Here is a 142,307-nt window from a genome sequence, read left to right as displayed (position 1 = left end):
AGAAAATAACTCTTGAATTTTGAGCGTCAGTAGTGTCTGAAGATATACTGGGACAAGCCTCATGTTTTAACTTCGCTTCATTAAGGAGATATGACGATTCGAATATGCCTCTCATGACAGAAATCAAGCGGTGATTTTGAACAAACTTTCCATTGACTTTGTATGGAGACTTTTCCGACCTTGTGTTGGTCTGAGGAGATTTGGCAAAATTCTATAAATCCCACAACAATGACAGTGACATTTTCTGAAAGCCAGCAAAAATACCTACGTTTTGATGTATAATTTGTGGAAGTTGAGTGAAAATTGAGCAAGTAGCAAGAAGTTGTTCGGACATGAAGAGAAGACTGCGAAACCTACAGTGGCACACTGAAAGCCAAGTGCATAGCAACCATAACAACGCATGTATTTTGTGAAAAATCACAATTTTGCAACTCAAAACTTTAAGAGGGATAAAAATAAAACGGTAAAAGATTTGAAAAAGCTGATTTATACCTGAATAGCCCAATAATTTGAGAACATTTTAAAGTTTGAATGGTTGTTCTACGCGAAAATATGAGGAAGTAGTTAAGTTTCAAAAACAAGCAAGTTTTAGCAGAATTGTGGAAGTTTCCCATTCATTTCAATGGGACAAATTAAAGGAAAAAAGCTTAATATTTTAAAAAGTATAATAGTTAAAAATACCAAAAGTCATAGCAGTCGTTAGCAGAAAAAGCTGAATAGTTTAAAATTTGAACGGTGAAAATCGGCTGAAAATTGTGGAAGTAGTTAAAGTCCAAAAAACGTACGGAAGCAACTAGAATAATAATAATAAAGAATAAAGAGAAACAGGAAAACAATAGTGTGGATGCATAAAGCATCCACACAATAATAAAGAATAAAGAGAAACAGGAAAACAATAGTGTGGATGCATAAAGCATCCACACAACTAGAAAAATTTGCATTTCCTGCGAAAATGCAGTGTGGATGCTGGAACGCTGAAGCCGTGTGCTGAAACTAGCTGAAAAAGCTAAAAAGTTGTAGAAGTTGTAAAAACTTTGCAGAAGCAAAGGAACTTTGCTAAAATGTAGTAACTTAGCAGAACTGCAATATCTTAGAGGAAACATAATACTTGGCAGAAATACAATAGCATAGCAGAACTTAGCAGAAATATTTTAACTTACCAGAAACATGATAACTTCTCAAAAATACAAGAATTTAGGAGAAATAGTATAAGATAACAGAAAGAATATATTTAGCCAAACAATCTTAAACATTACAGAAATACTATGATTTAGAAACACAGTACAACATAGCAGAAATGCTGTGATTTCTGCTATAATATACTATGAATATTATAATTTTATATAAATACTATGTTTTAACAAAAATATTCCAGTTTAGCACAAATATTATAATATAGCAGAAACACTATTCTATAGCAGAAATGCTATATTTAGAAAGAAAAATATAATATAGTAGAAATACTATGATTTAGCAGAAATGCTCTATTTAGCACAAATCTTATAAAATAGCAGAAATAGTATGATTTAGCAGAAAAGCTGTATTTAGCACAAATCTCATAAAATAGCAGAAAAAGTATGATTTAGCAGAAATGCTGTATTTAGCACAAATCTCATAAAAAAGCAGAAATAGTACGATTTAGCAGAAATGCATAATTTCGCACAAATCTCATAAAAAAGCAGAAAAAGTATGATTTAGCAGAAATGCTCTATTCAGCACAAACCTCATAAAAAATCAGAAATAGTATGATATAGCAGAAATGCTGTATTTAGCACAAATGCTGAAAAGCAGCAGCAATGCTATGACTTAGCACAATAGTAATAACTTAAATAGAAAAATTGGAAAAGCAAAATGGACAGCTGAAAAAATCCTGAACATGCTAAGGGTCCCTTAAATGTAATTGTGAAACGAAAAATAATCAGCAAAAAAAGTATAACAGTCACACAATCACAAATATGTACACATATGGAAACACACATGCACAGAGAGACACACACAGGATCAAATTCAGTCAACCAGTTTAAATATATTGAATTTAAATCATACAATAAGATGCTGCCATAAAAAGTCTCTCTCTCTCTCTCTCTCTCTCTCTGTGTCACACACACACACACACACACACACACACACAGGGAGAGAAAATCAAGTTTCTAGGTCAGTCAAGCAGCCTGGGAGCTGCTAAATTTGAATCCACCAATCAGAGAGGCTGTGCACTTTTCCCGCCAAAACAGGTGCACCTCTTTTTACACACACGCAGCACAGAGACAGGATTTGTGCAGTCTATTTCTCATAGTCAGGACTCCCCTCAAACAAACAGCCATAAATTCCTAACCGTAGGGGCTAAAACAGTCATTCTTACACCGTTTTGTTCAGAAGACATGGGGGAATCTTGAAATGTTGACCATTTAAAATACAAATATGAAATATTAAAGATATATGACATAGATGATTGGTTGGCTTAGAAGCCATGAATGCCCCAATATGCAAATTTGAATGTGCCAGGGCTCAGATATGATTGGTTGTCTTAGAAGCCATGAAGGCCCCAATATGCAAATTTGAATGTGCCAGGGCTCAGATATGATTGGTTGTCTTAGAAGCCATGAAGGCCCCAATATGCAAATTTGAATGTGCCAGGGCTCAGATATGATTGGCTGGCTGGGAAGCCGTCCAGGTCCTGATAGGTAAGTTTGAATATTACAGTCCTTACAGAGGACTGACTCCCTGGGGACCTGGCAGAAATATATAGAAATACTATGATTACCCAGAAATACTGCATTTAGTAGAAATACTATAAAAAGTAGAAATACTGTACTATGATTTGGTAGAAATACTATAATTAATCAAAAAATGCTATATTTGGCAGCAGAAATACTATATTTTGCACAAATCTTATAAAATAGCAGAAATAGCAGAAATGCTGTATTTAGCACAAATCTCATAAAAAAGCAGTAATAGTATGATTTAGCAGAAATGCTGTATTTAGCACAAATGCTGAAAAGCAGCAGAAATGCTATGACTTAGGACAATAGTGATAACTTAAATAGAAAAATTGGAAAAGCAAAATGGATAGCTGAACAAATGCTGAACATGCTGAGGGTCCCTCAAATGTAATTGTTAAATGAAAAAAAATCTGCAGGAAAAAGTATAACAGTCACACAATCACAAAGATGGACAGATATAGAAACACACAAGCACAGAGAGACACACACAGGATCAAATTCAGTCAACCAGTCTAAATATATTGAATTAAAATCATACAATAAGATCCTCCCATCAAAAGGCTCTCTCTCTCTCTCTCTCTCTGTGTCACACACACACGGACACACACACACACACACACACACACACACACACACACACACACACACACACACACACACAGGGAGAGAAAATCAAGTTTCTAGGTCAGTCCAGCAGCCTGGGAGCTGCTAAATTTGAATCCACCAATCAGAGAGGCTCTGTGCTTCTTCCCGCCAAAACAGGTGCACCTCTTTTTACACACACGCAGCACAGAGACAGGATTTCTGCAGTCTATTTCTCATAGTCAGGACTCCCCTCAAACAAATGGCCATTATTTCCTAACCGTAGGGGCTAGAACAGTCATTCTTACACCGTTTTGTTCAGAAGAGATGGGGGAATCTTACAGTGTTGACAATTTATCATTAAAATATGAATTATTAAAGATATTTGACTTGTAATGCACCATAACTGAGTAGAGGTGAAGAGAAAACTGCCCTGACTTGCCCTCGAACAAAGCTTTGTAACTCTAAATCTATTTGGAGTATCGATATCATTCTTTCACCGTAAGAGACAGCAGGCTTTGGTGAACAGTCATGGAAATTTTCAGGTCTCTGTGGAAATCCATCAAAAAGATATGACGAGAGAAAAAAGTGCCTCATTTCCAGAGTTTGAAATCTGAAGAAATCTGAGCGAGGGACGAATTTCCTACCCTCAAACAAACCCAATTCATGGCCAAATGGTAATAGATAAGAAAAAAATTCTTGAATTGTGAGAGTCAGGAGTGTCTGAAGATATACTGGGACAAGCCTCATGTTTTAACTTCGCTTCGTTAGGGAGATATGACGATTCGAAAATGCCTCTCATTACAGAAATCAAGCTGTGATTTTGAACAAACTCTCCATTGACTTTGTATGGAGACTTTTCCGACCTTGTGTTGGTCTAAAGAGATTTGGCAAAATTCTATAAATCCCACAACAATGACAGTGCCATTTTCTGAAAGGCAGCAAAAATACCTACGTTTTGATGTATAATTTGTGGAAGTTGAGTGAAAATTGAGCAAGTAGCAAGAAGTTGTTCGGACATGAAGAGGAGACTGCAAAACTTACAGTGGCTCACTGAAAGCCAAGTGCATAGCAACCATAACAACGCATGTATTTTGTGAAAAATCACAAAAATTAAACTCAAAACTTAAAGAGGGATAAGATGAAAATGGTAACAGATATGAAAAAGCTGAATCATACAAGAAAAGCAGAAGAATTTGTGAACATTTTAAAATTTGAATGGTTGTTCTAGGTGAAAGTATGAGGAAGTAGTTAAGTTTCAAAAACAAGCAGGTTTTTGCAGAATTGCGGAAGTTTCCCATTCATTTCAATGGGACAAATTAAAGGAAAAAAGTGTAATATTTTAAAAAGTATAATAGCAAAAAATACCAAAAGTCATAGCACACATTAGCAGAAATAGCAGAATAGTTTAAAATTTGAACGGTGAAAATCGGCTGAAAATTGTGGAAGTAGAAAAGTGCCGAAAAAAGTGCAAAAGTGGCAACTAGAATAATAATAAAGTAGAATAAAGAATAAAGAGAAACAGGAAAACAATAGTGTGGATGCATAAAGCATCCACACAACTAGAAAAAATTTGCATTTCCTGCGAAAATGCTGTGTGGATGCCAGAACGCTGAAGCTGTCTGGTGAAAATGACTGAAAAAGATGAAAAGCTGCAAAAATTGTATGGCATTAAAGAAACTGAAAAATTATGCTGAAAACAAGTGAAAAAAAAGAAACTTTTGCTGAAAAAGAGGTGAAAAGGCAAAGATTCTGCTTAAAAGGGGTGCAGAAGTTCAAATTTCTACTGAAAAGAGTAGAAAGGGTTTCCTCTGAAATGAGCAGAAGATACTGAGATTTGTATTGATAAGAGTTGAAAGGCTGAAGATTCTGCTTAAAATAGGTGAATCAGCAGAATTTCTACTGAAAAGAGGTAAATCAACAGAATTTCTGCTAAAAAAGAGATTTCTGTTGAAAACACCTGAAAAATCTGGGATTTGTGCTGAAAAGGGGTGAAAAAACTCACAATTCTGCTGAAACGGGGTGAAGAAGAGGTGTTGGGCTGTTGAGAAGAGTTAAACAAGTTGAACTGACATGTTTGGGTACAAATACTATGATTTTGCAATAATACTGCATTTTAGCACAACTCCTGAGATTTGATTGAAATACTATGATTTAGAAGAAATATTATGACTAAAAATACAATGTTTTGGCACAAGTACTAGGATTTGGTTCGAATGGTATGATTTGAAACAAATATTATGATTTGGCAGAAATACTATTATTTAGTAGAAATACTATGATTTACCAGAAGTACAATGTTTCTGCAAAAATACTATGATTTTGCAGAAATACAATGCCTTAGTAGTAATACTATAACATCACAGATATATGATGATTTTGCAGACATTCTGGTTTTACACAAATACTATAATGTGGCAGTATACTATGTTTTAGCACAAATACTATGATTTGCTATAAATACTATGATTTGGCACATATACTATATTCAGCACATATACTATAACAAAACAGAAAGTCTACGACTTAGTAGTAATACTATAACATAATAGATATACTATGATTTTGCAGAGAGTCTATGTTTTTGCACAACTAGCACAATATGGCAGAAATGCTATGATTTGGCAGAAGTACTATGATTTAGTACAAATACGATGATTTGGCAATAATACTGCATTTCAGCACAACTACTGAGATTTGGGTGAAATACTATGATTTAGAAGAAATACTATGTCTTCATACAAATACTATGTTTTGGTTCGAATACTATGATTTGCAAAAAATACTATGATTTGGCACAAGTACCATGACTTAGTACAAATACTACGAATTGGCAGAAATACTGTCACTTAGTAGTAATACAATAACATAACAGATATACTGCGATTTAGCAGATATAGTATGTTTTTGCACAAATACTACGATGTCACTCAAATACTACGAAACTGCAGTGATACTATGATTTTGAAGGAATACTATGATTTTGCAGAAATACTGTCACTTAGTAGTAATACAATAACATAACAGATATACTGTGATTTTGCAGACATAGCATGTTTTTGCACAAATACTACGATTTTGCTCAAATACTATGAAATTGCAGTAATACTATGATTTTGAAGGAATACTATGATTAGGTAGAAATACTATGCCTTAGTAGTAATACTATAACATAACAGATATACTGTGATTTTGCAGACATTCTATGTTTTTGCACAAATACTACAATTTGGCAGAATTACTATGTTTGGGCACAAATACTAAGATTTGTTATAAATACTATGATTTGGCACATATACTATAATCAGCAGATATACTATAACATAACAGAAATTCTACGACTTAGTAGTAATACTATAACATAACAGAAATTTTAATTGGGCACAAATACTATAATTTGGCACAAATACCATGATTTGGCAAAGAAATACGATGATATGGCAGAAATACTATGATTGGGTACAAATACTATGATTTGGCACAAGTACTATGATTTAGTACAAATACCATGATTGGCAGAATTACTATGTTTCAGTTCAAATACTATGATTTGGCAATAATACTGCGTTTTGGCACAACTACTGAGATTTGATTAAAATACTATGATTTAGAAGAAATACTATGACTTCGTACAAGTACAATGTTTTGGTTTGAATAATATGATTTGCAAAAAATACTATGATTTGGCACAAGTACCATGATTTAGTACAAATACTATGATTGGGTACAAATACTATGATTTGGCACAAATACTATGATTTAGCAGAAATACTATCTTTTAACATAAATAATATCTTTGGACAGAAATTTCTGCTAAAAGGTACTGTTTCTGCTTTTTAGCAGAAATACTGTAATTTGGCATAAATACTATGATTTGGGATAAATACTATGATTTGGCAGATATACTGTATTCAGCAAATATACTATAACATAACAGACATTCCTCCACGTAGTAGTAATACTATAACATAAAATAAATATTATGGTTTTGCCCCAAAACCATGATTTGGCACAAACACCATGAATTTTCAAAAATACTATGATTTAGCAGAAATACTATGATTGAGCAGAAGTACTAAGATGTAGTAGAAGTACTTTGATTTAACAGAAATACTATTATGGAGGAGTAATACTTTAACATGGGAGAATTATTGATACACACAGACACACACATACACAGAGAGCAAAGTGTACAGGGGCTGTTAAGAGTCTGGGCTTGGTATATCTAGGTCAGCTAAATTGGCTGCACCTGCTGTAATCAGCACTTACACACACAGACACAGAGAGAGCTATGGGTTTTCTTCAGTGTATTTCTCACATTCAGGATTCCCCTCGAACAAATGGCCATAATTTCCTAACCGTAGGGGCTAGAATGCTCATTCTGACACCGTTCTGTTCAGAAGAGATGGGGAAAACTTCAGGCCTTCATAATTCAGAGATAAAATATAAATTATTAAAGATATATGACTTGTAATACACTGTAACTGAGTAGAGGCGAAGCAAAACTGCCTTGACTTGCCCTCAAACAACGTTATGTAACTCTAAATCTATATGGAGCATCTAAATCATTCTTTCACCGTAAGAAACAGCAGGCTTTGGTGAACAGTCATGGAAATTTTCAGGTCTCTGTTGAAATCCATCAAAAAGATATGACGAGAGAAAAAAGTGCCTCATTTCCAGAGTTTGAAATCTGAAGAAATCTGAGCGAGGGACAAATTTCCTACCCTCAAACAAGTGTAATTCATGGCCAAACGGTAATAGGTGAGGAAAAAATTCTTGAATTGTGAGCATCAGGGATGCCTGAAGATATATTGGCACAAGCGTCATGTCTCAACTTTGTTTCGTTAAGGAGATATGACGATTTGAAAATGCCTCTCATTAGAGAATTCCAGCACTGATTTTGAAGAAACTCTCCATTGAGTTTCTATGGAGAGTTTTCAAACTTCATGTTACTGTGAGGAGATTTGCAAAAAATCTGTAAGTCCCACAACAATGATAGTGACATTTTCTGAAAGCCAGCAAAAATACCTACGTTTTGATGTATAATTTGTGGGGGTTGAGTGAAAATTGAGCGAGTAGCAAGAGGTTGTTCAGACATGAAGAGAAAATTCAGAAAGGACAAGTGCACAGTCTGAGTTAATTGCATAGCAACCATAACAACGCATGTATTTTCTGAAAAATCACAATTTTGCAACTGAAAACTTAAAGAGGTATAAGATTAAAACGGTAGAAGATCTGAAAAAGCTGAATCATACTGGAATAGCCCAATAATCTGAGAACATTTTAAAGTTTGAATGGAGTTTCTAGGTGAAAGTATGAGGAAGTAGTTAAGTTTCAAAAACAAGCAAGTTTTAGCAGAATTGCGGAAGTTTTCCATTCATTTCAATGGGACAAATTAAAGGAAAAAAGTGTAATATTTTAAAAAGTATAATAGTAATAAACACCAAAAGTCATAGCTGCAATAAGCAGAAAGAGCAGAACAGTATAGAGTTTGAACGGAGAAAATCGGACAAAAACTGCGGAAGTAGTTAAGCGCCGAAAAACGTACGGAAGCAACTTGAAGATGAAGAAAAGACTAGAAAAATTTGCATTTCCTGCGAAAATGCAGTGTGGATGCTTTACAGCTGAAGCTGTCTGCTGAAACTAGCTGAAAAAGCTGAAAAGTTGCAGAAATTGTAAAAACTTTGCAGAAGCAAAGGAACTTTGCTAAAATGTAGTAACTTAGCAGAACTGTAATATCTTAGAGGAAACATAATACTTGGCAGAAATAAAATAACCTAGCAGAACTTAGCAGAAATACTGTAACTTAGCAGAAACATGATAACTTCGCAGAAATACAGAAATTTAGCAAACATGGTACAAGATTACAGAGATACTTTATTTAAACAAAAATACCTGAACACTGCAGAAATACTGTGATTTAGGACAAATACTACAACATAGCAGAAATGCTGTGATTCAGCAAATATACTATTCTATGGCACAAATAGAATGAATATGCTCAAATAATATGATTTTGCTCAAAAACTATGATTTAGCAATAATACTAAGATTTGGCAGAAATACTATGCTAGGGCACAAATACTATAATTAATTACAAGTACAATAACATAGCAGAACTATCAAGATTTGGCGGAAATACTTTTAGTTTTAGCAGTAATACTATGATTTGGTAGAAATACTATAATTACACAGAAATATTATATTTACCTCAAATGCTATAAAATAGCAGAAATAGTATGATAATTAACAGGGGCTGTTAACAGCATGTTTCTAGGTCAGTAAAACAGCTGTGAGCTTCTCAATTTGAATCCACCAATCAGAGAGGCTGTGTACTTTTTCCCGCCAAAACTGGTGCACCAAGTGCAGGCTTTTACACACGCAGCACAGAAAGAGACAGGATTTTTGCAGTCTATTTCTCATAGTCAGGATTCCCCTCAAACAAACAGCCAGAAATTCCTGACCGTAGGGGCTAAAACGGTCATTCTTAGACCGTTTTGTTCAGAAGACATGGGGGAATCTTGAAATGTTGACCATTTAAAATACAAATATGAAATATTAAAGATATATGACATACATGATTGGTTGGCTTAGAAGCCATGAAGGCCCCAATATGCAAATTTGAATGTGCCAGGCCTCAGATATGATTGGTTGGCTGGGAAGCCATGAAAGCAACAATATGCAAATTTGAATGTGCCAGGCCTCAGATATGATTGGTTGTCTTAGAAGCCATGAATGCTCCAATATGCAAATTTGAATGTGCAGGCCCTCAGATATGATTGGTTGTCTTAGAAGCCATATAAAAAGCAGTAAAACTGTACTATGATTTGGTAGAAAAACTATAATTAATCAAAAATACTATATTTGAAAGAAATACTATTTTTTTAGCAGAAAACTATATTTAGCACAAATCTTATAAAACGGCAGAAATACTATAATTAAGCAGAGATACTATATTAAGTACAAATCCTATAAAATAGCAGAAATAGTATGATTTAGCACAAATGCTGTATTTAGCACAAACCTTATAAAATAGCAGAAATAGTATGATTTAGGAGAAATGCTGTATTTAGCACAAATACTGAAAAGCAGCAGAAATGCTATGACTTAGCACAATAGCAATAACTTAAATAGAAAAATTGGAAAAGCAAAATGGACAGCTGAAAAAATCCTGAACATGCTAAGGGTCCCTCAAATGTAATTGTGAAATGAAAAAAACCCAGCAAAAAAAGTATAACAGTCACACAATCACAAATATGTACACATATGGTAACACACATGCACAGACAGACACTCACAGGATCAAATTCAATCAACCAGTCTAAATATATTGAATTTAAATCACACACACACACACACACACACACACATACACACACACAGCAGCAGCAAGTGAACAAACAGCATACTGTGTTTCCTGTATGTCTCTAGGTCAGTCAAGCAGCCTGGAGCTGCTAAATTTGAATCCACCAATCAGAGAGGCTGTGTACTTTTTCCCGCCAAAACTGGTGCACCAAGTGCAGGCTTTTACACACGCAGCACAGAGACAGAAAGGATTTTTGCAGTTTATTTCTCATAGTGAGGATTCCCCTCAAACAAATGGCTATAATTTCCTAACCGTAGGGGCTAGACCAGTCATTCTTACACCGTTTTGTTCAGAAGAGATGGGGGAATCTTCCAGTGTTGACAATTTATCATTAAAATATCAATTATCAAAGATATTTGACTTGTAATGCACCATAACTGAGTAGAGGCGAAGCGAAAACTGCTTTGACTTGCCCTCGAACAACGCTTTCTAACTCTAAATCTATTTGGAGTATAGATATAATTCTTTCACCGTATGAGACAGCAGGCTTTGGTGAACAGTCATGGAAATTTTCAGGTCTCTGTGGAAATCTATCAAAAAGATATGACGAGAGAAAAAAGTGCCTCATTTCCAGAGTTTGAAATCTGAAGAAATCTGAGCGAGGGACAAATTTCCTACCCTCAAACAAACCCAATTCATGGCCAAATGGTAATAGGTGAGAAAAAAATTCTTGAATTGTGAGCGTCAGGAGTGTCTGAAGATATATTAGCACAAGCCTCATGGGAGATATGACGATTCGAAAATGCCTCTCATTACAGAAATCAAGCGGTGATTTTGAACAAACTCTCCATTGACTTTGTATGGAGACTTTTCCGACCTTGTGTTGGTCTGAGGAGATTTGCCAAAATTCTATAAATCCCACAACAATGATAGTAACATTTTCTGAAAGCCAGCAAAAATACCTACGTTTTGATGTATAAATTGTGGAAGTGGAGTGAAGATTGAGCAAGTAGCAAGAAGTTGTTCGGACATGAAGAGAAGACTGCAAAACTTTCAGTGTCACACTGGAAGCCAAGTGCATAGCAACCATAACAACGCATGTATTTTGTGAAAAATCACAAAAATGAAACTCAAAACTTAAAGAGGGATAAGATGAAAACGGTAACAGATATGAAAAAGCTGAATCATTCATGAATAGCCCAATAATTTGTGAACATTTTACAATTTGAATGGTTGTTCTAGGCGAAAGTATGAGAAAGTAGTTAAGTTTCAAAAACAAGCAAGTTTTAGCAGAATTGTGGAAGTTTCCCATTCATTTCAATGGGACAAATTAAAGGAAAAAAGCTTAATATTTTAAAAAGTATAATAGTTAAAAATACCAAAAGTCATAGCAGTCGTTAGCAGAAAAAGCTGAATAGTTTAAAATTTGAACGGTGAAAATCGGCTGAAAATTGTGGAAGTAGTTAAAGTCCAAAAAACGTACGGAAGCAACTAGAATAATAATAATAAAGAATAAAGAGAAACAGGAAAACAATAGTGTGGATGCCTTAAAGCATCCACACAATAAAGAACTAGAAAAATTTGCATTTCCTGCGAAAATGCTGTGTGGATGCCTTAACGCTGAAGCTGTCTGCTGAAAAGCTGAAAAAGACGAAAAGTTGCAAAAAGTTTATGGTGGTGAAAAAAAAAAAAAAGGTCACCCTGAGCAGGATTTGAACCTGGTCCTCCTAGTCTAAAGGCAGCTATTCATCTTACTGAGCCAAACTCATTCTCACAAAGAAGAGGTGGACAGACTGACCATTCTGCTGAAATGAGCAGAAGCTGCTGAGAATTGTGCTGATAAGAGGTGAGAAGACTGAAAATTTTGCAGAAAAGAGGTGACTCAGCAGAATTTTTGCTGAAAAGAGATAAAGAAGCAGAAAGTTGCGCTGAAAAGAGATGAATCAGCAGAATTTCTGCTCAAAAGAGGTTTTTTCTGAAAACAGCTGAGATTTGTGGTGATAACAGGTGAAAACGCTGAAAAATTTGCAGAAGAGGTGAATAAGCAGAATTTGGGCTGAAAAGAAGTGAAAATTCTGCTGAAAAGAGTTCAATCAGCAGAATTTCTGCTGAAAAGAGTTCTGCAGAACTCTTTTCAGAATTCTGCTGAAAAGACGTTTTTGCTGAAAACAGCAGAAAAAGCTGGGATTTGTGCTGAAAAGTGGTGAAAAAACTGAAATATTTTACTGAAAAGGGGTGAAAAAGCTGAAATTGAGTTAAAAAAAGTTTAACTGTTAACTGAAAGAAATGTTGCCATAAGAGGGATTTGAACCCAGGCCTCCCAGTCTGAGAACGGATGCTCATCTCACTGAGCTAAAACACAGGTCATCCCGGCAAGGAAAATCAGTGAGGCCACTGATGATATGGCAGAAATGGGCAAAAAATATTGCAAAAAAAATTCAATATCTCAAAAAGTATAGAAGTTATGAGCACCAAAAGTCATAGCAGGAATTAGCAGAAAGAGCAGAATTTTTTAAAGTTTGAATGGCGAAAATCGGATAAAAACTGTGGGAGTAGTTAAGTGCCGAAAAACGTACGGAAGCAACCAGAATAATAAAGAATAAAGAGAAACAGGAAAACAATAGTGTGGATGCCTTGAGGCATCCACACAATAAAGAGAAACAGGAACTCAATAGTGTGGAAGCCCTTGAGGGCATCCACACAATAATAATAATAATAATAATAATAATAAATCCGACGAATAGTAATATGTGTGCCTCTTGGCATAGGCACACATAATAATAATAATAATAAATCCGACGAATAGTAATATGTGTGCCTCTTGGCATAGGCACACATAATTATATGAGAAAAGGCACCTGCTAGCTTGATGATGGAGGCTTCATAGACCGGCCACCCGCCTTTTGGCTTCTTGTCGCCACTCCACCAAATAAAGGTCCGTTTCCTCCATGCCGGCTAATTATTCATCCTCATTAAAATCTCGTATATGTTCAGTTGGCAGAATTGAGAATTTTACATCTTCCAAACACTTAATTAACGCGAACATAATCGGCTTGTTTCTTCCCGTCTCCTGTATCCGGCCGTTCCTCTCACTGTTGGAATTCGCGCCTCAGAGACGTCGTTATTTTTCAAAAAAAAAGAAAGAAAGAAAGAAAGAAAGAAACAGCAACAAGTAATAAAGAGAGTTTTTGCACGTTCGTTGCACATTTGTGGTAATGTTTAAATATTTAATTTTTATTAATTACTTTTCATTATATCTTTATTTTTTAAACCACCATGGCAATGCGCATGCGCATACTCTCCTGCACGCAAAGGGCTTTGGAGTTGACGTAATGTCGCAATGCATTGTGGGAGCGCAGCACCATCTTGGCAGGCCACGAATCAAAACAAGATTGCTACTAACCATTCTGAAACGTAGCTGAAAAGAAAATGACGGTATAGAGACAGATTGTGTCCAGATGCAAAGAGACGGTACTTGATTGTTGAAATGTGGACCCGTATAAAATACAGCCGTGGAGTAGAAACCCTGAAGACCAAACCGCTATTGACTTAGCATGATCTACTCTCGTACCTTGTCTGTGGAGTCAGCGCATACACGGCGCACCAATTTCGCAATTATAAATCTCTGGAGGCGCACATCCAATTCACCAAGGACTGGGTACAAGATTTGGCTATTTTTAAGCCTCCACGTTGTGAGTACGCCGTCATTCAAGCAAAGGTAAGTCAGTTTGAGTACTGCGAGTAAAATGCGTTTGATTCCCCCCGAACATTCAAATTAGTGCAAGCATAAATTCATTCATGAGGGGGAAATTACAGTGAGAACATGTGGAGGCTCTGTTAGAGGGATAACATAGTGAGTTCAGTGCATTGATGTGACATTGTCCTGAAGGATTTAGTTATTCTTTATGGTTAAAGAAATTGCCCTAATTAATTCATATTTATTATAAATAATCCTAATTACACATCTTGCTTCCTTGTTTGTGTCCTGTGTCACTAAAAATACATTCTGTTTTAGTTTTATACATTGATTAATGACCTGGAGATTCTTCCTTATCATATTAGGTGTCCATAATTGTCACTTAAAGTCGAACATTATGTTTTCTCCCTCTTGAAAGTGATTACATCCTTGCATTACATACTTTAGGTTCATTTTTTGCTGATAGGTTTCTAAAAAGAAACAGGCAGATTTAGAATATAAGATGCAGCGTTCTATAGATGGATACATAAAAACACTTTATTTGTTACATTTATGATAAATGGATTTGAAAGTAGATAAAGCACATTTGTGTCGGCCTTGGCTTATTAAAGTTCTTGTCTTTAAATGAACTTTGTCTGTGTGTGTTTCAGGTACTGCACTCTTAAAGACTGAATTGCAGCATTGCAGCCACAGGTCATTGTGAGCATCACAGGGAAGGTTGAAGCCGCCCACTGCACCTGTATGGCCGGAGTCGTGGAGACCTGCACCCATGTCGCTGCTCTTCAGTTTAATGTAGAAGCAACAGTGCGGATCTGTGGCACAAGGACTGTTACAGATGAATATTGGGTTTTGCCTGGTAATATGATCAAGATACAGCCAGAGGTTGGCCATAAGATAGACTTCTCCTCTTCAGCTGCCCAAAAAAAGGTTCTTGATCAAAACATAAACAGACCATTCGTTGTGACAGGTAAAAGAAGCCGTCCTCAAAAAAGAAAAGTTCCACCTGCTACTGTGGAGGAGTTGGATCAACTGATGGGACAATATTTTTCCAAGCATAGTTCTGTTCTGAATAACCCATAATGTTTTAATTTAGGGGGCCATGTAAATAATTTGCATTTACTGAATATGTACTTACTAAGTACCACTGTTCAAAAGTTGAATAAAGAAACAAACAAATGTTTGCCTATTTTTAATTAAAAGCACTTTGTAGAACATCAAATCAGTTACAATGTAGAATCAATGTTATGTATAGTTTACAAATGACAAAATGTTCACATAAAATCATGACAGCATTTAAATAATATCACCCACTACTAGCATTCTGTAATTTACTGTCTCTTTTGAAAACTTATCACTACATATACAGCACAAGACTTAAGAGCATTTAACAGGAGCATTTTTCCCTGGTTTTACTACCACACTGGGGCACATGTTCACCAAAACGCAGCAAACCTTCACCATCTTATCCAGGAGGGTCACCTTTTTACCTTCACATGGAAGAAGTAATCTGATTGGCATGGTGGTATGTACAGTAGCATGTAGTTTGAAGCAGGGATTTCGTAGTGCCCCATGTGTAGTGTTGGAACCCAGTCAGGATTTGTTTCATTCATTTCATAGGCTGGTTTGCTGCAATAATGCCAAATAATTAGCAACTCTATAAATAGAAGGTAGTTCTGCAAAATCACTCATTAGGATGTTTGTTCTAATTTGCTATGAACTCAGAGCGCATTGAAAATAAAACTAACAGGCTATAAAGAGTAATATGAACTTATTTAGAACTTACCTGAATGAAAATACTGGAGCACAGCAACAGATATCTGTGGATGGTAGAGAACTGAATATCAGCTCGTCTCGCAGCTGCTATCCAGGCTAGACGCCTTCTTTTGGTAACATCCAACACATAAGCTCCCCCATGATGCTTCCAGGTAAGGAAACAATGAAAAGAGAGCCTGTTTTCAAGCTTACGGTATTCCTTTGCCAGTAGTGCAATCTAACATTACAACCGGCCACACAGCAAGCATTTGTTTGGCCTGCTAATATGGCGCCTCGACCAAAAATCCTGACTACGCCCCATCCCGTAAGATCACGCTCCAGAGCCCTATTAACGTATGGATCTATAAAGAAGACGCTGCATTTTTAACTCTGAGGGAGATGGAGAATGAGCCTATTTCCAAAAAAAGTGGAGTGTGTTCCTTTAAGTACTATATTGTATATATTGTCAAAAACTAAAGTGTACATAGCAGTTGTTGTATCTTGTTTACTGTATCACTGACAGATAATTTCAAAGTCAATGAACGCTACATTATAGTGAGATATTGTGTAATGTGAAATACTGTAAGCAAATGAATAAACAACCTAATTCGTGATAGACCTTTGACTCTGTTTTGTTTGAATCCAACTGTTTTTTGCAGATGTGCATAAAACATGTTACTTTTAGTATTATTATCATTATTGCACTAAATACATTTTAAATAAAGGATACTTTGATATACATTCTACTGTAAGGTTGGAAATGTATTTTCTTCACCCTAAAATATGTTTTGAAATGTATTTTGGTTTGAAAGAAATATATTTTCAATTTCAAAAATATATTTTTTTGGAGCATCACAAATACAAAATATATTTACCATATATTTGAAATATATTTTGGCCAAGAAAAATGTATTTTTTTACCGTATGGGTTTTCTGTGTGTGACTGAGACGTGGCTGAGTGTTGGTGAGTCCAGTGTTCTAACTGAACTTTTACCTGTGGATTGTTGCTATTTTAACTCGCCACGGACGTTAGGCAGAGGTGGAGGCACAGTGACTGTTTACAAAAAGGATTTTAAATGTAAGCAGTGTTTTCTACAGCCTCCGTTCTCCAGCTTCGAACTCACCTCCTTCGAGGTGAGTCGGACAAACCCGGTTTTCTGCGCTGTCATCTATCGCCCCCCGAAATACAATAAGAACTTCATAAACGACTTTTCTGATTTTTTAGCTGGGATTATGCCCAACTATGATAGGGTTCTTATTGTTGGAGATTTTAATATACATGTATGTTGTCCTGATAAGCCACTGGTAAAGGACTTTTTAAGCCTTATTGACTCTTTTAGCCTGGTACAGTCCGTACCTGGCCCTACACATGAGCACGGACACACACTGGACTTTGTTCTGTCATATGGTCTGCCTGTCACTAACTTGGAGATTTGTGACTGTGCACTCTCAGATCATATGCCTGTGTTATTCAACGTTGGTTTGACATTTACCGCAGTTAAATCTGGCGCTGCTACATGGTGCTGTCGGGTTATTAACCCCGCCACTGCCGCGCAGTTTTCTGCTGCTTTTAATCAGCACGGCGGCCCTTCTGACTTTGTTTCCTCTGACACAGAAGAGCTAAATTCCTGGTTTTATTCTTGCTGTCAAAAAATCATGGACTCTGTGGCTCCTTTAAAAACCAGGCAGCCTAAAGCTAAACCTGAGCCTTGGTTTAATGAGAGCAGTCGTGCTGTTAAGAGGGAATGTCGTCGAGCAGAACAGAGATGGAAAAAGGATAAACTGCATGTATCATTTCAAATTCTAAAAGACTGCTGGTATCGCTACCAGAACACTGTTAAAGAGGCAAAAAGGGAATATTTTGCAAATATTATTTCTTCCAACTGTCATAACCCACGTGTGTTATTTAGGACCATTGACACTGTTCTTAATACTCCATTGAATGTCTGTTTGGAAGTTTCTCCTGAGATTTGCAATGATTTTCTGAACTTTTTTATTGAAAAGGTTGTCACCACCAGGGCCAGTACCGGTTTTAGATACGGGCGACACGGGCGGTTGCCCAGGGCGGCATCGTGGTGGGGGGCGGCATCACGGGCATCAGCAAAAAAAAAAAAAATTGCTCGTACTCATGCTGCCCCGACATCATGCCAGCGCATATTGGGGATGGCATAGGTACCGATCGGGAGTAAGGGCGCCCTTACTCCCATTTGCTGGGAGTAAGGGCGCCCTCCGTTTGCGAGGTGCGCCTGCTGCTTGCGGCACAGGGAGGAGAGGGCGGGGCGGCGGGGGATTCTCTGGCTGGCTGGAGCAGCATCTAATAACCAACTTGCAAAATAAAACAAAATAAAAACAAACCAACAACACGAAAACAGCAGACATCATGATACAGACTTATAATTTGCACCGATGTTTTTTCGAAATTCTATACGCGAAAAGTGAGCGCGAGAGCCCTCGGTGCGCCTGCTCGCTGCTGAAGTCAAAGTAAACTTTATTGTCATCTCCGCTACATACAGTCCAGTATATAGAGAGACGAGACGACGAGGCTCCAGTTACAGCAGTGCAAGTAAACAAACAATAAATATAAGAAGAGTAAGAAAATAAATATACACTTTAGGACCAGGGGTTAAGGGATCAATAACAATTTAAAATGTATATTTTATATTTTGTTGATTTAAAGTCTCACACACAACCCGTTTTTAAAGTTTAAAAAAAAGAGAAAAGAAGAGGAGTTTAGCGACTTCCACAGTCGCTAGAGGCTGGGGATTGAGCCTGCCTATTTGCCTGACGCGCTCTCAACTGTACGCAATAATGCGAGAGGTGGAATTGCTTGCTTGTTTATTAAAGTGCTTGAAAAGTTTACAGAGCAATGTGATCGGCTCGCGATTCAAACTCTTAAAACATCACAGCTCTAATGTAACAAGGGGAAACTCGTTGTGCTGCGGTCAACAAAAACTACGGCTACCCAGCCCTCCTCTCTGTCAAAATCAAACCAGTGAATGACAGACTGGCAACGCCCTCTTAATGTCACCGCTACCACCCATGTGACTCCCGTTACACATCACCATAGCAACCAAACAAATGAAAACCCAGTGATCATTAAAATTCAATACATTTAATTATGGCTCCTACAAGGAGAAACGAGCAAAAGATACAGGTAAGCAGATGTGTCATTGGATAATGGCAGGTCATGTATCCAGAGGGCGTGTTCGCCCGGGGCGCCAAACAGGCTAGGACCGCCACTGACCAGGGCTCTTATCACAGCTCCTGACTCTGACCCCTCTGTCTCTGTCCCTTGCGCTGCTGTTTTCACTCAGTTTGAGCTTGTGACGCTCTCCACTTTAGAGGATGTGGTTCGCCATATTAAGCCCACAGGTTCCCCTCGGGATCCTGTCCCTCCACAATTCTTTAAAGAAATTTTTCCTAGTATACAACAGTATGTCCTTGACATTATTAACAGCAGTCTGTCTTCTGGTATGGTTCCTGCGAATTTCAAACATGCAGTAGTACAGCCACTGCTTAAGAAACCTGGCCTTGATCACACAGTTTTAGCGAACTATAGGCCTATTTCCAAGCTGCCTTTAGTCTCCAAGGTTTTAGAGAAAATTGTTTTTAGTCAACTGAAAGATTTCCTAGATGATAATGGCATCTTTGAGGTTTTTCAATCAGGTTTTAAAACCCTTCACAGCACAGAATCTGCATTATTAAGGGTTTTTAATGACATCCTTCTGGCATGTGATTCTGGTAACCATGTTGTTCTTGTCTTGCTTGACCTAACTGCTGCCTTTGATACCGTAGACCACAATATTCTAATTTCTCGATTACATGATGTAGTGGGTATTGGTGGCACTGCACTTAATTGGTTTAGGTCTTATTTGTCAAATAGAACTTTCTCTGTCAGCCTTCTCGGTTACGAATCGTCTTCTGCTCCTCTGTCATGCGGCGTCCCACAGGGCTCAATTTTAGGGCCACTGCTCTTTTTACTGTATCTATTGCCTCTGGGTTCTATCCTTAGAAGGCATGGGATCTCATTTCATTGTTATGCTGATGACTGCCAAATTTATTTGCCACTAAAGCACAAGGATGGCATCTCCATAAAACCTCTCTTGACATGTCTAGATGACATTAAAGCTTGGTTGGCTCTAAACTTTTTAAATTTTAATGAAAAGAAAACAGAGCTGTTGGTGTTTGGACCCAGTGGTACCTCTGAGTCCTCCTCTGTTGTTTTAGGATCCCTGGAAGTCTATTTTAAACCTGTTGTTACTGACCTTGGTTTTAAGTTGGACAGTGATTTTAAATTGGACAACCAAATCAGAGCAGTGGTGAAGTCCAGTTTTTATCATTTAAGGCGACTGGCAAGAGTAAAATCTTTTCTTTCGAGGCAGCACCTTGAAACAGTGATCCATGCTTTTATTTCTTCCCGCCTGGACTACTGTAACTCACTTTATGTGGGGGTCAGTCAGTCATTGCTCTCACGTCTGCAGCTGGTTCAAAATGCGGCTGCACGACTCCTAACAGGAACTCAAAAAAGAGAGCATATAACCCCCGTGCTAGCCTCTCTGCACTGGCTGCCTGTGTCTTTTAGAGTTAATTTTAAAATTCTTATGTTTGTTTTTAAATGCCTGCACAGTCTTGCCCCGCCTTACCTCTCTGAGCTTCTTCATCCCCACATACCCTGTCGGTCTCTCAGGTCAGCTGACCAGCTGCTCCTGGAGGTACCGAGATCCAGGAGGAAGCTCAGAGGGGACAGGGCCTTCTCTATTGTGGCTCCAAAATTATGGAATAATTTGCCCATGCACGTTAGAGAGGCCCCTTCACTGTCCACTTTTAAATCACGTCTTAAAATCCACTTTTATTCCTTGGCTTTTAACCTCAGTGAGACTTAGTTTCTCTTTTAATTGAAGTAGTTATTTAATTAACGATTTCACTCTTCTTTTATTTGGTTTTTATTTATATCTCATGTAATTTTATTTTACAGGACGCGTGCGCGCGCACACACACACACACACACACATTTTATTAGAGTTTTCCTTTCAAACTCAGGTTGAAGAACAACACAAAAATGTTTGAAGAGCTTATTGATTTTCGCAGGTGTTAGGCAAGAAGGTTGAGCAACTAGAACATAGAGGAAGAAAAAGGTCAGAGAGCTTTGTGGTCAGACAGTAAATTAGACATACAGAGGGATTTTAAAGATAAGCCAAGAGTAAAAACAGACCCATGGAATGTACATTATGATGTCTGGGACCATGAAAATCATTGTATGTCCAATAAATCTGCTCTCCCTCTTCTTCACACGTCCAAACCACATGAGCCTTGCTTCTCTAACTTTGTCTCCTAAACTGTGAAGCTGTGCCGTCCCTCTGATGTACTCATTTCTAATCTTGTCCGTCCTGGTCACTCCCAGTGAAAAGCTGAACATCTCCACCTGTGCCATCTTGGCCTCCTGTCTTTCTCTGAGCGCCCTCGTCTCCAAACCATATATCATAGCAGGTCTTCCTTCTGTCACAAATCACCCCTGACACTCGTCTCCACCCACTCCACCCTGCCTGCACTTTCTTCTTCACCTGCTGTGTGTAACCTTACCGTAGGGGCTCAGCACTCATTGCAGAGAAAGAGACAGAGAATACATTTGATCGAAACTGCTCAGTGTTTCACTTTCCTCTCTAACCTCAGTAACCATGGCAACAGAAAGGCATCATTGCCAAATCAGGGAAGAGTTGTAAGGAGACATTTTGTTCATTTCACACAGTCATGTTTAAACAGTTAATTAAAAATATTAGATTAAAGAAGCAGAAATGTCTAAAATTATCAAAATTTGGATACAAATTTAAAAGACAGGACGCTGTGGTGGAGGTGGCAGAGATTTCCATTAGGAGTGTCCAGGATGGATAAGATTATACATGAGTACATCAAAGATTAGAATGATTTCACCTAAGAGAGCTGAGGTGATATGAAGCTTCCAGGCAGGAGGAAAGGAGGAAGATCTCAGAGTTTGTTCATGGATGTAGAAGATGACCACTGTGGTGACCCATAAAGGGAGCAGTGGACATCAGATAAACATGCAGATCATGTCTATGTTGGGTCTGTCGGTCCATGATCAATTGTGGACATTTGGACATCCAACCCTGACCCAACCTGGACGTCAGTGTGATGTTCAACATTTAAACTTTGGACTGGGTCATTGTTGGACGTCATGTGCTCGTCTATGACAGGTGCAGGAAAAATAATAAATAATAAATATAATATTTTTATTTACAAATATCATGATTGTTGTCATCAACATGATACATATGAATACAGATTATTTACAAACAAACACAATTTACTCTCTGTTAGCATGTTGACTTATCCAGTATACATTTTTTTTCTTTTTTCTTTAAGTGGTTTATTTATTTCAATTAATCAGTGTGTTTGTAACCACATTAAAATTGTTATTTAATAAAATATGTTGAAATTTTAAAAAAATGTTGAAATCCATGTTAATATATTTATTCACATGTATAACAAACAGAAGAAATAACAGGACATGTTCTGCTGAAACATCTTTATTGCTGTAAAATCTTGACAACTTGATAAAACAGGCAACAAACCGATTAAGAGTAAAGAGACTGAGATTGAAAAAGACTGCAGACTGAGAGCTGTAGCAAAGTTTGAAAAACAAGAACAACAACAAAAAACAGCATCATGCCCCCAGTGAATCAGGTCAGGACTGGGAACACTGGTCTCTCCTCAGTGTCTCTGAGAATGGAGTCTGGGAGCCCCTCGTGGCCTCACAGGTCACAGAGCCCACCTTCTCCCACTGGTCTGCAGGCAGCATCAGGGTGCTGCTCCAGCTGTAGAGCCTGTCTGTCTGCTGCACCCCGGGGCTCCTGCTCACTTCCCAATCAATGCCGCTGCATCTGCGGCCGTCAACGATCCAGGACAGACTCCAGTCTGAGGGAAAGCCCTTGTTGGCCAGACATGTGAGCGTGGCATTCCCCTGCTCCAGCTCCTTACTGGAAGGGGCGAGCACTGTCAGGGTGGGACGGACATCACCTAGGAGACACCAATCAGCTTAGAGAACGGGTAACAGGTAGTTTCTGTCAGATGTTTTTCTGCTCCAACAGTCACTCACACGTTGTTTCACTTCCCTTTAAGAAACCTCTCAGCACAGAAATAACAGCAGTGAAATATGTCCAAACCACATACAGAAGGAAAATATGTGTAACATTTTACAAAAGAGTGTCAAAGTCAGGAAAATATGACTCACACATGATTTTAAGTGTTATCTGGAAGTACGTTTAAAAACACAATTCACCCAAAAATTTTTCTTCATAAACAGAGATATTTACTGTACAATTAACCTTAATCTGAAATAGGGGAACATGATGCAGAAGAATTTTTATTCAAATAGAATTTAGTTTATCCACATCTTACTATAAAGAATACAGAGAAAAAAATCATTGAAGGAACAGTTTTATCAACAACAAGTAGGTAAAAATTTCAAACACAAATTCACACATAAATTTCTGTCAGCCTCCTTGTGATATCAGGAAAAACATCAAAAATAAATTTTGATGTTTTTCTCTCAGCCAACAGTCAACAACTGAAGCAAATATAAGATATTATTTTCACAGCTTTAAACAGTAAAAACTTACTTCCAAATTCTAGTCTGGTTCCTCCACCAAAAGTCCACCACGACTCTCTGACTGTCAGACTGAACTAAACCTACAAGCTCAAACATTTAAAGCAAATAATTGTCTTGAATAACCTTTTTTTCCAAATTTAAATAATTTTAAATGTTTACTTTTAGAAAACAGACTTTCTCAGCCCACCAAAACCAAAACAAAAAAAAACAAAAAAAAACGCTAATCATAACATGGACATTAGTGAGGATATATATATTTTCTACAAAAAAAGAGAAATAGGACATAGAAGTAACTTTGTTTTTGACTTACTTCCAAATTCCAGTCTGGTTCCTCCACCGAACGTGTACCACAGTGATACAAACTCATTGAGCCGCCGTACAAAAACCTCTGACTGTAGAGAGACACGGCTCTCTGACTCTGAAACAAACAAACAATTTTTTTTGCACACTTTATTAGTCCTGTAGGAAATTAGCTCTGTGCATTTAACTCATTGTGCTTGCGCTGGGCAGAGGGGGAAGGGGAGGTAGTTACACTCGTAGTTACTCATGAAAGTGGCCACTTTCATATATTGTTTTAGTAAGTATCCAAAACATACAAGTTTCATTTATATAATTTTTCAAGGGATCTTATATCCGTTTTCACTCTTGTATGCTTTTCATACAAGTTTCACACAAGACAGATACAAAATCTATAAGATTTATATATATCTTTTCCATATGGGGAAAGAGCCGGTTCTCTAAAAAGAGCCGGAATTCCCATCACCAGCTACGTACTGAGCTATCGCTGCACTTTTGGGTTTTTTTTTGTCGATTTATTCCCTGTGTAATTCTGACAGCTGATGTGAAGCAAAATTACACAACCTTTATTTTATTTTTTCCATATTGTTTACTGATTTCAATCCTATCTATATAAAATGTTAACGTGCAATATTGTGACATTCTGGCTGATCCATCAATCAACCATATGACAAAAGTAAGTAAGTAAAGTTTTATTTATGTTGCACTTTTCAAGACAAGGATCACAAAGTGCTTCATATGAAAGTAACAGAGCATTAAGGAAAATAGTTTACTAAAGTCAAGTCTAAAAACATGACATTTGGTTGTTTCTGAAAAGAGACCACTGCGTCCACTCATCTCAAACTCAAAGGGAGAGAGTTCCAGAGTCTGGGTTCACTGTGGTAAAAGCTCTGTCTCATTTAGTTTTCAGCCTCGTATGATGAACAGTAAGCAGACCTGATCACAAGACCTCAGGGACCTGCTGCAGACGTATGGCTGAAAAAGTTCAATGACGTAAGATGGTGCTCGCCGATCATATTTACAAAAGTGTAAAATGAATTACAATGAAGAAATAAATTAATAAATATGAATAACAAGAGAGAGAACTAGAGATTTGACATGAGAATCCTAAATGTATGCAGAGTCGAGGCTTATCCCAAGAGTCCAGACAGAGGATTTAATTGTGATTAAATGATACAAAGGGCTTTCATTTCACTAGACACACATCTGTCCAGGGAACAGACAAGGAATTCAGTTTTATCTTCATTAACTTGAACCCCAAATCATTCTTTAAAATAATTTTATTCAAAAACATGTGAGCTGATTGATCCAAATCTCTGATAGAGTCGGATGATTTCCATAGAGAGGCACTTTGCATCAGCAGCACCATGCTCCAGTGCTCTGGGAGAGTTTATAGTCCTGAGAGTTGAACGCTGGATGACTGACAGCTGTCCTTCATCACAACAGAAGCCACAGAAATCCTCCTCATCAAAAACATGACTTTGATCTGCGTCCTCATCTGGACTCTCCTCTGCTGCTGCTTCACAGGTAAAGTCCAGAGAATCAAACTCCTCTCCTCTATCAACATCTGTCCCTCTGAAATGAAGCCCACAAAACCATGAAGCTGCTTTATGTTTTTGTCTCTGTATCCTCAGAGTCCAGAGGACAGATCACAGTGACTCAGCCTGGAGCAGTGAGCTCTGCTGTGGGAGGAACTGTGAGCATCATATGTAGGACCAGTCAGGATGTTTATGTAGATGGCAGCTACCACCGTTTAGCCTGGTATCAACAGAGAATCGGTGGGCCTCCTAAACTACTTATTAGTAGTGCTTCTTATAAAAAATCAGAATGTCCAGCTCATCTTACAGGTAGTGGATCAAACTCTGACTTCATTCTGACCATCAGTGGAGTCCAGGCTGAAGATGCAGCAGTTTATTACTGTCAGAGTTATCATGTTATCAACAGTAAAGATGTGTTCACACAGTGAAAAACCGTCGTACAAAAACCTCCCTCAGTCAGACTGAACAGAAACTGAACTGACTGCTGCAGCTGGAAGATACTGTAGAGACTGATACAGTTCACTGAGGACACACACACACACGTTTGCTTCCAATCTAAAAATAGTTTCTTTTTCTCTTTTCCCTAAAGATTAAGTAAAAATCAGTCAACATGTTCAACAAGTCGAATAGTTATAGAGAAAATTCATTGTGACCTTTGACCTCCATTCCATACTAGAACCACCATAATATCATCTATGATTTGTTAAATTTTAACAGTTATCAGTAAAATAAGACCTTTATGTTAAAATATATGAAAATAAAATCAATAAATATCATACAGCTCAACATAAAAAATAAAGTTTAATTTAAATAATCTAAACATAAATTTGAGGCTCAAAAACAGAAGTCATGAGGTGCTTTCATGATTAAATCATATGTGTCCATAACTACATATACATAACATCCAAATCATATGCAGTGACATATTTGTCACATATATACAACCCTTACTCTGAGATTCAAAGCTCGTCCTGCACTTTAGACTTTCAGATGAAACAATCTCACCATGAGATACAGCCAGTACCTGTTGAGGAGCTGTCAGTGACAACACATGAGCTTCCTCCACAGATGGAGGCGTCCATTTATTATTGACATGTATGAGGAGCTACTTAGGAGTGTGGTGGAGCTCTCTCACCCCCTGTCTCTGAGACTCTCGTCATCTTTTTGGTTTTTTCAGGTTCATCAGGAGAAATCATCCTGACTCATGATTTTAACAAGAGCTGTTTCTGTGCTGTGATTGGTCCTAAAGCCTGGTTGTTAGTTATCATAAAGACTGTCAGCTGAAAGTTTTTCATTCAGTTGTTTGTTTGTAAAAGTTTTTTCAAAAATTTCCTGAGCAATGAAAGATTAGAAATAAGTCTGTAATTATTAATAATCACTGGATCTAAATTATTGTTCTTGAGTTCTTGAGAAGGTTTTGAGATAAACAGGGTAAATGTCAGTCTGCAGAGATGTTGATAATATTTACTCAGGGCTCTAGAGTGCTACCAAATTTTCCAGTGGTGCGACTAAAAAAAAATCTTGGGTTGCACCCGTGCGACCAACTGTTCGAGTAACAAAAAAGTCTCTGCAACTCTGAAAGTCTCTGTGTGGTCAACAACAGACACACATTATGCCCCTATCGTGGCCTAAACCAATCAGAGATAGTCAGGGGCGGGACCTATCTGATTGGCCGTGGTCCAGTTGAAAGTGCAGGTGGATAGAGAGAGGTGAGTAGCTTGAATAAAGCGTTATCGATTCATTAAATCCTGAATCGACTTTTAAATATAAATGTATTTTGCCAGAAACCCCAGAATCTCAGGTTAAAGCTCACAAAACTATTTCAACAACCACCAAACAGCAAATGAGAGCAGGTACACGGACTCCACACAAAGACGTAAACACAGAGCGGACCCGACTCATCAGAATCAGCTTTCTCTTTCTCGGCTTTAACACCCGACGGCCCGTAGACGGACACGCCATTGGGGCTGAAAGCCGACAGCTCACTGATTCTGATGCGTCGGGTCCATGTTATCTTTACGTCTTTTTTGCGCTAGATTCTGAGCTGCAGGTTTTGTCTCTCTCCAACCAAAATTCACTGAACCAGCAGCAAGAAGCAGCAAACTACGCTTCACATTTGATAAATATCGTCATGAATTCCCTCTTACTTTGCTGTTTTGCTTCCACCAAGATAAAAATCACACTTCATGCACAGCTCTCTTTCTCTCTCTGTACTTCAAGAACAGTTTCCCATCTCAAATTTCTGTTTTCGGCATTATTCATTCGCTTATTACCCACCAGTCTACCATTGTTTACAGCGCTATCGGCCGCTGTCTTTTTTTTTTTTTTTTTACTTAAATGTCCTCAGACAAGAAAGCCTAATTTCTGTTGTTCAATACTGAAGAAATGTAAACTTTTTAAAATTATGCAAAACTGCAGAATATTGCAGAATATTTTTAAGGTTATCTGCTATAAAAAGTCAGGCCAGAAAAATCTCCTTCATGTTCTGTGTTTTATCCTCAGTTACTTTGACACAAAGGCATCTGCTGTGATGTTCACAATTCTGATGAAGTCTCACATGTATCAGTACTGATAAATGATCAGAATTATAATATTTCTGACTGTCTGAGGTAAAATTGAATTGAATCGAAATCAGTGATGATACCCAGCCCTAGTGATAGCCTGAAAAGAAACTATTGATTCTATTGAAAAGAACTATTGATAACTTTTTTGATAAGTTAAGGCCTGATCTGTCTGAAATTCATAGCCAGTGCTCTGAAACAGAGCCATCAATCTTTGAACATGAAAAAGCACAGTGTATCCAGAAAACACATTATATGTCGTCATAAATGCACTGCCCAAGTGTCCTCTCGCCCCACTGCCTTTCAGAGGCAGGTAGCAGCAAACAGGTCGTCAGAGGAGGCCGATGTGATGATTAAGTTTAACACTGTCTAAAATATTGCCAAAGAGTGCCAGAGGACTTTAAGCACAAGCACAAGATTGTTAGTTATCATTTACAAATGAATATTGTCTGTATGGACTGCAATTTACCCCCCAAAAAAGTGCACATGTAAAACCGCAGTGTTAAGCAATGTGGTTGAAAAATTTGGGTGCCACTAACTTTTGTGCTGGTGCAACCGTGGCAAAAGGTTTAGAGCCCTGTTACTACATGATTTATAAAACAATGAAATGCAGATTTGAACAATTTGATGAGGATGGGGTCAAGTAAAGAGGTGCAAGTCTTTAACTGATAAATAACTTTTTCCAGTTGTGTAGAAATGTGTTTAGAGATGTGTTGATCTGTGGATGCATTCCTACTGAAACCTAAGGATGTTTATCAGAACAGCAGCTAAGTTAAAACCCTTGAACACGGTTAACTGAAGAAATAAAAAGAAATAAAAGAAGCAGATGTGGTAACATTTACAGCAGAAGTTTGGCTTTAAAATGATTAGAAGTCTTAATTATAAATAAGTGAAGAAATGAGTGGAAACAAACACAGAGAAGCTACTCATTACTGTAAAATGTTCTTCATTTAGATTTGACCTTTTATTGACAAAGTGACACAACTGAAAAATAATTCGGAAAGAGTCTTTGACACATTAAAAACATGAGTTTGTTTAAGTATTTTTGAATGACCAGTTTTTGGTAAACAAAGAAATTTTTCATTTGTCCAATTATCAGCTGATATGGTGAAAATTCTGAAACTAATAACAGGATGATGAACTTTTTTCTTGTCTACAACAAAAGTTATTTCTATTTCGGTTAAACAGAAATGGAGATAAAACAAATAATATTGATGTTGCAGAGCTAATCTGAATTAGCCCTGTCAAAGAGGGCAAACATTTATCCTGAAACTATTTAAAATAAAACATAAAGTTCTGTCATTCAAGCATTCTAACAAGAAATTAAAAATCTGATATTTAATAGCAAACACAGTTTAATTAACTTACTTCCAACATTCAGTCTGGTTCCTCCACCAAAAGTCCACCACAGTGATACAAACTCATTGAGCCGCCGTACAAAAACCTCTGACTGTAGAGAGACACGGCTCTCTGACTCTGAAACAAACAAACTCAACAAAATAATTCACTGTTTGTATCATTTTGTCAGCTGATGTGAAAACTGAAAATATTACATTGCATCACATTTAATTAATAAATCATCTGATTGAAATTTATAACTATTGACTTTGATGTCCTGGGACTTTTTCTGATATCAAAATCTCAGAATAACACAGTGGATCCAATTTCCACAATTTTAAATGTTGATAAAAATGCATCAGTATTTATTAAGAGTTTGTTTATTCGCTACATTTTTAGAGACTATATTCATAAATATAGAAAAATAAGCAATCCAGGCTGCACGATTTCCCCTCTAGCATTTAACATGGCAATGGAGTTGGTCATGTGGGCACACGGTGGGTAGTGGGAGGTGAAAGACTCAAGAGTGGTCTTCGTCTTCCTCCCATTACAGCAGGGGTGTCAAACTCAATTGCACAGGGGGCCAAACCTCAACGCACACTTTAGGTCGCGGGCCAAACAAGATAAACATTTATTGAAAACACTAAAACAATGTTTTTTAAACATAAATATGAATAAAAACAGACAGGAATATAATTCCAGAATAAATAAACTTAAAAAAAATAAACTTTAACTTTAAATATTTTGCTTGACAGGGATTCACGTCAGTGTGTGGGACTGTAGCCTCAGGCTTATGTTGTACTCTTTTTAGTAACGACCCTGACACTGACCATCCTGTCTGATTGGCCAACAAGTCAAACAACCCAGTGTGTCACAGTTTCTGTGTGTCTGACTTCATCTTTGCACTGAAACAGACAATAACAGACATCTTTGTATTTGTTATACAGTCTCTCAGCTGGACTAAATAATGAAAATCACCATATCTTCATGATGAACTGACAGGGGATTTCTTTAAATCACGCTGCCGTTCTTCAGCTGAGACGTCTGAGTTAGAAAACACACAAACACTGCAGTTCCATTTTTACTCGCGAGGGCAGCCATGGACGCACGACCTGCGAACCGCGACTGTCTGCGACCTTTATTTATACAAGATTGTCTGTATGTGTGTGTGTGTTGTGTGTGTGTGTGTATGTGTGTGTGTTACATAGATAACATCACTTCAGTAGCGGGACTTCCCCTTTTCTACATCTGTATGTTCTCGTAAAAGCGCTGAGCTTGGTTTTCTTCTACATCTAAAAGTTCAGAACAACAGGATGCAATTAGTATCTGCAGAAGTTTAGCACACAGGTTTCTAGGCAAAAGGTCGTGTATAAATATGCTTAACTGATAAATATAAAGAATACATTTCATGTAACTGATCAAAACATAATTATCTTCTGACATCCGGCCCTGTTTATCAGAGAAATGAAATGTACAATTTATCAGTGAGTAACTACTTGTTTTTCACATTTTCAGTTACTACATCATTAGTTACATTTCATCTTCATGAAACCAATAGGAAAGGAAACCTTATGATCTACAATGATTCCAGTACATTTGCATATGCTGTGAATGATAAACTTATCATCTGTGAGATTGCAACTTTTAAACAAGGAATAACTCAAATAAAGAAAACAAAATAAAATCAGGAAAAGTCCAACGACGATCAACAGTCTCTATAGCATCTGAAGCCATGTTTAAAGAATGTACATTACATCTGGTACGTAGGTGCAGCATGTGGTGTTGAATAAGACACACAATCCTCCTCTCTCCAGGATCATGTGCAGTGCTACACAATGTTGCATTACAGCAATTCTGAGAGCGTCTATTTCTTGATGTTGTCCCTCGTTGACCTTGCAGGATGCTTTGAGAAACAAGCCGAATCTATAGTCCAGTATCTCACTTCTGAGAGCATGTTTTCCAACTCCTGCCCACAGGAAGAGTGAGTTGAGTACCTTTTTTCCCAGGTTGAGTCATGTGGTCTGACTGTTGAAGTTGAGCGTTTCTTCCTGGATCAGGATGACGATGTTGTTGTTGTGCACTTTACAAAAGTCACTCTGAAGGTGGTCGGAGATCAGAATTAGTGCACCTGTCCCAGGGTGTTTCCCATATATGGTTGTGTTAATGTGCTCGGCATGTGCGAGCAGACGTAACTCTGTGGTTTTGTTAAACACATATCTGTATCAGGCATTTTTCATCCATAGATGGATGTGATCTTGTGTCATGTCCATTAGGTATAAGTTGTCATACGTCCATCTTCTCTTTCTTTCTCGTGGCTCGGCTGCTGTTGGCATCAGCTGGGGTCCTGTAAGGGTGAGCCTTGTAGTCAAGGTAACCACCAGGGTTCCCCTTCACACCTACACCTGGCTGCCTAAAGTTGATCGGATAGAGAGCGGAGTGCGGGCTTACCCCACGGGGGCCCAAGAATCGCACTTACCACCCTCACCCCCGAAACAACCAGGCATAGGCGCTTCCTCCTCGGTGTCTGGGCTTCCCGGGACCTCAACCTTTTTGCAGTGGCTCTGATGTATCCCAGATGGTCTCTCTGCAATTTTACAGGCTATGGGTGTTGTCAATAGCACTTGGTTTCAACCTGCAAGAGACTGGAGAAGAGTCTTACGGCAGTTTATTGTTCAAAACAATATCCTTATTTTCTAGTAGTTTTGCCATCCATTCTGCCAGAGCTGTCTCTCCGACAGATTTTTCTAAGGGTCACTTTTTGCGACTGAGATTGCATCTGCTTTTTACACTAGATAAATCTCTGGCCATTTTGTGAATAAATCTATAATCACTAGAGTATAAAAGTGTGTATTAAGGACCTGGACTATCCGCCCTGAGGACACATGGGTCACCCCATGTGTCACTAATGCTGCTGTTCTGTGCAGGGACATAGGGATTTAGGAAGTATTGGTCTTCCTTCACAAGTCATTAAATCATCTTTTAGTTGTGCTCCACACTTCTAACCATTTCTTCTGTTCTATGGTTGGTGCTGCTTTCTGTCCATCCTTAAGAACATCAAGTGGTATTTGCATAGAGGATGCAGACATTAATATGTCTACAGTTCGTTGTGCGGCCAATTTAGCACATATGACTGCTTTGAGTTCTGCACTCTGAGCGGAGTATGAGGATGTTAGTGGTTTCACTTTTTATGACTATTTTTAGACGCTGAGCCGGGTTGTGGTGTGCTGTAAATGTCAGCACGTGGCTTTGTCTCCTCATCTAATTTTCGCATACAGCAGCATGGATGACCTTCTTCGGGTGAGGCCAAAAGTGTGCTCGGGTTCAAATGACCACACTTCTGGATTCTAATGTGAGATTGTGACAACAAGATTCCAACATACGACAGTTGTCTTGCACGTGTGAGGCAGGACAAATTGGCTTGGAGTAAAACTGAAGCTACTGCTGTCAAAACTGCTTTCATGTAAGTAGAAAGGGTTACCATAGTCAGGCAATGCTAAAACTATATTTGTCCATAATGCTAGTTTCAAGTTACTGTATGCTTCTTTTTCTCCGTTGTAGATGCAACACTCCATCTATATTTAAAGCATGACCTAAAGCATTTTAGGTCATTTCTATTTTTTTCCAACGAATTCACACATCTCACACATCTTACATATTTCAAACTTTTAAGTTAGAAAAGAAAACTAGGCATTGTCTACAGCTCATAGCTCACAGCTCTAAAACTAGGTATTAGTAAGTCATATGCCTAATCATTATGTGTCACTGTGATCCACAAGTATGATCACAAAGTTATTTTTCAAACCAACAAAACAAACAAACAAAAACAAAAACAAATTGCCGATGTCATTAAGGCTTTACACACGAGTCAGGACGCAAAAAGAAAAAAGTTGCTGCCAGTAACAAAGCAGAAATGTGAGGAAAAAAACTGAGCTCACAGACATGCATCTTCTAGTCTAAAAAACAAATAAAAATAAAAAATGTGTAACTTGCTCAACAGCTTGGTAGTGTCCACATGTTTAACTCAGCTTCTCAAACCTGTAGCTTTAGCTGTTGTATACAGGGTTTGGCTTATTAGTTGTTAGTACAGGATTGCTCTTCATCACAACAAAGTCTCATCCAGGATGACAGGTTTACAAACAGGTCAAGTGTCTCTATGCACTTGATTAGATTAGGTGTTTTCCTTATTTTCTTCATCTCATATATCATTGTACTGAGTTTGAGCAAACCTTAAGCTTGAATCAGACTACTTTTAACAATTATCCACCCCACATCATAACTGACTGAGGTGCCTCTTATTATTTAATATTAATATTATTAATGTTATTTTTTTTATAACAGCAATAGTACATTACAATATTTATTAGTATATTAGAATATACTACTATACTACTATACTACTAATATACACAAATTATTTTTTTATAATTTATTATGTGTCCATCCAGGGCTTGGGGGTGATCTGCAGTTTCACCCCCTCCCAAGCTGGAGACATCTACCTTCTCACACTCTGTCCTTGGCTGAACAATGACGCAGCCTTAATATACCTTATGCATCTCTCTATTTTATTTTAAAATGTTTTCGTGTGAATTATCTACTTTCATTCATTCTATTCATTCTGGGCATGGTTATTTAACCAATTTTGTTTCATTTGGTAATGCCAATTCACAGGTTGCTATGCTCCCTATTATTAGTTTGAATATAGTAGAGATAAGCTCTAATTTGATTTAAACTTTTGTTTATTCCACTTTATTCCTAAGAGTATTTATATATATATATTCAGTTGGGTCTGTATCCAACCCTTTTTAAACTTCTACTTTGATTTCCAATCTTTAATTTAACCAGGGATTATTATGTACTTCCTAGTCTGAACTGCTTCTTTGTTTCTTACAGTCACGTACAAAATGTCCCTCTTTTCCACATCTCCAGTATGCAGTTTTAAAGCTATTTTTTGGTGTGTGTATAGGCCTACCTCTACCTCTTGCTGTTCCACTAAGCATTCCTCTGTCTTTCTCTTGGATTAGGCCTGATCTGGTTTGTTGTTTTTCTAAACATTTCTCATCAGGTGTAAATTTTGCTTGTTTATTCTCCATTCTCGTCTAGCTGCTTCTTCTTTCCAGGCCTGGAATTATTGTGATTCTTGCGAGAGTTTTCCTTTCTTTTTTAAGTTTTTTGTTTCTGCTATTTCTTGCAAAAGAGCTTCTTTCAACTGTGTAAGTGTTGAGGGGCTGCATTTCCCTTCCCAACTGGGACTTTTTTTTTTTTTTTTTTTTTTTCTGGAATTTCTCCATCTACAAGCACTAATTTGTCCGGCGCCTGGACATTTCTTTTCTAGCCACTGCTCGTCAGCAGTGAGTTTTCTTGGGCTGATTCCCCATTGGTACAACACAACTGCAGAGCTTTCTCTGGTATGAGACTCAGGAGTGGTTGCTGACACGCCCTTCTACTCCGGGACTACTTCCGCGGAACGGTGTCAGTTTTACGGGACGGAGCCCAACCTACTTTTCCTTTGTCACCAGTACTTCAGCGTCTTACAGCAAATAAAATAACAATAACAACTGGAGGCAACTCAGCAGCGTATTGTGCTGTAAAATTAGTTTACCTCCAACAGACAGAAAAATGACATACACAAAACACATATATTCACTCTTGTTTCTTTACGCGCGCGGGTCCTTGCGGCGGACCAGGCCAGTTTTAACTTTTGTGCACCCGTGCAGTGGGTCAGCCTAATGCGCTATTAATCCTTGCGGCGGATAAGACCTATGCGCTTCTCTTTTGTGCACCCGTGCAGTGGGTCAGCCTAATGCGCTATTAATCCTTGCGGCGGATAAGACCTATGCGCTTCTCTTTTGTGCACCCGTGCAGTGGGTCAGCCTAATGCGCTATTAATCCTTGCGGCGGATAAGACCTATGCGCTTCTCTTTTCAAACCCTTGCGGCGGGTTAGACCTAAAAAGTGTTTTCTCACCCTCAGTCGTCTTTTGCTGGTTGTTCAGGTCATCTGGCTGGACCCCAACGTCGTGGACCAGGCCCGGCCTGGATACGAATTTACGCCCAGGGCTTTCACCTCTACCTGGAGAGGGCTGTCGACAGACTTCGGTTCTGGCTTTCCCACGACGTCAGGATGCAGCAATCAGACCTTATTGGAGTCACAGAAACGTGTCTGGTGTTTCCATCTCTAGGCTCGAAGGACCAATTTAAATGACAGGGGATTTCTTTAAATCACGCTGCCGTTCTTCAGCTGAGACGTCTGAGTTAGAAAACACACAAACACTGCAGTTCCATTTTTACTCGCGAGGGCAGCCATGGACGCACGACCTGCGAACCGCGACTGTCTGCGACCTTTATTTATACAAGATTGTCTGTATGTGTGTGTGTGTTGTGTGTGTGTGTGTATGTGTGTGTGTTACATAGATAACATCACTTCAGTAGCGGGACTTCCCCTTTTCTACATCTGTATGTTCTCGTAAAAGCGCTGAGCTTGGTTTTCTTCTACATCTAAAAGTTCAGAACAACAGGATGCGATTAGTATCTGCAGAAGTTTAGCACACAGGTTTCTAGGCAAAAGGTCGTGTATAAATATGCTTAACTGATAAATATAAAGAATACATTTCATGTAACTGATCAAAACATAATTATCTTCTAACATGAACATTTACCCAAACCTAATCTAAAATATTACTGCAAATGTAAAAACTGTCATGACTGAAGAAAACCCAATGCTATGGTAATAAAAAGATAACACACATTTGGCCCTATATTAAACCTTAGATATTCACATAATTATTATGTTATTATAGGGATATTGTTATTATTGTAAACTACTAAATCATAAGAGATCACACACTCTCTGAACAGTAAAGAAAATCATTGAACAAATGCAACAAGAATAATTGTTTCAGTTTGACCTTGTAAACAGAAGCTGGCAAAACACTGTGGAGGTGTGAAGACTTCAGTCAAAACTTATGATTTTCTTCAGCAGATGGAGTTTCTGTGTTTTAAAATATCGTCACTTAGTAAAAGTGAAGAGTCACTGACTCTACTGCTGGCCACCCTGGGGCTCCATGCTCAGGGTGAGACTCTCTGTGGAAACTTTGCTTCAGCTTGCAGCCAGGTTCACCACAATGCTGTTCTGCTATGATGGAGAAACTCAGAAACAAACAGTCTGTGCAGGTCCTCAGTCATCCAGATCATGGTAGTGTAAGGAGCTTAGAAAGAAACTAACTGGACTTCTTTAAGTTTCTTGAAGATGTTTCACCTCTCATCCGAGAACCTTCTTCAGGTCTAAAAGACGCACAGTTAAAATCATCTTTGTTAAAATTGTGTCTAAAATGTTTTTTTCTGCTTAATCTGTTTCACTTTTTTCACTGGTGGAAATAAAACTTGTGTTCTTTATGAAGATGCCATGAATGATTTATTTAATCAGGAATCACTGAGAGGAAAATATGATGTTATGATGAAGACAGCTGTCCTTCATGATTTCGCTGCAGTAAGGAAGAGCATCCTGCTGTACAAATGAACCTGAGGAAAGATCTAGAGATGTGCAGAATGGAAGTGCTGTCAGAGAGCTGACCGATGGAATCAGAATCTATTTATAGAACGAAGGTTTACTGTATGAAAATAATAAAAGAAAACAATAATAAGAGAGACAACTCTATATACTATCATGTTCCCCACATCTTTATCTGACCAAAAATATCAAGATCGAGAGTTGTTAAAGAAAATGAGAAAATCATTGGACATTAACATTGTACCTCAGCTTTGTTCACCATAATTACCTCCACCTAATATAATATAAACTGGCATACAGATGAAGACACTTCAGAAAGCTCAGTGATCAGCAATTTGACATTAACTGCTGATTTGTGTTTCTCATGCACACAATCATAAACGGGAAATACAAAGAAAAACAACATTATAAAACAAACAAACACACAAAGTCATTCAATGTGTGTGTCAGTCAGATCATTTCCATAGAGAGGCACTTTGCATCAGCAGCACCATGCTCCAGTGCTCTGGGAGAGTTTATAGTCCTGAGAGTTGAACACTGGATGACTGACAGCTGTCCTTCATCACAACAGAAGCCACAGAAATCCTCCTCATCAAAAACATGACTTTGATCTGCGTCCTCATCTGGACTCTCCTCTGCTGCTGCTTCACAGGTAAAGTCCAGAGAATCAAACTCCTCTCCTCTATCAACATCTGTCCCTCTGAAATGAAGCCCACAAAAAGCTGCTTTATGTTTTTGTCTCTGTATCCTCAGAGTCTAAACCTCAGGTCCCAGTGACTCAGCCTGGAGCAATAAGCTCTGCTGTGGGAGGATCTGTGAGCATTAAATGTACAACTGGACAGAATGTTTGGAGCTCCAACCATTTAGCCTGGTACCAACAGAAAGATGGAGGAGTTCCCAAACTGCTCATTTATCAGTCTAGCACTCGAGCATCTGGGATTCCAGCTCGTTTTACAGGCAGTGGATCAAACTCTGACTTCACTCTGACCATCAGTGGAGTCCAGGCTGAAGATGCAGCAGTTTATTACTGTAAAGGTGAATTTGATCTCAGCTACTGGGAGTTCTTCACACAGTGAAAAACCATCATACAAAAACCTCCCTCAGTCAGACTGAACAGAAACTGCAGTAACTTTCAGCTGCAGCAGAGACTGACACAGTTCAATGAGCACACACACAATTTCATGAAGGGACTGAATTTTTCATCACAAAACTTAAAAATAAAAAGTTCACTCTTAAATGATTATTATGGTGGAAACTTCTTTCTACCCATTCAAAACTCAGGAAATCTCAAACTGACACAGTTGTTACTGTGAATCTTTGAGAAGTTAGAAGATGCTTGATCAAGAACTTTGACCTCAGCTTCATAATGGATCACAGAACACACTGTCTTTAAATAAAAGAAACAAATCTCAACACTCAGTCACCCTGAAGCTCAACGATTTCTGAAGATTATTAAAATGATTCGTTTTAAGAAAACAAACGCTGCTCTCAGTCAGTTCAGTGTCAGCGTGGTTCTCCAGGTGTCCTTTTAACAAATAAATCTAATTTTAAAGGGAAAAGGAAATAATTTCTTTCCTGAAATCGAATCAGTTTAAAGTAAAATATACAGTTTTACATTCAGCTCTTATGAGACCAGAGTTTTATGTTTTTCTCATCTTCATGTTCAGACAACAAACATTTGAAAGTGAGGCCTTTAGCCTGCATGTTAGCAGCTTTCAGCCAATCAGAGCAGAGCCTTCAGTTTTCAGGCCCCTCTTCTGTGGAACCAGCTTCCAGTTTGGATTCAGGAGACAGACACTATCTCTGCTTTTAGGCTTCAAACTTTCCTTTTTGCTAAAGCATATAGTTAGGGTTGGATCAGGCTGCTGGGGGATTCCCACCTTTACTCCCTTTTCACTAACTATGTGTTTATACACCTCTCTGTATTTAATCATTAGTTATTATTAATCTCTGTCTCTTTTCCACAGTCTGTTTTTTCTTGTATTTATATCTATATTTATAAATTACATACTTAGTAATGTTTTATAAATGATGAATTTAGAACTTACTAATATCTTACAAATGTTCACTAGTGTGTCGATATTATAAAGTGTTACAAATACATTGATGTTAGATCTGTGTCTTCTGTTTTGTTGTTCATTATGTTTCTGAATAATTATCAGCTTTTCTCAGGAGCAGAAATCAAAACTATTTCTCTCCACTAGATGTCACGAATTCTTTCATTATTCAGTCTCACTGAGGGAAACTTTGTAAGCTCAGGACAGCTGCAGCTGACTGACTCTGTGTGTTTGCATATGTGTCCTGCCTCTCTGCTCACAGCTGTTAAGAGGCCAGTGTTGATCAGTGGCTGTCCAGGCCTTTCAGAGCCACTCACACACCAGCAGCACAATGATGATGTCACTGACTCTACTGCTGGCCACCCTGGGGCTCCTTGTTCAGGGTGAGACTCTCTGTGAAAACTTTGCTTCAGCATGCAGCCAGGTTCACCACAATGATGTTCTGCTATGATGGAGAAACTCTGAAACCAGCAGTACTGACCTTCTTCCATCTGTTCTCCATGTTAAAGAAATGATCCTCTAATGTTTGATCATCTCAATAACTTTTCTCCTCTTGTTCATGTTTTCAGGTTCATCAGGAGAACAAGTGCTGACTCAGTCTCCTGGATCTCAGTCTGTTGTTCTTGGACAGACTGTCTCTGTCAGATGTAAAGCCAGTTCAAGTGTTGGCAGCTGCCTCAACTGGTACCTTCAAAAGGACGGAGAATCTCCCAAACTCTTAATTTATTCTGCTAGCAACCGTCAGTCTGGAGTTTCTGATCGTTTCAGTGGACGTGGATCTGGGACTGACTTCACTCTGACTATCAGCAGAGTTCAGGCTGAAGATGCAGGAGTTTATTACTGTCAGCAGTGTAACAGCTTCCCGTTCACACAGTGATACAACGCTGTACAAAAACCTCACACATCTGGAGAGGAACTGAGAATAAAGATCATCTGAACTGTCAGCTGCTGAGAAACACACATTATTTTATGTTGATAAAATATTTTTATATTTTGTTATAATATTTTTTATATAAATGTTAATATCATCAGTTGTAACATTTTCATTATTTTTTATTATTTTAATTTTTAAGCAAGAAGTTCTTTGTGTACAAATAAATATTTATTGCTACAATTAATTATCCGCAAAACAGAATATCGATACGAGGAACGACTGAAAGCAATCATTTAAATATTTTATCTTTGAATTATGAAAGTTAGAAACAATTTTCTCAAAGTCAAAACACTAATGACTAATTCATCCTGCTTTAAGTTCTACAGAAACACAAATATTTATGATTATCATGTAACCATCTTTAAAGGAAAAACTTCAGGCAAGTGTTTTAGGTGTTTTATATTATATCTTTACTACATTTTACCACATTTGAATATAATTTAGCAATACATATTGACAGTTATAAGTATTTCCACTAACACAGCTGATTTGAAGAGTAGATACTTTTATTTTAAATTATTGTTAGCATTACTGTCAATTAAAATGGGATCATAGTAATTCACTGTTAGACAACAAGAGATACAGACTGTTTTCTCTCTGGTCCTGTTTTTGGTAAAGTTCTCCATGCAAATGATACCATGTACTTTAATTATGTCACTGAATCTTTTTATTAATATATTTTTAATGTGATGATCAGAATCAAATGCAGGACAAAGAACTGCTTCAGGATGAGAAATTATGGAGAGCAGCTGGTTCATCAGCTGCTGACGTGACCCAAACAGCTCGACTGACGTGGACATAAGAACACATTCAACCTTTTTACTACACCTGATTAACAATCTGCCCTGTTGGAACTTTTCATGGTTTTCTTCCTACTTTTGCTTTTGTCTGTCCTTTAGGGAGGAACTACATCCCCTTTATTAAAAGCTTTATTAAAAGAACAGCAGCAGCTTTGTGGCATCTCATCTCATCCTCTCATTCTTTGAGCCATAAATTTAGGGACTGGAAGAGGATCAGATGTTCACATTTTAAAGTGTTCACCGTTCTTAATAGCTAGGTTTCATTTGACGTAGACGTGACGTCGACGTAAAGCGCGAAATTTGACTGGCGGTCGGAAGTGAAAAAGATAAGTGCAAAATCACAGACAGACAGTAAGCAAAATGCCTATGTCCTGTTGTGTTTACGGATGCTCCAGTAGGTCGACCAGAGAAACCGATAAACGGTATTTTAGGGTACCAAAAATAGCCCAACGAAGAGGAGAAAAATGGAAAATTCTAACCGAAAAACGTAGGAAAAAATGGATTTTAAATTTACGTTTACAGTCGGGAGGAGCAGAGTCTGCCAATGCCCGTGTCTGCAGCGACCACTTCGTCAGAGGTAATGTTATGTTTGCAAACGAACTTATTAGCATTAGGTTGTCGTTAAATTCTCGTTTACTTAGTGCTTTTAAGTTAGTAGTCTAATATTGACTTGATTGGGACTATAGGCTGCCCAAGTGCTTTGGATGACGAAGAGTCGGAGGACTGGGCTCCGACGGTCAATCTCGGCTACGAACGAAAACCCAGATCGGAATCAGTTCTCAAACGAGAGAAAAGAATGAAGCTTAAGGCAGAACAGCATCGATGTGCAGAGGCGATTTTGGATATGCAACAGACGGCTGAGAGCCCGGATTTGAGCCTAGTGACAGTGGAGAACCCCGAACTGCAGCTTCCAGCTGAGAATCCACAACCAGAAGACTTCAGTGTGAATGAGACATTCACTTATCCAGGTAAGATATTGTGCTGAGATGTAAAACAAACAAGAATCATGTCAAAGAGAAAAAGATGCCATTATCTGTAATGATTATGGTCCAAGTTACATATTACATATTTGTGATTTTTTAATCACAGAGTAAATCCATACCATTTTATTCAGAAAAAAAGAAAAAGTGGCACTTATTACCGTCAGGCACACACCACAGGTTTTTGTACACTGCTATGGTTCTTATATTGCCAGATTCCAGACAGTCTCCTTTCACAGATAAGTAAAGATATCCGTAATGTAAGGTTTCTGTGGTGAGAAACATATAAATATATTTTTTGTTTAGACGCAACATGTTTTTTTGTTGATTAAAAAAAATAATTACATTAAATTAACATAGTGAATTAAACACATTACACCAGATTCTAATAGCCCACTAAAAAACTCCTACAGTGAAAATGAGTAAAAATTGAGGTTGCCTCTATTATGCTGATTATGCTCCCCCACTGTTATATTGCAGGCTGTGCGGCTGCTGGATGCCAGACAGAGCTGACGATGGATGACATCGAGAAGATGGAGGATGTTTTGAGACAGAACACAGCAGAGCTGGTTGATCTTCGGAGCAAGGCTGTGGACACACAGTTCAGCCAGGAGGCTTTTGAAAAAAATGAAGACAAGACAAAGTTCTACACAGGGCTCCCCAACTTCTTAGTTTTAATTCAGATTTTTGAACTGTGCGAGCCCTATATCACCTCGGGACCTATGTCTTTGTTGTCCAAATTTGAACAATTCATACTAGTTTTGCTGAGGCTGAGACTAAATCTGCCCCTGAAAGATTTAGCTTTCAGGTTCAATATTTCTCTGTCCACTGCTTCTAGAGTTTGGCATAAAGTAATTGACATACTTCATAAAAGGTTAGAGTTCCTAATTGAGTGGCCAGAGCGACATGTTCTTCAAGCTACGATGCCACTGAGTTTCAGACAGGCATTTGGATGTAAAGTGGCTGTGATTGTTGATTGCTTTGAAGTCTTTATTGAGAGACCATCTAATCTTCTTGCACAAGCTCAAACTTGGTCCAACTACAAGCACCATCACACTGTAAAATTTTTGATTGGTGTTGCCCCCCAAGGCTACGTCACTTACATATCTTCTGCCTGGGGAGGGAGAGTTAGCGATAAGCAGATCACAATAGAGAGTGGCCTCCTAAAGAACTTGTTACCTGGAGATATTGTCCTTGCAGATCGTGGGTTCAATATTGGCGATAATGTGGGGTTTTACTGTGCTTCACTACAGACACCGGCATTCACTAAAGGGAGAAAACAGCTGTCAGCCTATGAAGTGGCAGAGACAAGGAAAATAGCCAATTTGCGTATCCATGTTGAGCGAGTCATAGGTTTAGTCAGGAGGAAATATCACATTCTGCAGAGCAGGGCTATGCCAATAGAGAACATGTCCACAAAGCCAGGTGAGACACATGCATTGATCGACAAGATTGGGGTAATTTGTTGTGCCTTATCAAATCTCTCCGAGTCTGTTGTCCCACTGGAGTAAGGGGGGTGGATGGTAATCAATCAGTTAAAAAAAATTAAATGTCTTGTCACTGTCACGGCTCACAGAAGGGGGTGGAGAGGAAGAGTAGTGTCCAGTATCTGCTGCTTGGCTCTGGTGATAAGTAGAACAGGGTAGAGTAATAGTAGTACCTAAGTCCTGACTCCTGATTAGTCTGTAAATGTTTTCAAATGAAATATTTTTCTCCAACTGTCATATTGTGCTGGCAGTTTGTACAGTATTATACTGTGAGATGGATTGCAATCTATTTTGTTTATTTGTTTAAAAGTCTAATCTTGTAAATAAACCACCAATGTATTATTATGCTGCCTCAATAGCATTTAATCATTGTGTAGTGTTACACAACACTTAAATGACACAATTAAATGTACAATAAAATTAAATGACAATTTGTGCTCTAATGCTACGTCAGAGCAAATACAATAGCCAGAACTCATAATGACTACCATCAGGTCATAACAATATTCAAAATGTCATTATGTTGTCGTCCTTTTATCACATTACACATGTATGTTTGTAACTTGCTGTCCCAGTATTTCTGGGAGTATACTGTTTCTAAAAAAACACTCAACTTTAGGAATCGCATCATCCCAAAACTCAAGGTCAGGCAAAATCCTTTCAACAAATATGTCATTGCGGTTCCACACAACAAAGTCACAGTACTCTGCATTTGCAATGTGAAGCTGTGCCTGAATTTGGTAATAGTAGTCATGAGTTGGGTCCAGTGTGACATTATCCCCGTCACTGATGAGGCAGAAGCCCTTCTCCCCAGCACGCATGCGCAGGTTGACCGCATCTTTCTGAGAGTGTGGGCACTAAAATCACAGTGATGAGAACAACAATCAAGATTTATCTGATGAAACAGTGAAGAAGCAAAGATGATGGGTGTGGTCTGTGTTATCATAATCTCTCATTGCCCAAAACAAATGTCTATTTGAGACAGACAATAAAGCCTCATCTTATCTTAATTGAACAATCGATTAGAAATTAGAAAAGGTATTTCCTGCATTTTTACTCAGTTCACTGATTCTTATGGAAAGATGTCACACCTATGGCCTTGACTACAACAGAGTCAATACCTTAATCTCGCAGATGCCAGTTCCATGACAGTCACAAGTGACTATCCCATCAGGGGAGGACCCCATGTATGGCCACCTGGGGTTCAGCCAGAGACCGCTGTCCATACATGAGAAGCCTGCATGCTCCTGGCTCATAAGCTTCTCATATGCTCCTCTGGCTTGTGCTTCATGTTTGCATCCATAACTATAAACAGTACACATGCCAAACATGAAAAGGAAATTATTACTTAGTATTGGATGTGTAAAACAGTAAAGTGATGTATTATACAATATGCCATTACCCTAAACTATACTTAGTTCTTACCCTGTATAACCCTAGCCGTATAAGCCTATAACTAACCTCCATCTTCATAACACTTTTTTAGTTACAGTTATGGACAGTTTCATACCCCAAATCTTAACTCTGCCTTACCCTACATCAAACCCTAAATACCTTGTAGCAGCTGTGGTGAACCTATATGCCTCTGGATAGCATATGGCCTTGATCAAGCTCTTTGATGGTTGCTGGGGGTTGGTCTTAAGAACTTGTTTCAGCTTAGAGGCAGTTACGCGTCCAGCTCTTTGCCTAAACCAAATACTGCTTGCACTCTGACTTCGAGTCGCCCTCTCTACAGCCTGGACTTGGGACAGGGTGAGCTCTTCAAGCTGGAAGTCCAGGCATAGCTCTTCAAGGTCTTTGGGGGGGAGCTGCAGTGTCTCTGGTGTTCTGTACTCAGGCACAGTTTTAGGAAGCATGCTAGACTGGGGGACAAATTCTTTGTGGTAAGGTTCCCTAGACATCAGTGCTGCACTCCTTGGACAGTTTTTGCTTAAACTCTCAAAAAACCTACAGTATGTCTCTGAATCTCTCTGCACTCTTGGGCATGGAAGTGATTTCCCAACCTTTTGTGTACTTGTGCAGCCATCAATGGAACACTCAAGCTTTCGTTTTTTTGACTTTGCTGAAGAGAAGTCAATCAGAGTTACTGGGCAAGCAGGAATCTGGAAAAATTAAGCCAAAGAAGATCATTAAAATTTAAAAAGCTCTTTTCCAAAACGCTATATATTCGTTTCCAAAAATATTCGAAATTGAACAGTGATGGCAGTGGAGTGAGTATGTGTGTTTTAGGCTGGGTATAGTGGTTGGTTGGCAGTGAAGTGTGTGTGTGTATGTTGGGTGGGGATGGAGGTGCCATGTGCTGGGTATAAAAGGAGTGGAAAGTAAGCAGTTCCATGTTGATGAAAATGTGGTGTGAGGAGTTGTGAGTATTGAGGAATGCATGAGAAATGTGAATATATAAAGTGCTGCAGTCAGGTGTGTGTGTGCGCAGAAAACAAGTGCTAGGGTGTTGAGGCATGCATGAGAAGGGTGTGATATACAGTATACGGTTCTGCAGTCATGGTTATGTTAGTCATGAAAAAGGAAATGGCTTTTAAATGCTGTTATAGCGTTTTGGAATAGAACTCTTCATTTATTAAAGTACTGCCTTTTGTCTGACCCCTCACCTGCAACCTGCCCGGCTTGATTAGATCTACCAGGAGCTTGAAGCCCCCGCCGGTATAGCCTACAGGGTCATTGAGGCACTCAAGCTTCCCCACCACGACAAGGTAGCAGTATAGGGGAAGATATTTTATCCTACTGTCACATGAAGTCCCAATATAACATTCTTTATCCTTCATTTTGCTTTTTGGCTTACCTTTTTAACATGAGATGGCATCAGCCACTTGCACTGCTCTGATGTGCATGTCGCTCTCATTTTCACCCCAGCTTCAACTGCAAAAAGAACAGCTCCAACGTGCGAGCATGATTCTGATAGTCTGGAAATAGAGCACATAATCTTTTTAACATGAAATGCAATATTTATAGTACATTTTGATGATGCATAGCTTACTAATACTAATGTGCAATGGCACTTTATTTGAAGTAACATGTTTATTCATTAACTCTTTCTCAACAGCCTATAGAGAAATCATTATCTAGGTGATGACATGACTGAATAGTTCTACCCTCTATCTGAAAAATGCATCTGAGTGTCATGAGGGATCTAAGGCAATCACACAAATTCTTAGCTGATGAATTCTTAGCTAAAAGAAAACACTCTCTCCCCACTACTACTGAAGTACACCTGCAAAATGCTAGCAGTGCCCTATGCGTATGTGTGTGTGTGTGTGTGTGTGTGTTCTCATTGCAATAACATCCTACTTAATTAGGCTACTAACCCTGCCATACAATTGCAATGAGCTGCAATCACTTCTCCATCCTCCTTTGCAATTACCCAAGTCTTCAGAGGTGTCTCGTTAGACCTCTGGGAATGGTTTACCTTGAAACAAACAACTGTCACTCTAACGAAGTCCTAAGGATGTGGCATGTTTGTTGACGTTAAAGCCGCTACCGCTAACTGTTAGCGTGTTTAAGATAAAGCAATATAAGAACAAACACTCACCCTTGCAAACACCAAACTGTATCCATCACGGAGACGTTTTGTTCCAAGGTTGTGGACCCACCCGCTGACAAAAAAATTGTACGCCTCCAGACTCTTGAAAGCTTTCATTTGCTGCCTAGTGTAGTAAGAAGTCTGGAGGACCAAGTAGTTGGTGATATCCACAGCCTCGATAGTAGGCAAATCCTTTACTTCTGTGGTGTATTCGGACATTTTCAAAGAATACGGATCACGTCCGATATATTTTTTTAACTATCTGTTTATATCTCTCCCGAGAAACGGGGTCTAAAGTTGCGCAATAGCTGCTCTCCTGACTCTCCACAGTGTCCTCCATGTTTACTTCCGCCCTCCACTCAAAAATCGCGCTGCCTCCGCACGTCATCAGAACCACGTGACCGCAACCCAACTATTCAAAGAGCATATTTGTGTCACGGGTTGCAATGCAAGCCGTGTGAGAATGATTTAGGACCCAGGAAGCGGCAGCTCTGGTGCAAGTGAGTTTAATAATAAAAGAAAATACAAACAGCAAGGGCGCGGGTGAACGTGAAACAGGAAAACCTAAACTGGGCAAAACTAACAAAACAAACCAGAAACAAAGATGCAGGGAGGCACAGGAAAACACACGGGAAAACGGACGGAGAGAAACAGAAACATGACTTAAATACACTCAGAGAAACACAGGGAGATTACACACAGGTGGGGGACACACCTGGGAGAGATTAACATGACGAGACAAGGGAGGCATTTGAAAACACTCACATAAGACGCAGACCTTCACAATAAAACAGGAACTTACACATGCAAGGACACAGACTAAGAAACGCAGACTAGACACAGGAATACACGGGCAGAAAAGAATAAACACTAAACTGATGAAGAACAGAACCAAAATCACAATAATAGAAAACACAAAACGCTGGGTCAAAAGGACCCAGGATCATGACAGTACCCCCCCCCCCCCCCCCCCCCCCCCTCCCTCAAGGGCTGGCTCCAGACAGCCCAACACAAGAAAAAAAAAATAAAAATGTCCAAAAACAGAAAACAACCCGACCAGGGCAGGCAGTGGGGGTCCAGGAAGGAGGGCTCGAAGCAAAACAAAACAGGAGCACCAAGAGGGTCAAAAAACAAAACAGTCCAAAACCAAAAAACAACAACAAAAGAAACACACCGGAGCCCAAGAAAACAGAGTCCAAAACAGAACAGTTCAGGGGGCCGGCCAGGGGACCGACAGCACAGGAGCCCGAACAGTTCAGGGGGCCGACCGTGCGGAAGGCAACGGCGGCGACGACACCACCGGTCCGGGGGACGGCCGTGCGGAAGGCAACGGCGGCGACTCAGGCGAAGGGGGTCTGGGAGCCGCCCACGACGGCGATGGCGCCCGACCAACAGCCTGGAAAGTGGCCGGTTAACTGCAGACCCAGACGAGGCAGGACCAGGCGACGCTGAAGGCGAAGACACAGAGGCTGGACCAGGCGATGCAGAGGCAGAAGCAAAGGCTGCTGCAGGCGAGGATGATGAGTCTGAAGCTGGACCAGACGAGGGTGAAGACTCGGAAGCTGGACCAGACGAGGGTGAAGACTCGGAAGCTGGACCAGACGAGGGTGAAGACTCGGAAGCTGGACCAGACGAGGGTGAAGACTCGGAAGCTGGACCAGACGAAGGTGATGCCGCTGCAGGCGGCGGCGTGGAAGCCGGAGGCGGTGGCGCTGCAGGTGGCGGTGCTGCAGGCGGCGGCGCTGCAGGCGGCGGCGTGGAAGCCGGAGGCGGTGGCGCTGCCGGCTGGACGGATCCCTCGGACCCTCCAGCGATGACAGGAGACAAAGGCCGGAGCAGTCCCTCGGACCCTCCAGCGACGACAGGAGACAAAGGCCGGAGCAGTCCCTCGGACCCTCCAGCGACGACAGGAGACAAAGGCCGGAGCGGTCCCTCGGACCGGCCAAAACAAAGCCAACAGGCACGGAGTCCTCTGGCAGACACAAAGGCAACTGGCGCTGCACTGAGCACTGGCTCTGCCCAGGCAACGCTGACATGGTGCAGTTCTCAGGGGGCTGCTTAAACTTCAGGGGTCCAGAATCAGCTGGGGACTGAGACCTAGCCTCTGGGGAAGCCCTGGAGTGGCAAACTGTGCCAACAGCGGCTAAACCATGAAAAGCACCCTGAGTAGAAATTAGATTACCTCCCTGCATGGAGTGAATGAGTGAAACTGGTGACACAGGAGCCTGAGCTACGGGTAGCGGTGACACTGGAGACTGAGCTACGGGTGACACTGGAGACTGAGCTGACGGTGGCTGCTGGTCAGCTAACTGAGCGGACGGTGGCTGCTGGTCAGCTAACTGAGCGGACGGTGGCTGCTGGTCAGCTAACTGAGCGGACGGTGGCTGCTGGTCAGCTAACTGAGCGGACGGTGGCTGCTGGGCAGCTACTGAGCGGACGGTGGCTGCTGGTCAGCTAACTGAGCGGACGGTGGCTGCTGGTCAGCTAACTGAGCGGACGGTGGCTGCTGGGCAGCTAACTGAGCGGACGGTGGCTGCTGGGCAGCTAACTGAGCTGAACGTGGCTGCTGGGCAGCTAACTGAGCTGAACGTGGCTGCTGGGCAGCTAACTGAGCTGAACGTGGCTGTGCAGGCGATAAGTGGTTCGTATTACTATCCACCGCACAAAACACAGCTCCTGAATGAACAGTCACATGGTCCGAAAAAGAAACAGAGTCCTCACTCACCACAGCTGGCGATTTAGAAATCCGAACGTCCGGCTGTGGGGTGGCACGCCGGCGGCGCGATCGTCGTTTCCTCCCCGCAGACGGCTCCAACGGGCCGGGCAAAACCACATCTGGCGGGTCGGGCAGCGAGGCAGTAGTGGCTGAGAGAAGGTGTGGTGTGTTGTGGAGAAAGGCCTGCATGGTCGGGGGAAGCGATTCCAGTAGCCATGGCAAGCCGGAAAAGAGCCGTTGTAGCCGGCTTTCAAAACCGCGGCGAAGCTCTTTCGGAGGGTTCTCCAGCCACAGCCCGAGGAGAATCTCCACATTATAACTGATGTCGTCTTGGAACTCCTCGGATGGATTGAATGCCGCAGGGTCCATGTTGGCTGGTTCGTACTGTCACGGGTTGCAATGCAAGCCGTGTGAGAACGATTTAGGACCCAGGAAGCGGCAGCTCTGGTGCAAGTGAGTTTAATAATAAAAGAAAATACAAACAGCAAGGGCGCGGGTGAACGTGAAACAGGAAAACCTAAACTGGGCAAAACAAACCAGAAACAAAGATGCAGGGAGGCACAGGAAAACACACGGGAAAACGGACGGAGAGAAGCAGAAAGACCGAGGGGAATAACACAGACGAACCAGCAACTACTAAGACAGAAGACATGACTTAAATACACTCAGAGAAACACAGGGAGATTACACACAGGTGGGGGACACAGCTGGGAGAGATTAACGTGACGAGACAAGGGAGGAAACTGAAAACACTCACATAAGACGCAGACCTTCACAATAAAACAGGAACTTACACATGCAAGGACACAGACTAAGAAACGCAGACTAGACACAGCAATACACAGGCAGAAAAGAATAAACACTAAACTGATGAAGAACAGAACCAAAATCACAATAATAGAAAACACAAAACGCTGGGTCAAAAGGACCCAGGATCATGACAATTTGATACATTTTTATTCATTTAAAATGTTGAACTTTCAGCTCTACAACAAGAAATGGACAAAAGTACTGACCTAGCCCTCGTGCACCCTCCAGCATTTTTGTAATTTTTTTTATTTGGTGATCATTTTGGCTGTGTTATAGCTTGTGACATGGATTGTTGCAGGAAATCTTCTTTTTGGTAGAATTTTTTGAAATCTGTTGTCTTTTACTTTTACATGTCATCCGTACTCTGTTGATACATTTTGCACCCTGTCGACACCTTCGTGGACAAAAATGTACAAGCACAGAATCTGGCATTAAATCCTCATACAGCAATATTTTTTCAGCTTTTTTTGTTTTTCATAGATCACTTAACCAACTTGAGCCCTTTTCAAATTGATGAAACATTAAATTATTTTCAGGGTTTTAACCCTTGAAATATAAGTATTTATTGTGGTTTCAGTGGAAGTGAATGGGCTATTGAGAGGGAGTATCTGACACTACACAAAAAATAATCAAGCAATCAAATCAGTTTTGTTGCTCAACTTTGATATGTCGAAAACACGAATAATTGTCAGTCTCTTCCCCATCCTATTTATTATATGGAAAATATTTAGTTTTTGTGAGTTTTTTCAATAAAGATTAATAACTCCACTGTTTAAAGTGGCATTTAAAGGGTTAAAACTGTGAAAATAAGCTAATTTGGAAAAAGGGCTCAATTTATTTTTGAAAAACAAGAAAAATAAATATTGCCATAGGAGGACTTTATGGCAGATTTTTTGCATGTACATTTTTGTATATGAAGGTGTCGACAGGGTGGAAAATTTGATGAGAGAACGAGGGTTAAATAAAAGGAGACTTTCAGAAAAAGAATTTCCATTTAAATAAGTCTAATTGGATACTGAAATGAGCACCTTTGTTTCTGTCAATATCATGAAGTGGTTGATTGATCGACAAACAACATCCCTGCTGGAGACAGTCAGAGCATTTCCATAGAGAGCCACTTTGCATCAGCAGCACCATGCTCCAGTGCTCTGGGAGAGTTTATAGTCCTGAGAGTTGAACACTGGATGACTGACAGCTGTCCTTCATCACAACAGAAGCCACAGAAATCCTCCTCATCAAAAACATGACTTTGATCTGCGTCCTCATCTGGACTCTCCTCTGCTGCTGCTTCACAGGTAAAGTCCAGAGAATCAAACTCCTCTCCTCTATCAACATCTGTCCCTCTGAAATGAAGCCCACAAAACCATGAAGCTGCTTTATGTTGTTGTCTCTGTATCCTCAGAGTCCAGAGGACAGATCACAGTGACTCAGCCTGGAGCAGTGAGCTCTGCTGTGGGAGGATCTGTGACCATCAAGTGTAGGACCAGTCAGAATGTTTATAACAACAACTGGTTAGCCTGGTACCAACAGAAAGATGGAGGAGTTCCTAAACTGCTCATTTACTGGTCTAGCACTCGAGCATCAGGGATTCCAGCTCGTTTTACAGGCAGTGGATCAAACTCTGACTTCACTCTGACCATCAGTGGAGTCCAGGCTGACGATGCAGCAGTTTATTACTGTCAGAGTCATCACTATCCTAACAGTCAGGAGGTGTTCACACAGTGAAAAACAGTCGTACAAAAACCTCCCTCAGTCAGACTGAACAGAAACTGAAGTGACTGCTGCAGCTGGAAGATACTGCAGAGACTGATACAGTTCACTGAAGACACACACACACACACACACACACACACACACACACACACACACACACACACACACACACACACACACACAGTTTTGTTTTGATCACTTCTGAGGCCATAACAGTGACTTACATTTGACTAACAATCAGTTTAATAACTTTAACCTACCCCGGGTCAAGGCATTGCTGTAAAATTAAATGATTTGCATTATGGAGACTTTCTTTGTTCCCCATGAAGGAAACTGTAATGACCTGAAGCTGCGTGAACAGAATTATGTCCCCACAACAGTGGTAATACAAGAGCACACATGCACACACACACCCACATAACGTGCACTCTCAGTGTGTATGCACGGTATGATTTCCCATGACGCTGTGGGAAAAAACAATGGAGCCATTCATCACTTTGGATGAAGTCTTGAGATGCTGCGCACGCACACACAGACACACACACACACACACTGAGGTGAAACTAAAACATGTTTAAAATGAATGATTGGAGGAAATTTCTCTGCATCAGTTTTTCAGCATCCATCTCTGTCCCATCATGATCCCACATTTTATCTCATTTCCAAAAATATCACCATGAACTGAGCTGTGACACCTAATGAGAAAATGTTCAGCCATCATGTCTTCACCTGAACTTCACACACGTCTCAGCTACTCACACTTAAAAATGACACACATGAAGACAAAGATCAGCATCAGAATCCTTCACAGTCAGCAACACAAAAACATAAGACGACGCTCAAAATGTCCTTTTATAATATTTATATTTATGGAAAAGAAAATCTCAGTGTCAACCAGAATCATAAAGAAGCTAAAGTTTCCTCCTGTATGTTTAATAATTATTGAAGATATTGTTTACTGTCTAAACTTCTAAACCTTATACACGGACACACACAGATACAAAAAATACAGATAACAAAAATACAAACAGTCGAACCTTTCAGTTTTCAGTCAGGACACAGTGTCACACAATTTTTTTTGATTTCTTGTCCATATTGCCTGCAAGGTTTTATATTTTGTCCTAAAAAAGAAAAGATTTCTTTATAGATCACAGTCCAGCTGAAAGTATCCACATGATTAGCCTCATATTACACCCTTTAAACACTAATATTGAACCTTTAAACAGTCAGTGCAAAGAACCTCATAAATGTTGATCAATATGAAGGTTATGATCCAGTTTATTTTCAGTTGTATTGTCCTCTTGCAATGTCGGCTCATCGCTCGTGCTGCATTACAATGTAGATTCGCCCAGTCGGCCCCAATACAGGAAGTCTGGCTTGAGGAGACTCGCCCAGCTCTAAATGCTGGTCCTCTGAATGTCCACCCTGCTTCCACTGAAGGCGTGAACATACAGAGAGATGTTCTCTACCATCACAGGAAACTAGAGGCAGAACTACTTATTCCATCTGCATGGGGTTTTTATATATGTTCTTCTTCTCTCTCCTCCTCTCCTTCATGTCCACATCATAGGACATTACATCACCCTATTTTAGGCCATAGAGGCTGCTCTCTCTATGACCTTTCACATACATGATTTCAAGCAAAGTTCAGTCATTCATTACAACCAAACACAAAAATGTTAAAATTACCAGAACAATGTCTCTCTTCCCCATTTTAATATCATGATTTAAACATGAAATAAATGTAATGTGTAAACATTTAGATATAAAATTAACTAAACTGAAGCAAAGTGGTAAAAAAGTAAAAGTTCAAATAAACTGTATTCACTTCTGACCTCATAAACTTTTCCAGTCAAGTTTATAAATTTTGTCATTTTATTTTCCCACTTTCAGGCTCTCGGACTCTGTTAAAGGTTTAAATGCGCTGATTTACTGGGAAAATGAAATGAATATAGATATCATGAATAATTTAATTAAGTGCTCATTTGGGTTAAAACAACATCACATGAGACACATCATATTACACTTCTACATCTGGCTGACTCTGTGTGTTTTTTATTAAATGTCAGTTTCTAAACTGCATGCTGAAATTAAAACAGAAACACAAAAAGTCATTTAAAATACTGATTTAAATGTAATTTATTTCCAGACATCCAGTCTGGTTCCTGAAAGAAAAGAGTTTGTATCATAACAACAGAGACTGAGCAAAAAACACTGACTGTAAGGAAACACAGCTCTCTTCTTAATCGTACAATTTGGTTGTCTGAAATCAAAAATTAAATAATAGTAATGAATAAATACAAAATAAGAAGATAATTTACTATTTTGGTGCTACATCCACATTATCACATGCTAACAATTTGACATTTTATCGTCTCGCCGCCTTCTATGAGTTACTCAGCCTCTGTTTTGTGTGCTTTAAATCTCAGACTCCTTATCTCACCTCATCCTGGACAATTAGAGATCCTCAACTAAGTCTCCACCTGCTTCATCTCTGCCACCACCAGCTTCTACACTCTTCTCTGCTTTGTTGCTTCATCAGAGTTTCACTGCCAAATAGTTCATTAATCAAACTTCAGTAAATCTGCATTTAAATGTCATTTAAATGATCTCTGTTTAAACATATAGATGACACCCTGCACTTTAATTTCAATGATTTGGATTTTTTTCTACATCATCAGATTAAAATGTAGATCATTAAGCTAGAAGTTCTGAAGAGCACACAGATAAACTATGGTTGACTAGACCTCAGCATCTTATACAAACACATACAAATATGTGTATAAGAATATATTTAAACATTTTCACTGCACATTACACTTGGTGTGTCAGTAGACATATTGCTTTAGGTCTGGCTTAATAAATCTTTCAAAATCTTTATTTTTTTTAATGTGTATTTATTAAATTCACAGAGTCAAAGAACATGTTTCCTCGTTACAATTTTATTCTTTTAAAAGGTTGAAATATCAGTTTTACAACAGAAAAGAGAAACAAAAAGATGAAACTAGAGGAGATTGTTGTTATGATTTTTGTCATTATGAGATGGAAATATGACTATTTGATGCTTTTTGAAAAATCTGCAAAGAAAAAGAAACAAAGAGACAGAAGAAAAACAGCATCAAAGACTCAGTGACTGACATCAGGACTGGGAACACTGGTCTCTCCTCAGTATCTCTGAGACCAGAGTCTGGGAGCCCTGGGTGGCCTCACAGGTCACAGAGCCCACCTTCCCCCACTGGTCTGCAGTGAGCGTCAGGGTGCTGCTCCAGCTGTAGAGGCCGTCATTCTGCAGCACTCCAGGAGTCCTGCTCTCCTCCCCTCTGATGCTGCTGCTGCCACTGCTGTCGCTCGTCTTCCAGGACAGACTCCAGTCTGAGGGGAAGCCCTTGTTGGCCACACACATGAGCGTGGCCTTCCCCTGGTCCAGCTCTGCACTGGAGGGACCCAGCACCTTCAGGGCAGGGCGGGTATCACCTAGGAAACACCAATCAGCTTAGAGGACACGAACCACAATTTGAATTTCTCCGTTAAGAAGTTTCTGTCAGGTGTTTTTTCTGCTCCACCAGTCATTAACTCACACATTGTTTCACTTCCCTTTAAGAAAGCTCTCATGCATATCAGCACAGAGAGAATCATCACACAGTTTGACCTGAAATATGTTCAAACTACACTGGAAATAAAAGAAGCAGATGTGGAAACATTTACAGCAGAAGTTTGGCTTTAAAATGATTAGAAGTCTAAATCATGGATGACTGAAGAAATGAGTGGACACAAGCACAGAGCAGCTACTCATTCATATAGATTTGAAATGTTATTGAACAGCTCACATGATTTCAAACTAAATCTGAAACATCTGACACGATAAAAACATCAGAAAGCAAACTTTAACTCATCCAAACAGCAGCTGATGTGGTGGAAATTTACAAACTAATCATAAGATGAAGTTTACTCTTGTCTACATATATTTTACTATGACAGAAATGTAGATTAAACAAGAGAAACTTGCAGAGCTCATCCTAATTAGTCCAGTAAAAAGGACAAACATCGGTAACTAAATTATTTTAAATAAAATAAATAATTTTATCTCATCTACGCATTCTACAAGTGGTTATAAAATAAAATGATAAAATATTTATTAATAAACACAGTTTAATTAACTTACTTCCAACATCCAGTCTGGTTCCTCCACCAAAAGTCAACCACAGTGATACAAACTCATTGAGCCGTCGTACAAAAACCTCTGACTGTAGAGAGACACGGCTCTCTGACTCTGTCAGACTGAACTAAACCTACAAGCCCTCAAAATACAACTTTATCATCAGAACCAGAAATTATGGCTGAACGATTATGGAAAATAATCTAATTGCGATTTTTTGCCCCAATATTGCGATTGCGATGCGATATGCGATTATTTTTTAAGGTCTTTGTCTTCTGTATTATTAAACAAAGACAAGCAATACATCATATAGTATGGCCAATACTATATTACATTAATTTTAAACTGTTCTTTCCTGGAAGACAGACCTCTGTTATGATGACATGAGGTGATGCATGAATTGATGACTGACATTTTTATTTAACTTCTTCAATCACAACAGTATATTTGAACATACACAATAGTTTATTTTTAGCTTACAAACATCTGAGCATAAAGTGCTGACAAGGAACCCTGGTGTAAACATTAAAATGAAAGTCAGTACAATGTGCAGATTGCAGAAATATACATAAAAAAATCAGTGGCTTTACCACACTCAGTTTTTCGAAATCTGTGAACTACTAGACAGTCATTAAATTAAAAAATAATATTAAATAAATAAAACTAATAAATAAAAAATACACACATCTTACTGATCTCTGCAGTCAGTAACATTACACATAAAGTGCAAACATAATAGCAATTGTATAAACACACACACAAACACGCCTTTAAATTAAAACTGGCTGAACATCTTGATTATCTGCAGTAAGTAACAGCAACACAGCACAAACTAAAGTGCACAATGAGTATGGCTCAGCTAGCCATAATCATCCTAGCTCACAGGTTTTTTGCTAGGAAGACCAGCATATCTACTTTTGCTGGCTTTAAGGATGAGCGAGTGCAGGTCACTATATTCCCTCCAGTGCTGAACAGACGCTCTGAGGGGGCACTTGTGGCTGGCACACACAGATATTTGCGGGCCATCTTGCACAGTCGTGGAAAGTGAATGTTGTGCACCTTCCACCAGGCTAAGGGATCATCCTCTCCGTCAATGACAGGGGTCAACAGGTAACTATTCAACTCTGCCTCCACGACATCTTCAAGTGGCAGAGGCAAAGCTGAAGAGGCCGCACTGGTTTTAAAAAGACTACCAAGAGTCTTCTTTGCCTTTCCCCCAGAGGCCTGTGCACTTGGAGAATTTTGAGCAGTTTCAGTGCGAGACCTCTTCTCCTGCCAGATGGGAAGAGAGACATTAGTTTTGCAGTTAGCTTATATATAAATATTATGTGTTTGTGGAAATATAATTTTCAAGGATTTACCTGATTATGTGTACGTCTAGCCGATTCCACCATTTCTGTCTTCAGTCGGGCCTTAATGGCAGGAAGGTTGTCTGCGCTGATGTATTGCGTTTTGAACCTAGGGTCCATGAACGACGCAACATCCAAAAGCTCCTGGGTGTTGAGGTCACTATACTTGTCGTTGAGGTATGCCAGGACCTTGGTTTTAATTGATCTAGTCAGATCAGTGTCCTCAGCATCTTCAGCCAAGACTGATGTTGCCAGAAGATGGAGAACTGGCTTGAGGTAGGAGATGCTCACATACTCTTCTCCAGAAAGAGCATCAGTAAATTCGGAGAGAGGATGCAGTGCCTTATGAATGGACTCCAACACTTCAGCATCCTGCCAGGTTGGGATGAGGGAGCGTGCATGTCGGTCACCTGTCAATACCTGCGATATGGCTTTCATCTGTTCCAGCACTCTGGCAATCATTTTCTCTTTGGACCCCCATCTTGTAGGGCACTCAGTAATGAGAGAGTGCTCAGGAAGCTTAAGCTCCTTCTGTGCCTCAGTGAGTGCTGCCTTTTTCTTCCAACTGTGCGAGAAGTGCCCCACCAACTTCTTGTACAGCCCAATTGCTCTTGATACTCTACCATCTTTGATTGCATTTTCTGGAGGGAAAAAAAAAATAAAGTAAAAAGTAAAATTAGTGTTAGACATACAATTGCAGTTATGATGCAAGGTTTCACCATTTCTCTCTCTCTCTCAAATTCAAAGTTGCTTTATTAGCATGACTATGGGAACAGTGTTGCCAAAGCTATTGTTACATACATCATGACATACAAGAACATAAGACCATAAGACCATAAGACAAAAACAAAAAAGAAAATACATAAGAAGAGGTGGGTACATCAGTGTGGGGTTGACATAACATATCTAGAAATAACAGCAGTAAAGAACAAGATAAATAATAGTGTGGTGTGTTTGTGGGAGAGAGTGATACACAGGCTCGCGCATACATGCATGCGCACGCACACACACTCTCTCTCTCTCTCTCACGGCAGTAACTTACCAATAGCAAGATGTAATCTGTGTCCGAAACACTGGAGCCTGGTCCATTCGTTCAGCTGTGCTGCTTTCACCATATTTGACGCGTTGTCCGTCGTTATGCAGACAAGGTTGTCTTCAGGGAGATCCCAACACGCAAGCCCCTCTCTCAGGCCAGCAGCAGTGTTTTCCCCTGTGTGGTCTTCGGGGAAGTAGGCCGTTTGTAGGCTGCGAGCTTCGAGGTGGAGGTCTTCGGTAATGTAATGCACCGTCAGACTTTGATAGGGCTCTGCTGTACGGCTTGACCACATGTCTGTTGTCGCCGCAAAAAACTCAACAGCCTTTAACTCTGCTGCAACCCTCCGCCTACATTGCACATGTAGCTCGGGTATTGCAGTCTGACTGAAATACGTGCGGGAGGGCATTCTGTACCTCTTATCCAGTGTAGTTACCAAATTATTGAACCCAGGCTTGGTCACCGTATTGACGGGCATCATGTCTTTCGCGATGCAGTGGGTTACTGCTTTGGTGATTTCCATGTGCCGTTTTGAAGTGCGTTCATATGGCGTAACACCTTCAAACAGTTCGGTCAGTGATCCTTGCCGAGTAACGTTACTAGGTTTATTCTGCACACTACTAGATTTTTTAGCCATACATCTATCATACTCTGTTTTGTGCTGAGTCTTAAGGTGCTGGTACAAATTCGTAGTGTTTCCCCGAGATGTAGAAACTCTACCAAGACAGGTTTTACACAGTACCTGACTCTGTGCGACATCATCTCTTTTAAACCCAAAATATTCCCACACGGCTGATGTGCAGTTCCTCTTTGGTACTAGCATCCCCGCAGGCTCTGGTTCTGTTGAACCTGAGGCCATTGTGTAGGCTACAGCTTTGCTTGCTAGTTCACTCTCGGTAGACTGTTTCAAAACTTTGCTCCCCGTGTCACGTGACCAGAGTGCAGCCTCTGTGGTTAGACAATCTCGTTTGATCATATCACATGTTTTACTCGCGCATGTCACGTAAACAGAGTATAATCGCAGCCTTTGCGGTTAGAAAATTGCACTTGATCATGTCGCGATATTATCGCAAATGCGATATATCGTTCAGCCCTACCAGAAATAATAATTAATGATATGAAACATCCCAAATTTTTATCTAAAATTGTACTAAGGTTTTGAATATACATTTCCAAAGCTGACTTGGTTTCTTAGGACAAAATTTATGTCTAAAATAATTTATCAGTTACACAAAAAGTTTCCTAGCCCCTCTTATAAAATAAAATGGAAGAAAATAAAAATTAAAATTAAAAACGCATCTAAGACTGACTTACTTCCAATATCCAGTCTGGTTCCTCCACCGAACGTGTACCACAGTGATACAAACTCATTGAGCCGCCGTACAAAAACCTCTGACTGTAGAGAGACACGGCTCTCTGACTCTGAAACAAACAAACTCAACAAAAATAATTCACTGTTTGAATCATTTTTTTCAGCTGATGTGAAAACTGAAAATATTACAGTGCATCACATTTAAATAATAAATATTTATTTTTTAATGTAAAACTTGGGACTTTTTCTGATATCAAAATCTCAGAATAACACAGTGGATCCAGTTTACAGAATTTTAAATGTTGATAAAAATGCATCAGTATTAATTAAGAGTTTTTTTATTCGCTATATTTTTAGCATCTATATTCATAAATATTGAAAAATATGCGATCCAGTGTTTTGAGTTTGTGTTTATTTTATATTTCTTGATTATTGTTATTTGTCGTTTTGAGTTCTCTTGATGGTTTTCTGTTCATGTTAAATTTGTTGTTTTTCTAGCTTCTAGTTTCAGGTTTCTGTATCTTCCCTGCGTTCCATGTGTCATATTCAGTCTGTCTCTCAGTGTCAAGTTCGCAAGTTTGCGAATTGTCTCATGTTGGGGTTTTTTTTTATAGTCCCAGTGCAGCGTGCAGTGTAACTAGTTTTGCTTCCCTTTGTCCCGTTTCCCATTCTCTTGTTACTGCCCATTGTATTTAAGCCCTGTGTTTTCCTTGTTCTGTGTCGCATCGTGCATCCTCACTGCTGTGCGTTTCTCTCCGTGTTTCCAGCCATAGCCAAGGTTACAGTTTCTGGTTTGTTTTTATTTGAATTTTCCAGTTTCAATTTGTAGTCGATGTTATTTTCTCCAGCAATAAAGCTGCACTTTGAGTTTATCCTTCATCTGAGTGTCCTGGATTTGGGTCCTACATTGGCCTGCCACACAGCACACACCGTGACATTTGTCTTTGATGCTCTGATAAACTGGCTGATCCACTCCATACAAAGATGCATATATATTGACAAAGGACAGCAAGACTAATACTGTGAACTCTGCTGGAGGGATGAAGGCCATTCTCCAAAAACATGTAGAGACCTCTGTCTAACACATCGCTCCAAAATCTCCCAGAGATGTTCAACTGTGTCGAGCTCAGGTGACTGTAGAAAACAGCACGAGAATCACATCATTTTTATTCTCATTTAAGCATTCATTGATCTCTAGTGCTTGTTGTGGATTTTTATTACATATATATCTGTGTACACTGGACATATACTCACATATACACTATGTAGTCATATATACTCGCATACTCTCTCACTATATATATACCTGAACTGGAGTGTTTATATAATGGAATCACTGTGATAAGCATTTAACCTGCATGTTTAAAATCACAAGATCCACATCTTTAGATCAAATATTTTTCACAAGTATATTAATGAAGTTGGTGCCACTTATTGAATGAGCATATGTGATCAATAATGTCTGAAAAGTAGTGATTAGGATCAATAAGTAACCTTTGATTGTATTATGGCCAATGATAACTAGTCCAAACAAAGGGTTAAATAAACTTGGCCCTGCTGAACTGCACCTGGGAGCTTCTCCGCTGCCATAAGGTGGCAAAGCACCCATCTCTAGCCCATAAAACTAAACAAAATTTGCCGGCCTGGGAGTCTGTCAAAAAGAACCTAATTAAAATGATTGATGTCGGGAACAGCCGTGGAGAGTTATGGAGCAGTGCCAGAAGGTTATGTAACACAAGTGTCGGAGATTTAAGAAGAACAAAGTGCAAAATTGACAACTGATTGGGGAAAAGTATTGACAAACATATTACATCGATTATTGGGGTTAATGTTGACATTTGTAGAGTTGAGAAAATACTTATTAGTTAAATTTTTAATATGGAACAGGGAAAAAGCAAGGACTGGAAAAATACCAAACATCAGGAGGAGGGGTCACTGACCCTATATAAAGAGGAGGGTCGAGATGCCCTGGGCTGCTACTGTTGCTTTTTCCCCCCTGTCTGTCATTTTTTGTGTTTGAGCGGTTTGTGCTTAAAGGCTTTTCACCCCGGGGTTTTGCTTTACTTGCTTTCTGCTATGCAATTCTCTTGCTAAATGTCTATATGTATTTTCTTGCTGTTCATATGATTCTGTGTATTAAACTCTGTTCCAAGAATTCTTCTGTTTTCCAGAGCATCTTTTTGAATGCATTGATTTTAATTGGATCTAAAAAAGCTGGATCTCCACATCATTGGTGGGATAAGGTTATCAGGGTGGCTTCAAAATTGGCGACCACATGCTTCCTGTCATCCTGGAAGAGATCACTCAGTTCAAGACTGAACTGTTGAACAAGTTGTGTTATCTTAATATTAAAAGAAAGATCAAATGCATCTCGTTATTAGGACAGGGATTTACATCAGTCTGTGGGTCTGTAGTAGAGCTGGGCGATATAAGATTTTTTCGAATCACGATATGTTTTTTTCATTTCAGGCGATAATGATATATATCACGATATAAGCCAAATAACTATATTTGTAAGATTTAAATGTGCCGTTGCTCACAAGTAAAATGTGAAATAATCAGCAGCTTGTTTTGATTTAAATATTTATTTCCTATAATAAGTTCAACAGGGTAGATGTACTTAAGGAACATGAGACTTCAGTTTCAGATAAATAAAGGCAAATATTGCAAACTACACAAAACGCAGCCGCTAAAGCGTTTAAGTTTCAAAATAGAACAAACAAAACAGACTACTAAATTGTCAATTCCACTTAGAAACAAAATTTTAATTCTAAAAATAAATCTTAGTTTGTTTTACAGAAGAACAGACAAAATTGACTAACTTTTGTCAATATCAAATAAACTGAGAACTAAAAGGACATTCTCAATCTCTCCTTGTTGTATAGCTTAGCTTTTCAAACAGTTTTAACAGTGACTTTAGTCTGACAAAAGCCGAATGACGAATTAGCACTTTTAGTCAGAGATTGAGCATGCACCGGTTTATTGTATTTCCAGACTTGCTTTCGGCACAATTTACAGTGCGCGCTACTCTGTTTTTTGTCAGACTTGAAATAGCCGAAATACCTTCACACTGCGGAACTTCTATGGCCCTTCCGTTTGACAATCTCTCGGGCATTGGAACCATCATCGGTTTTTTCTTCGGTAACCTTCGGTCACGCTCTCGGTTGATTTTTCTCTAGTCGGCAAACTCATTTCCTCCATTACCCGGGTGGCACGGCGGCTAGCTGCTTCCCAAACAAATACACATGTGCGGCTTGGAACTTGTGCTGTACGTAACAAGTCACGTTACGTGATGCTGCGGCTGTGATTGGTTCGGGTCTGCGCTACTTAATTTGGATTGGCTGTTCTTTTTTTTTTTAAGAGGACAAGAGAGATGTGGCCTATCGCAATAGTTTAATTTTTCTATCGAGAAAAAGTTATTTCGCAATACATATCGTTATCGTTCTATCGCCCAGCTCTAGTCTGTAGCCTCTGGCTTATGTTGTAGGAAAGCTCAGATTCTGTGGCCCAGATCCAGTGAGAAGAGAGAGTGGGAAACCATGGACTCGGAACTGGTTCTTATACTAGATCAACAAAAGGGTCCTCTTGAAAGGAAGTCGAAGTACCTGGGAACCATCATCTACGGCTTTGGAGGCGAGAGGTTTGAGGTAAAGAACAAGATTCAGAGGCAGCAGAAAGGCCCTTTAAACCAGTTAAAATCCAGGAGACAGCGGGAAATTGACAGGTTAGTGAAAGAGAGAAGACAACTGAGGAAACAGTGAAGGAGGGCCTATGAGACAGAAAGGGAGGGACTTACTGCCCTGCAGGAGGAAATAAAGCAACAGCGTACTAAGTTGCGAAAAAGTTGTGCAAAGCACCTCAGACTACAACGGAAGAAGAAAGAATGGACAAGGACCCTTTTCTACAGCAACCCATACAACTTTGTTAAGGGCCTTTTTGTCGAAGAGAAACGTGGGTACCTCAGAATGTCCCTAAAAGACATGGAAGATCATCTGAGGAAAACTTACTCTGAGGATCGGAGCCAGTTACTATTCCAAGTGATATGCCGCCTATTCAGACACATGAACACCAAAGATACATAAGGCCACCCACATGAAATGAGGTGGAGAAGGTCGTGAAGCAGGCAAGAGCAGCATCGGCCCCAGGATCCAATGGCATGTCATATAGGCTCTATAAAAATACCCCTAGAGTCCTCAAATACCCGTGGAAGCTGATGAAGGTAGCATGGCAGAAAGGAGTGATTCCAAGGGCTTGGCGAAGAGCAGGAGGTATTCTGATCCCTAAGGAGAAGAACTCCTCATCCATCAGCCAGTTTCGCCAGATTAGCCTGCTTAACATAGAGGGAAAGGTCTTCTTCAGTGTCTTGGCCCAAAGACTATACACTTTTTATGCAAAGAAACAACTATGCTGACACATCAATGCAGAAGGCCGACATCCGGGCTTCTCGGGATGTCTGGAGCATGACAGTGTCATCTGGCACCAGATTCAAACTGTCATGAAAGAACGAAGAGACCTTCATGTGGTCTTTTTAGACCTTGCCAACGCTTTTGGGTTAGTTCCACATGAGATCTTGTGGATGGCCTTCAACAATTTCATTGTACTAAACCACATCACAGGACTGGTCAAGACCTACTTTCAAGATTTACTTTTTTGTGTAACAGCTGAGAACATTACCACCTGACAGCACCTTGGAACTGGAGTTATGGCAGGCTGCACGATTTCCCCTCTGGCATTTAGCATGGTAGTTGAGTTGGTTATGCGGGCACTCGGTGGGTAGTGGGAGGTGAGAGACTCAAGAGTGATCTTCGTCTTCCTCCCATTAGAGCCTACATGGATGACATGACCATCATTACAACAACAAAACCATGTACTAGGCGACTGCTACAGTAGCTCCAGGAAAACATTGAATGGGCAGGAATGGAGTTTAAGCCAAGTAAATCTTGCAGCAGCCCCATCATAAAAGGAAAACTGATAGCTGAACGATCCCAACAGTCTGAGAGAAGTCTAAGTGGTAAATTGCGGTGGTAAAATGCGGACCTCAATGACACCTGGCAACTTAAACAATTATGGCAGAACATGGCTAATGACCTCAGGCGGATTAGCAACACTGCACTCCCAGGGAATTTGAAGCTCTGGTGCTTCCAGTTTGTGTCGTTACCCAGAATGCTGTGGCCATTGACAATGTACGAGGTCTCGCTTAATCATGCCAATCGACTGGAGAGGCTAGTGAGCTCCTACATGAGGAAGTGGCTCGGACTTCCCAAATGCCTCAGCAGCGTTGCACTCTATAGCGTCGGGGTACTGTCATTGCCTATCCCTAACCTGTTAAAAGAGTTTAAATGTGCAAAAGGTGAGGCTTGAGATATCACTCACGGACTTCAGGGACCCTATAGTGAGAGGCGCTGCTCCCACCCTAGCAATGGGGAGGAAGTGGACCCCAGCCACAGCTGTGCTACAGGCCAAATCTGCTCTTCGCCACTGTGATGTGGTGGGTCACATCCAACAGGACAGAGGAGCATTTGGTCTTGGCGCAGTAACACCTCGGTGGCAACAGGCATCTGTAACCGAACGTCAAAAAATGGTGGTGAAGGAGGTACGTCAACAGGAGGAAACAGCCAGACATGCCAGAGCCGTAGCGCTGGCCAAGCAGGGTCGCTGGATGAATTGGGAGAGCGTTGAAAAGAGGAAACTCACATGGAGTGAAATCTGGGAATGGAGTTTCATCATCCGAGCTACATCCGTGCTACCTTCCCCAATAAATCTGCAGCTGTGGTTTGCCCCCTGTGTACAGTCCAAGCCACACTCAAGCACATCTTGGTTGGTTGTAGGACTAGCCTTACTCAGGGCAGACACACATGGAGACACAACCAGGTCCTCAGTTGTGTAGCTAAACAAGTTGAGTGCAAAAGCAAAATCCATCAACACGCAGCCTTTCACGAACCAAGAGGAGCGTCAGTATCCATCAGCATTTGTCTGTGTGATGGCCAAACCGATGGCCACACTCTTAAGGCGCACTGAAAAAAATGTTTTTTTGGCCCAGTAATTATTATTTCAATTAGCTATATAAATTTTAATACAAATTCAGTGCTATTACTTTAAAATAGCAGTTTTTCTTGTAGTGCATTACTTGAGGATTGTTTGTAATTATGTGTCCTCAGTTTTGTATGTAAATTGAATCATTCGATCCAAGTAATATTCACTAAACCAATTCATTGGCTTAATTAGTTGATATTTCCAAGTAAAATGTAATGGAGTGACATCAGTGAATATGGCCACCTTCTCTGCATTCGGAGCATGACGTCAAAGCCCCTCCCCACATTTGAGCGGTCTTTCTTCAGACATACCATGGTCCACATTTCGACGGTTGGCAGACTTGACGGAAACGGGAAGAAGTGGAACCATGAATGTAAGTTTTAAGTGGAACAAACTTTGTACGTTCCTGTTGGCTCACCTACTAAAGTCAGTTTCTCCGCACTGAAAGCAGCTGCGCTAGCAAATAGTGTATTTTCCTGCTAGACTTGCTGACTAACTTTCCTGGCAGGAGGTATGTCCAGAATTTCCCACAGCACTTTACAGCTTAGATGGCCACCTAAAAAACACACGCCTGCTGCCTTAACTAACGTCTTTGTGAATAAAACGACCATGGTCCAGTTTAAAATAATTGCTGCACCGCTGCCATGAGGTGTATTTCGAAAAAACAAAAAAAACAAAAAACAAAACGATGTACGCACTCGATTTCACTCAAGTCTTCATATTGACCTGTTTTAAATTTGACACCGAGCTGACATACAGTGGCTTGCAAAAGTATTCGGCCCCCCTGAACTTTTTCACATTTTGTCACATTACAGCCACAAACATGAATCAGTTTTATTGGAATTCCACGTGAAAGACCAATACAAAGTGGTGTACACGTGAGAAGTGGAACGAAAATCATACATGATTCCAAACATTTTACAAATAAATAACTGAAAAGTGGGGTGTGTGTAATTATTCAGCCCCCTGAGTCAATACTTTGTAGGACCACCTTTTGCTGCAATTACAGCTGCCAGTCTTTTAGGGTATGTCTCTACCAGCTTTGCACATCTACAGACTGAAATCCTTGCCCATTCTTTGCAAAACAGCTCCAGCTCAGTCAGATTAGATGGACAGCGTTTGTGAACAGCAGTTTTCAGATCTTGCCACAGATTCTGGATTGGATTTAGATCTGGACTTTGACTGGGCCATTCTAACATATGGATATGTTTTGTTTTAAACCATTCCATTGTTGCCCTGGCTTTATGTTTAGGCTCGTTGTCCTGCTGGAAGGTGAACCTCCGCCCCAGTCTCAAGTCTTTTGCAGACTCCAAGAGGTTTTCTTCCAAGATTGCCCTGTATTTGTCTCCATCCATCTTCCCATCAACTCTGACCAGCTTCCCTGTCCCTGCTGAAGAGAAGCACCCCCAGAGCGTGATGCTGCCACCACCATATTTGACAGTGGGGATGGTATGTTCAGAGTGATGTGCAGTGTTAGTTGTCCGCCACACATAGCATTTTGCATTTTGGCCAAAAAGTTCAATTTTGTCCCATCTGACCAGAGCACCTTCTTCCACATGTTTGCTGTGTCCCCCACATGGCTTGTGGCAAACTGCAAACGGGACTTCTTATGGTTTTCTGTTAACAATGGCTTTCTTCTTGCCACTCTTCCATAAAGGCCAACTTTGTGCAGTGCACGACTAATAGTTGTCCTATGGACAGATTCCCCCACCTGAGCTGTAGATCTCTGCAGCTCGTCCAGAGTCACCATGGGCCTCTTGGCTGCATTTTTGATCAGCGCTCTCCTTGTTCGGCCTGTGAGTTTAGGTGGACGGCCTTGTCTTGGTAGGTTTACAGTTGTGCCATACTCCTTCCATTTCTGAATGATCGCTTGAACAGTGCTCCGTGGGATGTTCAAGGCTTGGGAAATCTTTTTGTAGCCTAAGCCTGCTTTAAATTTCTCAATAACTTTATCCCTGACCTGTCTGGTGTGTTCTTTGGACTTCATGGTGTTGTTGCTCCCAATATTCTCTTAGACAACCTCTGAGGCCGTCACAGAGCAGCTGTATTTGTACTGACATTAGATTACACACAGGTGCACTCTATTTAGTCATTAACACTCATCAGGCAATGTCTATGGGCAACTGACTGCACTCAGACCAAAGGGGGCTGAATAATTACGCACACCCCACTTTGCAGTTATTTATTTGTAAAAAATGTTTGGAATCATGTATGATTTTTGTTCCACTTCTCACGTGTACACCACTTTGTATTGGTCTTTCACGTGGAATTCCAATAAAATTGATTCATGTTTGTGGCTGTAATGTGACAAAATGTGGGAAAGTTCAAGGGGGCCGAATACTTTTGCAAGCCACTGTATGTAAAAAAAATAAAAAATAATAATATCAGTGTGCATTCTTGAGTTAGTAGAAATTAGTTGAAAAGCATATAGATAACCTTTTTTTTAATTTTTATTTTATTTTTTTTTTACAGAACATAGGACCTTCTGACTGCTAATTTGAACTCCACAAGGTAAGATCAAATTAGTAACGATTAGTTTTAACTTGTCACATAATTTATTTGTGTGGCAGTTTGGTTTAATTTGGTTAATTTGTCTGTTTAAGGTGCCACAACATGAGATGGATGTGTAAGATATGTAGCTTTGAGTCAGAGAAGAGGTTGGGATTGTTAAAACACTACAGACTAAAGCATGGAAATGGTGGTCGCAGCCAGTCAGTCCCTTGTCTTCACACTGATTGCCCTTGCTCGTTTAAAACATTTAATGCCCTTAAGACCCATTTGTCTCGACACCATGTGAAGATGGTCACACAAAGTGGACCTCTTTCATTTACTTGTCTACTTTGCTGCTCTGTTTTTTTTTAATTCAGAGAAGCAGTATTTTGAGCATCTTAACAACCACTTAAGGAAGTTTGAAGTAGTTGCATGTGTCTTCAAAAACTGCAACTTCAGTACAAATATTTATTCCACCTTTGCTACACATAGACACAGAAAACACCAGTCACACACCCTTGAGGATTTTAAAACTGAAGTATTAAAAAGCAAACCTAATGAACCCATGTTTGCTCAGGATGAGACCTGTGTGGAAGAGAGCTTAGAGCTTTGGGATGGGGAACCACAGGAGTTGTTTCAAGATATAAAAGAGAAAATTGGCCATCTATTTTTAAAGTTAGAAAGCATGTTCAATGTCCCAAACAAATGCATTGATGAAATAGTAGATGAGCTTCAGTTTATATCCACCTCTGCATCTGGTCCACTTTTAAGAGATGTGGTGGTGTCCACCTTGAAAAGCCATAATTGTGATCTGGATCCAGCCATTATCTCAGATTTAGTGAAAAATCTTTGTGAGACACACCCTATAAGTACTGCCTTGGGGACAGGTGGCCCTTTCACAACTTATTACAAGAGAAGAGAATTTATGAAGAAGCATTTTTCAGTTGTTGAACCAGAAGAACACATACTTGATAAAAAAAAGGGCAAAACCTTCCAGTATGTCCCAATATTGCCCTCCTTGGTGCAGGTCCTAAGTAAGTCTTTTCAAGAAAACACGTTTGAAGGTGAAAAAAAAACTGAAAATGACTTTAAGTACCAGACATTTCGTGATGGATCTCACTATCAAAGCAACAAGTTTTTCTCTGTAGAGGAGAACAGAGTGAGTCTCATCCTGTACGTTGATGACTTTGAGGTATGTAATCCTCTTGGGACATCTCGAAAAAAGCACAAAGTCACAGCTGTTTATTGGGTGTTGGGAAACATTCCGGTGCAGTTACGTTCCACATTGACATCAATCTACCTTGCAATTCTGTGTAAGGCTGAAGACACCAAGCAGTTTGGATTCCAGCGAGTTTTAGAGCCACTTTTAACAGATTTCCAAAGCTTGGAGAAAGATGGTCTTTTTGTTCCAGCGTTAGGGAAAGCCATTAAAGGGACTGTGGTCAGTGTGGTGGCAGATAATTTGGGGGCGCACTCTGTGGCAGGATTTGTCGAAAGCTTTGCAGGGTCATACATCTGCCGGTTTTGTGTTGGGGAGCGATCCAAGTTTCAGTCCAATGAAGTGAGATCTGGGTCTTTTCATCAAAGAACCAAAGATCAACATACACTGCATGTACAGACAGCTGTGTCTAGTCCAGATCACCCTCATTGTTATGGTGTAAAAAAACAGTGTGCATTGTCAGAAAAACTTGAGCATTTTCATGTTACATCTGGTTACCCTCCAGATGTTTTACATGATCTGCTGGAGGGCATTGTTCCAGTGGAACTGGCTTTGGCATTTGAGAACTTGATCAAGAAAAAATATTTTTCTCTCATGGAACTGAATGATGCCATTTCCAATTTCCCATACAAGTGGAGTGATAAAACAAATCGCCCTCATCTCATTCCTGCTAACTTTTCGACTCGAAAATCAGTAGGGGGCAACGCACATGAAAATTGGTGCTTATTACGTCTTTTGCCTCTGATTATAGGTTTAAAAGAACCCCAACAAGAGCCTGTATGGCAGATGCTGATGACACTGAAAGACATTGTGGACCTTGTCATGTCTCGAGCCCATACTGAAGAAAGCATTTGCTATCTTGACAGCATCATTTCAGAACACCGAAGCAGATTCCTTGATGTTTTCCCCCAACATAAGCTCATTCCCAAGCACCATTTGCTTGAGCACTATCCTCAGCTCATTCGGGAATTTGTTCCCCTAGCTGCCCTCTGGACAATGAGATTCGAGGCCAAACACAGCTTTTTCAAGAAGGTGGTCAGACACACTGGTTGTTTCAGGAATATTTTGCTGTCCCTTGCAAATAAGCACCAGCTCATGGTTGCATATCATCAATCACATTCTGTCAAACCATCACTTGCAGTCACAAAAACAACAGAGGTCTCTTTAGATGTGCTTAAGGATGATCTAAAAGACCTGGTGAAATGCAGATTCCCTGCTGTTACAGCTGTGCATGTTGCCAATAATGTGTGCAGTTTAGGCACCAACTATGCAGTGGGAATGTTGTTGTGTTGTGGTTCCACTGCAGGACTGCCTGACTTTTGTGAAGTGTTACAGATAATGGTGATTTGTAACAAACTGACTTTTTTCGTGAGACAACAAAATACATGGTACAATGAACACCTGAGGAGTTATGAGCTGGAGAACACAGGGAGTGTGCAGTTACTTGAGCAAAAAGAGCTTAAAGATTTTTATCCTTTGGCTTCATACACCCTTGCAGGAAGACGCCTGACAACTTTAAAGCACCACATTTGCCTATCCTTTTGAAATGTGAGGAGAGAAGCTTGTGAATAAATGTCTGTGTATTTCTCTTCTCTGTTGTTGCAGCTTCTTCCTGTTGATATGGCACCCTCAGCGAAACTGCGGATAATTTTTGGGGAGGATGATGTCCACAAACTACTTTTACCTGCAGGCATCCCAAGCACACTTCAGGACCTCAATGATGTTCTTCGAGAGACATTTGATATTACAGGACCATTCACTGTTATGTACCAGGACATGGATTTCGACGGTCAGTTCTTCACTTTGACCTCGATTGAGGAAGTACAAGATAAAGCTAACCTCAAAGTAGTAAAAACTGAACCAGTAATTTTGAGTCTCACTACTGTGGACATGTCAGAAGTCGAATCTCCAGTTCCATTATCTACAGAAGCAAGCTCCTCCTCATCTGTATGCGACACAATCCTGTTGTCCTCCCCAGATGAGAGTGGACCATCCTACAGGTCTAAGCCATGGCCATTTAAGTTTGAAATACCAGACTTCTCTTATGATATAGACCTTGCACTGGAAGCAGGAAAGCAAGCTTATGAAAATGATGGCACACTTTTGAACAACCCAAGCGTAACTAGTAGCATTCTTGAGAAGCTTGCAGAGACTATATTTGGCTTCACAGCATATCCAACTGGTGTCCAGATTTTAGCTGTTGCTGAAGCCTTGGTAGCAAAATACCCATGCCTCAAAGAGCCAGGGTCTTTTAATGGCCTATATGGTTGGCAACAGAGGATAAAGTATAAAATGGGCAACTACAGGGCAAAGTTAAGAGGTCGCCAATTAGCCATTCCAGAGCTCGAGGTGAACACACTGAAGAGACGATGCTCCAGTGAAGAGGGTTCACTTAAAGGCTTTAAAAGGGCAAAAAAAGCTGAAGTCAACTATCTGCCACCACTGCCATTCGGTGAGACTGAGGAAACCTTAGAGATGGAGAGACTAGATTTGCTGAAGGAAATGAAGAAGAAGAACAATGAGAGGGCAATTAATGAGAAAATGGCGAAGTCTTTCGCTATGAGAAGAACCGAGGTTGTCAAGGATTGCCCCGCAATCCAAGACCTCTTAGAGAGGTGGCCTTCTCTGTTCTGTGAAAATCAGGTAAATCCAGTTCTTGTTCATGCAGCAACTAAGTGTATGTGAGATCTCATGAGTCATCTTTGACATGATTTTGTGTTTTTATCTCTCATTTCAGATCAAAGAGGAGTTTAAGCGAATAACCGCAATTCATCTGGAGCGAACGTTTTTGTCCAGATTGGACGGGTACACCACCAAACTCCTGGAGATATTTCGAAGGAAGGGCGGGACTGCAGGGACCAAAATAAAACCAATGTTGGACTCACTGAATAAGGTAAAATTTTAAATTATTTTAATTACATAATCTAATGGAAAAGATGAGGTCATACACACTGAGAATGTATCACTCTTATTTAAAGGACAAGTTTGTTATTTTACACTTAAAGCTTTGTTTTCAGATTGTTTATGATGAAATCGAACGATTTTGATTGAAATTTGGACACATGCTGCTGGCCCAAGCTTTTTTGGTTTCTGTGGTAGCACACCCCCACCTCCACAATGGCTGCATAGGTGCACTGGAACAATCCTTCCTAAAACGCATTAAACTTTCGTTTACAAAGACGTGAAACTCACCGAGTGGTCAGGGGTGTTCACTGATATGTTCACACAGAAATCGCTGCAAAAATGCTTTCCAACAACTACTATTTGTTGTAAAACTGTGGACCTATTTTTTCAAACGCCTCACACCTGTACATTCTTCCGCCGAGAGCTTGAATAATAGAATAGAATAGCGGCGGACTAATACCGTACATCACAGCACATCTAATACAAGTCAATGGAGTTGGACAAAAACTACAATAAAAACCAGTTGGAAAGTATCTTTTGCAGCGATTTTTGTGTGAACATATCAGTGAACACCCCTGACCACTCGGTGAGTTTCACGTCTTTGTAAACGAAAGTTTAATGCGTTTTAGAAAGGATTGTTCCAGTGCACCTATGCAGCCATTGTGGAGGTGGGGGGTGCTACCACAGAAACCAAAAAAGCTTGGGCCAGCAGCATGTGTCCAAATTTCAATCAAAATCGTTCGATTTCATCATAAACTGAAAACAGGGCTTTAAGTGTAAAATACTGAACTTGTCCTTTAATCTGATCAGTGTCTGTGTTGGCTGAAACTGTTCTCCTGATCCTGACACTGTGGCCACAATTAACAATTTATGCACATGATTGTCTCTACAAGTGTATACAAACCTCATCTCTCCCTTAATATGCGCTCAAAAGCGGAGAAATTTACAGAATTTTCAAAGTGACCCTCTGAGTGCAGCGAGATCCCTTCCTGCTGCCCATAGACTCCAATACAATTATTTCCCAAAATATTACTCTTGTGTGTGGGAATTCCTGTCCTTGACTGGTTAATATTGTGATAGGAGGTACTGATATGTTGCGAAAAATTCATTTGCATGTCCAGTGATGAGGCAGAAAACTTTCCTCACTGGGCAGAGACAGTTTCTGGACCCACAGATTATGACATGCACTGGACTCTTGTCTTAACACACATCGTTGAGAAATTCATGTTAAGTTGCACACTTCACAACGTTAGAATGTAGCTGCAGGCTTACATTCTCTGTCACGGGTTGCTTAGAGGATCCACTCGCAGGACTCCTGGGTAGCGTTCAAACAGAGATTGTTTATTACAGATCTTCACCAAGTGTATGTACAGACAGTGCGGGGTTAGTGCTATATACAAGACGTGAGGGGCAGGGGTCCAGGGCTCCAGGGAAAACACACACGCGCTCAGAACAGCCTCTCTCCTCTCCGCTAGTGACCTGTCACTCCTTCCACACTCCACACGGGGAAACACGGGAACGGGTCCGGGGAATCTAGGAACAAAGGAACACGTTAAGTCTCTGAGACAGAGGCACGGGAAACTTGAGCTAGGTGTGTACTGACAAGAGCCTTCACAACAATCCAGCGTTGAACAGCTGATCTCCTCCTTCTAATATACCAGCTGGTCTGATGAGGCCCAGGTGTGCACAATCCGGGAAGGCGTGGACCGAGGGCGTGAACCCGCCATGAGTTCCGCTCCGGCAAAAACAGGGGAGAGAAGGGGAGAGGGAGAGAGAGAGGAAAAAGAGAAGAGAAGGGGGGCTAGGAGTGGAGAGATGCTGATCAGCCTTGCCATTCTCCATGGGTAACTTTCTGTTTACATCTGTATGTGCTGTTATGTATGTATGTTACATATGTTATGTTGTGTATTTTCTGCAATAAATTTTCTTTTTGTGTTTAATAGCATCATGTCGATGGCAGAAGGGACATTATCATTCGTTGCTTAGTTGAGTATCTTGGAGAGAGTGGAGAGGAGCTGATCAAAGACCATCAGGTATCTGATGATCATAATGACTGTATTAAAATTATTTTCTAACCTTATAATCTGGTCTTCACTTGTGATGATATATTGAAGGTCAACGATTCTCTACACTCGTGATGTTTTTTAAAAAAGACTCAAGATTAATATTTTTAATCAGGCTTTTAACTAATTTCTTAAATCTTTATGCTCTTACCCTTTATTTTTTAAATCATATTTAATCTTCATCTTATCTGCCTTAAACTTTAACTTGCCTTTTGTCTGATTTTTTTCTGACTATTTAACGATCACTTATTAACTTTATTTTATGAGCAAAAGAGTATTTAATTTGATTATACCTTTATAACCTATTTTAATGATTTAATGGTTCTGGTCTACCAACACGCGTGCCGTCCCATGGACAGCTCCAGGCTGGATGGCCCCCAAAAGTGATTTTCTTTGTCTCAGGGTCAGGCTCTGTGAAGCACGTTCTGTAACTTTACGTATGAAAAGTGCCATATGAATATTGTTTGATTTGAGTATACTAAATTGAGTATACCTCTTTTTTATTTTTACATTTTTTTCTCTTAACCTTTTCTTTTACTTGTAATCTATTCTAGTTATTTCTAATTGTGGTTTGTTTGTTTTCACAGGACGTCAGCCAAGAAGCATTGAAAGAGGACTGCAGTAATCACATGATGAAGATCATCGTAATCCATCCCAATGTGGCACAGGAAAACCAAGATCCTGTGAACATGTCGGTCATCATTGAGGGGACAGAAATTCTTGAGGACTGCGGAAGTGTGACAAACGTTTGCCTCCTGCTCATGGGTGTCATCTATGCTGTCAACTTAAGTTACCCACTGAAACTGAAACATACGTTTGAGGTATTTCAGAAGCTGTTTCTTGAGCTTGACATCCTTAAAATGTCACCAAAGGTCCAGTCTCTCCACAAGAAACTTTTAGCGTGAGTGTTCCAGTGTTATTTGTGCTTTTGTCCAGCACAATTAATTTGTTTGCATTTTGTCTGTTTTCTGACAGTAATTTCAAGTGTTGCTCAGTTTTATACAAGTTCTTTCTGTCCTGAACGTTCTGAGAATGTCTGCAAAGGTAGTGATTGCAACTGTTAATGGACAGAGTTGATGTATGTGTTCTGAAAGTTGATTAGAAGAAAGGGGACAGTGCACACTGAGTTTTTGAATAGCATGTTTTTTTTTTTTGTATATGTGTATATGCTCTGTTTTGAAATTTGCGAGCAAGAAGTTCTATGGCCATGTTTTTTGTGGTTATAATGTTATGTAGATATTTTAAATATATCTATGCCATTTCAACTGTGAAATAAAAGTGTCCCTTAAGCTGCAAATATTTGTTTTGGAAAATATTGATTTATTATTTAATAGAATAATAAAAATATTTATTCAATTCGATTAATATTAACTAGTACATTCATAATAAACATTACTTAATAATTACATAGAATATAACAAAGAAAAGATGAGTAAGAAACACAAAGAAATATCAGCAATGTTCACTTGGGTTTTGTAATTGGATGCAATGGTATTCTGAGTAAAAGTTACAATCTATAGATGAGTATTGCCAGTGCAATTTACTTGTGTATTTCACATAAAAAATTGATGGTTCTAGTAAGTAAATATTACTTAGAAATAGCCCGAGTAAAGATTACAAGCACTTTCTGTGTGGAAAAAGTTGCCTAGCTTTTTTTAAGTAAATGTCACTCCAATTTTTTTTCAGTGCGGTAACTCTTGTATTTTCATTCCTTTGTTTGAACACAGTAACACACTTTAGTTTCTAATAAGTTTATTGATTGGTTTGGATACATTTGTTCTATTTGTAACCGTGCACATTTAGTTTACTCATGTATGCATACCAGTTCATTACTTTGTTTGATTTCTGACTAACCTTTGTTTCTTTATTTGCTTCTTACCTGCCATCATCCTTGGGAGTTGCCAGACAAAAGATGGCGGCCAGGGTTTAGAGCCATTAAATAAAAAGAGGAATAACTGGACCGCACCACCACTTCCTGCTGAATGTGTGTTTTCTCAAATTAAAAACAAAGTATTTGCATTTAAATAAATATTTGAGTTTAGGGTTTAATGTTTTTGATTTTCTTCTTTGGTGTTTAGTTTATTAACCCTCTGGGGTCCAGGGTATAATTTGCCGTTTTTGACAACTTTTGATTTTACCTCTGTATTTCACCTTTAAAAACTGTTTATCTTGCCTTGTTTGGTATCATTATTTTCAACACAACCTCAAATATCTGAAAATGGAGTTATTTTTCCATTTTTACATACTATATTAGCACAATTGATCTAAATTCAGAGAACACATTTAAAATCTGAGTAGAAAAAAGTTATATTTTTTACTGTAAAAACCACAAACATGTTTAACGAATCATTTTCATAACTTCAAATGCAAATAGAAATTGTACATTTCTAAAAATTATGCACAAATTTTGCAAACAACAAACTTATATGGTAGGGGAGACTGGGGATAGTTGTAACGTGGGTCAGTTGTAACACTTCCAATTTCTCCAATCAGGGCTAAGTTTCAAATGATGTGATTCAGTTCTTCTATCACATGTGAAAAATTAGCACATTTTGGCAAACACAGACAATTTAAGAAGAAAAAAAGTAATTTGTATGACAAAAACTTTTTTTTTACTTTATTTCCATTTTTAATAGCATTATCTGCTTAAACTCATCAAACTTAAATTATGTTATTTGTATGTCTATGGGGATATATTCTGTGTAGGTCTTTAGTGCTAATGTTTTAGCCGTTGGCTGTAATGTTTGCTAGTTCTTGGCTATAGGAGTCTGGGTCAGTTGTAACAGCAACAGTCTGGGTTAGTTGTAACAATAATGCAAATGTTACAACTTACCACACTATTACTTTAACTTATATTAAACAAGTTGGGGCAACGACATCAGCAGAGAGGTTCACTGGTCACCTTTGTATATGTGGTTAATGCCATTGGCAACACAATTCCTCCAATGTTTGTGTTCCCACACATACGTTATGCAGACCACTTTGTCAGAGATGGGCTAGTAGGAAGTACTGGTAGTGGAAATAAATCAGGATGGGTGCAAGAAACAGATTTCCTGATGTTTCTGAAGCACTTTGCAAACCACACCAAGGCAAGCCATGAAAGAAAAGTAATTCTTCTCATGGACATCGCAATGGAGCTGACCATACCATGGGAGGATGCAATTGAAGAAACATTTGAGCTGCAGTGTGCCAACTTGGCAGCTGAGGCAGAGGACAGAGGCTGGAAGATCAAAGTGCGCCCGGTGGAAGTGGGGTGCAGGGGCTTTGTTGCCAATGGCAGTCTACAAGAGAATTAGCTAACACTGCTGAGAGGACCAGTCACTGGCTATGGAAGAGGGCTGACATCACTTGGGCAGCTAAGGCAGTCAGCTAACCACGAGACACACGTCAAGGATTGATCAACCCATTGTGGGCCAGCCTCAGCAGAGGACGTCAAAGGGGTAGAAAACATAAAACTAGAATTTCTAACAGCTGACCTGACTGGCTACCTCCCTGGACTTTTTTTGGTGTAACACCAATAACAATAATAATATTTATCCACCCGCTTATACTTTTCAGGGTCACGGGGGGTGCTAGAGCCTATCCCAGCTTTCTTGGGATGAGAGGCAGGGTACAGCCTGGACAGGTCACCAGTCTGTTGCAGGGCTAACACACAGAGACAGACAACCATTCACACTCACATTCACTCCCACATTCATACCTATGGGCAATTTAGATTGATCAATTAACCTAACCCGACTAATTGCATGTCTTTGGACTGTGGGAAGAAGTAGGAGTACCCAGGGAGAACTCACGCAAACACGGGGAGAACATGCAAACTCCAAACAGAAAGACCCCGGCCTGATGGTGGAATTAAACTAAGGACCTTCTTGCTGTGCGGCAACAATGTGCAATACACTTATTCTTCTTTTCATTACTAAGTTAAGTTACTGTGTTGTGTTGTGATGTGTCGTGTCGCGTTGTGTTGTATCTAGTGCCAACATGGGACAGTTTTCCAGTTTCATTGTATTATTGTACTATGTATAACTGTGCAATAAAGAGTTATCTTATCTTATAAAGAGTGAACTTTTACTGTGATAAACCAGAAACCTGTTTGGCAGTGAAACCTAAGGGATAAATGTAAAATGTTCCACTCTTCTTTCCTTTCCTTTTTTTCCCTTTTCTGGGAGGCAGTGGGGAGGCAGAGTGTACAGACCAATCCAACAGGGAGGTGTGGGATGCCAGATCAGATGCCCCCTTCCAGCTCACCTCTCTCCTTTCTTGTTTCTTTTGTCTTACTTCTCGCTATCACCTTTTCTATCCCTTTGAAGAAGTGAGGCTCTTAAAATATTAACCCTCTCAGGCTCAAATTAAGTTTTAGTTACAGGAAAAATCTGATATTTGGGGAAAACTATCAAAAAAACACTCATAAAATATGTATGTGGGGTAATCAAGTTGTTAGTTTTTAACTGTTGCAAATCGGCAACACCTGCCTCGAGAGGGTTAAAGAGGTAAGTATTACTTCTCGGACATGTTTTGCTGTGAATTGACACAATAAATTGTAGAAGACTAAACAGAAGAAAGTAAAAGAGACATAACAATTTAACATAAACCAGTGACACACTCTGGGGCCTGATCACCCCTGGCAGGGCCTCCTTGGATGAGGGTGTCTGGTGATAATGGCCGAAACGCCCAGTGAATTTAAGGTCAACTACTGATGATGTGTCCTTAAATTTTAATATTATAATCCAGATCAAATTTCTAATACCTAAACCTAACCAAGGAAGGTAAAAAGGAAAAAATGGCAGAACAGCTTTTGATAAGAGACCAAAACTGTCACAGTCTGGCGGAGTAGCAGACTGTGTGAAGTATGAAGAGTGGACCCAAAATGCAGACATGAAGGAACGTGGAACACAACCTGAATATTAACAAAAGGCAAGATGTTTAATAAGGCTGATAAAAAGAGTATAGGCAGATGTACACTGGGAAGAAACTAACTAGAACCAAAGTGGGAAAACTAAATGCTAAACACAAAAGACAAAGAACAAAACCTTGAAGGTGATAAAAAAAACCTTAACATGAAAAATCCTGGCGACATGGAGATATGACAAGGAACAACAGACAACCTAACACTGAACAAAGGAGGACAGTGGACTTAAGTACACAGAAAGATAATGAGAGGATGGGGAACAGCTGGGACAAATCAGACCTAATGAGACAAGGTGAAGCAAAACTACACACACTGCACACAGGACAGGGAATTTCACAGTAAAACAGGAAACAGCATGGAATACAGACATGACAACAATGAAACACACAAAGGGTGGGGGAAACTTAAACGCAGGGGTAGAAGACACAAGGGGAATCTGAAAAACAATAAAGTATAATGGCAACTTAGGCATAGTAGAAATGAACTTAGAGAACCTAAAGGACTTAAACATAAAACATAAACATCAAAATAAGCTAAAACTCAAAATGTTGGGTCAAAAGACCCAGGATTGTGACAGAAACAAGCTGTAAAGTTGTCAATAGAAAATTGTACTTAGTAGTCAGTATAATCTTTTAATGATATAAGTTTGCATAAGGTAGAATAGTGCATGTTGACCTTATGATGACTTAGGCTGTTGGGTGGTGATGATGGGTTTAGATTTTATTATTGTCATTTGTATTAAGAAATATTGAACCATATATGCTTAGAGGTGTATAATCGATTGTGTAGTGATAGGATGTGTGATCTTTAATAGTCTGCAAAGACTTTGTGTGCATTCCAGAGTGTTCTGGCATTCACACCCACATCCTGGGAGCATGGGAGAGGGCATACCTTCTCTTATTGTTTTATGATAGGATAAACATATCTATGTCTGTTTTAGGCTAAGTGCTTTTTGTTTAGATGAACTGTTGGACTTCCAGACCAGCAGGTTTAGGGAAGTCTTTATGGGGTCACACTCTGACCCACACACACACACGCACACACGCGCACACACACATATACACATCCACATTCCAGTGTAACAAACAAACACACCCACTGATGTATATAAATAAAGACCAGGGCAGTGGCACGGCGCGAGTCACTCACTTCCCTCACTTCCGTACAAGTGCTCTGTGGCCACCCTTGCTGCAAGTAAAACTGTGTGTTTCTCCTCTCTGATTCGAAGCTGAAGAAGTGTCTTAGAATACAACTCTTGACAAAAGTTGAGGCACACAATGATGTGTCCCACTGGTAAAATTTCCAGGCTGCCTTTCCTCACAGTAGCCATCCCTCAAGATTTTCTCCATTTGAAGCAATGCATTATCAGTAACAACCCTGACACTGACCATCCTGTCTGATTGGCCAACAAGCCAAACAACCCAGTGTGTCACAGTTTCCGTGTGTCTGACTTCATCTTTGCACCGTAAAAGATATTAAAATTACTTGGTTAGTGTTCTTTTTTCTTTAAGGAAATACAGGAGAGTGACTGTCTCTTAAAAGATTTAGTTGATTTCAGCAGTTGAAATTACAAGTGACAGCATGCTGCACGTCAATGTGAACCAACAGTCAACTTAACAGGGAAGGGCAGGATAATACAGTTTTATACCACAACAAAAACAAGTATTATTATTAAGACACTGGTCAGCATCAGAAAGATTAGTGGTGAACAATTTGGCATGAACTGAATAATTGTATTTCTCATGTACATAATCATAAATATGAAATACAAATTTAAAAAAAACAGCATAAAAACAAACAAAAAAAAAAAGCCTGACTGTGTGAGTCAGTCAGATCATTTCCATAGAGAGCCACTTTGCATCAGCAGCACCATGCTCCAGTGCTCTGGGAGAGTTTATAGTCCTGAGAGTTGAACACTGGATGACTGACAGCTGTCCTTCATCACAACAGAAGCCACAGAAATCCTCCTCATCAAAAACATGACTTTGATCTGCGTCCTCATCTGGACTCTCCTCTGCTGCTGCTTCACAGGTAAAGTCCAGAGAATCAAACTCCTCTCCTCTATCAACATCTGTCCCTCTGAAATGAAGCCCACAAAACCATGAAGCTGCTTTATGTTTTTGTCTCTGTATCCTCAGAGTCTAAACCTCAGGTCCCAGTGACTCAGCCTGGAGCAGTGAGCTCTGCTGTGGGAGGAACTGTGAACATCAAGTGTAGGACCAGTCAGAATGTTCATGTTTATAGCAACAATCACTATTTATCCTGGTACCAACAGAAAGATGGAGGAGTTCCCAAACTGCTCATTTATAAGTCTAGCACTCGAGCATCAGGTATTCCGGATCGTTTTACAGGCAGTGGATCGAACAAAGACTTCACTCTGACCATCGGTCGGGTTCAGGCTGAAGATGCAGCAGTTTATTACTGTAAAGGAGAATTTGATGTCAGCTACTGGGACTACTTCACACAGTGAAAAACCGTCGTACAAAAACCTCCCTCAGTCAGACTGAACAGAAGCTGCAGTAACTTCCAGCTGCAGCAGAGACTGACACAGTTCAATGAGCACAAACACAATTTCATGAAGGGACTGAATTTTTCATCATAAAACTTTAAAATGAAAAGTTCACTGTTAAATGATTATTATGGTGGAAATCTCAAACTGTCACAGTTGTTGCTGTGAAACTTTGAGTGGTTAGAAGATGCTTGATCATGAACTTTGACCTCAGCTTCATAATGGATCACAGAACACACTGTCTTTAAATAAAAGAAACAGCGTGGTTCTCCAGGTGTCCTTTTAATAAATAAATCAAATTTTAAAAGGAAAAGGAAATAATTTCTTTTCAGAAATCAAATCAGTTTAAAGTAAAATATACAGTTTTACATTCAGCTCTTATGACACCAGAGTTTTTCTGTTTTTTCTGGTCTTCATGGTCAGACAACAAACATTTGAAAGTGAGGCCTTTAGCCTGCATGTTAACAGCTTTCAGCCAATCAGAGCAGAGTTCAGGATGAATAAAGTCATTTAGTGCATTAGTGTGAACTCATCTGCCTTCTGCAAAGAGGACACCTTCTGTTCATTTAGATCAGCCACAGAAGAACTCAGGCACACATTTCATAAACAGCTTCACCTGGGCTGTGCAGAGATGTTTGAAGGGGCGGGTGCTCAAAGTTAAAAAGGGGCACATAGAGTCAGGCTGAATGACAACAACCCACATTCATCAAGAATCTAATATGGAATCGCGTCATACTATATCACTATCATCAGGTGGGGACAATGCAAAGCAAACATAGCCTGTGTTTTAGCTGATGGGTACAATGTTGTTGCTGAGGAGTTGCTCCTGCTGCTGCTGCTTCTGGTGCTGGAGGACAAGGCTGTGTTGATTAGGGATGGGTACCGGTATCCGGTGCCATTATGGCACCGGTTCTGACATAAACGGTAGTAACCAGACCGAAAAGCAGCGCACATTTCGGTGCTTTATTTCGGTGTTTTTTTTTCCTGAGACATCATACACTTTGGATTCTAGCCAATCATTTTACATTTCCAAGGATAGTAGGCGGGCCCAGGTACGTACGTTCTTTTAGAGCAGAGCTATAGATTAAAAATGCCCAAGGCGAAGCGGTCAAAAGTCTGGCTGTACTTCACAGCAAAAGATGCAAACTCAGCAGCCTGCAACAAGTGCTTTAAGGTGATACTGTGATACTGTCAAAGCAGGTAACACCTCGAATCTAATGAAACACCTGGCGACACATAGCGTTTTTTTTAAAGACGAGAAATGCACCGTATTTGATAGCTTGCTGCGAGACCTCACACCGAGCACATCTACTGCTGGTGTGGTGCCTGTTATCGGACCCGGAGTTAGCAACATCCCCCAAGAACCCGAAGAGTAGAGTCCTGGCCCCTAGCCCTGCCAGTGTAGCAGAAATGATGAGGATGATGATGGCAGCAGCAGCTGTTCTTCTCTGTGTGAGTAGCTTAATGTTGTTCGTGTGTACTTTACGTTGAGTAGGCTAACCACGTTATTACATTAATGCATGTAAGGTGAACTAGCAAACACTGTTGTAGTTACATGCGGCTGTCTTCTTGTTTGATAGCAGATACTCCCTTCACCCTGGCCAAAAAGGCTAAAATGACCAAAGAAAAAGTGGAAAACAGCTAAATATGAGAGGTTTTTGGACAAAGTTTGTGTTTTCCATTCTTTAAGCACTGGTTCGAGCACCGTTTAAGCACCGGCACCGTTTCAAAAGTACCGGTTTGGTACCGGTATTGGATAAAACCTAAATGATACCCATCCCTAGTGTTGATCTGAGACTACAGACATTAAAACATCCATAGGAGAGATGATTAAACAAGTGTTATGAGATAATAATAAAATGCAAATATTGGTGACAGCGCTTGGAACCATAAGGCAACAACTGTGGGAAATAAACTAGGCTCTGCCTGTGACTCACTCTTTGCCATCTCCATCTCCCATTTCACTCTCCACCTGCTGTCCATCTGAGAACAAGGCACAATTTGCTGTTGCATTAATCTATTATTTAATTATCCACACTTAACAACTCTTGCACCTAATCCATAATAAAGTAATGATAGGAAATGCTACTGAACTAAAATATTGGAATTGTGTTTATTGGTGTTTTTATACTTGAATACCTCTGCTATGCAACAACTGGTGAGAGATCCACTGCCTTCAGCAGCCTCACAGAGCTCCTTTTGTCACTGTTTCCTCCTCCTCTCCTTATGGGGCATGTCTGGACAATGTTTTTTTTTTTTTATTTCAACATGTGAACAATATACAGGTACATTTAGAAAAGAAAATAAGAGAGAGAGAAAAAAAATACTATACAAAATACATACAAAAAAAAAATTTGTTAAGACACATTTTTTAAAGCTTTTTTTCCAAAACTCTAAACATTAAACTTAATTTTCAACCTACATTCACAAAACTTCCACAACACACAGTGTCTTCAGATCATCCACAGAACCAGTCAATATGATAAGATTGCTGAACATTTATTACCCACTATATCACAAAACAGAAATTAACATGTTCAGGACATGAACGACTTTCCAGCCTCATGTGGCTTTCCCCTTATTCTACAAAACGTATAAATATATGAAGTTAAAACAGAGATGAATGATTCTGTGTTTAACAAATGACATCTCAGTTCTGGTCATGTTTAACTTTTTCATCCTGTGCTCAGCATCATGCATCAGAATGAATCACTGCAAAATATTATGTTTAATTGAATTTAGTTCAGTTTTTCACTATTATTGTCTTGGAGCAAGTGCAACCACATAATTTCTTTAGGGACTGATAAAGTATTCTGATTCTGATATTTAACCATTTCACTGAAGGTTACACTCGCTGTGTTCGGTTTACATTTTTCTTTTGGTCTGGTTTAATAAATATTACAAAATCTTTATTTTTTATGTGAATTTATTAAACTCACACAGTCAAAGAACATGTTTCCTCGTTATGTTTTTATTCTTTTAAGAGTTTGAAATAACAGCTTTACAACAGACACAAAAGGATGAAACTAGATGAGATTGTTGCTATGATTTTTGTCATTATGGGATGGAAACATGACTATTTGATGGGTTTTGAAATATCAGCAAATAAAAGAAACAAAGAGACAGAAAAAAAGAGCATGAAAGACTCAGTGATTGACATCAGGACTGGGAACACTGGTCTCTCCTCAGTATCTCTGAGACTGAAGTCTGGGAGCCCTGGGTGGCCTCACAGGTCACAGAGCCCACCTTCCCCCACTGGTCTGCAGTGAGCGTCAGGGTGCTGCTCCAGCTGTAGAGGCCGTCATTCTGCAGCACTCCAGGAGTCCTGCTCTCCTCCCCTCTGATGCTGCTGCTGCCACTGCTGTCGCTCGTCTTCCAGGACAGACTCCAGTCTGAGGGGAAGGCCTTGTTGGCCACACACATGAGCGTGGCCTTCCCCTGGTCCAGCTCTGCACTGGAGGGACCCAGCACCTTCAGGGCGGGGCGGGTATCACCTAGGAAACACCAATCAGCTTAGAGGACACGAACCACAATTTGAATTTCTCCGTTAAGAAGTTTCTGTCAGGTGTTTTTTCTGCTCCACCAGTCATTAACTCACACATTGTTTCACTTCCCTTTAAGAAACCTCTCATGCATATCAGCACAGAGAGAATCATCACACAGTTTGACCTGAAATATGTTCAAACTACACTGGAAATAAAAGAAGCAGATGTGGAAACATTTACAGCAGAAGTTTGGCTTTAAAATGATTAGAAGTCTAAATCATGGATGACTGAAGAAATGAGTGGACACAAGCACAGAGCAGCTACTCATTCATATAGATTTGAAATGTTATTGAACAGCTCACATGATTTCAAACTAAATCTGAAACATCTGACACGATAAAAACATCAGAAAGCAAACTTTAACTCATCCAAACAGCAGCTGATGTGGTGGAAATTTACAAACTAATCATAAGATGAAGTTTACTCTTGTCTACAAATATTTTACTATGACAGAAATGTAGATTAAACAAGAGAAACTTGCAGAGCTCATCTGAATTAGTCCAGTAAAAAGGACAAACATCAATAACTAAATTATTTCAAACAAAAAAATACTTTTCTCTCATCTAAGCAGCCTAAGAGATAATTATTAAATAAAATGATGAAACATTTAATAATAAACACAGTTTAATTAACTTACTTCCAACATTCAGTCTGGTTCCTCCACCAAAAGTCCACCACAGTGATACAAACTCATTGAGCCGTCGTACAAAAACCTCTGACTGTAGAGAGACACGGCTCTCTGACTCTGTCAGACTGAACTAAACCTACAAGCCCTCAAAATACAACTTTATCATCAGAACCACAAATAATAATTAATACTATGAAACATCCCAGATTTTTATTAGAAATTGTCCTGAATGTCTGAATAAAAAAATGTTCCTATTAAATGAAATTAAAGAAAAGAGAAAAAAGCTCTAAGACTGACTTACTTCCAACATCCAGTCTGGTTCCTCCACCAAAAGTCCACCACAGTGATACAAACTCATTGAGCCGTCGTACAAAAACCTCTGACTGTAGAGAGACACGGCTCTCTGACTCTGAAACAAACAAACTCAACAAAATAATTCACTGTTTGTATCGTTTAATAATATTATAATAGTGTAATTAAAGCAAATAAAAACCATTACAACAACATTCAAAAAATATGACTTCAGAATGTACATTTTACAGTTTTCCACATGTTCTCTTTAAACCTGATACTTTTTTTTCACAACTCTAAACAGTGAAATTAATTTTCAGCCTAAATTTGTCATGGTCCTGGGATTTTTGACCCAGCGTTTTTTTGTTCTGTCAGTGTATAATACCTGTTTTACTTTGAAGGTCTGTGTCTTTGGTCAGTGTGTCTAGTTTTGCTTCCCTTGTCTCGTTCGCTCTAACGTCTTCCAGCCGTGTTTCCCTCCTGTCTCCTATTCCCTGATTACTCCACTGTGTATTGAAGCCCTGTGTTTGCCTTTTCGCTTTTGTCGCATTGTTAACGTTGGTTCACCCTCATCTTACTCTGTGTTCTGCCTGCCTGCCTGTGAAAGTTTATTTTTGTATCTTCAGTTTTGTTATTTTAGAGTTCAGCATTAAAGCTGTTTTGACTTCACGTTTGCCTCTATGAGTCCTGCGTTTGGGTCCTCGTCTCCTGCCTGCACACAGTGATCCATGACAAAATTCAAAAACGCTTCGTATTCATGTAGTTATGTTTTGAATTTCACAGAAATATTAAGTTCTGGAAAGTGTACCAGTACTTTTTTCAGAATTCTTTTATTTTAATTTCCGAAGGAATATGTTCATTGTTAAGACCCTGCCTACACATTTTTTAAAAAACAAGTTTTTATTTCTATTTTGGAATTCTGTCTGCAAATAATGGTATTTTAGGAAGTTTTGAAAATTCCTTCCACGTTGAGAAGACTGTGCTCTGTGCTGTTTGGTTGAAGGCTTCTAACTGGCAAACATTAAGATTCAATTAGGGTTTATCACCATGTGTTGCTTTTGACATGTTTCTCACACACACACACACACACACACACACACTTTTTCAAAAGACTTCACTTACATTTATTCATGAACAGTTAAATGAACTTCAGTAAATATTTCCCCATCACAGCTTTTCTCAGTTGCTTTGGTGAAAGTCTTACATCAGAAACGTCATTCTCACCACTCTGAATGCAGCTCTCAAAATATGTAACACAGACTCATCTATGCAAAAGACACTTCATAAAACACTTTCACCACTTCACACTTTCTTTCGTTTTAAGAGATCAAAACGGTTTGTTTTTTTGTTTGTTTTCTCAAAACCTTACTGACTTTGGAAAGAGTACTGCAAAAAATGTAGGCCTAATGTCACAAGGGGCCAAAGGCCTGTACGAAACTGGACTCAAGTGCTGGACCACATGTGGAGACGGTTGAGTTTGCTTTACACAAATCTTTATTTGGCACAGAAACACAGAGTTATACTTGACGTGGGATTCCTGACAAGAAAACGTAGCGTGGGGGCCTAAGGTGGCGTGGTGATCAAGAGGAAGAGAGGAAAAGGGGGTTAGTGGGTTCACAGACTTCTCCAGGTGTGGTTGAATTTTAAAGAGGAGTATGGCTTATGTTGCAGGTGGAGTTGGTGGTACTTTGAGGGGAGTAGGTGAAGGTCCGGGTGAGCTGAATAGAGTTAAGATGGGCTGACCTGAGCTCCAAGGGATCCCATGTGAAGCAGTGGCAAGAGGGCAGGCAGGTGTGATATTGAAATCCTTCCCAGGAGACGGAGCATGAAACTGCAGTGAGAGTGTCCGAGTGGCGTTCTTAGCTGAAGAGTGGAGCAGTGGCGTGACCAGAGAGCTGTAGCACATGAAAAAGAGGTAAGTTCATAGACTTGGGCAAGGAGCATGAAGCATGGTGGCCTGTTACCACCGTGGGTACGTTGACAAACTAGCAGTGAAGAGACGGCAACGCTGGTCTTAAATATCCTGAGTAGATTGCTCCAGATTGGCTCCATGTGAGGAGATGATGGCTCTGCCCAGGGGCAGACACAGGAGAACATGGACTTAGTGGAAATTTACCAGCAGCTCACCCGGACTGTGACAGCTAATGAAAAGTTTAAAACTGTTTTCAGAAACATTTTTTGAAACTTTACAAAACTGATGAAATGGAGAAAAACAAAATAATACTCATTAAACTATATGTGTCAGGAAAAGAAAATGTATACAATCTGAGACCACAGCACCAACTACTGTATAGTCCAGTAAAGCCATACTGCACGTGTTTATTAGGTTATTAAGTACACCTGTTAAACTGCTTGTTAATCCAAATATCAGCCAATCACATGTCAGCAGCTCATAGCATTTACACATGTAGACATGTTGAACACAGCCTGCTGAAGATTAACCCAAACATCATTAAGAAAGATAATTAAAAGTGTCATGGTTGTTGATGCCAGACAGACTGATCTGCTGGGATTTTTTTTACACAGCCATTTGTAGGGTTGATGCGGAATGGTCTGAAAAAGAGAAAATATCCAGTGAGCTGTTTTCTAGGTGAAAATGCCTCATTGATGTCAAAGGCCAGAGGAGAATGGCCTGAAAGATTTTTGTGTTTATAAGAAGGCAACAGTAACTCAGTAACAACAGTAACTCAATCAACCACTTGATACAAACAGGAAGAGCATCTCTGCAAGCACAACATGTGACCTTGAAGCAGATGGGCTACAGCAGTAGAAGACTGCACTGCAGGGCCTCTGACCTAAGAACAGGAAACTGAGGTTATAATTCACATGGATTGACCAAAATTGTACAATATAAGAACAAAAAAACAAAAACACGGCACTCCAATGGCCTCCACAGTCACCAGATCTCAGTTCAAGACAGCATTTTTGGAATGTGGTTGAAAGAGGTGTCCAGCTGGCAAATCTGCAGCAACTATATGATGCTATTATGTCTATAAGGGCAAAATCTCTGACTATTCAGCAAAGTGACAGATCTGGAGTTCTGTCTGACAAAACTGTTTCAGAGTTGTGAGATTCAAGTGGATCAACAAAGTAACAAATCCCTTTATTAGTGTAGAAACAACAGCAGTGTGTATGTGTGTATAAAAACAATGAGAAAGGCTCATTTGATTGGGGAAAAGCATCACTGATTTGAGAACTGCACCAAAGCGACTGAGATAAAACTGTAATACATGTTTGAGGTGGATGGTATTGGAGGAAATCATGTTGTATCTGTTATACTAGTTTCTCAGCATGTTTTCACCTAAGTCTGTTAACCACATATTGCAGTGTGGTTCCCTGTATGGTTCCTACTGCCAATAATATGCACCAAGTAAGAGAGAAGGATACCAGGATGCCATCATCTACTGTATCAAAGTCAGCACTGAGGTCTGAAGAATTAAAATGGAAAAATCCCCTGAGACAGTGATGGACATTTAATACATTTAAATGTGCAGTTTCAGTGCTGTGATATCCTTTAAACCTGGAATGAAATACAAACTCAGTTCAACAACAGTTGCTTCATCTGTTCATCAATCCTATTCCATCCATTCTTTTCTGCTTATCCAGTTCAGGGCCATGAGGCAGGTACAGCCTGGACAGGTTGTCAGTCTGTTGCAGTGTAACCTGTTCAGTTAAAATAGAATTAAGACTGACATTGTCATCAGGAACCTTAATGATCAAAAACATCACAAACAAAACCAATGAAATGATTTGCTTAATTTAAAAATGTGTTTTCAATAAGTCAAACAGCATGAATCACTTAATAGTACTATACATACAGTGAGTATAACTGCATTTATACAAATAATATGTGGTATTACATTCTTTCCAAATACCAACACAGTGTCACAAGTGGTTTAGAAAACAGTTTCTCCACAAAGGCTATTGTATTCCCTTTGTCAAGATTTCAGTTATGTCACATGATCTTCACCAGCAAGTAGAATTTACTCCAAAAGTTACTTGAATCAATGTAACTGTATAAATGTAAGTGTGACCCACCACTGTACACCACCATAAAGTCACTGACTAAATGCTTTTCATGAAATATTTAATTCTACAAACATGAATGAAGGAATTCAGAAAAAACGTGAATTCCTAACATCTCTACATCTTGGCAAAGAGCAACTGTTAAATGAACTTATTTTAAATATAATCAATTAGTAGTTCTTCACAACCCATCAGCATCTACGTGGCGTACAGAATGTTGTAAAAACAAATGGAGAAGTCCAGACCTTTACTTTTTCACATTGTGCCTTTAAACGTGGTCAGATCATTTCCATAGAGAGGCACTTTGCATCAGCAGCACCATGCTCCAGTGCTCTGGGAGAGTTTATAGTCCTGAGAGTTGAACACTGGATGACTGACAGCTGTCCTTCATCACAACAGAAGCCACAGAAATCCTCCTCATCAAAAACATGACTTTGATCTGCGTCCTCATCTGGACTCTCCTCTGCTGCTGCTTCACAGGTAAAGTCCAGAGAATCAAACTCCTCTCCTCTATCAACATCTGTCCCTCTGAAATGAAGCCCACAAAACCATGAAGCTGCTTTATGTTTTTGTCTCTGTATCCTCAGAGTCCAGAGGACAGATCACAGTGACTCAGCCTGGAGCAGAGAGCTCTGCTGTGGGAGGATCTGTGAACATCAAGTGTAGGACCAGTCAGAATGTTTATAGCTCCAACTATTTATTCTGGTACCAACAGAAAGATGGAGGAGTTCCTAAACTGCTCATTACCTATGCTAGCAGTCGACAATCAGGGATTCCAGCTCGTTTTACAGGCAGTGGATCAAACTCTGACTTCACTCTGACCATCAGTGGAGTCCAGGCTGAAGATGCAGCAGTTTATTACTGTCAGAGTGAACACTGGTTGAACAGTAAAGCTGTGTTCACACAGTGAAAAACAGTCGTACAAAAACCTCCCTCAGTCAGACTGAACAGAAACTGAAGTGACTGCTGCAGCTGGAAGATACTGCAGAGACTGATACAGTTCACTGAGGACACACACACACACACACACACACACACACACACACACACACACACACACACACACACACACACACACACACACACACACATACACACACACACTGCATTTAATTCAAACTACTAACATCTGTTTATTAGTAAGTTTGACTTAATTATCAGAATATCTTAGAATCAATAATATTTCTCCTTTAACAAAATATAAATGAAAAAAAAAATACAGACAAAGGATCTTTTAAGGCAGCGGTCCCCAACCTTTTTTGCGCCACGGACCGGTTTATGCCCGACAATATTTTCATGGACCGGCCTTTAAGGTGTCGCGGATAAATACAACAAAATAAAACTAGTACCGGTACCGAAAAAAAGATTTATTCATAACACACGTGAAAAGACCCAGGAAAACCGAGTTAACGATAAAAACGATAACAAAATAACGCTGAAAACCGATAAAAACCCTGAAAACTATACATTTCACACCTGAGCCTCAACTCTCGCGGCCCGGTACCAAACGACTCACGGACCGGTACCGGTCCGAGGCCCGGGGGTTGGGGACCGCTGTTTTAAGGTGGTCACACTCTTCACTCTCTCTAGAAACATCTGCAGCAGGGTTCTCACCACGAGAGGCTGTCTTTTCGTCAAAGTTTGGATCCATGAGGAAGAACAAGTGCTTTGTCCTGTTTGTGGATCACAGGATCAGCTCTTTACACTTTTGAAGACACTCGAGGGTGAATGGAGAGTTTGCCCATCAGTTCAGTTCAGTGGACTTGCAGATATTTGACTGCGTCCCCTGGAGTGTCCTGTGGGGAATAAGCTTGAAGTATGAGCTATCAGGCCTGTTGATGGACTGTTCAGAGTTTTCCTCACATTACTGCAGACTCATTCCTGATAGGCTGAAGCTTTTCACCAATTCTGTTCATAACTTTTATGGAAATGATTTATAGATGTGAGTTGATGTTTGTCATTTGTGTTCATTCTTTTTGTTCACTGACTGCTAAAAATCACAGATTCTGAAAAAGTGTTAGAGTTAAGATGAAGAGTTAGGGTTAGCTTTAGTCTTCAGTGATGATTCTGTGCAAAAGCCTCTTTTTAAATTAACTTTCTTGCCTTTGTGTTAAAATAAATAAATGAATATATAAAAAAAATAAAATAAAGAATGCTCCATTTTGTCCCCAGTACACATGAATAAGAGCAGATAAGTAAGATGACCAGGTGTCACACCTCATGAGGACTGCACACTGTTTATATCTCCTGTTTAGTTTCATCTTTTCTAAAGTCTGGCTTTGACTGAAGAAATCAGGGAACTGTGTCATCATTAGTCAAATACAGGTTCCAGAAACTTGTCGTGATCTTTTACTGTTTCTGTTACAGCCAACAGAGGAAGCCGTCACAGTCATACATGATGGAAACTACAACAAAGAAACTACTCATACCTGGGTGAAACTGTTGAATGCAATTCATTGTTCTCTGTTATTTGTTAGTTTTTATAAATAACTACAGTCAAGAGGTTGATGTGAAGTGATGCAGCACATGTGAGTGTCATAAATGTGTGTCAGAGACAGATGTGCTGATCTGTGGAAACATCCTTACTGAAACCTCAGGATGGTTATCAGACAGAACAACAGTTAAATTAAAACACATTAAAATAACCATTTGAAGATTTTTTTTTTTATTGTTATTTTTTTTAAATCATTAGCAATACTACAAGCAGTAAAACATGACATTTGAAATCAGAGTGAAACAGAGACAGAGAGAGAACAGACTGAGGGCAGCAGCAGAGTCTCAGTGAGTCAGGTCACAAATGTGAACACTGATCTCTGCTCAGTATCTTTGAGACCAGAGTCTGGGAGCCCTGGGTGGCCTCACAGGTCACAGAGCCCACCTTCATCCAGTGATCTGCAGTGATCCTCAGGGTGCTGCTCCAACTATACAGGCCGTCATTCTGCAGCACACCAGGGCTCCTGCTCTCCTCCCCGTCACTGCTGCTTCTTCCATCCACCTTCCAGGACAGAGTCCAGTCTGAGGGGAAGCCCTTGTTGGCCAAACATGTTAATGTGGCCTTCCCATTCTCCAGCTCCTTAATGGAGGGGGGCAACACTGTCAGGGTGGGGCGAGTATCAGCTAGGAAACACCAATGAGATTAGAGGATAAGAACCACAAGTTGTTTGTCTCCTTTAAGAAGTTTCTGTCAGGTGTTTTTTTTTCTGCTCCACCAGTCATTCAATTAAACAATGACATTTTGTCCTTATTTCTTAACACATGCTAAATCAAAATGCAGCTGTTTGTTAAACACTATGTACACAATTACTGCTTTTAAAGGAATTGAGAAAGTAAGTAGCTGTCAGGTGATTTTATTCAAATGCATTTGATTAACTGATCAACAACAAGTGTGAGCTCCACAATAAACACAGAAGTTTGTCTGACGATCTGGAGCATTGAGGCTTGTGTTCACATAATCTAACATAATCATAATCTAACAAGGAAAATATCAGAAAGTTCTGTTTCTCAGTGGAAAACATTCAAGACTTTTCAGGAGCAGACCTCCCAGAAACGTTCTGAAAGAAAGGTCAGACTGTGCAGTGCCGAAACTCCAGGATAGAAGAAGAACTTATATAAGCAAAAATAATCAAATATCAATATGTATTTTGATCATAAAAGATCTAATATACATGAGTTTTCCAGTGTTCACCAGTGCAAATATCACTCCAAAATCCTGCACCTGCTAGGAACAGGTGTGAATGCAGGATGTTTCACATGCTAATAGTCACATTTTGTTCTTCATGTTTGTTTTACATGCTGCAAAACAAAGTGAGGTTGTCTAACAGTTATTTAAAGGTTGCATGAAAATCCTCTGCAGGTTAGTGCAGGATAAACAGGTTAGTTTGAGGTACTGTGATGGATTTAAAGTTGACCTCTTAAGCCCCAAGCCTACCTGATCTCCTGCCTTTTGCCCCCGTATCAGGGGGCATTGGGGCTTAAGAGGTTAAAGAACAGTGTGTGACTGGTTCACAGTGGCTGTGGTTTTATGGTCACAGTTAGGTCACATCAAGTGTAGCAGAGATTCACATGAATTTTAAGTGATGATGCTGAGATCCATTCACTGAATTCCAACTTCATACAATCTAGAACAAAAACAGCATAAACAGTGTCCTGTCAGTGTAGAGGATGGAAATCAGCCAGGAAAACTCCTGAAACATCTGCTCACATCTGGTTGAATTCACCTGTGTACATCCACAGCAGGTCAGCTGATCGCCTTCTGCACACTAAGAAAATCTGCTGGAGCTCTCAGTAAAAATTATTGCACCTTGTGATTCTTTTCCCCACACTGAGCCATTACAACCAATTTTAATGTTCCCTGCCTGCTGAATCCACTTTAACCCCTGACTGCACACGTTTTCCTGTTTAGAGACAAAACACACTCTACAATGTAGGAAACAAAAAGTAGAGATATTTTTCCCCTCCTTTATCTTCCTAAGTTGAGTATAGTTATAATTACAAAATTAGATTAAAGTTTGTATTCCCATCTACTGATATTATTTAATAATTATGTTAATGCAGCACAAGGTTCATTTATCTCTCTAGAAAAATCAAAACCTTCTCCAATTAGCTACTTTCATTTTCTTTCTTTGAGTACATTTCAGAGCCTGTACTTTTTAACTTTTGTAGGAGTAAAGAAGTTGATGAGTATTTCAATTATTTCAAGTATTTTTTTAACAGTAGTATCTGTACTTCTACTTAAGTACAGAATATCTGTACTTTTGCCACCTCTGGTTACATCTGAGCTGCAAACTCAGGGAGGCCTTGGATGTTGTTTCTGTTCTCCAGGGAGTGGTTTCTCCTGCCAGTGAAAAACAAATTAAAAAAAAAATATATATATATATTGTTACGGGTTCGAAATTGAGGACGAGAGTAAAACAATGATGGTCCAGAAGAGGTCGGTCAAACAATTGATTTTAATGAATGCACGCAGCGTGGAGAGGTGTAAACTGCAAAACATCAGTTGTACATCTCTGCCCAAAATACACTCTAGATTGCTTTTATAACATCAGGGTATTGTAACGCCCCTTCTTGCGTTTACAAGCACATAATTTGCATGTAGAGAACATTCATGTATTTTAAGAGATAACTGCAGACACAGAAGTTCCCCATCCCTCCAAATATGGTGATGATCTAAGGCCTTTGAGGTCCCCATGGATTGGACATCCTTTCGTCACCTGTAACTAAGCAAACTCAAATACCACAAGAAGCTGAATACATTCAGGCCTTTGCTCAGCTACTATTTTACTGTAACAATATACTCAGGCTATGAGTTATGATATATATATATTAACTCAATCATTTTAAAGTAGTTATAACTGCACCTGTAATAAACATGTTAATATTTGATTATGATAACCCCTATAATATAACTTATAACATAATGCCAGCAGCTTCAATAAACACTTTGATGAAATGATAATTAATGTAATGTTAAGGATGATGGTTATATACAGTTCAGCAGTGACCTAATTTCTTTAAATATTACAATTCCCTCTCTTGATGTCTCTCCAGAGACATCACCACACCATTTCCTTGGGTCACTCCTCGACCCACTCTGTCACATCTACATCCATTAATGGCATCATGGGCCCCGAAACCACCATTCCCAGGTCCACTGTCTTCGCTCTGACCCTCTCTAGCCGTCCTCTGACTCAGCAAATCAGAAAACCACCTCATGTCCTCTAGGTGGTCCAGTAGTAAAACACCAGCTCCCACTTGAAAACACTTCATGCTTAAGTGGTCTCTGCTCCTTTTCTGGGTCCCTCTCTAGTGGAAATCTTCTCCTGTAAGGGATAAAAAACAAACAGCCTTTCTCTGCTACACCTCACTAACCTACTTTGTTCATCTAATGTTCCTTTAATTATTCAAAGTTGGTTGACAATATCATGCTCTGGGCTCTATCCATTATATTAACTTTACTTAATCTCAATACTCTTTATGTGTGTGAGCAACGCTTTTAGTTCCATTAAAAACACCCCGGGTAAAATATACACCATCCCTATGTCAGCCTAAATCCCCGCTAGAAAACACACTTCAAAATTTTCTATCATCATTTACGCCTCTTTTTGCTTCAAGCATATACATAACATGCAAAAGTTACTGTTCATACCAGCTAGACAAGTTTCTATTATCTACAACATTTTGTTTCACCCGACTCAGTAGTTGCTAAGCAAAAACAAAGCACCATGTATTCCACCTTTACCCTACAAAATAAATCCATTTCATGTTTGTGTCTGTAAGCATGTTTTGCATTCATTCATTACACTCCACGCCATTCCTGCAAGTTAGGAGCTGTAAATTTAAAAGCTACATAAAGTCCAGGCCTTCGGCCTGGCCTATATTTAAATCATGTGTGTTTGTAAGCGTGCATGCAGAGGTGAGGCGGAAGAAGGCTGTGACGGGTAAGGTAAGCGACCGACGGGTAAGGTAAGCGACCCATGTAGTAGGTGACGTCAGACGCCGGAGATTTGGCGGAAAAAGAACGAATGGTAGTGTAGAATTTAACAAAGTTTCTTTAGCTTCACTATTACCAAATATACTAATCAAATTGTCATATAACTAACCACTTCTGTCCTATCATCTCTAACACCCTGGAGGACAACGGGGAGAGTTTAGACGCTCTCCAAGATTACATCGACCGCTGTTTCCAAGATATAGTAATGAAGAAGGCCCAGAGTGCATCTTCCCCGGCCAAAAGTGAGACGCCGTCATCGAAGAGATGTCGCCCGGCAGACTCCCCCGGAACAACATCGCCTGCCGGCAAAGACATTGCAGACATCCTGGAGTCAATCGACAGGCGATTGTCCAGTTTCGATGCGAGGCTGTCTCTGGTGGAGATTTTACACCGGGAATTTAAATCTCTGAGAGAATCCCTGGAATTCAGCCAGCAGCAGGTGGAAACGCTTGCCGCTGAAAATGCCACGCTACGGGAGTCGGTCAAATCTCTCACTGATAACGTGACCCAGCTAAACATAGAAAACAAAAAAATAAAAGAGTCCGTTATCGATCTACAAGCCCGTAGCATGAGAGATAATCTTGTGTTTTCTGGTATTCCAGAATCTCCCGGAGAGGACGCGGAGGCAACGGTGAAAAGCTTCATTAAAATCCACCTGAAGCTGCCGGAGGACACCGTAAAAAACATCGACTTCGATAGAGTGCATCGCTTGGGGGGCGTGAGGTCGCGGACCGGGAGACCACGTCCCATTGTGGCCAAATTCGGCCAATTCAAACAGAAGGAGCAGGTGAAGAGTCGCGGCAGGGAGCTGAAAGGAACGGACTTCAGCGTGAACGACCAGTTCCCCAAAGAGATCCTGGAACGACGCAGGGTCCTGTTCCCAGTCCGACGTAGTTTTATTCAGAAAGGCTCCCGGGCTGTCATCGCCGTGGACCGGCTCTACGTGGACGGACAGCTCTACCGCGACCCCGGCACCACTCCGTGGTTATATTGACTGCACTCCAGATAAGAACCCGCTACACTCTTTTCTTATTCACTCACACGCTCTCCTTTGACATGTGTTTGACCTAGTAATATCAATATGATGTCATAGCAGATATAACACCGTCACCCTCCGTTATTGTGTTAATTAGAATGTTTCCGTTTCTTTTCTTTTTTTTGTTGTCACTCACAGTTAATGTGGTTTCTTTCTTTCTCTTTTCTTTCACTGCTGTGATCACCTACTTCCCCACTCACCTACAAACAACACCCTCTATTTCTGCATATTCACACACCACGATCACGCAAACACATGCGCTCAACGGCAGCACATCTACAACAACCTCACACAGCGCACAGACTTACAGGACACATAAGCAAGCCACGGGTCTTCATATTAGTGAATATTCACACACATAGTCAGACTTATGGATTCTCTCACCACAATTTTTTCCTCTCTTTCTATTCACAAACAAGTGATGTTTTCACATTCTCTTCACCTGTCTAAAGGAAACACCCAGCATATATCGCTAGACATACACACACACAATTATGGGCACACTGAGGTTTGTCACATGGAATATAAATGGAGCCGGCACCAGAGGAAAGAGGTTAAAGATATTTAACCAGCTTAAAAAACTACAGGCAGATGTTGTTTTATTACAAGAAACTCACAGACCTGTCACAGGTTTAAATGAACTTAAAACACCTGAGTTTCCTACTGTGTTAGCAGCCTGTTATAACTCTAGACAAAGGGGAGTAGCAATTTTAATACATAAAAATGTTAATTTTACAGTACTCGATACAGTTATAGATCCAGAGGGTAGATTTCTAATTATTAAACTATCAATATTGAACAAAAAGCTATGCATTGTAAGTATATACGGTCCAAATGTTGATGATCCCTCATTCTTCCACGGTTTTTTTAGTGCACTCTCTGAACACCTTGATTGCACACTCATTCTTGGGGGAGACCTCAACCTGGGACTAAATGAAGAAATGGATAGGCTCAACACAACAGGAACTCAGCGTAATTGGCAGTCCACAAATATAATCAAACAGTATATGAGCGACTATGGCCTTTGCGATGCATGGCGCTCCCTCCACCCCAACAGTAAGGAATATTCTTTCTTCTCACATGTTCATCACTCCTATTCTCGTCTGGATTATTTTTTGGTCAGCAGCTCACTGCTGAGTGACATTTCAGACACTGAGATTCACCCTATAGCTGTCAGTGATCATGCTCCTGTATCTTTAACATTGATGCACAAGAATAATACTACACCAAGTAAAAACTGGAGATTTAACACATCACTGCTCAAAGATGAAGACTTTATTAAATATTTTAAAAAAGAATGGACTTCATATTTAGACTTTAACGACACTCCCGGAACATCTGCTTCTGTTCTATGGGAAGCAGGGAAAGCTGTGATGAGAGGTAAAATAATTTCTTTCTCATCACATAAAAAGAAAGAAGAAAACAAAAATATTCAGGAATTAGAAAAAAACATCAAATCCTTAGAAGAAGCCTACGCGTCCCACCAAGATCAAGAAATAATGAACAAAATATGCAAAACAAAACTAGAATTAAATGAAATTATTAATAAAAAAACAGAATTCCTAGTACAAAGACTTCGCTTGCAGAATTTTGAACACAGTAACAAATCCGGTCGATTTCTAGCTAACCAGTTAAAAATAAATAAAGAAAAAACAACTATATGTGCTGTTAAAGATCTATCGGGGAACACAATATATGACCCTGGAAGAATAAACAACATTTTTAGGGATTTCTATGAAACTTTATATTCACCACAAATAAACCCATCTAATAATGAAATTGATCAGTTTCTTGACAACGTAAATCTTCCGAAATTACTAGACAGTCAAGCAATGGCACTGGATTCGCCACTGACGCCAGGTGAACTCCAGGAAGCCCTGATAAGTATGCCCAATAATAAGGCTCCAGGTCCCGACGGCTTTCCTTCAGAATTCTACAAAGAATTCTGGACAATTTTGGCACCAGTATTCCGCGGAATGTTGCAGGAAATCAAGGAAAATGGCAGACTTCCATCAAATATGAATTCTGCCAACATTAGTCTCCTACTAAAACCAGGCAAGGACCCTTTATTTCCCTCAAGCTATCGTCCAATATCTCTTATAAATGTAGACCTCAAAATAATCTGCAAAGCTCTCTCAAAGAGACTAGAGAAAATAACCCCCCTTTTAATTCATCCTGACCAAACTGGTTTCATAAAAGGTAGACACTCATCAACAAACACTCGTAGATTACTTAATTTAATAGACTACTCATGCAGTAAAAACATTGAAACCATAATATTATCTCTAGATGCAGAAAAAGCATTTGACAGAGTAAACTGGAAATTTCTATTTGCAACTTTACACAAATTTGGTTTTGGAACCTCTTTCATAAACTGGATAAGAATATTATACAATTCTCCAACAGCTTGTATCAGGACAAATGACCAGACATCCTCCAGCTTCTGCCTCCTGAGGGGCACCAGGCAGGGATGCCCACTCTCCCCTTCACTTTTTGCAATTTTTATCGAACCACTAGCGGCAGCATTTAGACAGGCCACAACAATTAAGGGCATAAAATGTAAGAACGTAGAACATAAAATCAGTCTCTATGCAGATGATGTGTTGCTTTTTCTGCAAAACTCACAAACCAACCTTTCTGAGGTAATTACTCTAATAAACTGGTTTTCAAGAGTTTCAGATTATTCAATTAACTGGTCAAAATCTACAGTTCTTCCCATTAACTGCTCCTTCCATAACTCTTCTTCTGCCCCACTACAGTCTGGAAACATTAAATATTTGGGTATTAATGTTTCTCCTAAGCTTTCAGACTTAACTAAATTAAACCACATCCCACTTCTTAAGAAAGTAGAAGGTGATCTGACTAGATGGAAATCTTTACCCATATCACTCATGGGAAGGGTCGCCACTATAAAAATGATGATCTTGCCAAAAATAAATTACTTATTTTTAATGATCCCTAACAAACCATCACAAGATTGGTTCAGATCTCTGGATTCATATATTTCTAAATTCCTTTGGAAAGATAAACCCCCGCGTATCAGCTTAAAAACGCTACAAAGAACTAAGGATAAAGGAGGATTAGATCTGCCTAATTTTCAACAATACTTTTTAGCCAACAGGCTTCAGTTCATTTCAGAATGGTTAAAACATACCCTCTTAGATGAGCCCTGGCTAGATGTTGAACAGGCACTATGCAATGATCTAGAGATTTCAGACCTACCATTTATCAGCTCAAACATCAAAAGATATGAATGCTTCAAAAGTGTTAACATCAGCTCTTCTCTGACAGCATGGTGGGAGTTTCTAAAAATAACGGAGTCTTCATTAATCCCATGCAAACGTACACCTATCTGGAATAACCCTGACATATTACAAAACAATAATATGATTAATTTTCCAGAATGGAGTTGTAAAGGAATTAAATACTTAGAACATATATTAGAGGGAACAGAATTTATTTCATTTGACAGACTAGTTGCACAATATGGGATCAACAAGAAAAGGTTTTTAGAATATCAACAAATTAAATCCATAGTAAAAAAGAAATTTTACCCCAGTCAAGCTGAATTACAAACACCACCAAGTGTGGTACATTTTCTTACTCTTAAATCCCCCAAATTATTATCTAAAATATACAGAACACTTTCTAAAATAGATGAATCAGTATCCCTTCCTATTGCAAAGTGGGAAGCAGATTTATCAGTAAGCTTAGACCAAAACTTCTGGTCTCAGGTATGCTTAAAAACCTTTAAATTGATTAAAAATCCCAGTCTGCAATTAATACAATACAAAATACTACATAGAGTGCACTATACTGGTCATCGGATGTTCAAGATGGGCTTTACATCTTCCAACAACTGCTCACACTGTCAAGGCAATACACCAGACAATTACATCCACGCTCTTTGGTTCTGTTCACCAGTTCAGAAGTTTTGGCGTGAGATATGTGAAGACTTATCAAAGTGTCTGAAATGTAAAATTCCAGCCTCCTCTTTAGTGTGCTTGTTGGGAAAATTGGATGATGTCACTACAGAAACTAATACAGTCCACATTGTTTTTACAGCCCTATGCATCGCCAAGAAAACGATCCTCATGAACTGGAAAAATAAAAATAATCTTAATTCTAGCCAATATAGAAACCATCTAATAGATCACATTAGTCTTGATACAGCCTCTGCCACCACATTAGATCAATCCCTCTGGGCTCCTTTGATCGGCTCCGTCACCTAGAGGGGGTGGGGGGTCGTGGTTTGGTCCCGTCTTAGCTATTGTGGTTGATGTGGAGGTTGGGACGGGCTTAGGGCGCCTGGAGGACCCCTAGAGACGTTATCCCGGGAGGGCTCAACCCGGGGGGCTGTGGTCATAACCTGGTCAGTGGCTCTGGTCGCTCTTAGAGGGTGTTCTCCTCGTGGCTGCGTGCAGCGGGGGTTGGGGGATGGTCTGTGCTGGCGGACGTAGGTTACTGGCCTGGTGGCCTGGCTGCCCCTGAGTGGATCCGGGGCAGGCGGGGGGACTTGGGGTTCGGGGGTGCTTCGTCTCCATGATGGGGCTCTGGCTGGGCCTTGGGGCTTCGGTCCTAGTCGGTGTGTCGCCGAGGTTGTGGGCGGGTGGGTGCACGGGGGCTCAGCCCTGGCGCAGGGGGCCTCTGGTGCATCGGCCTAACTGGGGGGCTCTTTAACTGGCGGGGAGGTTGTTCCATCCTTGCAGAAGTCCACTCTGCAGGTGGGGGAGAGACATAGGAGAGGTGGAGAACAAACCTAACCTGGGTGTCTGTTGTCTTGTGTAGTCTGGGAGATGACTGAATGTTAGGGTGGGTACAGTTTCCTCTGCGGTGGGGTAGGGTGGGCTTCCCTGGGTCCTGTGGGGCTTGGCGGTGCTGCTGCCGTAGGCCCCGGTCTGGATGGGCCTGGACTCCCTTGCCTTGGTGGGTGCCAGAGGACGGGGGTGCCTACTGGGGTCAGCGGGGGAGCTGGCCCTAGGGAGGAGCATCTTGCCCCTCCTTTCTTTTCCTCCCCATCCCCGGCTGCCTCCCTCTTCCCGCTCCACCACACCCATCCACACAGGTAGGGCCTTGGGGTGTGGGTGTGTCACCAGGGTGCAGGGGAGACATCCCCCCCCTCTGTCCCCTTCTGGCCACCTGTGCCTCAATTTTATTCCACAACTTAGACATCCACATTATTCACACTGTCATAACACACACATATATATAGGGCCTTGAGGGTGACCACGCCAACGGCGTCCAGTGAATGGTCTGAGTATTCAACCCTACCTCTGGCGCCGGTGCCCACCTCTCAATTTTAAATCCATGTAGACATTGAGGGTTCTTGGGAGGGGCCGTGCTAACACCTGCTGCTCTCCGGCAGCAGCACCATGCCCTCCCTTGTTTTAAATGCACTTTAGAACAACACGCAGCAACACTACACATGAGCGGGAGGAGGGAGGTATGGGGTCTTCACACACCCCCGTTCTCTGCCAGCCATCGGGGCGGGGGGCTGGGAGGAGGTGTTGGCTGACAGATTGGCCTCCCTGCTTCCGCAGGGCCTGGGGCGGTCTGCTTGCCTCCACCCCGGGGGGAAAGGGTCACATCTCTTGGGTCTGGGTGCCGTTTCCCCCTCTGGGGGCGAGGGTACCTGGACCCGGGGTATAGAGTATGTTTGGGGAGTGCGATTGTGTGTACATGTGCATATATGTCTATTCCTACGTTGGATGAGTGCTGAGTGTTTGTATATGTGTGCATGAGGGTGGGAATGCATGTTTGTGTCTGTGTGTGCCTGTTTGTCTGTGTTTATATGTCAGGTCAGGTCTTAGACTCCACCTCCCTGGGAACACCCAGGCCCTCCAAAGTGTGGAGGCCTATCTCCCCTCACCACACTCCCTGCCGGTAACTGATGCACTCAGGGGTCGGTGCATTGGTGGTTCTTGGTGTCCGGGGCTGGGCGCTCAGGTATACACCAGCTCACTCCCGGTGGCTACTTGGCGGGGCCTGGTGCCTGTCGCTCGGTCAGGCCTCTTCCGGGGCAAAGGGGGCCCTCGAACCTCCGGCCTCGGGGCCTGCAGTTCGGTTCACTCTGGCACAGCTGGCTGCCGGCAGAGCCGGCGGGCGCGCCAGTGCAGCCCCCTCTGGCTTCTGCTCCGTGGCTACTGGGTGACCCCTCGTCTGGGGATCTCCTCAGCCCTTCCCAGGAGGGTGGCACGGATGCCCCTCCGGTGGTACTCCTTGGGCTCTCGCACTCTGGGGTCCCTGGATGTCTGGAGCCTGGATCTCCTCCATGCCTGCTTCATGCCCTGGGGGACGGGGCTATGGCCCTCCACACCCTCTAGCAGACCGTTACATGGGGAAACCTTCTGTATACAAGCGCGCTGATCCACACGGGTGTGCACATGGGTGTTCACTGTTCGTAGACATAAACTACACCTTTCTTAGCTGCTACTTCAAAGCACATTGTGCGCTGTCTGTGCTGCACAACAACATTCAATATTTAGTATTTATTGCTGTTTACACTTAGCTAGATTAACATGATGGTGTTGTGTTTAGTATGTTGCTTTGTTTTTTTTTTGCTTGTTTTCTATTCTTTTTCTCTCAACAGGTGATCCAGGAGATTTTTTTTTTCTCTTTGTCTTTGTAAGTGCCCTTTCTCACTGTCCCTCTTCCCTTCTGTTTTTCTTTTCCTTCCTCTCTTTCTTTCTCCCTTTCCTATCCCCCAATCATGTCTGTCTCATCTGTAACTACTGAAAATAAAATAAATAATAACAACAAAAGTTGATCAAATGGACCAATACGGCAATGCCATGATGATCCATTTGGCAAAATAAATCCATTTGGTATCCTTGTTGGTCTTCAGACAACAATTCTGACGGCTAAAGAACCAAATGGGACAGACAAAAAAAAAAAAAAAAAAAAAAAAAAAAAAAAGCGTGCATGCAATTAACCTGCTGTGTTCTCATCTTCCCTGACTCTCCCTTCAAGTTCTGCTGTCTTAGTACAATAATTAGGTCCTCCTAATCCCATTAAATCTGCCATATTGATTCCTTCATGTGTAAGTGTCAGATTTCGAGCATCTAAAACTTTACTCAGTCTCTGTTGTGCTAATGATGTCATAGTGAACGCCTGCAAGTTCACATAAGCCACCACACTATGTGTAGTCAGAACTTTTAGTGAGTATTCTCTCCCTACATGAGCTGTTTCCTATATTATTTTGGCAAGCCCTGCTGCATGCTGTGCGCATTTAGGGTGCCTTGCTTCTGTTGGACTCAACCTTATGTTAACCTACATAAGTACCTGTCTTAAGAGCGACCTCTGCACAGCTCAGACGCCAGTTGCAAGAGCTCTCTAACATTAGAATCATCAGCTGTGACTTATATAGTGTTATTTCGGTACTTTATACTTCACACATTTTGAATGTTGTTTATATGGGGAGTTCCTCTTTTTGTGTCTATATCTATTAATATGCCTTGTGCACTAAAACTTCCTGTTTTTCAGTCTGGCTGAGCACTTGTTTGTGAGTAAAAAGTGGCCTTGCTCTACAAGCCTTCATTATTAAAGTACTTAAAACAAGATAATGAGCAGATACATATTGAAAATATTTCTTTTATTCCTAACACCAGTCCCCGTTTTTTCATTCCTCCCCTGAGAAATGAACTAATTCCTAGTTTATGACATTTAAGTTTACTTCAATACATTCCAATTTAATTTTATTTATATAGCGCCAAATCACAACAAAAATTGCTTCAAGGTGCTTCATATATACAGAGAAAAACCCAACAATCTTGTGACCCCCTATTGAGCAAGCACTTTGGCAACAGTGTGAAGGAAAAACTCCCTTTTAACAGGAAGAAACCTCCGGCAGAACCATGCTCAGGTACGGGCAGCCATCTGCTGCAACCGCTTGGCATCAGCTAACAGAGACTTTTGAAGACAAATACTTAATATTTAATGATCCACATTTCACTATTTTATTCTTCGGTTCAAATTTTTATTCTGTATTGTTCTTTATTTGTTATTATTTATGTTTAGATTGTTTATTGCTAGTCTTGGTTTGTTGTTGTCTGTTTGGGAGCTGACATAGTCTCTATGGATAAGCGTCTTTTGGTGGGGTAGCATCAGGAGAGAAGCTCCAGAGAGGCATCTTTCATGTTAAACACTAAAATATAACATAAGAGATCTCCTCAACGTGTTGTATATTTTTAGTATTTCCTTATTATTTTGTCATAAAATAAATCAACCAAATAACTTAAGCTGTGTGACAGCACCGTGCGTTTACGCCGGGCTGTGAACTGCCCTGAAGCTACACCCCCTTTTACCCCATTTAATTTCTCAATCTTACTTTAAACTATTCCTGACCTTCTCCTTCTCTCATCTGATCATCTCAAGTACATCCTGTACCAAATTTGCTTCCTCTTTTCAAGTCCCACATTTAATTACAAGCTCTAATACATTTGCCCTATATGGCTATTCCAACGTGTTTCCTGTCAACTTAACAGAGTTATTCTCAAAACTCAGAGCTGAGGTTCCCCTTTCCTAAGTCTGTATGTTCTACAAGAGAGCAAGTCGGTAAACAAGTTTATCATCACAAAGGTTGTTAGGTAAAGGTCACGTAGACATTTGCTTAGTAACCCTAAAAGAGCACATTTCCTGTAGCTAATCACATATATTAAGACCCCCCTTTTTGTGACACATCTCATGTGTTACAAACTCAAAATCCTTCACTCAGGTTAGGGAATTAAAAGAAAAGTTAATCATATCATATTAGGTATAGTTGCTCCGGGCCTTCAAACCTGTGTTTAAGGAATGAAATCAAATTAATCATCATGTCAAAATCCCTTCTTGGCTCCATCCACAGCCTGCATCCTTGAAACGTCCTAAAAACAAAAGCCTTTATGTTAACTAGAACATCACCTTTTATACTCACTTTCTCCACTTATGATCCAACCTGTGTTATAAAATAAAACTTAAAACAGAACAGTTATCAGTCATGTGTCCAACCTTAGTCCAGTCTTTTGTCAGTGTCCAGTCAGTCCAACCTATGGTCTGCTTGGTCCGTCCATTCACCCACACATTCACTCACACACATTAACATCGGGTATTGGTTGACTTCCGCACAAATAATCAGATTTCCCACTTACAGCAAACTCAGTTTATTTGTATAATCATTTATTTTCTTTTTAATTGTTTCTAGTAAAATAGGTCTTTATATTTTTGGGACTGGATTGGCTCGCTGCAATCCTCTTAGACAGGGACCCACAATCTGACCCATTGTAATGCGGAAAGGGTCACCTTACTTTTTGTTTTCCTGAGACTATTGTCGGCGCCGTTATTCATTGTTGTCTTTTGCAGGCCTGCTTAGAACAAAAATGAGAAAAAAAAAAAAGAGCTGAGTATTAGCTCATCAAAGTACAAAACAAAATCACCTGACAGGTTTTTTCTTTATAAGTGCACTGTTACAAAACCCCTTAAACATGTCCATGTTTATTAAAACTCCCTCTTTAAAAATAAAACAACAACTTCAAAAATCTTCAACAATCTTAAATTTCAGCCATAGAACACACCCAAAACGTAAAAAGCTACACCGTTTCGTACACAATATCCCCCTTTAAGCATTTTACCATACTTACATTCAACCAAACATATAAGCACGTTCTCACAATATGTCAACACTAATTTATAAATCTCTTAATCAAATTTTCACCTCGTAACAGTCTACTTCTCCTCTAAGGTCTCAATCACACACACAGCAAGCTCCTCTGTCATCACTCACATTAGCTCTCCAACTAATTTTCATACTCAGTCACAAGATAAATGCATGTTTAAACCTTATCATATTGTTCAATTATTTTCATTTTCTTTCTATACTAATCGCCTACTTTTATCAATCAGTACGAGAGCACTCCTAAGGCACTCTTTTAAAACTGCGTTAATACTTTTCTTGTGTTTCTTCCATCTTTTTAAATCTTTCCATCAATTTTATTAACCATTCACACCATTCTCTCACTCATACAAGCAGCAAGCAGATCTTCATTGCATATGCTTGTGTGTGCTATTTTGCATATATGGCTTCACAGTCTTTCAAACTCCTTCCCAATTCTCCAGTTAAGCAGTCAGTGTTTTCTTTCCCCGAATTACTAACCCTCTATTTTAATTTCCCACCTTAAATAAGCACTCCTAATCTTCAGCCAGGAGCTAGGGCCTGTTTTCCAGGTTCATGGACACATGATTCTGTGAACAATTCAACCAGAAACTTGCCTTAACATATCCATTGGCGTTAACCTACAATTTTCTTCCAACTGCTGGATCTTGAGAGTTGGTCCGGGTCTGCTTTGCTCCTAAAAATAACAAACTAAGACATTTGCATTATTATCACGGGTGCCTAAACGACCCACTAAACCACCCATTTCTCTTTTTCTAGTCAAAAATACCAATTATGTCATGTATGTAAGCGTGTTCTTCCTTGCGTTATGTTGTCATGTAAATGCAGTGTAAGCTGTTTTCTTCATTGCATGCCAGGTGATCATCTTAATTAAGTGTAAGCAGTTTCTTCATTGCATGAATGTAAGCTGCTTCTTCATTGCATCCTTATGTATTCATTGCATTTTCATGTATTCATATTTAATTTATGCATCTTTTCACTGAGCTCTACATTCAAACTATCTCACTTCTGATTCGTTTCGAAAATAATCTCAGATGTAACAGTTTGTATATGTGTGTTTTCTATTCATTAATATGATTGTCAGTTATTTTGATTATCTTTACCTTTTGTATTGTTTACCTCTTTTGTTGTGATGTGGTGGACATCCCTAAAACCTCAAGAGTCCAGCGTTCAACTTCAACCCAATCATATCCTATATGCTCGCAGTCAAACTTGTCCTGGTTCACCTGACCTTGGTCCCTCTCTTCCCACTGTCCTGTTCGGCCTTCAAAGCAAACACAGTCTGTTTCTTCTCTGTCTTGATCTTTCCGTCATCTTCTTTTACATTAAGTTCCAGTCTGGCAAAATACCACATTCAGTTCCTTCGCCTCAGTGCCCCCCAGTCATTTGACACTGTTCTTGACCAGCCTCCAGTTCCCCCTGCATATTTTATCATGGGGTTTCCTCCATTCTGCTTCTGGAGTCGTCAGTCAATCTTATTTTCATTTACTGTCTTGTTCTTCTCCAGCCATCTTTCAGTCTTCTCTTTCAAGCATGGCAAACATGAAACTCAGTGCCCAATGCTTTTCCACAGTTCTTTATCCCACTGTTCAACTGCCCAGCCTGTAATTCACAGTACATGTTGCATACATGCTGCTGCTGGCGTCGTCAGTGTTAATAGTTCGGTTCCTTTTGTCTGCTGTTGATCCACGATGTTCTGTCGGTCTTCATCAGGAGATTAGCTGGCCTTTGAGCTTCTTCTCAGAGTCAAGGACAAAGTGCCAGGTGAAGCTATAATTTTAAGCCAAAGAGTGGCCTGTTTTTCCCAATCATGTTAATCTATGCTTTTGCTGCTGTGCTCAAGGGTTCCGGGTTTAGAGACGTTCACCTGTATTAACACACTAAAGCATATAATTAGTATCATATTCATTGTTTATCTTAAAACCTCCCTTTTGCTTCATCTGCCCACAGTTAACTCTCTCTCTCGACTCTGGGTGCACACTTGTCACCGTGAGCTTCCCTTTTATGGGCATGCATTTCCTGTCCCAGACACACACACGGTTTCCTGTTTCTACAGCTTCTGCAGAGACTTCTTTTTAAGTTCACAGTCTACAAATAATCAGTAATTCTACTAAATCTGTATTTAAAAGCAATATGCCTTCATTTCACTCACACACATTTTAATAGCGCTCTTTCACACATCAGGACAACTAACACTTCTCCACACACATCACCATTCTTTAGGTCAGTTTTGTAGCATCAGTCACACAATCATTTCTTGAGTGGGTGTACTAAGTGCATATACTTATGTATTTTCAATCAGCGTCAGTGGGATTTAGATTTCTATCCTGCCTACAGTATAATTCCAGGGCCCGAAATATAACAATACTACTACATGCAAAATCTAATAATGCTTCTTCTGATCGCCTTATTACTGAAGTTACTAAAAAGCCGTAATGAGTATCTGAAACCACAGCGTGACATCGACAGGTTACATCATAAACATCTCCTGTCCATGTATATTCAACTACACAATACCCTGAATCCAACATGTGTATTTACACAAACTGTTATAAAATGTTAGTCAAAAAACACGGTGTCAGTACAAAGAGTCAATAAAACACAAGTCCTATTACTTTCAACAAGTATTACGTCGTTCAAGCACGTGTAAAGCAAAACCCATACTCCAATTCTACATGTATCATAAAATAGTCATCGTATCTAACAACCGTAATGCCAACAAAGTAGAAATAAAAGCAATTCTTCCCTTAAAACACCAATAAGTCGTCCTTAACCCAGGCTCTGCAGTCAGTCATTAGCCACTCATTAGTAAACAGGAAATGTCACTCTAAATAAGTCACAGGCATCTCATTTACATAGACACAGACACACTCTCAAAATAACCAGCCTGCTGCAGTGGCCGTGGCAGACAGAGCCTATATACAAACATAGAAATTATAACACAGAGACGTCTGATAAATTAAATAATATTTACAAGGCCTTAAATTGCACAACCTACATAATTTAGACAAAAGTTGAATTAACCCTCCAAGGGACAAACTCCAAGTTTTTGATCATCAATGACAGTCTCAGTTCCAAACTGTATCTGCTCTAATCCCTAAATATCCTAAGTAAATTTAAAAGCGTCCAACACCCAAGCTCCAAGCTTTACTGCCCAAAAAAGTGCATAAACCGTTCCAAACGGTAAAGTGGTCCAACCACTAGCTATTCTGGAGTGCCCCAAGCTCCACAGTGACCAACTGACTATCCCTCATAGAGGACGGAGTCTAAGCGTCCCCGACTCCGGCAAGCGTTACCTCTGGGCGATGCACTTCCTAGAACATCCCACAGTTCCGTCCTACAGAAATTTAATCGTGTTTTAAAGACATCCTGTGAAACCACAAAACTGACTATATTGATGTCCAAGCCCAGCTTTATATTCAATTATAACTGTATGACCATATACAGATTTCAAATGACCTATATCCTAAATTCAGTAGTCCAACTACTTTAACTTGTCCTTTTCCTATTTCCGTTACTTTTACCTATTCCTATTCAGTAGTCCAACTACTTTAAATTCTCTTTCCTTAGCAGTCCAACTGCATTTCCTTTAATCAGTACTGTCAATTAACCTTACATTATCATTACTTCAACTTCAATTCTCATGAGATTTTCACCAAAATCAAAACAGACCTTTACCAGTAATTTTCAGTGAGTAGACTTTCAATTTTGTCAGAACCAATTCAGCACTGTTTGGAAATAATTCAACAGGTAGTGCCTTACCTTTGAATAAGCCGGCTTATGTCCACTCACTTCGACCACTGACTCGTGTCTGCCTGTTTGAGCACCTTGGACCCTCTCAGTCTCAACCTCCAACTTTCTCCCTCTCTCAACCCTCGGCCAATGCACCAAATGTTACGGGTTCGAAATTGAGGACGAGAGTAAAACAATGATGGTCCAGAAGAGGTCGGTCAAACAATTGATTTTAATGAACGCACGCAGCGTGGAGAGGTGTAAACTGCAAAACATCAGTTGTACATCTCTGCCCAAAATACACTCTAGATTGCTTTTATAACATCAGGGTATTGTAACGCCCCTTCTTGCGTTTACAAGCACATAATTTGCATGTAGAGAACATTCATGTATTTTAAGAGATAACTGCAGACACAGAAGTTCCCCATCCCTCCAAATATGGTGAAGATCTCAGGCCTTTGAGGTCCCCATGGACTGGACATCCTTTCGTCACCTGTAACTAAGCAAACTCAAATACCACAAGAAGCTGAATACATTCAGGCCTTTGCTCAGCTACTATTTTACTGTAACAATATACTCAGGCTATGAGTTATGATATATATATATTAACTCAATCATTTTAAAGTAGTTATAACTGCACCTGTAATAAACATGTTAATATTTGATTATGATAACCCCTATAATATAACTTATAACATAATGCCAGCAGCTTCAATAAACACTTTGATGAAATGATAATTAATGTAATGTTAAGGATGATGGTTATATACAGTTCAGCAGTGACCTAATTTCTTTAAATATTACAATATATATATATATCATCTCTATTCTTAATGTTGCTTCAATGGCTTTAAATTTTACAAATAAATTTAAAGTCCCAGTGGTAGACTGTATGATGCAATGCAGTATGATTAGCTCCATGTGAGGTGATGACAGCTCCGCCCCAGGAGAGGAACAGGAGAACATGGACTCAGTGGAATTTTCCAGTAGCTAACCCGGACTGTGACAGTATCCAATGTACATCATAAGCTGTTTAAATATTATAGAGACAGAAAGAAATAAAGATTGAGATACAATTTCCAGCAAAGCTGATCTCATCCTCTGTGACATAAAAGCAGAAAAACCAACAGAGAACAAAAAGGAATCTACGCACATCCTCCTCATCCTGTGGGGAAGGTTTAGAGGCAGAAACACGAGACAATGAAAAACGAATACAGGATTCCTATGGAAGAAATATAGCATCATCAGAATTCAACTATTTTTAGACATTGAATTTATAACACTGAATTTTTATCCTCCAAATTTCCCTGCAAAAATATTCACCTGCAAAAATTCACCTGCAAAAAATTCAACTGCAAAAATTCACCTGCAAAATTTCACTTGCAAAAATTCACCTGCAAAAAATTCACCATCAAATATTCACCTGCAAAATTTCAACTGCAAAAGTGATGAACTTAAATGACCCAAGCCAGAGCAATCAGCACTAGATCAAGTCGAGCAGCTCTCAGCCAATTAAATTACGCTGTTGATCACATGACACCGTTAGCCAGCAGTGTCTCCTAAAAGAGAGCTGTTTAAAGGTGAGTGATTAAGTTTTTCTCCTAAATAGAGATCATTACAGAACGCCTAGTCCTACTTAAAATCCCATTAATTTTCCTTTTATTTTATCATCTACTCGAACTGAGGAAAACGTTTGACTAACCCAAAGACAATTTCCACGTCTCCCCTGCCTGTCTGCAGAGGCAGTTTTGAATCTCGGAGCGGCAAGATGGCAGCGGCAAACCCTTGCAGTTCTCCGGTAAGTATATTGTTTCTTATCTTCAAGTTTGTCTTTTGAAACGTTAATTTTATTTAAATCCGTTGCTCACTTATAAAGTACACAGACACTTAATGCTACATTTCACTGAGGACACACACACACACTCTACAAAATCTTCATAGCGGTTTATCTCTTTATGAGTTTGTATTATTGTCCAATTTACTAAAGACAAGCTGAGAGAAAGTGTGACAAGTAATCCACTTCATGACCTTTCACCTCACCTCTTCTGCTTCACACATATTTCAAATACCTCCAGTCCCATATAAAAAAAGTCATTATCACACAATCAGAGTTGGCCAAAAATAATGTTGCCTTCCTAAACTTTCTCAGCATATTATCATAACTTTACACCATCTGTAGTGTCAGAAAGGAAATACAAATAAAATCTTTAAGGACACAAATCTACAGGTTTCAATGCAGAGAGCAGTAGCAGGGATTCAAATGCTAGATCTCAAGAGGGTACAGTGAAGTTCCTATAATCATACCTCCTAAATAATTTGGTATTATAATCAGTTCTTTGTTGTTGTTCACTAAATCATGTGAAACTTATGACTTTCATATTTCTACCCCTTTACATAATTTTGTCACATGTAAACACGAAGGAAGTAACCGTTGGACACTTTGACTACATGGACATTTGTAGTTACTTACTTTGTGTTACCTAGCTATTTTGTATAGCAAAGGTCTTGTGACAGCCAATAGGCTGGCCTAGTTTTCTTGTTGCCGGTCTCTTTCAGGTGTCTAGTAGGTGGAGCTGACACAATTTCAGATGCAGCACACCTGAGCAGGTGTGAGCCTGGCCCAGGTGTAATATAAAGCAACTCTGACTGAACTTCCGCTTGCTGCAGCAGTACAGGTAGAAAAGGACGTGGTCAAGCTCATCCAACAAAAGCTATTTTCCAACCCTGCTGGAAAAAATAGAAAAGAGAAATGAAGAGCTTTGGGTGGACAGTGAGTCAGAAAGCAGCTAAATTTAATCCGGACAAGATCAGCATTAGTCAGACAGTATCATTACCTACAATACCAATATGGATACTCCATGATGCTGTAGTAGATTTCACACTACCGGACAAAAAGAACAGGGATAGGGGTTTTATTTTAAACTCACATACAATGCAGGCGTACATAGATCGGTATTACAGTTATGTCAAAATCTAAATAGATGCATCAAGGAATACAGCAACCAAAGCTGGATAGCATTTATTGTTCCTGAATTTAATGTGAAAATAAGAAAAAGGATCAGTGATGGATTATCAGTATACACGGGACAAATGGTTTCAGTACTGTTAGCTGTCCAGTGGATTGAAGACCCAAGACCATTAAAGTCAGTGATATGCTCGGACTCAAGTTCATCATTGGCTACTTTGCAAGACAGGCACTCAGATTGCAGACCTGACATTCTGATAGAGATTCAGCAAAAACTGCGCAGAGTTAATGTGATGGGATTTATGGTCACCTTTATATGGGCGCATCATGGAGTTTAATGAAATGGCAGATAGGACAGCAAAGGAAGCTACAAAGAGACTTTCAGTGGATCTGGTTATCAGTGTTAGTAGGACAGAGATTAAAAGCAGAATATGGCAGAAAATGGAAGAAAAGTAGCAAAAGCAACGGGAGGAAGAGAGGAAAGGGCGATGGTTTTAGAAAATCCAAAAGAAAAACAGGAGAGAGGAGAGAGTTATATCTCGACTGAGACATGGACACACTGGTTTGAATAGCACATTATTTTAAATAGGAAAACACCATACAAGAAAATGTGACTGCAATATAGAAGAAGAAACCATAGAACAGGCTTTAGTGCATTGTTAGAAATATAATGCTGAAAGAAGACAACTGATCTAAAAGCTTGGGGATATGAAAGTGAAACTGGACTTGGGTGATTTATTTCGCAAGAACTTGAGAGGTAAACGTTATGAGGCCATATTTTGTTTTTTTAAGAGAGGATTTGGGGCTTTTTGTTTTTAATATTTCAGGTCACACTTCACATCAGTTGGTGGCCTTAATGCACCGTTTTTCTGTTTGCCAACCGCCAAACGATCATTAAAAAGAAGAAGAAAGACCTCCGCTTGCTCCTTTTGTTGCTCCTTACTCTTGTGTATGCTGCTTGGCTGATGAAGAATTTGGTTTTGTCCTGGTTTGGTGCATTCAGCCATAGCAGTCATAGCACTCAGTCTGTTTGTGGGTTTCTTTACTTTATTTCATTAAAATATCTTATTGCCTCCTGAGCCTGTGTGTGGTCTCCCTCTTCCTTGTCACATCCTTCGAGCCAGGTTGTGACAGTCTAGTAAAAAGTTAGTTGTTATGTCCAAATTAATGTATTCATGTTAATGAAGCTGGAATTCAGCTGTGTAATTTTGTAATAAAATCAGCTTTTCTATTTTTATTTTTAACGTTTTCTTTTAATTTCAGTAATGGACATGTTTCATTTTTCTTTTTTTTAACAGGATGTGTAATAGTGACCTCATTACTTATCAGTGATGTGACACTGTTTCATTTGTGATACCAAGAGTTTATCTGGCTCATCATCCTTATCACTGGATTCTTGTTTAATTTTAAGGACTTGCTTCAGGTCATTAACTTATCATCTCATAACGAGTAGCTCTTTTTCTATTTTGGAATCACTTTTTGAGAGAATTTTTGTTGAAGGACGTTTTTCAACATCTCTAAAGTTAGAAATATCCTGTCTCAGAGTGATGCTGAAAAATTAGTTCATGCATTTATTACTTCCAGGCTGGACTACTGTAATTCATTATTATCAGGATGTCCTAAAAAAATTGAATTGAATTGAAATTGAATCATTTGGGCATATGTCTACTTACTTATTTATTAATGTGCATAAAAACACTCAAGCTCTCTTTTATCTGGAAATTAAATAATTTGTCAGGAAAGTAATTGTAATTTTTTCACTGTGTTATTATTAAGTTTTGATATCATCAATAATTAAGATTTTTACAAAAGCAAAACATTTTGGTGAATTTAAGTAAAAATATAAGTAAATGTAGATACAAGTATAAAGTATTCTTTCTGATAGACCTCATGAGGTTTCAGTAGGGATGCTTCCCTTCTTTTCAAACATTTCTTTTGACATTTTGTAAGAACATGGATTTACTGATTTACTGAAGAAACTATCAACAACTACAGTCTGTAACAATAAGAATTAATCTGTCATTAATTAAGGTGTTTTCATTTTGTTAGTACATCAATGGGGGGTAGGCCAGTCGGACTGCATTTGCGAGTCAGAGAGCCCAGTCTGTCTACAAATGCTGCCTCACTCCAACAGGCAGCAGTTAAATGTACAGAGCGTCTGGAAGTTCTTCACAGTCATGCTACAGTCTTGTTCCAAAATGGAGTAAATTGATTTTTCACCTGAAAATTCTACACACAGGACCCCATAATGACAAAGTGAAAAGAGTTTGCTTGAAAAGAAGGAAATCGAAGCTGAACTGAGAGTAAAATAAACTGTTTTAAATTAAATTCTAATAATTTAAATAATATATTAAAATAAAATTTTAAATATTTTCCTCATATTTGAGTAACAATTGTACACTGACATTCTCCATCAGACTTTGAATGCAGTCGATCAGTTCCTCTTCTGCTGAGGGAGGTTTTTGTACGGCCGTGCAGTAACCCTGCTGACAGTAATAAACTCCTGCATCTTCAGCCTGAACTCCACTGATGGTCAGAGTGTAGTCAAACCCAGATCCACTTCCACTGAAACGATCAGAAACTCCAGACTGACGGCTGGTAGCAGAATAAATTAAGAGTTTGGGAGATTCTCCGTCCTTTTGAAGGTACCAGTGGAGGTAGCTGCTAACCCTTGAACTGGCTTTACATCTGATACAGACAGTCTGTCCCGGAGTCTGAGTCAGGATGATTTCTCCTGATGAACCTGGAAATATGAAAAAGAAGAGTTATTGAGACAAATGGAAGAAAGCAGTCTTACATATTTGTTTAATATGTGCGTTGAAGGACATGTCCTGGTCAAAAATGACTCCAAGGTTCCTCACAGTGTTACTGGAGGCCAAGGTAATGCCATCCACAGTAAGAATCTGGTTAGATACCATATTTCTAAGAATTTCAGGGCCGAGTACAATAACCTCAGTTTGATCTGAATTAAGAAGCAGAAAGTTAGTGGCCATCCAGGTCTTTATGTCTTTAAGACATTCCTGCAGTTTAACTAATTGGTGTGTGTTACCTGGCTTCATGGATAGACAGAGCTGGGTGTCATCTGCATAGCAGTGAAAATGTATGCTATGTCGCAATTGATCCCCTGATAAACTGACTGATACACTTTCTGGAAAAGCAAGCAAACAATGCCAAAGAAGAGATAAAAGTATCATTAAAATAAAGTTACTTATTATTGTGTTCAGCCACTACGTGCAGCCACAGCAGCTTCAGAGATCTTCTGCATTTATTCTCTGACTCTCTGAACTCTATGAGAAGAATGAAGACCGTTCTTCTAAAACGTATTTCCTCATTTGATGTTTCGTGATGGTGGAGAAAAATCTCCCAGAGATCTGAGCTGAAATCTGGTGGCTGTGAAGGACACAACACAGTTTTTACATCACTGTTATACTCATCCAAGCACTCAGTGAGCCTTTGAATTCAGGCATTTTCATTGTAGGAGAGATCGTTCCCTACAGGACAGACAGGTTTCATCAGATGATAAAAGTGATCACCCAGACCAGCTGTAAGTAATTTGAAATGCGACATCACTCTAACTGGATAACTGGTCCCAGATTTTTCTTTAATTTGTCAACTGTCTATAAATTGCGAATACTTACATTTGGATCAAAGTAACATTTTAAATGTATTTAAAAAATTCCTTATTTAAACCAAACAGCATTATCAGATTGATCCAAGTCCCTGTGTGTGTGAGTCAGTCAGATCATTTCCATAGAGAGGCACTTTGCATCAGCAGCACCATGCTCCAGTGCTCTGGGAGAGTTTATAGTCCTGAGAGTTGAACACTGGATGACTGACAGCTGTCCTTCATCACAACAGAAGCCACAGAAATCCTCCTCATCAAAAACATGACTTTGATCTGCGTCCTCATCTGGACTCTCCTCTGCTGCTGCTTCACAGGTAAAGTCCAGAGAATCAAACTCCTCTCCTCTATCAACATCTGTCCCTCTGAAATGAAGCCCACAAAACCATGAAGCTGCTTTATGTTTTTGTCTCTGTATCCTCAGAGTCCAGAGGACAATACACAGTGACTCAGCCTGGAGCAGAGAGCTCTGCTGTGGGAGGATCTGTGAACATCAAGTGTAGGACCAGTCAGGATGTTTATAGCTCCAACAGTTTAGCCTGGTACCAACAGAAAGATGGAGGAGTCCCTAAACTGCTCATTTATGCTGCTAGCTATCGAGCATCAGGGATTCCAGCTCGTTTTACAGGCAGTGGATCAAACTCTGACTTCACTCTGACCATCAGTGGAGTCCAGGCTGAAGATGCAGCAGTTTATTACTGTCAGAGTTTTCACTATCCTGGCAGTCAGCGTGTGTTCACACAGTGAAAAACAGTCGTACAAAAACCTCCCTCAGTCAGACTGAACAGAAACTGAAGTGACTGCTGCAGCTGGAAGATACTGCAGAGACTGATACAGTTCACTGAGGACACACACACACACACACACACACACACACACACACACACACAGTCTAACCCTAAATGTTAATATGGGTTTGACTCAAAACATCAGACTTATGTCCATCCTGATGAGCTTGTACAGAAGAACATGTGATATACACAAAACAGTTGATACTGTGAGTCAGATCTGTGATGAAGAAACTCTCCTGTAAATATTCAAACTGGGAAGTAGTTATTAAATGAGATTATTTTAGTAAACTGCAGTACTGATATATGTATGTATGTAGATTGCTCAGCTACAGCTACATTCTTGGTCACAGAAATATTTCACATGATTTGATCTGAAGATTTACTTTAAAGTTTAGTTCAAGTCTTTAACATTAACTTAACTTGACCTTTGTGACATAAATTATTCTGACATTTACACTTTTTAACCTGCACTGATGTTCTGAAAGAGACATTTTTTAGTGTCTCCTATGTTGATAAAAAGAAAGTTTAGTTTTTCTTTAAGTTATTTCCTTAATTCTGACTTTGAAGAAAACCAGGACGGGTCTCATCATGGGTCACATGCAGGTTACAATAATCTGTCACCATCTTTTGCTGCCTCTGCTACACCCAACAGGAAATATCACCACAAAGTCACAAATGATGGAAAATAATGCAGCTACAAACAACTTGAAAACTATTTATAGCAGAAAACAGCTGGTGGTGATTATATTACTTGTTTTGTTTTGTTTTTTAATTTTATAATCTGATGTGATACAGCACATGTGATTCTCTCAGTAAAAGTTACTGAAGGAGAGATTTTCAGTGTTTGGAAGCATCACTGCTGAACCTGAAGGATGATTATCAGACAGAAGATCAGCTGAATGGAAACACATGAAAACCACTATTTGAAGACCTCAGTTTTTATTTGAAGTATTAAAACCATCAACAGTGCCACAAGCATGAAAACATGAAAACTATCAAAGCAATACAGACACAGAGGGAGCAGACTGAGAGAAGCTGCAGACTAAAGCCAGTATCAGAGTCCCAGTGAGTCAGCTCAGGACTGGGAACACTGGTCTGTCATCAGAGTCTCTGAGAGTGGAGTGTGGGAGCCCTGGGTGGCCTCACAGGTCACAGAGCCCACCTTCTCCCACTGGTCTGCAGGGAGCCTCAGGGTGCTGCTCCAGCTGTAGTGGCCATCATTCTGCAGCGCCCCGGGGCTCCTGCTCTCCTCTCCACTGCTGCTTCTTCCATCCACCTTCCAGGACAGCCTCCAGTCTGAGGGGAAGCCCTTGTTGGCCACACACATGACTGTAGCCTTCCCCTGCTGCAGCTCCTCACTAGAGGGCGCCAGCACGGTCAGGGAGGGGGGGACTCGACCCACTGCAGAGAGAGAGAGATGTTAGAGAAACTGGGAGTTTGGGTGAAACTGCTCTCCAGCTGTTTCACTTCCCTCTCTGAGCTTGGTAACCATGGTAACAGACAGGCTTCATTGCTGAACCATGGCAACAGCCGAGTTTCAGTACCAAAGATAAAAATAGTAAAGCGTTTCTTTGACTTCTGATGTTCTCGTCTGTAATCTGTGAACAATTTCTTAGTTTTATAATTAGAAAACAAACAGAAATTAAAATGTGAGAATTTTGTCATAAACAATTTAGTATATAAAACAGAAAAAAGCATAGACTTGTTTTTGGTCTATTTGGGAACAATAAAGATAACTGTACTTACTCACACATTAAAATTCATAAAATCAGCAAACCTCAGACAGCACACTGTTAATGTGTTGTTAATAATGTTAAATCTTTAAGAACTATTAATTTTAAATGGATGTCACATTATTTGCATCAAAAAGTTGAAGACAAAACTTTTATGGAAATGTAAAATATATAAACTTTTTCTACTTTTCTTCAAGAAAAAAAACCTCAAAAGTTTAATTGCCAGTAAAAATAAATGCACAAGACGATTTTAGTCTAAATTCAAAATTTACACTGATATTAGATTTTATTTTATTTTATTTATTTATGATAAACATGAAGTATTTATGTAGAAGGAAATGAAATGAACCTTAATGATACAGGTTTGAGCTTCATAAATGAGTCAAATGTACTTACAGTTAACATTCAGTCTGGTTCCTCCACCGAACGTGTACCACAGTGATACAAACTCATTGAGCCGCTGTACAAAAACCTCTGACTGTAGAGAGACACGGCTCTCTGACTCTGAAACAAACAAACTCAACAAAATAATTCACTGTTTGTCCAACACACTTCATGCACAGACAATCACGACAAAAAGTATACTGTCTTGTAGTTCTAATTTTTTATGTCTCAGTACACAAAAAATGACCTGGTCTTAAATTTGATATTAAATTAAGTAAACAATCACATTTTGACCTTATTTCTTAACACAAGTTAAACCAAACCCCTCACTTTAATATCAAATCATCTTGGTATTGTTTTTTTTTTTTTTTTACCAGAATTTAAATTTGGAAGCTCAGATCTCTTTGTCCACCCAGTGTTATTTACTGCACCTCAGAAATATTGCAAAATGAAAAGGTCCACCCTTTTCCTGCTGAGGACCATGGCCTCAGATTTGGAGGTGCTGATTCTCATTCGCACTGCTTTGCACTTGGCTGTGCGTTCCAGTGCGAGCTGGAGGCCATCACCCAATGAAGCCAACAGAACCACATCATGTGTGAAAAGCAGAGATGAGATTCTGAGATCACCCAAGTTGAAACCTTCTGCCACTTGGCTACATCTAGAAATTCTGTCCACAAAAATTCTGTCCAGAATCGTTGAAAAAAGGGCAGCCGTGGTAGAGTCCATCACCCACCGGAAATGAGTCAGACTCATTGCCGGCTATGCGGATCCTTATATAACAGTTGCAAGGGCTTGATCCCCATACTTTACTTTTTTTCTTACTTTTTACTTTCTACTCCTTACATTTTCAAAAAAGACTTGTTGGTTTTGCTTTAACATTTGAGGGGAGTTATTATTTTGTCACTGCAAGCCTTCACACACACGCACTTCAAACCAATTAAGTCAATCAGTAACACATGAAGCGCGATCCTTTTTCATATATTAATCGCAAGGGATGTCACAGCAGAAGAGATGACTTGTGCCAAATTCAGGGATTAAAAGTAGGACGGTGTTTTTTAATTGATTTACTTTTTTAGTTGTGGTTGTTGTATTTCTAGCTAACCCTACTGAAGACAAGTGAGCATAAAGGGAGTGACATTTTTTAAGTGTCAGGTCATTTCAAATCCAGTTTCAACAGCTCAACAAACATCAGCAAACACACAAACTGTTTGTCTGCAGTTTGTCTCACAGTGTGTTGGTAGTTAAAGTTCCAGCTGCTGTATTTCACAGGGAGAAAAAAGAAAGAGCTAACTTCACTCAGAGATGGAGAAAGATAAGTAAGACAGGACATGAGAGGAAGAAGAGAAGATTTAAAGGTAAGGACTGCTCATTTAAAACTTACACACCTCATGACTCCTTTCCTCACACTTAGCTATTACAACCAACTGTAGGGTTTCCCCACCTGCTGAATCCACTTTAACCTCTGACTGTACAGATTTTCCAAAAAAATCACCATCTACAATATATAAAACAGAAAATAGAGCTATTTAATAGAGCCATTCTTTATCTTCTGATTCAAGCATGTATTCGAGTATAATAATTTTAAAAATGAGATTACAGTTTCAGAATCAGAATCAGAATACTTTATTGATGCTTAGGGGAAATTATTTATTTATTTATTTGCATTCCCATCTACTGATTTTATTTGATTATTGTGTTAATATACCACAAGGTTCATTTAGCTCTCCACTAAAATAAAAATGTTCTCCACGAGCTTATTTTATTTTCTTACTTTGAGTTCATTTCAGAGACTGTACTTTTTTACTTACAAGTAAAGAAGTTGAATGAGTACGTCAGCTTTTACTGAAGTTTTTTTTAATAGTAGTATCCGTACTTTCACTTAAGTACAGAATATCTGTACTTTTGCCACCTCTGGTTACACCTGAGCTTCAAACTCAGGGAGGCCTTGGATGTTGTTTCTGTTCTCCAGGGAGTGCTTTCTCCTGCCAGTGAAAAACAAATAAGAAATAAAAAATAAAATAAAATAATACATCATCTCTATTCTTAACCTCAATGGCTTAAAATTGTTTTTTGTTTGTTTGTTTGTTATTTTTGTATGAAAATATCCCTTTAAGAACACTCTCATACTAATCAGCACAGAGAGAATCAACATCTCCACATCTGAATCATTATTCAACAGTTCAAATGAAAGTCCAAACCGTGTCTGGCACAAATAACAGCTGCACATATCATTAAATTCCCAGCTTATATTCAGTTTTATTTTGTATTAGTTTTATCTCAGTCTAAAAGAAAATAGTCACTGTGGTGGGAAATTGAATTGTATCCAGTGTACACCAATAAGAGGTTTAAATATTATAGAGATAGAAAGAAATAAAGATTGAGATACAATTTCCAGCAAAGCTGATCTCATCCTCTGTGATATAAAAGCAGAAAGACCAACAGAGAACAAAAAGGAATCTATGCACATCCTCCTCATCCTGTGGGGAAGGTTTAGAGCCAGAAACACGAGACAAAGAAAAACAAATTCACGATTCCCACACAGCAGAATTCCAGTTTCATTATTTATCACATCCAGTGATGTTTCAAGCAGACATGCTCTTTATCACACAATGAAACACCAGACAGTGCCTTCTTAAATCAACTGTGAATGGTCACATTACCAGTAACATCCAATCAAAAATCAGATCCCATATCTGACGAACACGAGATAAGTGAAAAACGGTGCATGTTTCCTGGAAACAAATGACTGTAGATAAAGAATAAATAAATAAACAAATAAACAAATGAATAAAATATAATAAAAAATAGAAAAAATTCACACAAGCCACAAAAAACAACAAAAAATAGAAATGAAAAACAAACAACACAGAAAAATAAAAACTAGACAATTCACCAACCCACTCACCCAGTCAACCACAACACATCCTATATACTGTCTGTAGTGTTAAAAGTATTAAAATGTACATACACAATGTACATTATCAAAAAATCTTTAATAGATCTTACACTGCCATCAGGTATTTCTGTCATCAAGTGTAAAGCAATCCCTTATAATCATAAATACAATATACCCTCAAGTTAAAGCGCAGGAATCTATAAGAAAGATAAAGAAAAACTCCAACTTATACATGGAGTTATAAAAAAGGATAAATGTCCATTTCTCCATTTCTAGTTGTAAAGAGATAAAGATTTAGATCAAATTTCCAGCAGCTGATCTCATCCTGCTGATATGTGGAGAAAGAGAGACCATAAATATTAAATGTTTACAGTAAAGCAAGATATCCCTTTGTATTAAATTAGCAAAAAAAAATACAATAGATTTTACAATATTGTTTTTAGTTTTCGAAAACTACAAAAATTAAATAAATAATGCTGCTTATAGTCATCATACACAGCATAAATTCCAAACATACCATTTGATCCATTGATAAACAGCTAAAGTCAGATCATTTCCATAGAGAGGCACTTTGCATCAGCAGCATCATGCTCCAGTGCTCTGGGAGAGTTTATAGTCCTGAGAGTTGAACACTGGATGACTGACAGCTGTCCTTCATCACAACAGAAGCCACAGAAATCCTCCTCATCAAAAACATGACTTTGATCTGCGTCCTCATCTGGACTCTCCTCTGCTGCTGCTTCACAGGTAAAGTCCAGAGAATCAAACTCCTCTCCTCTATCAACATCTGTCCCTCTGAAATGAAGCCCACAAAACCATGAAGCTGCTTTATGTTTTTGTCTCTGTATCCTCAGAGTCCAGAGGACAGATCACAGTGACTCAGCCTGGAGCAGAGAGCTCTGCTGTGGGAGGAACTGTGAGCATCAAGTGTAGGACCAGTCAGGATGTTTATAGCTCTAACCGTTTACACTGGTACCAACAGAAAGATGGAGGAGCTCCTAAACTTCTAATTTATGATGCTAGCACTCGAGAATCAGGGATTCCAGCTCGTTTTACAGGCAGTGGATCAAACTCTGACTTCACTCTGACCATCAGTGGAGTCCAGGCTGAAGATGCAGCAGTTTATTACTGTCAGAGTTTTCACTGGCCTGGCAGTGAGCGTGTGTTCACACAGTGAAAAACAGTCGTACAAAAACCTCCCTCAGTCAGACTGAACAGAAACTGAAGTGACTGCTGCAGCTGGAAGATACTGCAGAGACTGATACAGTTCACTGAGGACACACACACACAGAGACACACACACACACACACACCTCACAGTCTTTCTAAAAGAATTTCTTGGGCCCTGATACAACTTTAGCTTTCCTTACTAATGTCTAACACTAATGTTAATGTGGGTTTGACTCAAAACATCAGACTTATGTCCATCCTGACCAGCTTGTACAGAAGAACATGTGATATACACAAAACAATTGATACTGTGAGTCAGATCTGTGATGAAGAAACTCTCCTGTAAATGTTCAAACTGTGAAGTAGTTATTAAATGAGAATATTTTAGTAAACTGCAGTACTGATATATGTATGTATGTAGATTGCTCAGCTACAGCTACATTCTTGGTCACAGAAATATTTCACATGATTTGATCTGAAAATTTACTTTAAAGTTTAGTTCATGAAGTCTTTAACTTCATCTTTGTGACATAAATTATTTTGACATTTACACTTTTTAACCTGCACTGATGTTCTGAAAGAGACATTTTTTTATTGTCTCCTATGTTGATAAAGAAAGTTTAGTTTTTCTTTGGGTTATTTTATCAATTCTGACTTTGATCTAATGACCAGGACGGGTCTCATTATGGGTCACATGCAGGTTACAATAATCTGTCACCATCTTTTTCTACTTATGCCACACCCAACATAAAAATTCAGCACAAAATCCCACATGATGGAAAATTATACATCTACAAAAGACTTCTTTTCTTTTTTTTTAGTTGTTTTCATTTTTTTTTTTTTTTTACATTTACAGTCTGATGTGATACAGCACATGTGATTCTCTCAGTCAAAGTTACTGAAGGAGAGATTTTCAGTGTGTGGAAGCATCACTACTGAACCTGAAGGATGATTATCAGACAGAAGAGCAGCTGAATGGAAACACATGAAAACCACTATTTGAAGACCTCAGAATATAGGCAGAATATAAACTATGATAGTAAATTGCATAATTATGAGATAAAATAAAGCATTTCGATAAGATTATAAAATCAGCATTAAGAACTATATAATTTAGCTTCATAAATGAGTCAAATGTACTTACAGTTAACATCCAGTCTGGTTCCTCCACCAAAAGTCCACCACAGTGATACAAACTCATTGAGCCGCCGTACAAAAACCTCTGAGTGTAGAGAGACACGGCTCTCTGACTCTGAAACAAACAAACTCAACAAAACAATTCACTGTTTGAATAATTTTATACAAATAAAAACTGAAACAAGAAACAGTGCAACATGATTTTAAAAGTTGCATTTTTAAAATTAGATTCACAGTTCAGATAATTTTATTAATTCCAAAATTTGTTTGCAGCTTTCCCACACTACCTGCTCACATGGTCAAACTCACACAGCCTACAGTCTTTAAACAATAATCACAAGCACTGCTGCAGGTCAAGGCAGAGATAAACAAGCAATGAGGTCAAGAAAAAAGTAAATAAATACATCAAAATGAACAAAAATGTTCAAAATAAATAAACAGAATATGAAGGGTAAATGTCTCAAAATGAACAATCACAGAAACATTCATCTAAACGACTCCTGTCAGCGTTCAGGAATCTAACAGCTGAGTGAATGAAGGATTTGAAGTTTCTGTTTGTTCTACACTGAGGTACAAGGTAACGGTGACCTGAGAACAACTTCCTGAACTCAGATGACAAAACACGTTCAGGATGGATAATAATGTTTTTTTCCTTCTTCATTTTCAGAGTGAACACAAATCTCTCTGCCTGACCTCCGTGGTTTTGGAGCAGGTATTTATAAATAAAACACTGAACCAGCAGTTCAAGAAATGACTTTCTATAAATGGACATTAAAAGTGTCATGGTCAGGGTGAGTTGGCTGTATTTTTCCATGATGTCTCTGTGCTTCCACCTCTGGGCGGAGCCCTCGTCAGCACACCTGCCATGCTCACCTGATTGTGATCCAGGACAAGCGGCAGTATTTAAGACTAGCATCAACATCTCTTCTTTGCTGGTCCGTCTGCTCAAAACATGTTAGTTACTGTCACTGGCTGGGTTTCTGACCCAGCGCTCTGAGTGTATTTTGTATTTGTCTTATGTTAGATTTGTGATTATAGTTCATGTGTTATTCCTATTTAACTTTTAGTTGAGGTTAAAGTTAGCCATTATTTATCATTGTCTCCTTGGTTTCTGTGTTTGGGTTCTTGTCTAGTTTATCATGTGTGCCAAGTCTGTTAAGCTGGTATTGTCTTGTCTATGTTTCCTGTTTTATTTTGTAAAGGTCCTGTGTTTCCCTTGGTCAGTGTGCTTAGTTTTACACCTCCTCGGGCTGTGTCCCAATCCAGCGACCGCACGCTTTGGAGTACGCGCAGTTCATGTACTACGTACGGTGCGTACTAGGAAGTACGAGAAGTGCGGAAGTGAGAGGCTTGTGAAATGGGACGGTCTATCCTTCGTTGCGCTGTTCAGATTGTCTAGCAACCATGATACTAACCGCGAGAAACGTTTCATACAGCTTTGTTTGACAGAAATGAAGGAGAAAAAAATGTTTTTTTTTTGTTAGTTCATTTTTTTTATGACATCACTTTGATTAGTTGAATATCTGAGGCTGAGACCACGGGACTGTAAAACATGATTGTTGGGCTTCATTTCTGTACTGAACAGTCATTTCAATATTAGTTAGTAAATAACAATCAGCTAATGTTGTTCATGAGACTAAAATCATCTCACTGTGGTAATGTAAATATAATATGGCCAATATTATATTTATTGTCAGATTATGAGATATATATTTTACAGGACACATTACAGCAGTGAGCTTGAACTCTGTGTCAAAGATTCAAGTTGCAGTTATTTATATTTCCAATCACCTTAAATCTTCACTCAAAGACAAGTATCTTTGACAGTGTATATATAGATGTATTATATATAAGAGACAAATATTGTTCTTTTAATATGTTGGCATTACTAAATTTGGCTCAATTCTTACATATATGTGTAAAAAGGAAAATGTACGAGCTGTGAAAACTGTTTCTGATAGAATGAAGAGTAGACTGATATATTAAATATTCCTTTATTGGGTGAGAAAATCAGACCATGTCATAACTGCTTTAAGTCATACAGAATAGATATCAGGGCCTTAAACAGGCTGACTTCTGCTAAATGGGTCAAACTGGGCAGAAAGTAAACAAACACATAACATCCTTATAGAATATGATGTAACACTATAGATCAACTTAGCTCAGAATATATAAAGCATATAAACAATTACAGCAATATGATGCAACAAACACAGCAGTACTACTAATCCAAAATACTCAAAGCTTCATAGAACTGAAACAAACATTTATTTTTAGCTCCATTCTGCTGCTGATACATACTTTAGGTTTCTGAACATTAAACTTGTTTCTGCCTTTCATAGTGTGTAACTTGAAGGCCCTGAGTACTTTCTCCCACACTGAAAACACTGGAATGATAACATTATTTGAACATTACCTAATAAGACTGATTCAGGACAGACAATTAGTTATGTTAAACTTTCCTAGCAGCCCTTCACAAACAGGGAACAGTCTGTCTATTCTCTCCATCTGTCAGCTGCTGCTGGCTCTTCCTCCTCCTCTTCCTCACACACTGCTGAGTTTGTCCTGGTGGATCATCAGGGGTGCAAAGCCTCACAGATGATGTGCAGCAGTGGGTCCCTCAGTCTGTCCTCACTCTGGACACTTGCAGTTGTCACACATGGAAATCAAATGTGTGATAAGCTGCAGGATTCAAACACAAGTGTAACTTATAAATACATGTTCATACTTTTATTCCACAATCAGAGAGAAAGAAACAGAGAGAGAGAGCAGGACAGACAGACAGGTGAGAGTCTCAGGTGTATACACTGCTACAAAACAGCACAAGAGAAGGAGGATTTAGTGTTTCTGTTATTACGAGTGCTAAACAAGAAGAGTTCCCAGATGGTACAGTGGACACATGTGTGACTCCTGTGATTAAAGCATCTTTCTTTCAGCTTAACGAGTGAACCGTCAGCTCGTTCAAACACACGTTAAAGTCCGTTTGGCTCGACACCACCGAACAGAGGCAGCAATATAACATAGCTAACATTAACAGTGCAGTGAATCCTGTTTGTGCCGTGATATTCAGGACTGCAAACCGAGCAGCATCACTGACTTTCAGCTTGTTGTGTTTGTGGATATATGACTGACTTTAATTATCCATAAAATCATCACATTCTCTGTAAGATTAAGGTCGACTATTGAACGGCGTATATTTTAAACTAAAGGCTTTAAAACCAACTTAGTACAAACATCACTAATGTCACATAACTTTGCCGACATCTGGCCAGCAATGTTCTTTGTTATTAAACATTTGCACATAAATAAGTGACATAATATTCAGTACTTACTTTCAAAAGTTTACTGTTCGACACCAACTTCAGTTATCCGGCAGTTTTCTTTTTTTCGGAAAAAATATCAACACCCACCGATGCGCTATGAATCCTGGGACGAAGCATACACGACCCATCCTTCAAATTGAGGTAAATAAGGGACACATTTGTCGGCTGCATTTGGAGCAGCCTTCAAATTGGGACAGCCTTCGTCACGTTCCTGTGGCGTAATTGGCATTCAAGGCTGCGGACCCTGAATTGTGATACAGCCTGTTTCCTGTTTTAATTTAAAGAGGTCTGGTGTTCCATGTTCAATGTGTTTTGTTTCCCCTGTGGTGTCATTATGTTCATTCTAATCAGCTGTTTCCCCTTATGTTTCCAGTTCCCCTGATCACCTCCTGTGTGCATTTAGTCTGTGTGTTTTCATTCAATCCACATCCGGTGTCCTGGGAATCCTTCCTACCTCACAAACAATCCTACCCGTTGTTTCTGCGCATACGCTGCACATGCGCAAAACACAAAACCCAGATTTACTTCATTCTTTTAAGACATTGTGAATATTTGTTATTGTTATGGTTACGGTTAGGCCCATGGCTCAGGTGGGCCCTTTCCGGGGGGTGGGGGGCACGGGGGCTCGGTCTTCTCTGGCATAGTCAGCTGTGGTTACACAGTGTGGTGTGTGTGCTGTAGTAGATAGTTACATGGAGTAAGCTTTTGAATACAAACGCGCTCACACACAGGTACTCACAGACACACACTATCTTAGCTGCTGCCTCTAAGCATATTGTGCATTATCGGTCTTGTGTGCTGCTCAGTAACATTCAGTATTTATTATTTACTGTAACTTATGCTTATCTTGGTTGTTGTTCTCTTTTTGCTTGTTTTCTTCTTTTTTTCCCAGCAGCTGATTTAGTGTCTTTTCTCTCTGTCCCTCTTTCCCTCTGTTTTTTTTTTTTGGTTAGCTTCTTCCCCAACTTCTCGTTTGTTTTTCTTTCCTTTCCTATCCCCCGGTCCTGTCTGTTTTGATTGTAATAACTTAAAGGTAAAAAAAAAAAAGAAATAAATAATAAAACTCAATCAAGTGGGCCAGTACGGCAAAGCCATAATGATCCACTCGGGAAAATAAATCTTCAGCATCTTTCTTTTTCCTTCAGACCATAATTCTGATTGCAACAGTGCCGGACAGGACAGTGAAATAATAATAATAATAATAATTTTATAGAAGCATCTGTTGCTGCCCATCAACCTGGGAATGGTTATAAAACCATTTTCAATGAATCTGAAGTTCATTATTCCGCAGTGACAAAATAAGATAAGTCCCAACAATGGAGCCAAAAAAGGAAAAATCATAATAAAATGTTTGATTGTGGTTGTGAGCCACCACTGAACATTACAGCTTCACTGCTCCTTGTTACCGATTCTCCCATTATTTGAACACTGCTGAAGAGAAGAAGACCATTCTTGTAAAAGATATCCCCGTATACCATAATAATGGTGGTGACACAAAGCTCTAACACAGCTATCTAACATCTCCCTGTCGTCAAACATGTTTTGAACTGTCTGGTATCCTTGGAGTACACAGCATACGATTCATGACATTTCCACTCTCATTAGAGTATTCAGTGATCCCTCAGACATTTTAATCCAAGAAGACACCATTCATACTTCATTTAGACGAACTGTAACAGAATAAGTGGCTCAGGAAAATGCCCCTGAAACAGAACAGCCTGATGGATTATGAATGGCTTGTGTAAGTCACATGCCAAAGATCAGCATCATCAGATTGATAAACATTTCTGTATCAGTCAGTCAGTTCATTTCCATAGAGAGGCACTTTGCATCAGCAGCATCATGCTCCAGTGCTCTGGGAGAGTTTATAGTCCTGAGAGTTGAACACTGGATGACTGACAGCTGTCCTTCATCACAACAGAAGCCACAGAAATCCTCCTCATCAAAAACATGACTTTGATCTGCGTCCTCATCTGGACTCTCCTCTGCTGCTGCTTCACAGGTAAAGTCCAGAGAATCAAACTCCTCTCCTCTATCAACATCTGTCCCTCTGAAATGAAGCCCACAAAACCATGAAGCTGCTTTATGTTTTTGTCTCTGTATCCTCAGAGTCCAGAGGACAGATCACAGTGACTCAGCCTGGAGCAGAGAGCTCTGCTGTGGGAGGAACTGTGAGCATCAAGTGTAGGACCAGTCAGGATGTTTATAGCTCTAACCGTTTACACTGGTACCAACAGAAAGATGGAGGAGCTCCTAAACTGCTCATTCACTCTGCTAGCACTCGACAATCAGGGATTCCAGCTCGTTTTACAGGCAGTGGATCAAACTCTGACTTCACTCTGACCATCAGTGGAGTCCAGGCTGAAGATGCAGCAGTTTATTACTGTCAGAGTTTTCACTGGCCTGGCAGTCAGTGGGTGTTCACACAGTGAAAAACAGTCGTACAAAAACCTCCCTCAGTCAGACTGAACAGAAACTGAACTGACTGCTGCAGCTGGAAGATACTGCAGAGACTGATACAGTTCACTGAGGACACACACACACACACACACACACACATAATAATAATAATAATGGATTCACTCTCACATTCATACACTGGTGAAGGCAAGCTACAGTTGTAGCCACAGATGCCCTGGGGCAGACTGAAGATGACTGTTAGGACAACTTATAGTTGTCTCAGATGTAATTATTCTGAAAATAAGTTTAGGCCTACCACAAGTTTGTTTTGTACTTACTTATATAATCAAAATAAAATATTTATTGTTCTGTCACAAGTGCAGTCTCTAATTTAAACGACACATTTGTTTTTCATTCCAACACAGAAGCTGGAATGTTGTAATGTTTTAAGGATGCTTGTTTCCAGTCCAGGCATTACTGCCTGAATGACTATCATGGATCGAGGTGATAGCTGGAAGATACTGCCGAGACTGATACAGTTCACTGAGGACACACACACACACACACACACACACACACACACACACACACACTGCATTTAAATTAAACTACATCTGTAATGGAATTTCTTAGAATCAGTCATATTTCTCCTTTAATAAAATATAAATGAAAAAAATACAGACAAAGGATCTTTTAAGGTGGTCAAACTCTTCAGTCTCTCTAGAAACATCTACACCAGGGTTCTCACAACGAGAGGCTGCCTGTTAGTCACAGTTTGGATCCATGAGGAAGAATAGGTGCTTTGTCTTGTTTGTGGATCACAGGATCAGCTCTTTACACTTTTGAAGACACTCGAGGGTGAATGGAGAGTTTGCCCAGCAGTTCAGTTCAGTGGACTTGCAGATATTTGACTGTGTCCCCTGGAGTGTCCTGTGGGGAAGAAGCTGGAAGTATGAGCTATCAGGCCTGTTGATGGGCTGTTCAGAGTTTTCCTCACATTACTGCAGACTCATTCCTGATAGGCTGAACCTTTTCACCAATTCTGTCCATAACTTTTATGGAAATGATTTATAGATGTGAGTTAAAGGCGTCACTTTTGGTTGTCTCAGCATTACACCACGTTCCAAATTATTATGCAAATGATATTTTTCTCAGATTTTTTCCTAATTAGTCGATTCAAATGACAGTCAGCATAATTTTCGCGTCATCAACCTTTACAGTATAATCTAAATGTTACTCAACAAAACTGCCAATAAAAACAGTATGTTCTTCAAAAATAAAAATAAACAACTTAAAATGCACTGTTCCAAATTATTACGCACACAGAGTTTCAAAATATTTTGTAGGTTGTAGAGAATTGAAAATGGTCATTTGTTGAATTTGCAGCATTAGGAGATCAATTTTACTGATATCAAAAGCAATTTCAACCAAAAACATCTTAACAGGTCAGGTTACATATTAACATAGGACCCCTTATTTGATAGCAGTTTTACAATTCTTGCATCCATGGAACTTGTAAGTTTTTGTAAAGTTTCTACTTGAATGTCTTTGCAGGATGTCAGAATAGCCTCCCAGAGCTGAGAGTGAAATACCTACCACCCTCATATTTTTTTGCTTGAGGATGCTCCAAAGGTTCTCAATAGGATTGAGGTCAGGGAAGAATGGGGACCACACCATGAGTTCCTCTCCTTTTACACCGATAGCAGCCAATGATGCAAAGGTATTCCTTGTAGCATGAGATGATGCATTGTCTTGCATGAAGATGGTTTTGTTGCGCAAGGCACAGTTCTTCTCTTTCTACCATGGAAGAAAGTGGTCAGTCAGAAACTCCACATACTTTGCAGAGGTCATTTTCACACCTTCAGGGACCCTAAAGGGGCCGACGAGCTCTCTTCCCATGATTCCGGCTCAAAACATGACTCCACCACATCATTGCTGATGTTGCAGCCTTGTTGGGACATGGTGGCTGTCCACCAACCATCCACCACTCCATCTGGACCGTTCAGGGTTGGACTGCACTCATCAGTGAACAGGACTGTTTTAAAATTAGTCTTCTTGTAGTTCTGGGCCCACTGCAGCCGTTTCTGCATGTGAGCATTGGTTAGCGGTGGCCGAATAGAAGGTTGATGCACAACTGCAAGTGTCTGGAGGATCCTACACCTTGATGTTCGCAGGTCTCAAGAGGCACCAGCAGCTTCAAATATGTGTTTGCTGCTTTGTAATGGCCTTTTAGCAGCTGCTAAAAGCAGGTGCTTTTAGCATCAGTAGATGGTGAGAGTGAACTGACCAACAGCTGCACTCAAACAGAAACACTTTAGAAGTTAGCATCGATGCTACGATTATCTTCCAGGACAGACTCCAGTCTGAGGAGAAGACCTTGTTGGTCAGACACGAGCATGACCTTCACCTGCTGCAGCTCCAACCACTGCTCAGAGAAGGACTGCCAGCTGTGGATTTCAGTAGAAGAAGTTTCAACTCTGCTGATCTCAGTAACTATGGCAACAGACAGGCATCACTGCTGAACCATGGCAACAGAAGGTTTCAGTACTAAAGATAAAAACACAAACACTGACATCAGGTTTAACATTGTTTAAAATAAATACATAAATTCAAAGGTCAAAGGTCAATCACAGAAAAATACAATTAGATGAATTAGTCCACTTTATTTTTATCTTTCATTTAAATCCTTGAGCTCATTGGTTAATCTAATCAAAATATCAAATTGTAAATAATGTAAATATGTATTGTGATGCTCTCAGCACTCCTAACCCTGATTATATTGTGAAAAAGACAGAGACTTAGAAAAACCCAAACTCCTCATTTATCTGTATCAGTGACTCCAGGCAGTTGATCAAACAAAGTTTCAGGATGTATCTGGAGTCTGCTGACACCACAACCCACCACTTTTTATAAGCAGAAGACAATGACTGGATGGATCAATGGACAGAACTGCCCCACAAAACTTTTCCAAAAATATAACACTAGATGTGCAAAAGCCTCTTTTTAAATTAAATAGAGTTTGTTGGACTTTGTTGTTAAAATAAATAAATAAATTTGTTGTTAAGATAAATAAATTAATACATAAAAAAAAATTAATGAATGCTCTATTTTGTCTCCAATACACATGAATAAGAGCAGATAAGTTGACCAGGTGTCACACCTCATGAGGGACTGCACACTGTTTATATCTCCTGTTTAGTTTCATCTTTTTTAAAGTCTGGCTTAGCAATCATTAGCAATACTACAAGCATTAAAACATGACATTTGAAATCAGAGTGAAACAGAGACAGAGAGAGAACAGACTGAGGGCAGCAGCAGAGTCTCAGTGAGTCAGGTCACAAATGTGAACACTGATCTCTGCTCAGTATCTTTGAGACCAGAGTCTGGGAGCCCTGGGTGGCCTCACAGGTCACAGAGCCCACCTTCATCCAGTGATCTGCAGTGATCCTCAGGGTGCTGCTCCAACTATACAGGCCGTCATTCTGCAGCACACCAGGGCTCCTGCTCTCCTCCCCGTCACTGCTGCTTCTTCCATCCACCTTCCAGGACAAAGTTCAGTCTGAGGGGAAGCCCTTGTTGGCCAGAAATGTTAATGTGGCCTTTCCCTGCTTCTTAACGGAGGGGGACAGAACTGTCAGGGTGGGGCGAGTATCACCTAGGAAACACCAATCAGATTAGAGGATATGAACCACAAGTTGTTTGTCTCCTTTAATAAGTTTCTGTCAGGTGTTTTTTCTCCTCCACCAGTTATTAAATTAAACAATGACATTTTGTCCTTGTTTCTTAACACATATTAAAACAAAATGCAGCTGTTTGTTAAACACTATGTACACAATTACTGCTTCTAAAGGAATTGAGAAAGTAAGTAGCTGTCAGGTGCTTTTATTCAAATGCATTTGATGAACTTATCACCAGCAAGTGTGAGCTCCACAGTGTGTGACTGGTGCACCATGGCTGTGGTTTCATGGTCAGAGTTAGGTTACATCAAGTGTACCAGAGATTTATATGAATTTTAGATGATGACGCTGAGATCCATTCACTGAATTCCACATCCATACCAACTTTGTACCATCTAGAAATCTAGGACTGGAGAGTACTGGCCTGATCTGGGGACTGGTCTGATCTGAGATACGTGGAAGACCTATGGATCCTTAGAGATGCTGGGAGTTTGTTTAACAGCAGAGGATTAGATGACAGTGTCAACCTCATAGGGCCCAATGAACCAGGCTTATGGAAGTTACTTTGAGAGGAATGTCTTCAGCAGATAGCCATATCTCCTGCCCAGGGATTCTGGTGTTTGAAGCCGGTCCATGTAGTGATGCTGGCGGTTGGCAGCCTTCTGCAAGGCTTCCCGAGTCCTGGTCTAACCACTGTGACAGCGCCAGAGATGGTACTGGATGTTCAGTGACAACAAACTGTTTACTGGTGTCAGGATGAGCAAGAACGGGTGTTGGGTTTATCTAGGCACAAACCTGCTGGAACACAAGACAATCAACAAGAAGGCGCTCTCTGTGTTGTGGGCTCGCGAGGGAAGTCAGTCAAGGCCAAGTAATGCTCCCTTCACCTGTCCTTAGCCAACTTCGACGGACTCCCTCGTTACTGCCATTTTTATTCTCAAGGAGCAGTCATACATGAATATGCAATTACCAATACATGTGACAGTCTTAAGCAGGCGTGTGTGTGAGCAGCATCAGTGTCCGTATTCTGTGTGTGTGTCTGTGTGTTTTCAGCCATACCATACATAGACATACGACCTTTCAATGAACTTAACGTGTGTGTATGAGGTATGCAGAAAAGCAGAAGTAAGCGTCTCACTAAACTATAAAAACAGGAACTTGCAATAGGTCATGTCTCAAATGAACATTTAAAGGTGTGAAGTCTTGCACTTTAATAGAACAGAACAGTCTGGTTTCTAAAGCTATAATGGAAATTATAACGTCGAGGCTGCTTCCTCTCATCCCATGGTAGACAAGTGCACATAGAATCTTATCAGACCAAATAAGGATAAGATATTTTATCAGCATACAAAGATTATATATTTCTAAGCATAAATGACAATCTTAAATTATTAATTCTGACAATGGGGGCTGAGGTGAACAGGTGCTTGAGCAAATTGAAAGCTTCAGTTGTCCAGTGAAAATGTCTCTTGGTGGAGGTGAGTGTGGTGAGTGAAGCAGCTACCTGGCTGTAGCTTTATATATTACAGCGATAAAAACTGACGAAGCCGAGGAAGCATTGGACCTGTTTGGACGACGAGGGGGTTGGCCATTCCTTGATGGCTAGAACCTTAGCTGGGTCAGTCTTCACCTGCCATCCTTCAAATACATATCCCAGAAAAGTTACAGAAGCAGAGTGGAATTTACATAAAGCCAGTTCTCCATGAGGCATAGACGGACTGCTCTGTTGAGCTTCGTGAAGACCGTGGCGCCATTAAAGAAAAAAGAAAAAAAGAATCCAGCACCCACAAGGGAGGAGGACGGCCATACAATTCTAGCGGCCAGTGACTCTCGGTGATATATTTTTATTTAGCCTCTCTTTCAGGCTTTGAGATGTTGAGCAGCCGACTAGAGGGCAAAGGGGCACCAAGGAGGAGATCAATAGCACAGTCATATGACCTATGGGGTGGAAGTCATAGTGCTTTATGTGTCATGGTCTGAGTGATTGGCTGTTTTTCTGCTGAGCTTCATGTTTCATCGTCTGGGCAGAGCCGCCTTACTTTTCCCTCTGGAGCCGCACCTGGAGCTAATCGTCTTGGCTGTATTTAAGACCAGCACACACAACTAGTCTTTGCCAGATTGTCTGCTAACCAGCATTAGTTCTAGGCCCACTCATTTCGATTGCTGATTATATGCTTGTTACTTATGTTGTTCTCCTGTGTCTGCAGATTACCCATGGAAACATCTGCCATTACAATTATCTCATGCACCTGCTCGCTGGACTTACCTGCATACAGCTCAGCCACAGCTACTTTGCAGACTCCATTCTGTTTCTCGCCTGCACACCCCCGCTTCACTACCTGTGATCTTGGATAAATTCATACCAACACTCACCCGGACCTCCGCAACCTCGCCTCGCCCTCTCACGTCCCTCCACCTGCAACCAAGTAAGCTGTAACATTACCTCTAGATCAGTTGCCTGAATTTCCATGCCCTCAGTTTTCCATGCCCTGGTGCAACACTGACCCTTCTCTCCTTTCATTGCAGTGTCTCAGACTACCGGCTCTAGCACCCCTGTGCCCCCCCCTGTGTGGGAATTGCAACAGAAGTAAACACAGGAAGCGGAACTAATATAGCCAGAACCGGAAACATTCGTGGAAACGATCTTTGGGTTTTGTAGTTTTTTCAGCCTCTCTTCATCTCAGGCCATTGTCAATCTTTAGAGAGAGGTAGACTAAATGACTCAGGATTGTCGCAAGAAGCTAGCTGATCTTTAAGCTTGCCATTTTGAACTCAACAAAACACCTCCCAAAGCTCATGATCAGGCCATTTTGCTTTAGCAGTGGCAGTGCAGAAGTCAGTAAGGAACTTGGCTATGCTGCGACTTCCCTGGCGTAACCCTAGCAACCTCCTAGCTGCACTGCACAGATGGAGTGAGCAAAAGTCTTATTAAGCTCTCCTAAAAACTCATCATATGAACAGGTTGAAAGCAAATGCACTGACAGGTAAGCCTCTGCCCACAGCAACCCTTTACCCTGAAGCTTGGACACTAAATATGCTAATTTAACTGAGTCATTAGAAAAGGTTCACAGAGAATGGGCGAAGGCAAGTGAACGTTTTAACAGAAAGGCCCCGCAGCAACCCTGCTCCCCAGAATACAGTTCAGGATCCGGAAGCTCAGCTTCGCAAAACACCAAGCCTACCAGAGCCGACTGAACCTGGAACGGCAGCAGGGAAGCTATCGCAGGCATCAGAGGTACGGCTGGTGGAGGCACGAAGGGAGTATACGTAGGAGGTAAGCTAGCCTGAATAGCCTTAATAGACGCTAGGATCTCTGACTTGGTGTCACTGATGGCTTTGCACTTAGTGCCTAAAGCCTGCAACTCCTGTTCGTGATTCCCTAGGACCGCTACCTGCTTGGCGATTGCTCCCCGCACAGGGCCACTGAGTCCAATCTTGCGCCAACGTGGGTAACTTGATGAACTGGTGGGGAAGAGATGACAATGCTGGTCCTAAATATCCTTAGCAGATTGCTCCAGGTAAGGTGATGACACCTCTGCCCTGGGGCAGGTGCAGGAGAACATGGACTCAGTGGAATTTTCCAGCAGCTCACTAGGACTGTGATAGTATCCTATGTATACCATAGGCTCTTTGAATATTATAGAGATGGAAAGAAATAAAGATTGAGATACAATTTCCAGCAAAGCTGATCTCATCCTCTATGATACAATAGGAGAAAGACCAACAGTGGGTGGCTGTTGCTCAGGTGGTAGAGAAGATTAGCTACTGATCGGAAGATTGGTGGTTCGATTCTTGGCTGCATGCCAAATATCCTAGGGCAAGATACTAACCCCAAGTTGCCCTCCGCTGCGTTCATCGGAGTATGAATGTAGTTTAGTTTGCACTTGTGTTTAAAAGTGCTTGTGTGAATGGGTGAATGAGGCATGTTTGAGCGCTTTGAGTACTCCGGGAGAGTAGAAAAGCGCTATATAAGAATCAGTCCATTTACCAAAACAATAAGGAATCTATGCACATCCTCCTCATCCTATGGGGCAGGTGTAGAGCCAGAAACATGAGACAAATAAAAACGAATTCATGGTTCACACACTGCAGAACTCCAGTGTCCATATTTATCACATCTAGTGATGTTTCAAGCACACATGCTCTTTGTCACACAATGAAACACCAAGCAGTGCCTTCGTAAATCACCTATGAATGGTCCCATGACCAGTAACATCCAATCAAAAATCAGATCCTATACAAACAATAGATAAGTGAAAAACAATGCATATTACCTGGGGAAATCAGGGATTTGTTATGAGGACATGACATGAACAAGAGCAGTCGAATATTGTATATAGTCATCGTACACAGCACAAATACCATTTCATCCATTGAAAAAGAGCTAAAGTCAGTTCATTTCCATAGAGAGGCACTTTGCATCAGCAGCACCATGCTCCAGTGCTCTGGGAGAGTTTATAGTCCTGAGAGTTGAACACTGGATGACTGACAGCTGTCCTTCATCACAACAGAAGCCACAGAAATCCTCCTCATCAAAAACATGACTTTGATCTGCGTCCTCATCTGGACTCTCCTCTGCTGCTGCTTCACAGGTAAAGTCCAGAGAATCAAACTCCTCTCCTCTATCAACATCTGTCCCTCTGAAATGAAGCCCACAAAACCATGAAGCTGCTTTATGTTTTTGTCTCTGTATCCTCAGAGTCCAGAGGACAGATCACAGTGACTCAGCCTGGAGCAGAGAGCTCTGCTGTGGGAGGATCTGTGAGCATCAAGTGTACGACCAGTCAGGATGTAGTGTGGTGGCAGATTTCTTTTCTTGTGTATTAATCACATATTTAATCATATCAAATTAGTTATAGTAATATCACTTTCTCACCGAAGCAAAGGCTGCACAGGGGACACCCGGCTGCAATGGGTGCTGAGCTCAGCAAAGCGGCTACAGGAGCCGTGGGGAGGTTGTGTCCCTGGAGGTGGTCTGGGTAACTCCAAATGGGTGAAGTATGTGTTGTGTAAGAGATAAGAGGTTTTTATTGTTGTTTGTAGTTTTTTTAAGTTGTTGTTGATTTTTCTGTTTTTTTGTTTTTTGTTTTGGATGGACACTGGGAGGGAAACCTACGACGCCTGACTTCAGGACTGTTGTGGGAAGCACTCTGTCCTTCGTTTTTTTGGGGTTTTTTTTTTTTGCCTGTCCCGTTTGGCTCTTTTGCCATCAAAATTATTGTCTAAAGGCAAAGAAAGATGTCCAACGGATGTACTTTACCAAATGGACCATCCCAGCCTTGCCGTAATGGTCTATTTGATTCACCTTTTATTGTTTATTTTATTTTTTATTTTCACTTGCTAGATACGGGACAGACTTGAATGAGGAAAAGAAAAGGGAGAAAGAAAGAGGGGAAAGAAAAACAGCGGAGAAGAGGGATGGGGATAAAGGGCAAAAAGCAAAAACCAACAAAATAAGCAGACAAAAAATACATATATCGATCACCTGGATCACCTGTTGAGAAAGAAAAAAGAAAACAAGCAGAAGAAAACGAGAGTAATAGAATAAACAACATCACGATGATCTATGGGAATATGACAGTAAACACTAAATGTTAAACATTGTTGTGCAGCACGTAAGATCGACAGCGCACAGTGTGCTTTAAGGTAGGAGCCAAAAATGGTAAATGGCCTGTATTTATATAGCGCTTTACTAGTCCCTAAGGACCCCAAAGCGCTTTACATATCCAGTCATCCACCCATTCATGCACACATTCACACACTGGTGACGGCAAGCTACATTGTAGCCACAGCCACCCTGGGGCGCACTGACAGAGGCGAGGCTGCCGGACACTGGCGCCACCGGGCCCTCTGATCACCACCAATAGGCAACGGGTGAAGTGTCTTGCCCAAGGACACAACGACCGAGACTGTCCAAGCCGGGGCTCGAACCGGCAACCTTCCGATTACAAGGCGAACTCCCAACTCTTGAGCCACGATCGCCCCCGAGTGTAGTTTGTGTGTGTGATCACCCGTGTGTACACCTGTGAGCATGAACGCGCTTGTTTTTAAAAGGTTCCTTCATGTAATGATCTGCTAGAGGGTGTGGGGGGCCACTGCCCCGTCCTCCAGGGCATGAAGCAGGTATGGAAGGACTCTGTCCTTAGTTTATGGTGTTTAACACTTTTGCACCACAAGGAAAAGGCTGGACGGCAAACGCGCTTGTCCACAAAACTGAGCTCAGCAGTACGACCACCTCCGGGTGGTCCAGGCAAATCCAGGTTTTCATTGCATGATATTTTTTTTTCTCTTTCAGAAATATGGGAAAGAATACATGCAGTATGAAGTGTGTAGAAACTGAGGAATGCAGTAAAGAGAAGTGTGTGTGCGAGAAGTGCTGTAGGTGTGTGTATAGCAGAGAGTAATGTGTTAAAATGTGGATAGGGATAATAATAAGAGATGGGAAATGTTAGCAATGCGGGGGAGAGGGGTCACTTCGCCAGAGGGTGCCCCGAAAACAAACCTGAGGAGTGTAGACGACCACACTCACAAAATGACGACAGGGTGGATGCATCTATGCGTGTTTCTGTTTTTAAAGGAGTGGAAAGATGACAGCAACATCCTAGGTTGCGTGCTGATTTAGCCTTTTAAATGCCACTTTCTGTGTCTGTGAGTTTACCAGCGGAGTGTTATTTATGACCTAGTATTGCCAAATGCAGAGGTCACTGTGAGAAAGTGTGTGTACACCTGTGCAGCGCTAACATTTACATTCTCTTTTCTACAGCAGAGGGTTAATCATGTGTTCTGATTCTGTGATTTATAGGATATACAACAGGTTAATTTTTTTTCTTACAGGATTACTGGGTTTATGTGTGAAGGGAACTGTGATTACAGGTTATATGTTGG

General features: G+C 40.0%; 1 protein-coding gene, 2 long non-coding RNA genes and 5 gene segments (V, D, J or C); 4 read left to right on the top strand and 4 right to left on the bottom strand.

Annotated features, from left to right (window-relative positions):
• Positions 1–22,589: 22,589 nt before the first annotated feature.
• LOC134619849 (Ig kappa-b4 chain C region-like) lies at positions 22,590–26,598 on the bottom strand. The segment is given in 3 exon segments: positions 22,590–23,089; positions 23,992–24,140; positions 26,522–26,598. Coding segments are annotated over 3 exon segments (558 nt in total).
• Positions 26,599–39,261: 12,663 nt separating this feature from the next.
• Positions 39,262–39,931, top strand: LOC134619769 (immunoglobulin kappa variable 2-30-like). The segment is given in 2 exon segments: positions 39,262–39,361; positions 39,548–39,931. Coding segments are annotated over 2 exon segments (360 nt in total).
• Positions 39,932–50,428: 10,497 nt separating this feature from the next.
• LOC134619847 (Ig kappa chain V region 3381-like) lies at positions 50,429–51,965 on the top strand. The segment is given in 2 exon segments: positions 50,429–50,438; positions 51,643–51,965. Coding segments are annotated over 2 exon segments (333 nt in total).
• Positions 51,966–54,907: 2,942 nt separating this feature from the next.
• On the bottom strand, positions 54,908–56,214 carry LOC134619725 (Ig kappa-b4 chain C region-like). The segment is given in 2 exon segments: positions 54,908–55,427; positions 56,116–56,214. A coding segment is annotated over 1 exon segment (264 nt).
• A 580-nt stretch (positions 56,215–56,794) lies between these two features.
• Positions 56,795–59,350, bottom strand: LOC134619846 (E3 SUMO-protein ligase ZBED1-like). The gene is made up of 3 exons (XM_063465669.1): positions 58,501–59,350; positions 57,471–58,099; positions 56,795–57,381 (listed from the first exon to the last, which is right to left on the bottom strand). The coding sequence occupies exons 1-3, from the start codon at positions 59,348–59,350 to the stop codon at positions 56,989–56,991; spliced, it is 1,872 nt and encodes a 623-aa protein (XP_063321739.1). The 3' UTR covers positions 56,795–56,988.
• A 6,825-nt stretch (positions 59,351–66,175) lies between these two features.
• On the top strand, positions 66,176–71,228 carry LOC134619726 (uncharacterized). Its single transcript, XR_010092035.1, has 3 exons — positions 66,176–66,209; positions 68,309–68,347; positions 71,151–71,228. It is a non-coding gene; the product is annotated as an uncharacterized LOC134619726 (long non-coding RNA).
• A 1,158-nt stretch (positions 71,229–72,386) lies between these two features.
• Positions 72,387–75,164, top strand: LOC134619742 (uncharacterized). Its single transcript, XR_010092041.1, has 3 exons — positions 72,387–72,438; positions 74,393–74,482; positions 75,100–75,164. It is a non-coding gene; the product is annotated as an uncharacterized LOC134619742 (long non-coding RNA).
• A 9,784-nt stretch (positions 75,165–84,948) lies between these two features.
• On the bottom strand, positions 84,949–119,681 carry LOC134619723 (Ig kappa chain V region Mem5-like). The segment is given in 5 exon segments: positions 84,949–85,424; positions 86,405–86,456; positions 116,758–117,032; positions 118,052–118,076; positions 119,655–119,681. Coding segments are annotated over 5 exon segments (714 nt in total).
• Between the last annotated feature and the right edge of the window lie 22,626 nt (positions 119,682–142,307).

Source organism: Pelmatolapia mariae, linkage group LG22, assembly GCF_036321145.2.
Source record: "Pelmatolapia mariae isolate MD_Pm_ZW linkage group LG22, Pm_UMD_F_2, whole genome shotgun sequence".
NCBI lineage: Eukaryota > Metazoa > Chordata > Actinopteri > Cichliformes > Cichlidae > Pelmatolapia > Pelmatolapia mariae.
This window is presented reverse-complemented; position numbering and strand designations above follow the sequence as displayed.

Bases quoted from the DNA above. Each gene is read 5' to 3' on its own strand.
- LOC134619846 (XM_063465669.1), bottom strand. From the start codon at position 59,350: ATGGCCTCAGGTTCAACAGAACCAGAGCCTGCGGGGATGCTAGTACCA. The intron at 58,100-58,500 runs GTAAGTTACTGC...TTTTCCCTCCAG, and splicing joins CAGATTACATCTTGCTATTG to AAAATGCAATCAAAGATGGT. The intron at 57,382-57,470 runs GTAAATCCTTGA...CCCATCTGGCAG, and splicing joins CTAGACGTACACATAATCAG to GAGAAGAGGTCTCGCACTGA.